Source organism: Pseudorca crassidens, chromosome 11, assembly GCF_039906515.1.
Source record: "Pseudorca crassidens isolate mPseCra1 chromosome 11, mPseCra1.hap1, whole genome shotgun sequence".
Taxonomy (NCBI): Eukaryota; Metazoa; Chordata; class Mammalia; order Artiodactyla; family Delphinidae; genus Pseudorca; species Pseudorca crassidens.
The window spans coordinates 4,332,676-4,475,781 of record NC_090306.1 but is presented as its reverse complement, the minus strand read 5'-3'; the positions used below and the strand labels follow the sequence as shown (position 1 = coordinate 4,475,781).

Here is a 143,106-nt window from a genome sequence, read left to right as displayed (position 1 = left end):
TTTCTTCAGTGATCTCTTGGTTATGTAGTAGTGTATTGTTTAGCCTCCATGTGTTTGTATTTTTTACAGTTTTTTTCCTGTAATTTATATCTAGTCTCATAGTGTTGTCATGGGAAAAGATACTTGATACAATTTCAATTTTCTTAAATTTACCAAGGCTTGATTTGTGACCCAAGATATGATGTATCCTGGAGAGTGTTCCATGAGCACTTGAGAAGAAAGTGTATTCTGTTGTTTTTGGATGGAATGTCCTATAAATAGCAATTAAGTCCATCTTGTTTAATGTATCATTTGAAGCTTGTGTTTCCTTATTTATTTTCATTTTGGTTGATCTGTCCATTGGTGAAAGTAGGGTGTTAAAGTCCCCTACTATTATTGTGTTACTGTCGATTTCCCCTTTTATGGCTGTTAGCATTTGCCTCATGTATTGAGCTGCTCCTATGTTAGGTGCATAAATATTTACAATTGTTATATCTTCTTCTTGCATTGATCCCTTGATCGTTATGTAGTGTCCTTTTTTGTCTCTTGTAATAGTCTTTATTTTAAAGTCTATTTTGTCTAATATGAGAATTGTGGAGCTCCCTGCAGTTGGCCATGTCAGACTCGGAGCAGAGCTTAGACTTCCTGATGGAGCAGAAGCTAATCCACATGAGGAGATTTGAAAGTGATTTTACCCTCTAACTCAGTAATTCAACTTATAGGAATCTACACAGAGGAAATAATCAGAAATGTGAATAGAATTTATGTGCAAGAATATTCATCAAAATGTTATCTGTAGTGATAAAACAACCTGAATGTCCAACAGCATGTAATAGTTAAACAAACTCTGATAAAGCTGCTGGCTGCTTAGAGTGGTTTTCTCTTGAGGTGAGAATATCAGGAATGTTCATAAACATGAATGTTTTACAGCAAGCATGTGTAAGTTTGGTGATATGGAAAAAAAGATGATAAATAATAAAAAATAATTATGACTTTGAAAAACTTTAATGGTGTGGGAAGATACAACACTGAGTAAAAAAAGGATGGTACCATACTAAATATGTCATATAATATCATTTACATATGTGGGGAGGGGATTTCAGGAAAGAAACATTCCAAAATGTTAGCATTTGACATTATCTCTGGGGTATGAGATTATTGATGATTTCACTCTATTTTTTTCCTGAATTTTCCAAGGCTCTAGAATGAGCATTTTCCTCTTTTGTAATCATGAGAGAAATGAAAGTTATTATGCAAATAGATTGGTGCAAGAAGAGGAGAAAATGAAGCAAAGCCAAACATCACTGCGTATCAGGCAAGCAGGGGAAGGGAGAAGCCTGTGGCTGACCTACAGCAGGCACTGTTGGTTGCCTTGCTATGGAGCCCGGTTTGGCTTGGATCAGTAATGTGCCCAGCTCCAGGCAAAACACTCACTTGCTCAGCCCCTCTGTAGCCAGAAGTGGCCGTGTGATGTGTTTCTGGCCAGTGAGACGTGAGCAGAATTCTATCCAGGACTGTGGGAAGCAGCTCCTTCTCTGTTTCCCTTTTATCCCTGCCTTGAAAATGTATATGACGCCTGGAGCTGGAGTAGCCATCCTTCAACTTCAGGGTAAAGGCTGAGGAATCACAATGATGTCAGACCTGATGTTGACACTGAACCATCACCAGCAGGCACCTACCAATGCTTTCTTATTACGTGAGAAAAATACCCCTCTCTGTGTTTGAGCGCTTGTGAGTTGGGTTTTCCGTTAATTGTAATGGAATACCTAATAATTTGGAAGAAATGACCAAGATTTGTCATTAAGTGGTTTAAAAAAAAACAGAACACAAAATTATTTGTAGAGTTGTTTTGGTTGTCTGTTTCTACATAGCAAACCACTCTTAAACAACAATCAATCACTGGCTACTCCTCACAATTCTGTAAATCGAGAATGTGAGTAGGGATTAGCTGGGGGGTTCTTCTGCTCCACATCACCAGAAGGGGTCAGGTACTTGGTTGCATTTAGCTGGTGGCTGTGCTGGACCAGAAGGTCCAAGAAGTTTTCACTCACATGCCTGGCGCTGTGGCTTCTCTCTCTCTTGCTGGGTGGCTTAGACTTCCTCACAGCATGGTAGTCTCATGGCATTCAGAATCTTTATAAGACAGCTGGCTTTCAAGAGGGAGCATTCCAAGCATGCCAGAGCAGAAGCCACATACCTCTTGAGGCTAAGGCTTGGAAGTTATACAATATCACTTGAGCCATAATGTACTGATCAAAATAAGTCATGGGGCCAACTCAGGTTCAAGGGGAGAGGATATAAGCTTTGCCTCTCGATACAAGGAATGGTGAAGAACTTGAGACATATTTAATCCACCACAACAGTGTTATCACGATTTTAAAAATATGGTTATATGTATTGAAAAAAAAAAACCCAGAAGGTAGAATAGCCCTGGTACAAGACATTTAACAAAATGTCAGAAGAGGAAGGAGAGCTAATCTAACAAAGACCCGTATAGACTTTTCAGTGCTATCCTCAGCCTCATCCCCAAACCCAGAGCAAACAGAGTGGCTCAGATGTGAATAAATAAAAAGAAATGACATGAACATTATGCAGACATTCTACAGAAGTTGAGTGAAAGAAAGAGGAAAGAAGGAAGGAAAGAAGAAGAGAGGAAAGAAAAGAAAAAAACAAAGTCAAAGGAAAGAAAGAATCATGCAAAAGACAGACAACGAAGTCAGTTTGGAAGAAAACAAAACGCAAGGAAAAGAAGGAAATCCTTCATAAGTGTTACACACTAAGAGACAACCTAAAAAGAACTTGTATTTAATAAAAACAAGAACTCAAAGATGAGATGAGAAAACAATATAATAAGACAGAAGAAGAAGAAGAAGAAGGAGGAGGAGGAGGAGGAGAGGAAGAGGAAGAGGAAGGAGAAGGAGAAGGAGAAGAAGAAGAAGAGGAAGAAGAAGGAGGAGGAGGAAGAAGAAGAAGAAGGAGAAAGAAGAGGAGAAGAAGGAGAAGTAGCAGCAGCAGTTGGGGGGGGAGGGAGATTGTAGAGCAAGGAAGCAAATAGAGAAGCAAAGCAAGATCATTATAGAATTAATAGATAAGAAACAGAATAGATATGCTGCATATGAGAATATTTGTTAATGGAAAGGCTGAGCCAGTGCCAATGAATACAGAAGATAAAGACAAGAGCTAAAAGCAATTAGAGAGAAAAGAACAGATATGAAGGATGGTGAAGACAACTCAACATAAGATATTTGGTACCCCTGAGGTAGAGAAGCCAAGAAATGAAATAGAATGCTAGAGATATAATACAAGAATTTTCCCTGAAACACAAGAAGAATCCAATCTGCAGATTGAAATAAACACTCTGGTTCCATGAGAAACTGAAGCTTTGACACCAAGAAATATCCTGTGAACTTATTAAACCTTAAGAATTCTTCATACATCCTGAAGATGATACAAAATGTTAAATCAATTAATATAACTCAAGTATTTAAAATGGTTAAACATGTAACATATTATATTGTACATCAACTATAGTTTTTTGAAAAACTGAAAACAAATGGTTAAACAGTGCCTGACAGTTCTTTCAAGTATAAAATCTAGGCATAAAAAGCAATTCATCTACAAGGAAGAAAAGTCAAGCTGACCTCAGACTTCCAAGAGCATTATTTAACTGATAAATAATGGAGCAATATTTACAAAGTTTTGAGGAAAAGAAAATGGTACCCAAAATTATAATCATCAAGAAGTCATTTAGTATAAAAGCCAAAAAAAAAAAACCCCAGAATTTATCAAACCTGAAAGAACTTAGGAAGACAGAACCCAGCAACTCTACCTGGGATGGGGGGGAAGCTACTTTAATAACATTTTACATATTAAAATATGAATCCAAATAAAAATTCAGAAAAGGAGAAACAGCTGAAAGAGTACAGGCGATAAACACTAATACCATTAGATACTGACTGAAGACTAAACAATCGTAGAACAAATTTTGACAATGTAAAATTAATAATATAATTAACAAAATTAGGGAGTTGTGAGGAGAGCGCGGACACATGAGAGATACTGATTATCTTATTTTTCATAGCATTTACCCAATCGAAACCGCCGAATTTAAATCAGTGAACAAAAAATAGATAGGCGATGATTCTAACCTCTTAATGTTTTTCATAATATTTTCATAATCTATTTTCTTAAATGTGGAAGGATTTTATCAAAACAATATCTCTTGTGCAAATGACACATTTAACTGAAGTTCACCAATTCCCTCACCACTTTCAGTTCCATTAAATCCAAGTAATAACGAATTAAAACATTTTTGTGTGAAAAGTAGAACATGTAGTATGATCCCATTTTTGTAAATATAATTCTGTTAACATTTCTACCCATTCTTCTGTCTATAAAGATACACATGGAGATTACTACCATAATGTTCATTCAAGGGTGGAGATCCATGGGCGGCAGGTTTTTTTTAACTTTGTTCTTTTAGTTTTATTCTTTGTTCATTTTTTACTTTATTTTCTTAAATTATTTATGACTAACTTATTTTCATAAAACAAAAAAAAAGTGTTCAAGAAAGGAAGATCAGAAGAAAATACACTGAATTGTTATCAAATAATTATTCACGTTCAGAGAGAGAATACATATTTTTTTTACCTCTCTACTTTTCTATAGTTTCCAAAGCTGCTCATCTTTCAGATCTCGGTCCTCCATCATTTCCTCCTGGTTATTCACTGACCCCTATGCCTGGATGGGACCCATTGCCGTACCTTCTCCTGGGTCTGTGTTCCACCCCTACTGCAACATTTATCACACTTTAATGCGACTTATAAAATTGTCTTTCTTCGCTGCTAGACAGTAACCACTTTGAGAGCAGAGGTCATGTCTATCTTTTTTTTCTGATAAACTATCACATAGCAAAGCTACTCAATAAATATTTATTTGATAAATGTACATGCTGAAGTTATATCACACAGCAAATATTATAGCAGCACACAGCAATTGCCTTCTATCTTCTAAATTCAATCCTCTGGTTTTGCCAGACTTATCAAGCTGTAAGGTACATGGACAATGGAAGGAGAAAATCTTTTTTTTTTTTAAGAATTAATTTTTTAGAGCAGCTTTAGGTGCACAGCAAAATTGAGAAGAAGGTACAGAGATTTCCCGTACACTCTTTGACCCCAACATGCACAGGCTTTCTCATGATCAATATGCCCTACCAGAGTGACACATGTGTTACAAATGATGAACCTACATTGACACGTCATCATCACCCACAGACCAGAGATTACATTAGAGTTCACTCTCGGTGTTGTTATAGAGTCTCTGGTTTTGTACAAATGTATCAAATGATGTATATTCATCATTATAGTATCATACAGAGTATTTTCACTGCATTGCCCTAAAAATCCTCTGTGCTTTGCCTATTCATCCCTCCCGCCCCTAATCCTGATCCTTTTACTGTCTCCATAGCTTTGCCTTTTCCAGAATGTCATATAGTTGGAATCACACAGTATGTAGCCCTTTCAGATTGGCTTCTTTCACTTAGTAATATACATAGAACGTTCCTCCATTTCTTTTCATGGCTTGATAGCTTATTTATTTTTAGCGCTAAATAATATCCCACTATCTGGATATACCACAGTTTATTTGTCCATTCATCTACTGAAGGACATCTTGGTTTCTTCCCAGTTTGGGCAATTATAAAGATGCTATAAACATCCATTTTCAGGTTTTTGTGTAGACATTTTTGGATAAGTACCGAGGAGTGTGATTGCTGTATCATATGGTAAGACTATGTCAGTCTTGTAAGAAACTGCTGAACTGTCTTCCAAAGTGGGGCTACATTCTCACCAGCATTTGGCACTGTCAGTGTTCTGAATTTTGGCCAATATAGTAGGTGTGTAGGGACATCTTATTATTGTTTTAATTTGCATTTCCCTGGTGACATATGATGTGGGGCATCTTTCTGAATGCTATCCGCCATCTGTATAGCATCTTTGGGTGAGGTTCAGGTCTTATGCCCAATTTTTAATCAAGTTGTTTGTTTTCTTATTGATGAGTCTTAAGAGTTATTTGTATATTTTGGATCACAGTCCTTTATCAGATGTGTCTATTGCAAATATTTTCTCCCAGTCTGTGGCTGGTTTTCTCATTGTCTTGACTTTGTATTTGTCAGAGCAGAAGTTTTAACTTTAACGAAGTCCAGCTCACCAATTATTTCTTTCATGAATGATGCCTCTGGTCATGTATCTAAAAAGTTATCACCAAACCCAAGGTTATCTAGGCTTTCTCCTATATTATATTCTAGGAGTTTTATAGTTTTAAAGAGAAAATCATTTTTAAATTCAAAATGTAGCCCTTGATTTCCCATTTCCCTGATTGGAGAAGACAGTCAGTCACACATTAGCCCTGTAAGTCCTCCCAAAGTGAAAGCCTTATGATTGGAACAAATGTCAAAACTGGCAGTGATATTCTTTTAAATTTTTTCTTTTTGTGGTCCGATAAACACATCATTTTGCTCTTGAATTTCTTAATTAATCAGCTTGGACCATCACCTTACGGCCCTTCCTATTAATGTCTCTCCAAACTTTAAAGGAGTGTCCACACTCTCTACTTTCATCCCCTCATTTCTTGTTTTGCCCTCAGTCCACACAATCTGGTCTCCAATCCTACCCTGTTGAAGCAATTCTTTGCAAAATCATGAATGAAAAATTGCAAAGTCTGGTCCCTGAGCTTGTGTGTCCCCTCTGCAGCATTTGGCATGGTTCTTCATGCCCTCTTTCTGGAAATCTTTCTTCCTCGGACTTTCCCAAGACCCCACTCTCCTTTTGTTCCTCTCCTCATTCCTGATCATTAAGAACACACACTGATCTTGACAGGGAGCTGAAGACTTCCTCTTTATTCCAGCCCTGGGAATGGAATCTCGGATGTGAGTCAATAACAAAATGGGCTTCTTCCTCTGAGGGGTATACCCTGGGGTCCTGACGCTAGCAGCTGGAGCTCTTCAGTAGAAGGAATAAATAAACTGTAGCTGGAAGCGGCATCACATTACATCACATCATGCTCTTCTCTGCCACTAAGATCTCTTTTGTTCCTTCCTTTCTCTCTCTACCTCCTTAGACACCTGGCGGGCATCAGGACAGGGCTGGAGGGAGGAGAGACCAGATCAGCTCTGCTCCAGCCTCTCAGAGAGGGGTCTTCAGTTCTTCCCTTTATTTAAATGTTTTCATTCATTTCCTTCTTTGGGGATTGGAGAGGTAAGACCCCAGGTATCAAGGGCAGAATGGGAGCTTAGAGGAAAGAGGCCAAGAAGAAGCTGCCTTTGTGTCAGTCAAGATCTCAAGTTAAAGTTAACGATGGCCTTGAAGCTCACACACTGCCTAGGACCACTCACTGGTGTAGAAGTTCTGGCTCCTAATCAAGACGGTGCATTTGCCTGTGGTGTTTTCTGCACATCTTCAATCAGGAACCCACTGCAATCAGAGGTAGTTAATCCAGGAGTCAGGAACACAAGCTTCTCAGCAAAAACTCTCTGAGTAACATTTCTTGATCTCAGTTGTCAGCTTGTTAAATGTCATCACCCCCCGGATACCCAGGGCCCCCCTTTGCCAGTCCACGTGCTCTCCCTTGGTGGCCCAACCTTAAGATTGCTTCCACTACAACCTGCATAAAAACAACTCCCATGTCTCTACCACCACGCCTGATCTCTCTTCCCCAGAGCCACACACCTCCCAAGGCCCCCAAACCCACCACCCCCAAACTCATCATCTCTCCTACCAAACCTACTCCTTTCTGGTGTTCTCTAAACTGGGGATGATTTTTTTTTTTTTTCAAATAAATCTGATTCTTATATGCACAGCGTACAGGTGTGAAAGCCCTCCAATCCTGGGCCCAGGCAAACAAATGCATGAGGAGCAAAATCCTGTGTAACCCCCTCAGTGCTGTCCTCCACCCCCATCTCCCTCTTGAATTGACTCCATTCCACCCCTGGCCTCCAGTGGTCCCAGTTCACCTTAATCCTCCCACCCCCCGCGGGATTGCAGTTTCCTGTTGACAGAATCACCCATCAGGCTCTGCCTGCCTGCATGACTAAGTCCCCCTTCCGAGTCTCCCTCACCCACATCTTCTGATGCTGTCCATGGGGCTCTGGGCCTAGCGTAATGTGGGCACACACCTGCGTTACCCATCTTCTCCTTCAGAGACGGCGGAGGGGGCATCAACGCCTTGGCATCTCAACCCGACAGCCTTGCCAGCACTGCCCTGCACAGTTCCAGGGACAGACAGATGCCACCCCATCTCCAGCCAACCCCCAGGGGCCCTGACTCAGCTCAGCTGAAGACGCCCAACTCAGAAACACAAGGGTCATCCTTGACTTGACCCCCCGTGTACAATCAATCATTTCTTCTTGTGAATCTTCTTTCTAAAGATTTCTCATAACCCTATTTTTTTTCTAGCCCCAAATGAGCCCTGTTTTAGTCCAGTCTATTACCATTTGTCATCTAGAATATAGTTGACGCTTGAACAATGTGGAAGTTAGGGGCACCGACCCCTTGTACGGTCTAAAATCTACGTATAATTTTGACTCCCCCAAACTTAACTGCTGATAGCCCCCTGATGCCCAGAAGTCTTACTGACAACATAAACAGTCAATTAACACATATTCTGTATACGTATTATGTGCTGTATTCTTGCAATAAAGTAAGCTAGAGAAAAAGAAAATGTTATTAAGAAAGTCATAAGGAAGAGAAAAGACATTTACAGTACTGTAATGTATTTATCGGCACCATAAGTTTACAAGATGAATTGCCCGTCTGTACCTACCTCAATGTTGTCTTATATGATACAAAACACTGTAGATGTTATACGTGTTACTAACGTTACTAACACTGGATATCAAAAATGAAAAGACAATGTGAAAAAGAAAGTCACATTTTACAGGTATAACAATGCACACACAGATAACGAAGATGCAGCAATAGGATTGCTTTAGAGTCTCCTAGTGTAATCAATACCATTACAAAGTTATAACACAGTAAGAAAACTAAGACATTATTAATTTCATATTAAATATCACTCGACTTATGCCTCTGTAGGAATAGACTAGTATCTACAAATATGAAAAGATATTTTATGCATTCATGGCAAGACTTTTTCTTAATTTTTTCAATATTTCTAGACTATGCAGTTCATCTTCAAGTTTTTTCAAATTGTCACAAATCTCCAAAAATATTTCCAATATACTTATTGAAAACAATTCACGTATAAGTGGACCCACGCGGTTCAAACCCATATTGTTCAAGGGTCAACTGTATTGTGAAGTTTTTCTAACTGGCCTCCCTACATATAGTCTTACCCCTCCTCAGATTTATTCACCACACCGCTACTAGTGATCATCTTTAAACCCACATTTATTTATTTATTTATTTGGCCAGACCACGTGGCTTGTGGGATCTTAGTTCCCTGACCAGGGATGGAACCCGGGCCCTCGGCAGTGAAGGTACAGAGTCCTAACCACTGGATGGCCAAGGAAGTCCCCTTAAAACACAGCTGTAATCCTGTTGATTCCCTGCTCAAAATTTCCAGGGCGTCCCCCTAGGCTGAGACTATAATCTAAATTCCTTAATATGTCATCCAGGTGCACGTGTAATCCGTCTCTGCCCACCTTCTCTTCTCATTTCTCACTGCTTCTCACCTCCTTTTATACTGTGGTTAGATTGAAATTCTCACAGCTCTCCAAAGATGCTATGTCCCTCCACAGCCCTGCATTTCCACATGTGATGTACCCTTTTACAATAATCTCTCCTACAGCATGCCTTGCCCACGTGGCTAGCGCTTCCTCCTTCAAAACTCCACTCTGCTGTTGAGTCTTCTGGAAGGCCAGCCTGACGTCCCCTGGCCAGTTTCGAGGCTCTTCCTGCTGCTTCCCAGAGCTTTCCAAACACACCTCCCTTGTAGCCCAAGTCACACTCAGGGGAGTTTTCTCTTTGGCAGGCACAGGAAGGCAAGAATAGTGGCTTCACCCACTTACCTCTGAACCTACCACAACAGCTGGTGTATATTAGGCACTCAGTATATAGTCACCGAATAATTGGATAAAGATTCAGTCCACCTCACCTTGAAAGCCCTTCATGCGGGTGGGAATGGAAATATAATACAATATGCACACACTTATTAGAAACCGTTGGGGACCAGAGCAGCTATAAGGAATGGGAGGGAAGGTTGAGGACCTACTATGAATCAAGCACTTTGCATATGAGGTAGACAGTGTATCCCCATTTTACAGACATCTTCACTAAGCTCTGAGACCATGTAACTTGTCCCAGATGGCAGGCAGTAAGAGGGCAGAGGCTGGAAACCCCGGATGTATTAATCAGGGAGTCGGAACACCCATGCTGTATAGCCCATCCAAAGAACCCTGGTAGGTACCACCTCACCTCAGGATTCCCCAGTTGAGGAAATGGGTACAACTCATTGGCTGTGAGACATTGGGTCAGTCAATCACCATTTTTAGGTCTCAATTTTCTTCTCACCTACAAAATGAGGGTAATAACCCATGTCACCTCTAACGCAGAGCTGAGAGCTGAGGTGAAGTTTTCTTTTTTAAAAAATTTTATTTATGTTTTTTATACAGCAGTTTCTTATTAGTTATCCATTTTATACATGTTAGTGTATACATGTCAATCCCAATCTCCCAATTCATCACACCACCACCCACCTCCACTGCTTTCCCCACTTGGTGTCCATACATTTGTTCTCTACATCTGTGTCTCGATTTCTGCCCTGCAAACCGGTTCCTCTGTACCATTTTTCTAGGTTCCGCATATATGTGTTAATATGCGATATTTGTTTTTCTCTTTCTGACTTACTTCACTCTGTATGACAGTCTCTAGATTCATCCACATCTCGACAAATTACCCAATTTTATTCCTTTTTATGGCTGAGTAATATTCCATTGTATATGTGTACTACAACTTCTTTATCCATTCATCTGTCAATGGGCATTTAGGTTGCTTCCATGATATGGCTATCGTAAATAGTGCTGCAATGAACATTGGGGTGCATATGTCTTTTTGAATTATGGTTTTCTCTGGGTATGTGCCCAGTAGTGATTGCTGGATCATATGGTAATTCTATTTTTAGTTTTTTAAGGAACCTCCATACTGTCCTCCATAGTGGCTGTATCAATTTACATTCCCACCAACAGTGCAAGAGGGTTCCCTTTTCTCCACACCCTCTCCAGCATTTGTTGTTTGTAGATTTTCTGATGATGGCCATTTTAACTGCTGTGAGGTGCTACCTCATTGTAGTTTTGATTTGCATGTCCCTAATAATTAGTGATGTTGAGCAGCTTTTCATGTGCTTCTTGGCCATCTGTATGTCTTCTTTGAAGAAATGTCTATTTAGGTCTTCTGCCCATTTCTGGATTGGGTTGTTTCTTTTTTTAATGTTGAGCTGCATGAGCTGTTTATATATTTTGAATATTAATCCTTTGTCCATTGATTCATTTGCAAATATTTTCTCCTGTTCTGAGGGTTGTGTTTTTGTCTTGTTTGTAGTTTTCTTTGCTTTGCAAAAGCTTTTAAGTTTCAGTAGGTCCCATTTGTTTATTTTTGTTTTTATTTCCATTACTCTAGGAGGTGGATCAAAAAAGATCTTGCTGTGATTTATGTCAAAGAGTGTTCTTCCTATGTTTTCATCTAAGAGTTTTATAGTGTCCTGTCTTACATTTAGGTCTCCAATCCATTTTGAGTTTATTTTTGTGCATGGTGTTAGGAAGTGTTCTAATTTCATTCTTTTACCTGAAGCTGTCCAGTTTTCCCAGCACCACTTACTGAAGAGGCTATCTTTTCTCCATTGTATATCCTTGCCTCCTTTGTCATAGATTAGTTGACCATATGTGCATGGGTTTATCTCTGGGCTTTCTATCCTGTTCCATTGATCTATATCTCTGTTTTTGTGCCAGTACCATGTTGTCTTGATTACTGTAGCTTTGTAGTATAGTCTGAAGTCAGGGAGTCTGATTCCTCCAGCTCCGTTTTTTTCCCTCAAGACTGCTTTGGCTATTCGGGGTCTTTTGTGTCTCCATACATATTTTAAGATTTTTTGTTCTAGTTCTGTAAAAAATGCCATTGGTAGTTTGATAGGGATTGCACTGAATCTGTAGATTGCTTTGGGTAGTATAGTCATTTTCACAATGTTGATTCTTCCAATCCAAGAACATGGTAGATCTCTCCATCTGTTGGTATCATCTTTAATTTCTTTCATCAGTATCTTATAGTTTTCTGCATACAGGTCTTTTATCTCCCTAAGTAGGTTTATTTCTAGGTATTTTATTCTTTTTGTTGCAGTGGTAAATGGGAGTGTTTCCATAATTTCTCTTTCAGATTTTTCATCATTAGTGTATAGGAATGCAAGAGATTTATGTGCATTAATTTTGTATCCTGCAACTTTACCAAATTCATTGATTAGCTCTAGTAGTTTTCTGGTGGCATCTTGAGGATTCTCTGTGTATAGTATCATGTCATCTGCCAAGAGTGACAGTTTTACTTCTTCTTTTCCAATTTGTATTCCTTTTATTTCTTTTTCTCCTCTGATTGCCATGGCTAGGACTTCCAAAACTATGTTGAATAATAGTGGTGAAAGTGGACATTCTTGTCTTGTTCCTGATCTTAGAGGAAATGCTTTCAGTTTTTCACCATTGAGAATGAAGTTTGCTGTGGGTTTGTCACATAAGGCCTTTATTATGTTGAGGTAGTTTCCCTCTATGCCCACTTTCTGGAGAGTTTTTATCATAAATGAGTGTTGAGGGCTTCCCTGGTGGCGCAGTGGTTAAGAATCCACCTGCCAATGCAGGGGACATGGGTTTGAGCCCTGGTCTGGGGACATCCCACATGCTGTGGAGCAACTAAGCCCATGTGCCACAACTACTGAGCCTGCGTGCCACAACTACTGAGGTCTGCGTACCTAGAATCCGTGCTCCGCAACAAGAGAAGACACCACAATGAGAAGCCCGTGAACTGCAACAAAGAGTAGCCCCCTCTCGCCGTAACTAGAGAAAGCCCGCATGCAGCAATGAAGACCCAACGCAGCCAAAAATAAATAAAAATAAAATAAATTTATTTTTTTAAAAAATTGGTGTTGAATTTTGTCAAAAGCTTTTTCTGCATCTATTGAGATGATCATATGGTTTTTATTCTTCAACTTGTTAATTTGGTGTATTATGAGATCAAGTGGTTTCGCCTTGAAAGGCACCATGGGCGTGACGGGTGCCTGACGGCTGCCATAAAGTTACGGTGAATGGATGAATTCCTCAAAAACACGAGAGCATGCCAAAGGAATAGACCACGTGCTACTCAACACATCTGTGCAGGGAGGGCTGGAGTGATGATTGGTTGACGCCCTCGGGTCTGGGGGAGGCTGGTGGGGATGGCTTCCTTTACGAGGTGAGTGGGCTCCTTTCTGAAGGGAGGGAGCTCTGTGTTTTGAGGAAGAGAAGGAAGAGGAAACAGCTCAGGCAAACCTCAGCGCTAGTTGAGAGCATCGGAATATGAAACTGGGTTCGACAGAAGAGATGTGGCTTCCTGGAGTGGGAATCAGAAATCACTGGAGGTAAAGAATAATCTGCCTGGAGCTGCTTCCAAAGCAGAGCCACACCCTTCGCCCATGTGTCCCCACACCCTCAGGAGAAGCCTGGGCACGAGCCGTGGTCCCACCGACAGGGAGCCGAGTGAGGGGCACTGAGACGGGATGCTCTCGCTGACATGGTTGGTGATGCCACTAGCTGTGGGGTAGGCTGGGACTTGAGCCCAGGTTTTTGTTTTGTGTTTGTTTTCATTCCAAGTTCAGTGTCCTGCCATCACGTCAAGCTCAGGGAAGAACTCATCGCTTCATTCAGTAGATACTTAATAATCTCCTAACACGTGCCAGGTATCGGAAATAACTCTGAAATGACGATGGCTCTGAAGGTCACCTGTGAGGAATTCTGAGAGCAGATGAGAGCCATGTGGGAATCGTCTGAAACTGCAATGGGAGGTTGGGGAAAAGGAACCCTAAACACAAGAAACATTTACCGTCTACCAAGCGGGGCTATGTGACCCCTTCCCATGAAATTAAGTACCACATATGTCATAGTATTAAATCGGGTTGACTATCTAATGAGGCAGCTACAATTATGACCTTTCTTTTTAACTTTTTATTTTATATTGGAGTAGAGTTGATGAACAATGTTGTGTTTGTTTCAGTTATACATATACATGTGTCTATTCTTTTTCAAATTCTTTTCCCATTTAGGTTGTTACGTAATATTGAGCAGAGTTCCCTGTGCTATACAGTAGGTATGACCTCCTTTCTGACAGGTGAGGAAACAGAGGCTCAGAGCGGGGAAGTGGCTCGATGGGGTAGAGCCCCGTTTCTGGCCTGAACTGTCCAACCCCAGGACTCTGCTTACTCCGAGCCACACTGCAGACAAGTGACTCACAGATAGAGAGGGAACAAGCGGTCTGAGCACGGAGCACAACGGGAGGGGCGAGAAGGTTAGGTTCTTGCCTCTCCCGGCGGACTCCCACCCCCTCCCCATCATGCGGGCCGGAGCATCCTGTCTGCCCCAGCCCTACGCCTCGGCAACCTGAGGGGATGCCTGCCTCCGGAAGCCCCGGCTTCCTGCTTTCTGCTGAACCCACAACGCGTCAGGCCGGCTTTCCCAGCTGCAGCACGCAGACGACCTGACCTTACAGGCTGGGGCTGAATCACCAGCCCCTCAGCTAGAAATAGCCTTCGCAGAAGTGTGCGGAGGCCACGTGTACACCGGGAGGGGAGGGGGCAGGGCAGTGTGTCCAAGGAGTCCCAGGACCCCGAGATAACACGGGTCCGGATGTGCTGCATCCCAAACACGGTAGGCTGGCCTTGGTCACAGGCTCCAAGGAGGTGAGTGGGCACCAGGATGTCTGCTCTCCGACGTGGGCTGCGTGACGAGGCCCAGGCATCCTGCGAGGGCGGGCTGGGTTCCGATGGGCAGCCCTCGAGCGCCAATCAGATCAGGCAGGCTGCGCGTGTGTGCGCACACACACACACACACACACACACACACACGTGACTCTGCAGTCCACAGCTCCCACCGTTCTTCCCTGAGAACAGTCCCAGCTTGAAAAGCATCGCTGTCTTCTCTCTGGTTTTGGTCAAAGGAGCAGAGTGGGGTATTAGGAGAAGGCGGTAGCCCGGCAAAGCCCGGCAGGCAGAGCCACGGAGGGTTCTAGACTTTGCTCCTTCTTCCCCACCTAGAAGAGAGCAAACCTCCAAAGTTCACCCTGTAGAGCTTGTTCCCAGCGTACCACGTCCTCCCAGCTCTCCCCTGGTGTTGTTCTCTGCCTACCATGTTCCCATCCCAGCAATTCAGTCCCTGAAAACAGGAATGTTCACAGGACGGGGGGGTGTCATTGGCGGAACTCTGAATTCAAAGCAAGACGGCCGGGGTCTGACTCCGTGTTCTGCCACAGTCGAGGCGCAGAACCTCGCACAAATCCCAGATTGATCCTCAGTTTCTTCATACGTAAAATGGGATTCTTATTCTCCCACGGGGTGGTTGGGAAGATCCGATACGAGAATGCACGTGAGGATGTTCTGTGAAGAGTATTCCGTCAGGAAAGTTCTTTGTAAATGTCAGGGAGGCTTCTGTTATTACACAAGACTTGGGGCATGGGGACCAGTCCTGGCTTCAGTTCAGATCACCATGGGAATGCCGCTGAAATGTCTCCTGCTGTGACACTGCCCTGGCCTCCTCCCTGGGGTTACACGTGGGCCCAAGTAGGTGTGAGAAAGCACTTTGTCACTGGGGTTGTTTTATACCTGGGGCAAGGTCCTACCTGGTGACCTTGGAACAGGGCTTCCCAACTGTCTTCACATGGTGGCCGACATAGAAGGTGACACCTGTCGGCACACTGGATGCCCATCCTCCTAGGTCCCTGCCACTGCAGCCAGGAGTCAACGGCCCTGCACACCTGCTACCCCTGGGGACTTACAGGACGCACAGCTCAGGAAAGCTCCACTTCGAATCATAAACTTCTTTAAAAAAAAAAGTGAGATTGGTTGGTGGAGGTGTGGGAGGTACAGATGGATAAACTTCACACAGAATCCTTATTCAGAAGCTGTGTCCCCGCTTCCTCCATCCCCACCCCCATGCTTCCCCAGCAAGTCTGACCTAAGTCTCTGACTTTACTCTGAACGGAACCAGCACAGCCCTGTTCTTTTCACCCAAAGTGAACCCTCTGTGAAATCACTCCCGCAGCCTGGGACACACAGCGTCGTCTTATCTCCCCCGAGCTGTAGTGGTGGAGGCCAGGAGAGGGTTTCCAGTAAGAAGCGTGTTAGCGGAAAAGAGGCGGGGGAAGACGTAGGGAAGGAAAGGGGACTTGAGGCTGCAGCCACTGGTCATTCTCTGTCCTCTGCTGTCAGGCTCTTCTGTGACCTTCCCTTACCCGGGGTCCCCAGAGAAGGCATCTGCAGGGCTTTAGCCCTCTTTCTCCTGCAGCATAAACTTTGTTCTGGCACCAAAGGAGAGACTGCAGAGGCATGGATTCTGTGATATTACAGAAGCCCCTGTATTTCATTGGGGAATGTATAATGAGGGTTTTATTTATATATTTGGGTTTCCTTCTGAGTACCTCTATTATAATAGTGACCTATAATACTAAATTATAAAAAAACACAGTCCTATGTATGATATTAAATATTAGAAGCATCTGTAGAATCTGTAATTAAAAAACTAAATAATAAAGATCAGAGAGGAAATAGATAAAATAGAGATTTAACAAACAATAGAAAAAAATCAACAAAACCAAGAGCTGGTTCTTTGAAAGGATAAACAAGATTGACAAACCTCTGGCCAGGCTCACCAAGAAAAGAGAGAGAACCCAAATCAACAATATAAGAAATGAAAAAGGAGACATAACAACTGATACCACAGATAACAAAACACCATAAGGGAATACTATGAACAATTATATGTCAACAAATTCGACAACCTAGAAGAAACGGACGAGTTTCTAGAAACACACAGCCCAGGAAGAGATAGATAATTTGAACAGACCGATCACTGGAAGTGAAATAGAATCTGTAATGTAAAAAACTAAATAATACAGATCAGAGGGGAAATAAATAAAATAGAGAAATAAATAAAATAGAGATTAAAGGCGTCTGCCTTGCTTGAGCTGATCCCTCAACCACTGTGGACATTATAAGCAAGGCAGTGGGAGAGAAACAAGGCCACCAGCAGAGAATGTAAACACTTCCAGTCACTGTCTACAGGTGGGCAACTCCCAGTCGATCAGGTCAAGTGTAGCAGGTGATTAAGCAAACAATGCAGGAGGGGGTTGGAGGACAAGACAGTGTGCAACCCTCAGAGAAACTCTCAGACTAAGGCATCCGGGAGGGACTTCAGAGACTGTTTCATTCACCATCCACCACCTCTCCAGTTTACAGATGGGGAAACAGGTCAGAGGGAGGACATGGTCCCTCAGTTTGCATGCACAGATTTCAAAAGAAACAGGTTCCCTTCGACGGGGAAGCTGATACACATGACGGGGGCGGGTAAGGGATCTGCTCACGTCTTATCTAAAGGAACGAAGGGTAACTAATTACGCAGGCAGATAGATGCTGTTCTGGCACATTTCATTTCCCTGACCCTGGAATGAATTATTCCAGGTAGTGATTTTGACACAGATTCAGGCAAACACCGTGGCCGAGTTTTGTTCTCATTCTTTTGAATATACTTTCTTTTTTAGAGCAGTTATAAGTTAACAAAAAACTTGAGCAGACAGGAGAGAGTTCCCATATACCCCCTTTCCCACCCTACACACAGTTTCCTCTGCTACCAGCATCTTGCATTAAGTGGTACGTTTGTCACAGTCGATGAGGCAATAGGGACGCATGATGGTTAATAAAGGTCCAGAGTTTACGTGAGGGTCCACAGCGTGTCGTGAGTTCCGTGGGTTTTGACAAACGCACCGTATTGCGTTTCCATCATCACGGTCTCCTACAGAACAGTTTCACCGCCCTAAAGTGCCCCCCTGCACTCCAGTTCTGGGCTGTGGGCGTCCTCCCAGTGCACAGTTCCCCTCACTGTCTCAGACGGTGGCCAGGTACCACCAGCCCCAGACAACAGGGTGCAGTGCGTGCACGGTACACTTGCAGGGCTGGTCCTGCCACTAAAGCATTTGCTCCCAAGAGATGCTCTTGTCCTAGGAAGACCTCCATCTCCTGCTTCTCCTCACCTCCAGCCACTCCCCCTTCCACGTTCTCACGACAGCTTCCTCTTGGTCACCGTCTAGCAGAGTCCCTCCCGCCAAGTTCACTTCTGTTATATTTGAGATTCCACATATAAGTGATATCATACGATATTTGTCTTTCTCCGCCTGACTTACTTCACTTAGTATGAGAATCTCTAGGTCCATCCACGTTGCTGCAAATGGCATTATTTCATTCTTTTGTGTGGCTGGGTAGTATTCCATCGTATATATGAACCTCTTCTTCTTTATCCATTCATTCAAATGTAGATGGACATTTGGGTTGCTTCCATGTCCTGGCTATTGTGAATAGCGCTGCTGTGAACATTGGGGTGCACGTATCTTTTTGAATTGTAGTTTTCTCTGGACATATGCCCAGGAGTGGGACTGCAGGATCATATGGTAGCTCTATTTTTAGTTTCTTGAGGAATCTCCATACTGTTCTCCCTAGTGGCTGTATCAATTTACATTCCCACCAGCAGTGCAAGAGGGTTCCCTTTTCTCCACACCCTCTCCAGCATTTATTATTTGCAGACTTTTTAATGATGACCATTTGGACCAGTGTGAGGTGATACCTCATTGTAGCTTTGAGTAGTGAAGTTCTTGAAGTGACCTGCTAGCACTCCTCACAGGACTGTCAGAGCATCAGATGGGATGCTGGGTGTGTGTGTGCATCGTAGGTTGGGAAGAGCCAGACAGAAGCAAACGGGCTTCTGCCCAGAGCATCGTCAGCGCCTTGAAGAACAGGACTGTGCTTTTTCATTCTTAGGCTTCCCTAAAGACTTTCTGCAAACACTAGCCACAGAAGAGACTTTCCATAAACAGTTACGTGTGGGTTGATTGGACGCATTAGAGGAAGAGAGCATAGGATTGGATGTTAGGAGTGGAGCTTTCATCGTCAGGAGAAGAAGACACAGGGTGGCATTTTCAGGAAGGCTGGAGCTCTTCCCCTATGACCATTCATCCTGGAGGCTTAGACATCCGTCTGCCTGACCCCAGGGATTGGATGGGCAAGATGCCAGGGAAACCGCTGCTGAAATGATGGAGCCAGAATCATGACGAGGTGGGAATAGGGAGCAGAGACCTCCATCTGCAGACGGAGACTTTAGACAGAGTCCAACAAAGCAAAGCAAACTGTGGCCCATCCTGAGACCGCCGCCCCGTTCCCTGGTCTTTCTTTTACCAAGATTCCTCGAAATTTTTTTCATCATAGTTTAACAACAGTCAAAACAACATTTTTCTTTTTGAAAATTGGTGAAAACCTTCACATGGAGAGAATACGACCTTGGGAGAGAATTCTCTGCACCTTCTCAGAGAGGATTCTGAGAAGTCAGGGGATGAGGGGAAGGAACGAACTTGTGGGAATACAGATTTGTCTAGTCCCCAGGCCATAATCAGAGCCTCTGTTCTATGACTGTACAGGCAGGGTCTGGACCGGAAGTCCTCCACAGAGCTCCCGGGGCAAATTCTCCCAACGCCAGGGCAGATGTCCCCACCTGCTGCATCCCAGGCAGCCCCATGGGATCCATGGACAGAGATATCCAAAACCCACAAGCCGCCGGTCTTGTCCTGAGCTTCCTGTTCCCATCTGGTACCAGGGTTTCACACCTGGTTCCCAAGGTCACACGCTCCCAGATCCTCTGACCTGTGCAGTGACAGCTGATGCCCTCCAGGGGCCAAGAAAAGGAGCACACTTACCCTGGGCTCTGTCATCCTCACCCTCGGAAGCTTCTGAGGAGATGCCACAACGACAAGGCTCAGAGCACTGTACGGACTTAGCATTCGGTGCTAGGACTCCCCAGAAAAGCCCATGTACATCTTAGGCTGGAATCGTGGAAGGGGATGGACAGTGAGATGTGGCTCGGTCCCTGTGTATTGACTCCAGTGCACAGGACGGGTGCAAAATCTGTTCCTTGATAAGAACTGTAGAGTCAGGCTTAGGGGTTACAATCTCTCAGGGAGCTTTGGAAACAAGTGCAAAGAGTCTCACCTTCATTCAGCAGGGCGAAGGATGGTTCTGGGGGAGTTATGGTTGTTCTCTCGGGCAGCCAGGTTGGGAGCCCCCGGCAGGAAGCTGGAAGGTCTTCCAGGAGCTGGAAGGTCTGCCATCCCTGCTACTGGGCAAATCCCTACCTCCAAGCTCAATGTTTCCTTATCTCAGGTGGGAAGAATTACTCTGAGATGCTGGCACCTTCCTTCACTCTCACCAAGTGGGGGATCCTTCCTCTCCCCGAAATCAGCCTACTCCCCTGGGCGGTCCTCTGCCTTCAGATCCACCTGCCAGGCATTCAGGGCTGGTGGGGAGTCTTCGGAAGTGACGTAGGCCGGCACATCAGTTCTGTCTCCTAACAGGACACACGGAAGTGGCCAGGGAGGTTCCACCTCCAACCAGTCTGGGACCAGAGCGCATGACCACATCCTTCTCTCAAGACACCTGCCCTGCCCCCTGCAGCGCCCTGGCAGCCACTGGGAAACCCTTCTCTGACCCACCCTGCAAGTCTCCCTCAAGCCCCTTTGCCCCCAAGTCCCCCTTGACCACAGTGTCCACCACCGAGGTCTGTCCGTCCTCCAGATGCTCTGGTATGTCGCACCCGTCCTGGTCACCCAACGCCTCTCACATGGTGGCGCCTTGTATGGAACAAGGTCTTCTCTGCTCACTCGCATCGTGGGCCCCTTGAGGATGTTTGCTCTGCTTTGCATCCTGTGGTGAACACACGTACGAACCATTCTGTGGCTGTCACTAAAGAAAGCTGTCTCACACATAGCACTGAAGCGTCCTAAATCTTCTCTCTAACCTGGGGGGGCAGCACCCCGTGTCTTAGAGACACATCCTGCATCCAGGCAAGGAGCACTATGCCCCTTTGCTCCTGGACCTGTCTCTCCTGCTCTTGTGGCTTCAGCCCCAACACGGGGACGGCTCAGGACACCCGGATTCAAATCCAACCTCTCCCGGTATGAGCTGCACATCTTTGGGTGCATTATTTAAACTGTCTACATTGGCCTCCTAATCTATACAGAGGAAGTACCTGTACCTCTCCAAAGGGTTATTATGAAAAGTGAATGAGTTACTACAAGTAAAGCACATCATAAATTCCGTAAGTGCCAGGTGTCTCTGAGATCATCATCGGAGGGGCAGCAGAGGGAACCGGAAGACCCTGTCCTGGCTCTCCTGTTTATTTGTTTTGTGACTCTGGACGTGTGAACCCCAAGAGTTCCATTTCTTCGTGTCTAAACTTAAAATATGGATGACACCTGCGGAGTCTACCTCACAGAGTGGCAGCGAGGTTCAGATGAGCTCATACCCGTGAAAATGCTTTGTAAACGATAAAAACACGTGCATGGGCAGGATAACCAATGCCACGTCTTTGTGCCCGCGTCTGTATGACCACCCTTCCCATGGTGCCTTCTGTGTTAGCTGGGAGCGCCTGGGGCGGGGATCACATCGCTCCCCTCTGCCAGCAGCCCCGATCTCTAGCCTGCCGCCTGCACGTGGTCTGCACTCAGTAGAGGGGACGTGGGAAGCGCAACAGTCCCCTCGCATGTATGTTTTTCTAGAAGGCGTGCAGTGGCTTGGCCCCCAGGGGTGGCCCGTGATAGGACTGTCGCCCCACACGAGAGGGCACGTCTAGTCCCAGGAGCCAGGCCCCCCACTAAACGTGGGGACGCCTGGCCTGCGGCTCTGCTCCCGGGACCCTCCCGGGCTCCGGTCCCTGGGCTTAGCCAGCAGACTTGTCATCTTCATGAGGTTTCTGAATTCACCTCCACGCTATTGGAGAGACCACAGTACCAGTGGAGTTGCCCTCGGCGGTTCAAATCAGGGAAACCGAGCAATCAAACCTCAGCATTCCGTAAAGGCGCAGGGACTCTGAGGCCTTTCTCCTTCCCTCCCGTCTCGAAACCCTCCCAAGGCTGCAACCTTGCTTTTGTGCCTCTGTCTCGGTCTCCCACATCTTCACGAAGAGGGGGTCTCAGAGGACGACACTGCCTGGTACTGACCTGGATTCCTTCTGTATCCCTCAGAACACCCACTTAGGGCTGTGCACAGACAAAGCTCTGGGCGCTTAGTTCCGGATTGGAATTAAAAAGACTGAGAAAAACAAAATGAGTGGACTTGATGGGAGATTAATTGCACAGGCATCTGTTGACTGCATGAGTGAAGCTGGATTTTTTCGGAACCACTGGCTGCCTTCGCATTTCCTGGTGGAAGTGGGGCAGGTCAGCAGACAACCCAGTGTCGTAGATAACTTTTGCCCACACATCATTCACTTTTGGGAGCGTTGGCTTGAAATTGAGGGGTGTGTGTGTGTGTGTGTGTGTGTGTGTGTGTGTGTGTGTGTGTGCGCGTGTGTGTGTGTGTGTGTGTGTGTGTGTGTGTCTGGAACCGACGTGCCTTCCGTGAGCCTCAGAGATCCCTGTATTCTCTTCAAATGGGCTGATTACAACACAGAGGATGTGGACGGTGGAGTTTTTCCTGTTTGATGTCACACTGCTACCCTTTAAAAGTCCGAGGGAAAAAAAGGAGGGAATGCAGCCTAGGAGCCTCAGGCCAGAAACCAGCAAGGAAGAGGAGAAACAGTCCAGGGAGGCCAGGCGCAGAGCCAGGGTCGGGTTTCAGACTCCACACCAGCCAGAGAGCCGCGATGCTGGGGGCCTGCCTGGGCCTCTGGGTCTGCACCCTGGCCTGTGCGGTCCACGCCTATCCCAACACCTCCCCGCTGCTGGGCTCCAGCTGGGGCGGCCTGACCCACCTGTACACGGCCACGGCCAGAAACAGCTACCACCTGCAGATCCACAGGGACGGCCACGTGGATGGCTCACCCCAGCAGACCATCTACAGTAAGTTGGGGCTCCGTCTAGGCTGGGAAGAGGGGGGACGGATCTGTGCCTCCACCTGCAGGGACTTGGGGAGGCCTTGGCTGGACCAGTGGGCTACTCCAGCCTCCTAGCTTCTCGCCCAGGATCCGTGAGTGCGTGTGTGTGTGTGTGCGCGCGTTTAAACCTTGGGAGAAGATTCTTCCACCTCCCCAATTACTGTGTATTGGTTTCTCCCAACAAGAACAATTTCCATCTTAACTCCAGTCCATCTTCCCACAACAGCAGCCACTTTCTCTGTGCCCTGTCCAAAGAGTCAAAAAACGTACAAAAGACAGGCAAGGAGCCTGGGAGCAAAAAAAGTCAGATCGGTCAGTAGACACTGAGTTTTGGCACATGAACTTTGGACTGGGTTAACGGTAGAGGTTGTGAAGATTTCGGTACCAGACCAGGGCTTGGAATAGATAAACCCAGAGGCCCTTTCCAACTCAGAGCTTCTAGTATGCTGGCCTTATAAAAGTTCTCAGGGAAAATGTATTAAAGACTAGACTGTCCAGGAATCCTGTCTTGATGAGTCTGACCCAGTGCCTCCATCCATCCATCCACGCACACCCTTCATCCAACAAGCTTACTAGGGGCTTCAGTGGAACCCAGGATGCTATGAGCTGGGGAGTCTTCTCTGTGGAGCTGGAAGATCCACTTATTAGCAAATGAATCTGGTTGGGAACTCACTGAAAACACGAGACAACCGGAATGTTTTTAAAGATTAGGTTTGTGGAAAGTTGGACCACAGTCCACAACAGTCAATCAATTAGCGGTGTTTCCGACGTCCCCAGAAGGAATAATGGGGTGGGGGGATGACGGATATTGAAAAAGACAAGGTCTTCTATTTGAGGAAAACTGTAAAAATTAAGGATCCAGAAAAATGCCAACCGATTCAAAATAGATCCAATCAGAGGAAGGGAAGAGTAAGCACAGTCTCTGTTTAATTAAAGACAATTTCTTATAGGAATAATGACTGGCCCTTTATTGTTGCACTAAATTATTCTGTCATTTTGCTGTGGCCTTGCTATACGCAAGACATTCATCTGCTAAGAGTCAAAGGACCTTAAACCTGGTAGTGAGAGAGAGGCATGTGCAAAGCCAGAAGTTCAGACCTCTTCAGGTGCTCAGTGGATGGTGACAGGGGGTGAAAGAAAGGAGGAAGTTCTCCCCAAATGCCAAACAGGTTCCAGAACTTAGGGGAACACAGTGGATTCAGGAGTCAACATCTTGGAAGCCAAGTTTGAGTCCCATGGCAAAAATTCTGAAATAAATCTGGATACAGTTGTTGCATCCGAAGCATTGCCCGTTTTATTCAATGGGTATTTAGCAGAACCTACAACGTGTCTGACATCGTGAAAAGCTCTGTGGCTTCAAAGGAAGACCAGCCCTTCACGCACCTCCAGGTTTCCAACCTTCGTGTCTCCCAGCTCATGACCAGCTTTGAGGAAACACAGTTTTGCCCTCTCGTGGAAGGCCGCCCTCACTTCAAGATGAGAGGCGATTTAAAACGCAGGACGGTAGATTATGGTAAATTATTTTGATTCCCCTACATGGAAAGGGCTGCAGATAATTAGAGAATGCTTATAAAATTTCTCTATAATCACAGAATCCTTTTGATGAAAGGAAGCCCCCGAAGACACGGCCTGGTGGGGGGAGAGGGAGGGCTGTGAGCGGTGCCCGGAGTGGGTAGGGCTCAGCCCACTGAGTTTGCAGCATGAATCATAGAATTTTCCCTGTTATATCCACCGACCTCGGGCCCCGAGAAGGCACAGAGCGCTAGCTGGAATGAATTAAAATGACTGAGAGGAAGCAAAGTGAACTGAACTGGTTTCAGATTTTTTTTTTTTTTTTTACAGAAATGTGATTTTGTTTTGTCATATAAAGAACCTACTAAGCCTTGTGTCTCTGGCAATTAAGGAACCTGGGAAGGGACTGAGTCAGGGGCGAGAGAGAGACACTTTTGCTAGTTTATATAACATTTATACTATTCAGATCAGTTATCATGAGCATTATATATATAGATAGACAGACAGATACACACACTAAGATAAAAGTTACCCCAAAAGGAAAGAAGAAACACGGATGCCTGTAGCTCCGTAGGACAACTAAGTAATAGGCTGGAGAAGGATTTGTAATGACCTCCCCGATGAACGCAAAGCAACGGTTTCACATTGATGGAAAGGCGTGGAGTGTTTTTTCCCCTCCTGATTAATTACAGATTTCCAGTGAAATGTGGTTCACTTGATTACTGTGCTCTGCTAAATTCTTGATTAATAGTTGAGTGCTCAGCCCATCTCTGGTTTGCTGATCGTTGTAAAATTATCTGCCTACAAGATTCAATACCCTCGTGACTTGCAGCTGGTGTCAGGGAGTGTGTCTCCAATGTCTGTCTCCTTCCTACTATGAACAAGGCTACCCTCCCACTCTCCATGAGCCCCACTTTGTGGCAACAGCAGCAAAGAGATGCTTATTACCCCTGGTTACTATTACTCCCTGGCTCCTGGTCTTTTTATTTCCTCTCCTTCCCCAACGTCACTTTCTTGTGCCGAACGTGAAGCCGAATTATCCCTGGGCTCTCTAACCCTTCAAAATGTTATCTTTCTTTTGGGGAGCTCAAAGTCCTTTACATCCATCATCTTATTTATCATTTATTGACCATGACACTAGAATAGGGCAGATAATTTTCTACTTTTATAGCAGAGATTGAGGCAAAGTGGTAATAGTAACAATCACCGGCATTTAGAAAGTGGGTTTATAGCAGATAAAAATATTATCTCCTTACACCCCAAAGACGACCAAATGAAATAAATGATTCTACTCCATATAAGAAAACAGAGGTTCAAGGACTCAGATAACTGGCTTGTGGTCACACAGGCGGTAAATGACCTCGGGGAGACCTGGACCCGGGTCCCCTGCTTCTTCTGTATCACGTGCACAGACACGGCATCACGAAAGGAAATGTCCTTTACGCCTGCCGGGCTCCAACAGGTGTGGTCCCAGCGGCCAGCGGTTGGTGCCTTCTTTCTGCCAAATGCTGCCCTTGGGTCGGTGCAGACCTGCCTCAGTCACCTGCACAGGGAGGACAATCGGCTCTTCCATTTGCTGGACTTTTGCACCGGCTCCTGTGGGTTTGATTCAAGCCTGTGCGTCCTCACGGCAGCAGCTCCCGGTGCCCCTGAAGGCTGTCTTCTGTCCTCACTGGCCCTGGAGACAACGCACACTGCTCACAGGGACCCAGGCATCGGCTGGCAGCTGGCAGGGTGTGGGCTTATCGTCAGGGGCAGGCCAGCCATCCTCCACAGGGCCTTCCACCTGCTAAATGTTTTCAAGGCCCTTTTTTACAGCATCATCCCATTTGATCCTAGCTGCAACCCTGGGAAGCAGGCAGGACAGCTGTGATTCTTCTCTCTTCCCAGCTGAGGACGCTGAGGCTCGAGTGATGAGCTGCCCAAGGCTACAGAGGTAGTACAGGGCGTAACAGGGACCAGAATCTTAGCGCCCCAGTTCCGGGCTCCTGGCTCAGCCCCTCTCCCCTGACCCCCTCGGGGGTACCGTGACCTGGGGGCTCATGGCCGTGGCCTGGATCTCGGTCCTTGACTTCATCTTCTGAGGCTTGTCGTGATGTCAGCTGGAGACGAGCTCCAGGGCTGTGGGCAGAAGATGTTAGGGTCACTGACCTGAGTTTCCTGAGTTTGAATCTTGCCTTGGTTTCCTCATGATTTAAATGGGGAGGCTGCTACTTCCAAGAGTAATACTGGTGACATTAACAACAGAGCTGGTTTTGTGGGGGGAGGTTTTTGGAGGTGGGATCCTTTTCTTATTTATTTATTTTTGGCCGCGACCCATGGCATGTGCGATCTTAGTTGCCCGACCAGGGACTGAACCTTCAGCCCCTGCAGTGGAAGTGCAGAGTCTTAACCACTGGACCACCAGCGAAGTCCCACAGCAGCTATTTTGAGAGTTTAAAGTGTGTCAAATACGCAGAGTGCAACATCTCAAAAACAGTTACGAAGTGTAATTTTTTTTCCCCCAAGTAGACTGAAAATTCATCAGGCTGGAAACAGTTTCTTCCATGGTCCTTATGTCTCTCTCAGGCCTTCTCTCAACATTAGCTACAGATCTGAGACTCACAGGCAAACCCCGTTACGGAGCATTTCATATCTTCCGCACCTCCCATGCCCCACCCCACTTCCAGAAGCTTCCCTCAAGCCTAATCCTTAGCCAAACTTGGAAACCAGTGACCTCTCCTCTTTGGCCCTCTGCCTGGGCTTGTTCCCAGCCTCGTGGCCTCTGCCCCACATCACTCTGACTTCTCTGTGCTCAGCTAGTGTCTAGTACTGCCTGCCGCTCTCCTTGGAGGGCTCTGTACTGAGCCTCCGTGGGGGTAGATCTGGGCTATGAGTCACCCCACGAGGCACCATCACTTACTGGGCACAGATGCCTGGCGTTTCCACCCTCTCCAGGCTACATTTCTAGAAGACTCGACCCCCTGCTTGGGCTACCTGCCTGGGAACTGTGAGGCCAAATGAGATGTGTGGGGAAATTCTGTGGTCGGCAAAGGGAAGAGGCCCCAAGACCTGAAAAGATGATTCTAGTAGAAAATGTCAGGTAATTAAACAGCATCTGGGGAGGACGTCTTGCTGAACTATCACTCATATCACACCTCTTATGGTCTCACTGTACCCTTGCTACAAAACAGAAACCTGAACTACTCACTGGTACTTGTTAGACTTGCACATCCCCATGGGGGGGGGGGGTCACGCTTAAAACTGTTGTCAGTTACTCAGGGTGTAGGTAGTGTGAATGGGTTTCAGGCCTTTGTCCAGGGCTAGTTTTTGAGAGGGGCTGCACCTGGGGGCACCACCAAGTGAGAAAAGGACCAAGAATAGCGATGAAGAAGCAAGAAGTAATTCCCTGCGTCCCAGGATCTACTCGACACGGAAAGATAAACCGTCTGCTTCTAAGTGGCTCACCCTAGGGAGGCACCAGACATGTGAACTTATTAAGGCAGGTGAGGAGATACGTGCTCTGAGAGAGGCGAGTCGGAGCGGCTGAGAAGAACAGGTCATTCTGATTAGGGAGATTAGGAAAGTCTCCATAAAATAGTGACATCTGAGCCTGGCCTTGAAGCGTGAGTGACCTCGATAAGCAGAGGGGGGAGGAGAACCATCGGAATACAGTTCTTGACACACAAAGGGTGCTGACTGCTGTATCACTGACTCCTGCACGGCTCCCTGGGTGGAGGGTCAAGCTGGATGCTTGAAAGACATCTGGGCATAGATTTAAACATCACAAAAGCAGAAGGCTTGGGAGGATGTGACCACCACCACAGACATTAAGAAGTATGAGACAGGCAAAGGGGAAAATAAAGAGAGTCCAAGCAGAGAGAGAAACACGTTGGTACAGGTGGAAGAAAGCTGGGAGTTCAGGGTGCTCCTTACAGGCAGGAGGAGACGCAGGAGGCAAGATGGGGCGGGGGGAGGGGGGGGGGAGGGGCGGGGGAGGGGAAGTCAGAAGAAAGAGCCTGAACAAGGACAAGAGGAGGCTTCTGTGAAATCATCACCACCCTTTAGATCAATCAAGGGAGGGTCCTTGGAGGTAGGGGCTGGATGTGAAGCCAGGTTTTGACTTGAATGATTTTCTCCATAGGTGCCCTGATGATCAGATCTGAGGATGCGGGATTCGTGGTGATTACAGGGGTGGTGAGCCGGAGATATCTCTGCATGGACTTCAGAGGCAACATTTTTGGATCTGTGAGTTTCTTTGTGTGCTGGGTAATTCTTTGCAAATAATTATTTCATTGCTCTGGCAAAATGTAGAATTTTATAGCTTAAAGATTCCACTTGCACATTACCCGGGTGATGTTTTCACTGAGTACTTTTTTCCATCTAAGTGTCAAATGCTCAGGCTTATACAGCTGAGGTCTGAACCCAAGCCATCTGGCTTTGGAGCATCTGGGCTCTCAGTCTCTAGTCCTACCTGCCCTTTGGTCCCCATTTTTTAACTAGCACAGCACCTTGTCTGCAGCCCAGGTCCTCAAGTCACATACGTTCATGTTGGAAAGTCCATTAGAAAAAAAGGGTGAGAAGCCACTGGGGTCTCATGATCTTGTTACTAGATATCCTTGACCTTGGGCAAGTCCCCTATTTCTCTCAACTTCAGTTTCCTCACCTGGAAAAAGTCAAGTGGGATGGACCATGTGCCCTGTGGGGCTCCCCCAAATCAAGATCTGTAACGAACTCCCTCGGCCCCAGCTGTGATGGCTGGTCTTTTGGACTGGCGAGCAAGGGCTTTCCCAAACTACAGGGCGCAGCATATTCCAAAGCACGGGGGGCATTGGACAGAAGCAGGGCTGTGCATCTCAGAAGCTCCTCCCACCAGAAATTCCAAGAGAGCAATTACTTTCTGTTTTACTTACTTCTGTGTCCCAGCACCCACCATAGTATCTGGCCCAGAGTACATAACTATCTGTTGAACAAATATAGACGAATAAGTACATGAATGCCTGCTGACCGCATACAGGCACACACAGAGTCCCCTCATCTGTAAAATACGTACTGCGTGGGCTTCTGAGGATTAAAGGACATCCTACGTAAAGGCCCTAGCAGGCGCTTAGCAAAACACAGCACCAGTCAGTGGCAGAGTGAGGGCTCACGTGGGTCACCTGGTGATGAAGTTCATGTCCCTTAATTCCCAAACCCTGTTCTGCCTCCGAGGGGGAGTCTCCTTACTTATGTGCGGCCCTACAAACCCCAGCCCACCTTTATCCAGGTGAGGAGACAGACCGAAGCCACCTCCGAGCCAAAAACAAAAGGCAGAGAGAGGACAGGCCTCAGTCCAGAAAGCAGACAGAGGCGCCGGCTCCGTCCAGCCCGGCCCCAGGCAGCCAAGTGCCGGCGGCGGGTCCGCAGGCGGGGCCGCGAGCTCCCCAAGCCTGTCCCCACCTGCCAGTCGTAACCGCAGTTTGGAAATGAGTGGAAATCACTTTTGCTCAGCAGGGCACGACGGGGTTAAAGGCAAGGCCCGAGGAGAGTGGGTGGGAGAATTGGGGTCCCCGGATGGAGCTGGTCCCATCCAGCCCGCCGAGGACTTCGGCCTCACCCGGTCGCCCCGCCCCGCTTTCAGCATCACTTCAGCCCCGAGAGCTGCAGGTTCCGGCAGCGGACGCTGGAGAACGGCTACGACGTGTACCACTCGCCGCAGCACCGCTTCCTCGTCAGCCTGGGTCGGGCCAAGCGGGCCTTCCTGCCGGGCACCAACCCGCCCCCGTACGCGCAGTTCCTGTCGCGCAGGAACGAGATCCCGCTGCTGCACTTCGCCACCGCGCGGCCCCGGCGCCACACGCGCAGCGCGCACGACGGCGGGGACCCGCTGAGCGTGCTCAAGCCGCGCGCCCGCGCCACGCCCGCGCCCGCCTCCTGCTCGCAAGAGCGGCCCAGCGCCGAGGACAGCGGCCCTGCGGCCAGCGACCCGCTGGGGGTGCTCCGCGGCCACCGGCTGGACGCGCGCGCCGGGCCGGGGGGCGCCGAGCGCTGCCGGCCCTTCCCCAGCTTCGCTTAGGGCGGCCCAACTCGGAAAGCCAAACCGTCTGGGGCGCGGGCTGGAGGTGGGGCGAACCGGCCCCGCTTCCTCCCTTAGCGGGAGGTCCCCGGGGATTGCCCTTGGAGCGGTGGCGCCCCTCGCCTTCCTCCTCCCACCTGGACGCGCTCCTTTGGGAGAGAAAGGGTTCCCTCACCCCCAGTCCTTCCTCTTCCCTCTCCTCTCCTCTCCATCAGTCTAACATTAAGAACAGGGGCTTAGCGAGTTGACCAGCCGGGAGGTGAAGCAGGGAGCCCAAGCCAGCGGCTTCTCCACCGCCCCCTGCTTTGTGCCATCTGCCTAGACCCTGTTGGCAGGGTTTGAGTTTGCAACCTTGACCTGGGGGATTAACAGCTCGACTGAGCAAAACCCATGAAAATCCTAACCTCAAGCCTTCGTTCTTCCTTAAGCATCTCTGGAGAAGGGCCGTCAACAAGACTGGGGGTAGGCTGGTCAAAACTTAGCCAGAATGAGCACCCGGAGGATGGAGGCAGGGATCAAGCTAGAGACGCGAGCTCCTTACAGGATGGCCCCTTGCCCTGCTCTGTCCCTCTGTGCAGCCAAAGCCCGGCCCAGAGTGACGCTGGCTTCCCACGTGGCCCCTGCCTCTTGGCCCTACCTTTGGCTTGAGTGAATTGGGCCTGAGGAGTTTTGGTCTTGGCTCCTGAAAATCTACCCTGCTAGGATTTGTTTTTCAAAATGGAAATAAATTCAAACTCTCCCAAGAGGCCCTTAATTAAACCTCTGCTTTCAGGCTGAGTGGTGATCCATTCTGGATGAATCAGACAAATGTTGCAAGGAGGGGCCTGGTGACAAGGGGACTGCTCTGGGCTGGGTTTTTGTGCCAATTGTGTCTTTTTTTTTTTTTTTTTTTCGTGGTACGCGGGCTTCTCACTGTTGTGGCCTCTCCCGTTGCGGAGCACAGGCTCCGGACGCGCAGGCTTAGCGGCCATGGCTCACGGGCCCAGCCGCTCCGCGGCATGTGGGATCTTCCCGCACCGGGTCACGAACCTGTGTCCCCTGCATCAGCAGGCGGACTCTCAGCCACTGCGCCACCAGGGAAGCCCCAATTGTGTCCTTTTGTGAAGTGGCATCGGGGATTCCGGGGAAAGAAGCCCAACCACCAGGGATCACAGTGTAGGAGTCAGGAAAAGCCAGCACTGTCAGCTCTTCACCATGACCGCAAACCCGCCCTGTAGCCGTGGCTAGAGGCTTAGCTAAAACACTCCTAGGCGGGCGTTACTCCACTTGGACGTTCTGGGGGCACCAAATGAAGACAGCTTTCAGTCCCAGGAGCCCCAGCGCTACCCTGAGGAAAACCAACCCTCACAGAACAGCTGAGCACCAGGCAGGGGGAGGCTGATACCTTAGTCACCCTCAGGGGCCCCATTTCCTACCTCTATTTAAATGGCCACCTGAACAGCAGGATATGCACGAGCAGAGTAGATGCGAACAGCAGCTCCCTCCCAGTCACCTTCTCCCCCTGCTGCCATCACGCACCCGACCTTAGAAACGGATCCATTCTTTTACTTATGAGAGAAACATTGGCCGACTGCTCTCACCTATGGTTTCAGGCTGATCTTGAAGGATGAGTTCCTATTTCAAAACACTCAGACTGTGTATAATAACTATATAGCAGTGCACGGCAACTACTTTCTTTATAGTTTTCATTTTCCGTTCGAGATACTATAGTGTATAAAAGCTACTGGAAACCTAAACGGAAAGGACTTCGGCAGAAAACTGGTTCCTTGGGGTTTTCTCTTTGGCAGAGCTAAGAGAGCCTCACAATGTCTTATGTCACTTAGCACGTGGCAATATTTATTTATTTATTTGGAAGATTTTTGCCTGTCGCTCTATATTTATGGATATTTATAAAAATGTAACACCACCTTTTTCCTTTCCTCTTTTAAAAAAATAAAATTTATCTCAGCTTCTCTTAGCTTTTCCTTTTTGTATTACTACACGAAAGTACATCGAACTATGAGAATAAAAGGAATTACGGGAGGAATTACGGGAGGGGAGCACTGGGAAAATCTAGAGGGAGCAAAGTTGAAAATTTTCAGAATTTTAAAATAGTCAAGGTTTTTTCCATACACAAATTAAGTCAGCAATTTTGCCTAATTCAGACAGAATTATTGAAAACAAGGAAAAAATTTTAATGCTGGATTTCTGATCACTCTAGCTTGTGTTTCCTTTAAAGGAGAGAAATTTTTTTTTATTTGAAAAATACCCACAGACACAGCCACCTCAAGATCCCAGTAAGCTTCTAAAGAAAGAGGACACATTCCAGGCTCTGGAAGATATAAGGGGAAGTGGCCCAGAGTCAAGAGAAAATTCAATCGCTAGAAACCAACCGTTAGATTCCCCAGATCTTGGAATTAGCAGCAGGAACGTTAAAGCAGCTATTATAAATATATTTAAGGGTTTTAAAGGAAGGAGTGGTAATAAGGAACAAAGAGATCAGGAATCTCAAAAGAGAAAAGAAATAATAAAAAGAACCAAGTAGAAATCAAAAATTGAAAGATACAATATCAGAAATAATAAATTTATTAAATGTGCTTAATAGTAGATAGAAGACGAAAGAACAGTCATTGAAGATAATAAAGTTAACATGTAATCTAATCTGAAGAAAGAAAAAATATGTTAAAAAAATAATGACCAGAGTCTCAGTGATCTGTGTGACAATATCAAACTGTCCAAAACATGTGTACGTGGAGTCCCAAGAAAGGAGCGGGAAGAGTTGAGGAATAATATTTGGAGATACAATGGCTGAAATTTTCCCCCAATTGATGAAAAACTAATGTACTGATAAAAGAAGCTCAGCAAACCTCAAGAAAAATAAAAACAAAGAAAATCACAGTCAAACTGTGATATGAGTATATCACAAACTTCTGAAGGCAAGGATAAAATCCTGAAGGCTGCTGAAGAAAAATGAAACTTTAGGTGTACGTGAACAGCTATGCGCAGCTGAGTTCTCACCATAAACAAGGGAAGCCATAAGGCGCTGAGAAGCTTGAAAGAAAATAAAGCTACATGCCCAGAATTACATATCCTGCAAGAACATCCTTCAAAAGTGGGGAGGGGGAAACGAAGGTGAAGTAAAAACTGACAGAACTTGTTGCCAGGCTGAAGAGAAATAACACCATGTAGAAAACAAAGAAGGGCAGCAGAAATAGTAAAAATGTGGGTAAATTCAAACAACTACAAATATGTGATACACTTTCTTCTCTTGGTTTCTTTAAAATACCACTTAAAGCAAGAATTATAACACTGTACTGTGTGGCAGAATTTCCACACAGAATGGGAAGGGTAAATGAAGGAGACGGTTGCAAGATTGTAACACTGTATGTGAAAGTCACACAACATGAATTCTAAGTAGACTGTGATAAGAATATATGCATATTATAATTCCTAAAGTACCTCCAATAATAAAAACAATGAAAGGGGTGTTGACAAAAGCCATTAAAAGTATTAAAAGAGAATACTAAAAAAATACTCAATTATCCCAAAAGGAGGCAGAAAAGGAAGGACAGCAGAAGAAAAATCAGAGGGGACCAATAGAAAAATGACAAGACTAAATCCAACCATATCAATAATTAGATCATATATAAATAAAACACCACGACTAAAGGCAGCAATGGTCAGAATGCATGAAATAGAAACACCCATTTACATGTTGTCTATAAAGGATGGACTTGAAAGAAAAGAAGGGAAGGATATTATATTAGTTCGCTGCCATAACAAAATGCCACAGACTGGGTGGCTTAAACAACAGAAATTTATCTTCACAGAGCTCTGGAGGCCAGAAGTCCAAGGTCAAGGTGCCAGCAGGTTTCACTCCTTCCGAGGCCTCTCACCTAGGCTTAGAGGCACCACCTTCTCGCTGCGTCCTCACCTGGTCTTTCCTCCGTACTCAGGCATCCCTGGTGTCTCTTAGTGTGAACAAATTTACTCTTCTTTTTAGAACCCAAGCCAGACTGGATTAGTACTTTCCTTACTGGCCCCATTTTAACTTAATTGCCTTTTTAAAGGCCCTCTCCCCAAACACTTTCACATTCTGAGTTATTTGGGGCTAGGACTTCAACACATGAATTTTGGAGGACATAATCCAGTCCATAACAAATATATACAGTGAAAACAGTAAGCATAAGAAGTATGGCTTACTATATAAATAGCAAACAAAATAGGCTTCAAGTTAAGGAATACTGCCATTGGTAAAGAGGAACGTTGCTTAATGACAAAAGGGCCAATTCATAAGGAAGCATAAAAATCACAAATGTTTATGTCTCTAAAAACAGAGTAACAAAACACATGAAGCAAAACTGACAAAACTGAAGGGAGAAATAGACAAGTACTAATCTGAGTTGGCAATGTGAACATTCCTCTCTCAGTAACTGAGTAAGCAAACAGGCAAAAAATCAGAAAGGATTAGTGGTATCTAAGCGACACTATTGATGAACTTCATATAACTTACATTTATAGCGCATCAAACCCGACAACTACAGAAGACAGTCTTTCTGCACAGACGGAATGTCCATCAACACAGACCACATACAGGCCAACAAACAAGCTCAATTAACTCAAAAGTTCAAAATCTTACAGAGCAAAATAAATGACTGAATAAATAAATAAATAGGGAGAAGAGTACAGTCCCTCAGGCAGAGTTCCGAGTGATGGATGTGGATACTGTGTCCTTAAGAAGGGAGCATAAACCCCACTGTGCACACAGACTTCCTTCCGAAAGGTATAGTCAGAAAAGGGGGAAAGAAGAGCCTCTTTGCAGTGGAGAAACCTCACGAACACTGCCGCAGGCAGGTGATCAGGTCAGTATCAAAATCAACACCAACAATCAAACGAAATAAGTCACGTTGACAGTGTGTACTCCTGAGATGATGTGATAAAAAATGGTACTTTGCTTCTGTGGTCTTCTCCCAGAAAACCATAACCCCACTCTAATCATGAGAAGAACACCAAATTCCAACAGATACACATCCTATAAAACATGCTACTAATCCTCCTCAAAACTGCCAAGGTCACTGAAACACAAGCAAAGTCTGAGAACCTCTCACAGCCAAGAGGAGCCTAAGGAGATGGAACCCTATGTAACACCATGTGGGATGGGGCTGGGAATCCTGGAACAGAAGGAGGACAGAAGGAGGTAAAAACCAAGGAAATTTGAATGAACTGTGGGCCTTAGTTAATAACACCGATCCATTGGTTAACAAGGGTACCATACTAAGGTTAAGATATCAATAACAGAGGAACTGAGCACAGGGTATATGGAACTCCTGGTACCATATTCTCAACGTTTCTGTAAACCTAAAACTATTCTAAAAAATAAAGTCTATTTTCAAATGTACATGGAGATAAAAAGGTCCTGTAACAGCAAAAGAAAATCAAGATAAGGAATTCAGAAATAGACCCACACTTATGTGATCAACTGATTTTTGACAAAGGAACAAAGCAAGTCAAGGGAAGAGGAGTCTCTTCAACAAATGCTGTTGGAACAACCGGAAGAACCACGTGGAAGAACCATGCAACTCAACCCCTCATCTCACACCATACACAAAAATTAATTCCAGAGGGATAAATTGGGAGATTGGGATTGACATATACACACCACTATATATAAAATAGATAACTAATAAGGACCTACTGTATAGCACAGGGAACTCTACTCAATACTCTGTAATGGCCTCTATGGGAAAAAGAATCCAAAAGAGAGTGGATACATGTATATGTATAACTGAATCACTTTGCTGTACACCTGAAACTAACACAACATTGTAAATCAACTATACTCCAATAAAATTTTTTAAAAATAATTTGCATCATGAAAAAAATAAAGTTGACAGTAAAAACAAAAACAAAACTAATTCCAGATAGATTAAGACCTAAACAAAAAAGGTAAAATTACAAAACTTCTAGAAGAAAACAGAGTATCTCTATAGTTAGGGGGTGGGCAAAGATTTCTGAGAACACAGAAAGCAATAACCACAAAACAAACACAGTGGTAAATCAGTCTCATGAAAATGAACAACTTCTCATAAAAAACACTGTTAAGGAAATAAAGTTATATTTTATAACAAACATATGGGCTGGCATATTATAAATATCTAAAAGCCTATGTGTGTATACATACACACAGACCTGGAGTAAAGGTCTGACAACTTTCTTGTATATTAAGCATACACCCACACCTATGCTACAAGCAGCCCAAGAGAAGTGAAAACACATATCCAGAAAAAGACTTGTAAAAAAGAAGAATTTGTAGCAGCTTTTTCAAAATACTCCCAAACTGGAAATGGTCCACATGTCGCCAATAGAACAGATAAACTGTGGTATATTCATTCACACAATGGAATTCAATGCAATAATAACAAGGAAGACCTAGGTTAGCAGTGAGCACACCTGACAGCCAGACCTTGGTTTCTAAACACCATTTCTGCTGAAAGCAAATGGCTCCAGGGCTCTTTGGAGAAAAAGCTGATTCCCAGGACTGAGGCTGGGAAAGAGTAAGATGATTCTGGAGCATCTTGTTCGTCAGAAAAGAAAGAAGTGCTTAAAGAATGATGGGAATATCCCAACAGAACACAAGAAGCAGCTGCGAAGTGTTCCCACAGGACAAATCTGGGACAATCTGAGCATCAAATAATGATAGTACTGGGATTTAAGTCATTGAATAAGAATCCCTGAGTTCATAGTGATATAAATAAGTAAGTAGGGGAGAAGGGAAAGTTCTCCCTTACTGTATAATACCAACTAATACATACAGAAACAAAAATAGAGATAGAAAATAATCAATGGAGGCTAAAAGTGTGGGTGACAGTTTAATGAGGAACCAGATAAACAGTCATTTCATGGCAGATGGACTTGGTGATACCACTCACGCACCTCCTGACAAGACTCACCATGGACACATCCTTCCTCGGGTGCTTCTGACAAAGAAGCATAACCTGAATCTAAGAATGAGAAGCACCAGAAAAACCTAGTAACTAGCCTGGAGCCTCTAATTTTTCTTTTAACAACTGGGTCAAGAAAGACAAAGAAAGGCTAAGGAACAGTTCCAGATCAGAGAAGAATGAAGAGGCACGACAATGAAATGCAGCACGCGGTCCCGGACTGGATGCTGGGTTGGGGAGTGAGGAAACAGTAGGCAGAAGGCACACCGATGGAATAACTGACAAAATTTAAATATGGTGTGTTGCCCAGATAATAAATTCTATCAGTATCAACCTTCCTGATTTTGATATTTATTCTGTGGCTGTATATAAGGACACCTTTGATCTTAAGATTAACACACACTGAAATTTTGCAGGGGAAAAAGGGCATGATGTCTCCAACTTACTCTCAAATGTTTCTGGGGGAAGAGACACACACGAGCGTGAACGACAAAGCAAATGGGGCAAAATGTAAGCAAGTGGTGAATAAGGGTAAAGAATTAACCCAAGGAGTTTCTTGGATCACTGTCGCCATTTTTCTGTAGGTCTGACATATCAAAACCAAAAGGTTACCAGAACACACATACAGAATTCTAATTATTCTCCATTTAACATGAGGAAACAGCAGCTCGGGGATATTAAGAGACTTGCTTGGCCACAATACTAGAAGAACTTGGATGCAGGTTTTCTGACCACAAACCTTCCCTGTGTCACTGCCCGGTCCCACCAGACATGAATCCATCAACAGACAACCCCTTGGCACAGGCCACAGAGCCATGCCTCCCTCCCCCATCCCCTCTGCTCTCTGCCCCCGTCTCCTGTTGCCTGCCCAGCGCCCCCCAAGCTCGGGTCCGACACGCCCCCCATTCCATCTGGGTTGCTTTCCTCCCACAGATGAGCAGAGTCGCCTTGGGTCCTCCAAGCCCACCCAGGGAAGCCCTTCTGCACGTCCCCCAAAGAAAGCAGCACGCCTCCCTCCGCGTCCGATTCACTCCCTTCCATTGCATTGACCACAATGACAGGTCATGTATTTATCCTCCCTGACGGGGTATAGGCTCCACAAGGATGGAGACTTGGTCTATGTTTTGTTCATTGCCATATATTCGCAGTTTGTGTAATAGTCTAATAGTTCTTATAATAGCCTGGCATGTGTGTGCCATGCTCGAAATGTATTTACCAAATGACTAAACAAATGAATAGAGGCATGTGATTCCAATTAAATGTGCAACAGAATTTTTCTGGAAATTGACCAGTTGGTTCTAACATGTGTATAGAATAGAGGTGCTCACCCTACAAGGTACTCAGCCGCAAAGCGACAGTAACTGAGGATGCCAGTGTGACGGGAACCCAGAGCTTGCACTAAAACAGAACAGAGTCCACACACTCCGGCAAATGTGGGTAAGTGGGGGTCTGACTGAGACTCACCAGACACCTGGGAAAAGAAAGACTCCTAATAATGATGCTGGGGTAACTGTTTCCCCATACGGAAAAATAAAAGATTGAATTCTGACCGTATACCATACAAGAATAAATTCCAGATAATTTAAAGATTTAACATTTTAAAAAATCCTGTAACACTGTAAGGGAAAGGAGATTAGGATATGACCTCATGGTAAAGAAGGCTTCTTAAAGACACCCGCAACTCCCCCCACAACCATAAAGGACAAGGTATATCGGCAGTTTGACTTCAAAATAAAAAACACGTGAAAAAAATGGATGGTAACACATGCAAGAGATCAGTGAACTGCAGGATATTTGCAAGGTCTCCTGTAACTCACTAAGAAAACGCCCCACAGCCCAACAGAAAACCAGACCAAGAATGTACGGTGGTGACTCGCCAGGGAGGGAAGCCTCACTGTCAACGTGCACATGAAAAAACTGCCCAGACTCCAGCAGTCACAGAAAAGCTCGTTGTAACAGTGACATACTGTTCACTCATCAGATCAACAAAAGGTCATCAGACAAGATTTCCAGAGACGTGGAAACCAGGAACTTTCAAATACTTCTACCGAGACTGAAAACTAGTACAGCCCGCTTTAGAGAACCACTGGCTCTTGCCAAACTGGAGATGCACATTCTTTATGACACGGCACAAGGCTATTCCATGTAAGCATTGTTTCTATAAGAAAAGAGTGAATATACTGAAACACCCACTGATATGAGAATAAAGAAATAAAAGGTACTACCTTTATTCTGTACGATACAGTGGTTACAAGTAACCAGATCTATCTACACATACCAATATAGAGTCCCAAGATATATGTAATAAGTGAGAATACAGAATACAGACAGCTTGATATTTTGAATCAAGACCAGAAACACCAGAACAATACCATTGTACCCTTATGACACTAGGTGGCCACGTGAAGGACGGATGGGTATATGGACTCACGGTGCTGGCTGTCTCTGTAGAGAACAGGAGGGAACAGGACAGCAACAGCTGCTTAAAGGAACTTGGCTTACATCGCAATGTGTTATTTCTTTTTTTAAAAAAAGCGGGGGGGAATATTACTTCTGGATGGCAGGGATGTGGACGTTTATTATCTGTCCTTTTTGGTTACTTTCCAACTTTTCGTCTGCAGTGAACTTCCTCTGCGCTCAGCCACATGCTCTGCTCCAGCACTGGCACGAGCACTGGCAGCGCTGGACACACTAAGGACAGCAGGATCCTGAACTTGAAATATGACTACACGTGATTTTAGCCTTAACTGACAGCCTCAGTCCTACCCTCTGTGAGCTGAGACTCACAGCATTCATCAACATGATCATTTAAAAGCAAACTGCATGGAAAACACGTTCTCCATTTACATGAGGGCCTCAGAGCGAGCCATCTTTTGTACAGAATTCAGGTAACCAAACTCCCTTTTCTCCAGTGCCATCTGGTGGAAAAGAGAGGAAACCTCATCTGTACCTTCCACAAAAAAAACCACGGTTCTTTTCAGTGAAGCCCCTCTTTTATTCTGGGGCTACTGTGAAGCAACCGTTTACTTTCTTTAGTGCCACCTTCAAACTAAATTCCTCAGCCTACAGCTTAGATAAGAAAGATCTGCTCTTTCCTCTTCCTCCGCTCAGATTCCTTCTTTAAAAATTTTGTAATCAGATGATGCTTCTTCCTCACGAGACTGTTCTGCAACCACAATCCGCATTCATCTGCATCTCAAACCCTCCAGAGTAAACAATTCCAACAGCTGATTTCTGTATTAATCATTTAGTGTCGTTTGCTTTTACATGAACTATGACGGCAAGCATTTCTCCTTTAAAGGACTTTTTGAATATAACATATTTTCACATAAATATGGAGTGGAAATTACAAATAGTTCCCTCTTCCTAGGACTGGATGAGACAGTAAAAAAGAAAACATACAGTGTCTTACCAAGAGCCAATAAAACATGCCAGATTTTTCAGACATTAAAGAAAAATACCAAAAAAACCAGGACATTAATGAAGCAAAAAAACCACAGTAACAGGATTATTACTCCCCCAGTTTGCAATACTGAGTTCCTTCATCCATTTACAATCCAGAGATGTCACTGCAGGGCGGTAAGATTACCCTGGAAAATTCCAACCGTACTCACAAAGAAGAAGTCAATTCTCAATGGTTTTCCATTAGTGTTTCATGTGGCTCTGATTCCACCCGAGCTTTATGACCTGCTCTAACGGACAGCTTTTTAACTGTTCCCAAGCCTGCATTAGCAGAGAGTGGAAATAACGTCAAAGGCCCCCCTCAGAGGTTCACATTTGTTAGCTTTCGATGCAGATTTAAATTTAGTGAACTTTGGTCACCCCGGTCAGGTGGCCCTGGAGGTTCACACACACACACTGCGTGGTTGGTTTCACTTCTCCTTTCTCACAGTTTATGATAAAGACACTCATCCCTGTATTGGGGCTGACTGATGTGAGTTCGGACCTGCTCAGGGTCACCGGGAAGGAACACTTAAGGTCGGTCAGGAAATAATCCAACAGGCTTCTCATGTAGGCGCCGTGACTCACAACTAAGACACTGGCCACTAACCCTGGAGCGCCGCTGTCCGAATTAAACGTGGAGGTACAGTTTTTCCCTAAAGGAAATATCTCTGCCAAAGAACTTTCCAGACAGTCGCTCGGGGCTTCTTGGGAAAACTGTTCATTCTGACCTGCTTCTTTCAGGATCAGCTGACAAAGAAATTCAAAGAAGTCTTTTCCACGCATCTTCACCTACAAGGAAAGAAAAAAAAAGGTGAAATAAAGTGACATTAATGACTGTTTTAAGACGTAAACGGAACTGAGTTTTTCTACACGTCAGCGTCCGTGACTACAGAAGCAGATGAAACGCTGTGTTTCTATTCATTCAACCAGTACTTCCACAGACACTGGTAAGTAAGCGCCCACCTTATTTCTGGACCCATGAAAGCATTTTGGGGACAAAGGTGAGTAAGATACAATGACTAATTCCTGACTTCAAAGCACTCGGAGTCTAGCTGGGGAAATCTACACGCAAACAGAAGCCCATAAAATAGCGGGAAACTAGGAATACCTAGGAAGCTGCCTCGGGCACTTCCGTTCAATTAGAACAAGGAGGATAAGAAGCCTTCCCTCACTAAACTGATACAAAGTCTTTACAAGAAATTTATGAAAATTAAAAATGGTGGGGGGGGGAATCACCAATAACACAATCAAAAGCAGAACACTCCAGAGCGACGCAAGCAGGGCTACAATGTCACTCAGAGCTGCAGGCGCAGGAGAGGCCTGCTGGTCTGCCACCCAAGTTGCTGGGTTTTGCCCACCATCCCGCTGACCGGCACCATGCCTGCTTCACCGACTCCACTGCCACTGCGAAGGCTACTCTGCTCCCTTTTCAAGGAGTTTTCTTAACAGACCCATCTAATAACCCATTTCCTCAAATCCATTATCGGTAATGACTTAATAAACGAGAAAGACAGGACAGCTTAGAAGGGGAAAAAATGGTATGATGCAGAGTTGTTTTGTGAACCAAACAACTTCCAAACTGCTTAGCTACAATTCAGAAACATCTTGCTTACGCGACGAGTCAAGATTGCAGCTACTTTGGCGTCGGCACGCTCATGGACGCGGCGACTTGCCCCAGGGCTACGTACCTGGTCCAAGGTCTCTCCTCCGGGCGGTGTGAACCCAGGGCACTCCTGCCCAGCTGCTTTGGCCATGGCCCTTAGCTCACTCAGCGGTGAGCCTTCTGCAACCCCATATTTCTGCAATGATCCAACAGACAAAAAGGCCTCAAAGGAATCTGCAATACAACAACTAAGTACATGTTTATGGCAAATTCAGAACAATCATTCTGGGGATGAGCTTAGATTTCTTTGGCTTACTTTAGCCTGTCTCCTCGGAGAAAATGCAAACCCAGATCCATGTGACTTCAAAGCTCATTCGCTTTTTAGATTCATAAAAATTGAGTCTCAGCAAAGGACACGCAAGTCACAAAGGAAATGCAAATGGCCAATAAACATGGGAAATCTACCTCACTAGGAATCCAGAGAGTGAAAACTAAAATGACACCTTTCGTAAGTTATTAAATCAGAAGACCACAGAGATCACTAACAGCCAGTGTTGATGTGGGAAAAACTCTCTCCTAGATCATTCATGCGAGTATGAATTGGCACAGATTTTCTGGAAGGAAATGTAGCAAGACATACAAAAGTCTTTTTAAAAAGTACACACTCAGCAATTCCGTTTCTAGGAAATGTATGAGATATGTGTGTGAAGGATCAACTACAAAGATGTTTATATTTTAACATTATTTACATCAGTGGAAAATCTAGTCACAGCCTAGATGTCCTAAACTAGGTCAGTAGTAGCTTGGTCACACACATGACGCAATAGCAATATCTTAAGAGTACAGAGTCATTAATTATGTGATCATATTGATGTGCATTTATGGGCACTGAAAAACACAGTACGTGAGACAAGCCAGTTAAAAAACAATGCACAGAGTAGGATTTCATTTCGAAAAACATATACACAAACAGACAGATAAAAACAGACAAGAAGGAAAAAGTCAGGAGCACACATACCAAAATATTCAGTGTTTGTTGTGTGGGAGAAATTTTAATTGTATTTTTTTCTAAAGTGTTCTTAGTTTTAATTCGCTACAATGACAATGGATTACTTGCATAAGAAAATATTGAAAGAGACAAATCGTCACTTAGGGTTTGCACTGATGATGCCAACAGATTCTAACACCACCATCAGATAAGAAATCCAATAGTGAAATATTACTTTTTAATAAGAATACATGCACACTTTACCAGCTGCTCTTCCCATCTTCAAGCCCAATTTCTTACACTCTTAATTATATCTGGAGAACTATTACAAAGAGGGCCACTAAAAGCCATCAGTTGCTTTGTTTTCACAGGAATGGAAGTATCCTTTGTTGAATACTCCAAACGCTTTGCTGGGGCAGTTAGGAGGAGAGGACAGGCGGCTGCACAGCTCCCACCCTTGCTGAGACCGCAGGGTGGTGGGGATACCAAGTAACTGCAAGTGGAAAAGTGCCGAGATGGAGAGAGACTGACAGATACGGCAGGGATGTCTAATCTGGACTCGGGAAACCACCGAGGGCCATAGTCTCTGGCGAGTGGAAGCTGGTCAGGCCTGGGAGCAAGCATTCCAGGGAGAATGGAGGACAGATGCAGAGGTTCACTGAGCACAGGGTGTTCGGGAGATTCTGGGAAGAGGCTGAGAAGCGAGTGACCAGCGGCCCAGAGCACGGACTCCAGGCCCAGAGGCCTCAGTGTGAATCTGAACTCTGCCACGAATGAGCTCTGGGACCCTGGGCCTGGACTTGACCTCCATGTGCCTCGGTTTCTGCTTCTGTAAAACGGGGGTTAAGAAATGAGGTTTTTACATCTTCCCGGCACCGGGGTTCTTGTGAAGATCAACAAACCCGCAGCTCTTGGAACAGTGGTGGGATGTGGTGAGCGCAGCGCCAATGCCCACTCATGTGACCGCTAAACCCAGGCACCGAGCACCCGGCAAGGGGCAGGAGGCAACAGATCAGACCCCGCAGCTCCCAAGAGCCGGGTCAGAGTTATGACAACTCCTGAGGGTAGAAGAGAAGCAGTGAACCCGTTTATACAGGGGTGTGGCAACCAAATTCTGCCAAGATTACCCTGGCTGCAGCGTGCAGATCAGACTGGGAAAGCAGGAGACCCGCTGTCCCAGCGCCCCAGGCGACAGGACGCCGCGCGGCAGCAGGAGGGCGGCGGGGGGCTCGCTGTGACCCAGGCGCCAGGATGCCGAGCAGGAGGGCAGCGGGGGGCTCGCAGAGACATGAAGCATTCAGGAACTTCTCAGAGGCTGAGCGGACGAGACGAGGACAGGATGCGCAGTGCGAGAGACGGTGAAGAGCCGGCAGGAGGGTTTCAGCCACTGCGTGAAGCAGGGCCACGTGGAGGGGGGGGCGCATTCCACTGGCCGGATGCGGCCGCGGGGCAGCTGAGCCACAGGCGGCTCGGTGTGTGTGTGCAGCTCAGGGAAGAGCCATGGACTGAAATCACTGCAGAGGATGAAGTTACTCAGGAGAGAGCACGGATGGAGAAGGGACGGCCCAGCCGATGACAGCGCTTTCTCCTTCACGTGATGGCGGGCCCTGGGCAGCGTTCCACTAAACTCGGGACATTTTCTTCTTTTAATCTATTCAGATTTAGTTTTGGGGATAGGTGTAGTTTTCGTTTTGTTTTGGTCGCGCTTTGTTTTATTTTTTTGGCTACAAAGCGCGGCTTGCGGGATCTTAGCTCCCCGACCAGGGATTGCACCCGCGCCCTCCGTGGTGAAAGTGTGGAGTCCTAACCACTTGACCGCCAGGGAGCTCCCAGGACGTTTTTCTTTAACAACGTTCGAGCACTGGCTCCTGGGCACACAGTGAGCCTTTCCAGGGACAGTTTATGCTGGAGCTCTAGCCTATATGCTGAACTATAACAGTGAACACACGCAAGTTATGAAAAGCAGTTCTTTGAAGATGCCCTGGCCATTCTGTTACATTTCCCTCCAGGGGTAGAGGAAATCACAGGGCTGGCAGGACAGCAACCAGCTTACACGTTAGTATTATAGAGTGCACTAAAAACACTGCTCGAGGAGGAGACTTGGGGCCAAATCTCAGATCTGAAATTGCCGTCTTTTAGCTAAATCACCGTTTCAGGAAGATTCATTTCTGGTAAAGTATATAAAGTTGGCATAAAGAAGTCTATTCATGCTTATAATTATGGGGTAGGATTAGGAGACTGGGAAGAGAACTTTTCACCTTTAACTTTAAACTCTTCTGTACTAAGTTCTCACAAGTATGCCTTGCTTTTATAATTTAAGATGCCTCTTTCCTATGATTTTAATGATCAAAAAAGACACTATTTATGAGAGTAAGTAACAGTACTGCCACACAGTAGATTCTTCGTGTAATAGCTGATATCACATCCCTAGCAGGTAGGCATTTAATTTCTAGCCATGGGATAAACTGAGTTGGTTTATTGATAATTTATGGTAAAAGAACAATATGTAAGTTACTTACCCTTTCTCGAAGTCTTGAATCATACTTTACTGTCATATCTTTGCAAAATTTGCTCTTCTCCAAAATTCCATGCACGGTCTGCAAATCAAAAGACAACTATCTCTTTTCTCATAAAAATAATCATTCTTGGGGAATTCTCTGGTGGTCCAGTGGTTAGGACTCTGCACTTCCACTGCAGGGGGCCTGGGTTCGATCCCTGGTCGGGGAACTGAGATCCCACAAGCTGCACACGCAGCCAAAAAAAATATCATTCTGGGAGTGTTCAGGATGGTAGCATAGGAGGTCACTGAACTCACCTCCTCCCAAGGACAAGGAAAACCCCATAAGGCTAACAGCAGATTTTCCAGTAGAAACCTTACAGGCCAGAAGGGAGTGGCGTAACATATTCAAAGTGCTGAGAATTCCAACTAAGAAGCTTTTCTCTACCCAGCAAGGTTATTCAGAATTTAAGAAGAGATCAAGAGTTTCCCAGAAACAAAAGCTAAAGGAGTTCATCACCACTAAACCAACCCTAGAAAGAAAGAAATATTAACGGGGGAATGCCCTGGTGGTCCAGTGGTTAAGAATCCACCTGCCAATGCAGGGGACATGGGTTTGAGCCCTGGTCCAGGAAGATCCCACATGCCCCGGAGCAGCTGAGCCCGTGCGCCACAACTACTGAGCCTACATTCTAGAGCCTGCGAGCCATGACTACTGAGCCCACGCGCCTAGAGCCCGTGCTCTGCAACAAGAGAAGCCACCGCAATGAGAAGCCCGTGCACCACAACGAAGAGTAGCCCCCGCTCGCCTCAACTAGAGAAAGGCCGCCCACAGCAGCAAAGACCCAACACAGCCAAAAATAAATAAATAATTAAATTTATTTATTTTTTTTAAAAAAAGAAATATTAAGGGGACTTCTTTAAGCTGAAAAGAAATGGCACTAATTAATAATAAGAAAACATATGAAAGCAAAAATCTCACTGGAAAAGGTAAATATATAATAAAGGCAGTAGATCAATCACTTGATGAAGATGAAAGACAAAAGCAGTAAAGTTACAATAATTAGCTAAGGGACGCATAAAATAAGAAGATGTAAAATGTGTCATAAAAGGTACAAAACATGGCAGGGAGGAGTAAAAAGCTAGTTTTGGAATGTGTTCAAATTTAAGTTGCTACCAACTTAAAACAGGCTACTACTTATATAGGATGTCATATGTGAACCTCACAGTAACCACAAAGAAAAAATTTACACTAAATACACAAAAGAAAATGAAAAAGGAATCTAAACATAACGTTAAAGAAAACCACCAAACCACAAAGGAAGAGAGAAAGAGAAGAAAGGAGCAGAGAGAAACTACAGAAATAGCCAGAAAACAATGAACAAAATGGCAATAAGTACATACCTCTCAATAATTACTTGAAAGGTAACTCAACTAAATATGCCAATCAAAGATACAGAGTGGCTGAACAGATTAAAAAAAGAGCCATTTATGGGCTGCCTACAAGTGACTCACTTCAGAACAAAGGACACACACAGACTGCAAAAAGATGGGAAAAGATATTCCATGCAAACAGGAATGAAAAGAAAGCTGGAGTGGCTACACTCATATCAGACAAAGTAGACTTTAAAACAAAGACTGTAATAAAAGACAAAGAGAGCATGACATGATAAAGGGGTCAATCTAGCAAGAAGATATAATTTTATAAATGTATATGCACCCAACAGAGGAGCACCAAGATTAAAGCAAATATTAATGGACTTAAAGAGAGAAACTGAGAGCAATACAATAATAGTAGGGGACTTTAGCACCCCACTTACACAAATAGGTAGGTCATCCAGAGAGAAAATCAGTAAGTAACATCAGTCTTAAATAATGGATTTAATAGATAAAAACAGAACACTCCATCCAAAAGCAGCAAAATATTCTTAAATGCACATGGAACATTCTCCAGGACAGATCACACATTAGGTCACAAAACAAGTCTCAATACATTCAGGAATACTGAAATCATAACAAGCACCTTCTCTGACCACAACTGTATGAAACTAGAAATCAAGCACAAGGGAAAAAAACCCAGGAAAAACCACAAAAATGTGGAGGTGAAACAACATGCTACTGAACAACCAATGGATCATCGAAGAAATCAAAGGAGAAATCAAAAAATACCTAGAGACAAATGAAAACAGAAATACGACATACCAAAATCTATGGGATGCGGCAAAAAACAGTTCTGACAGAAGTTCACAGCAATACAGGTCTACCTTATGAAATAAGAAAAACCCCAAATGATCTAACTTTACACCTAAAGGAACTAGGAAAAAAAAAGAACAAAGCCCAAAGTTAATAGACAAAAGGAAATAATAGAGATCAGAGTGGAAATAAATAAAATAGAGACCAAAAATAATAGGAAAAATATCAAGGAAAATAAGGGCTGGTTCTTTGAGAAGATAAACAAAATCGACAAACCTATAGCTAGACTAACCAAGAAAAAAGAGAGGACCCAAATAAATAAAATCAGAGATGAAAGAGGAGAGGTTCCAACTGATAACACAGAAATACGAAGGACTGTAAGAGACTACTACAAACAATTATATGCCAACAGATTGAACAACCTAGAAGAAATGGATAAATTCCTAGAAATTTCAATGATTTTAAGACTAAATCATGAAGAAATAAAATATATGAATAGACTGATTACTAGTAAGGAGACTGAATCAGTAATCTAAAATCTTCCAACAAAAAAAAGCCCAGGACCAGATGGCTTCACTAACCACCTGGAACGCTACAAAACATTCAAAGATTTAATACCTAACCTTCTTGAAATCTTCCCCAAAACTGAAGAGGAGGGAGATCTTCCAAACACATTTTATAAACCCAGAATTACCCCTGACACCAAAACCAGGCAAGGACATCACAGAAAGAACTATGGCCAGTATCCCTGATGAACATAAGATGCAAAAATCCTCAACAAGATATCAGCAAACCGAATCCAACAATACATTAAAAGGACCATAAACCATGATCAAGTGGGATTTATTCCAGGGATGCAAGGATGGTTCAACATATGCAAGCAACTAACATGGTACACCACATTAACTGAAGGATAAAAATCACATGATCATTTCAATAGATGCAGAAAAAGGATTTGACAAAATTCAACACCCATTTATGATTTAAAAAAAAAAAACTCTCAACCAAGTGGGTATAGAGGGAACATACCTCAACATAATAAAGGCTATATATGACAAGGCCACAGCTAGCATCATACTCAATGGTGAAAAGCTGAAAGCTTTTCCTCTAAGATCAGGAACAAGACAAGGATGCCCACCATCACACTTTTACTCAATATAGTTTTGGAAGTCCTAGTCACAGCATTTAGGAAAGAAAGAGAAATTAAGAAAATAGTCCCATTTACAGCTGCATCAACAAGAATAAAATACCTAGGAATAAATTTAACCATGGAGGTGAAACCTGTACACTGAACACTATGACACTGATGAAAAAAACTGAAGATACAAATAAATGGAAAGATATTCTGTGTTCATGGACTGGAAGAACTAATATTGTTAAAATGTCCATACTACCCAAAGCAATCTAGATTTGATGCAATCCCTATCAAAATTCCAGTGGCAATATTTCACAGAACTAGAACAAATGATTCTAAAATTTGTACAGAATCTCATAAGATCCCAAATAGCCAAAGCAATCCTAAGAAAGAACAAAGCTAGAGGAATCATGCTCCCTGATTTCAAACTATACTATAAAGCTACAGTAATCAAAACAGTATGGTACTGTCATAAAAACAGACACATAGATAAATGGAATAGAACAGACAGCCCAAAAATAAACCCACGTATATATGGACAATTAATTTACAACAAAGGAGCAAAGAACATACAATGGAGGAAGGACAGTCTCTTCAGCAAATGGTGTTGGGAAAACCAAGCGGCTACATGCAAAAGAAGAGACTACACTACTATCTTACACCCTACACAAAAGTTAACCCCAAATGGATTAAAGACTTGAATGTAAGGTCTGAAACCATAAAGGTCCTAGAAGAAAACACAGGCAGTAGTAACTTCACTGGCATTAGTATTTGCAATGTTTTTGTAGATCTGACTCTAAAGACAAGGGAGCAAAAATAAACAAGTGGGACTACATTAAGCTAAAAAGCTTCTGCATAGCAGAGGAAACCATCATCAAAATGAGAAAGCAACCTATTGAATGACAGAAGATAACTGCAAATCATATATCTAAGGGATTAATATCCAAAATATACAGTTGATCCTTGACTATGGGTTTGAACTGCACAGGTCCATGTATCCATGGATTTTTAAAAATACATACTACAGTACTACACGATCCTCAGATGTGGAACTGTGGATACAAAGGGCTAACTGCAAAGTTATATGCAGATTTTTGACTGCAAGGAGGGTGGGGGCCCCTAAGCCACACATTGTTCAAGGGCCAACTGTATAAAGAATGCACATCAGTCAACTACAACAGAAACCCAAACAAGCCCGTTAAAAAATGGGAGGGCATCTGATTAGACATTTTCCAAAGACACACAGATGGCCAATAAGTACATGAAAAGATGTTCAACATCACTATTGCGGAAATGCAAATTAAAACTACATGAGCTATCACCTCACACCTGCTGGAATGGCTATCATCACAAAGACAAGAGATAAGAAACCCTGGAGAGAAAAAGGAACACTTGTGCACTGTTGGACTGTAAATTGGTGTAGCCACTATGGAAAACAGTATGGAGAGTCCTCAAAAAATTAAGAATAAAACTACCATATCACCCAGCTATTCCACTTCTGAGTTTTTGTTTTTGTTTTTTTTTTGGTCGTGACATGTGGTTTGCAGGATTCTCAGTTCCCTGACCAGGGATTGAACCTGGGCCATGGCAGTGAAAGCCCGGAATCCTAACCACTAGGCCACCAAGGAACTCCCCCACTTCTGAATATTTATCCAAAGAACACAAAAACACTAATTTGAAAAGCTATATATACCCTTATGTTCATTGCAGCATTATTTGCAATAGCCAAGATATGGAAACAACCGAAGTGTCCACTGATAAATGAATGGATAAAGAAGATGTGGTAGGACTTCCTGGGTGGCACAGTGGTTAAGAATCCGCCTGCCAATGCAGGGGACACAGGCTCAATCCCTGGTCCAGGAAGATCCCACATGCCGCGGACCAACTAAGCCCATGTGCCGCAACTACTGAGCCTGAGCTCTAGAGCCCGCGAGCCACAACTATTGAGGCCGTGTGCCACAACTACGGAAGCCTGTGTGCCTAGAGCCCGTGGTCCGCAACAAGAGTAGCCCCCGCTCACCACAACTAAAGAAAACCAGGGTGCAGCAACAAAGACCCAACGCAGCCAATAAATAAATAAATAAATAAATAAATAAATAAATAAATAAATAAATAAATAAATAAATGGCTTGTTCATAAATAACATTTTATTAGAACTCAGCCATTTATGTATCATTTACGGCTGCTTTCACAGTACAACGGCAGAGTTCACAATTGTGACACAGACCATACAACCCACAAAACTTAAAAATTTAACTAACTAGCCCTTTACAGAAAAAGGTTCTAGTTCATTAGTTCTCCATTCAGGTGTGTCTAAATTGGTTTTAAACCCATCCATTGAATATTAATTTCAGTTATCTTTTCAGTTCTAGAATTTGCATTTGGTTCTTGTTTTATAATTTCCAGTTCTCTGCTGAAATTCTCCATGTCATTTTTATCTGTGCATTCAATGATTATTTTAAAGGCTACATCTGATAACTCCAGATACCAGATAACTCCTGTGGCTCTTTCTGCTGCTTTTGCTCATTTTTGTTCATGTTTCCTTCTCTCATTGTGTACCTGGTTACTCTGACAAGAGACACTGTATTTGCAAAACGGTAGAAATCATTAAAGTCCATAGTCTGCCTTGTTTTTTAACTCCCTTCCAAAAATCAGACACTGTTTTACATCGTCAATATTTGTTTATATTTACCTATACCTGTAACAATTTCTTTTGCTCACTATTCTTTTCTGAATCTCAGACATCTCTTCTGGAATTTCTTTCCTTCTTCAATTATCCTCTGAAAGTTTCTTTCTAGCTTGTTTGTCTGAAATGTCTTCACCTATTCTCTAGAAAATGTTTTGCTGGTATAAAACTCTAGATTAATCTTTATTCTCTCTCAGCACATCAAATTATTGTTGATATTGACACATTTGTTGATGGTCTAATACTGGTCTTTAATGGATAATGTTTTTTCCTTCATAGTCTTTGGAGTTTTGCAATATTGCTGTAAGTGTAGATGTGTGGGTTTCTTTCTTTAATTCTGACCGGGATTTGTTTATACTTTCTGGATCGGATATTTTGCTATCTTTCAATAATTCTGTAGTTTATTAACTGTGACCTCTTCGAATATTGCCTCTTTCCCATTCTCTCTGATACTTCCTCTCGAAAGACGACAGACCTTCTCATCACATCCTTCTGTCTTAGTCTTATTTTTAATCTATTTTATCACACTGCGCTACACTTCAGTTGCTATCTTACATTTATCTATAAGCAAATGACCATTTCAGCTACATCTAGTCTATAATTTAGTACAGCCACTGAGGTTTTCATTTTTGGATAAACTTTTTCCATATTTTAAGTAAATTTTATTGAAGTATATTTCAAGTGTACAGGTCACCGAGCTGTGACAGAGCTAAGTACCGCCAAAATCAAGACAGAGAAGAAGTCTATCAGCCGAAATGATTCCTTCGTGCCCTTGCCAGCCAATGCCTCCCACTCCTGACCCCCGGCCCGCACTACCTGCTTTATGTGTTCTAGAGTCTCATGTAAATGGAATCACACAGTCTGCACTCTTCCACATCTGCCTTCTTTTGCTCAGATACTGTTCTGGGGACTCCTCTGTGCTGCTGATGAGGTGTATTCCACTGTATGAATATACCATGTTCATTTTATCCATTCACCTACTGATCAACACACTGGTCGTTTCCACTCTCTGCCCATCACAAATAAAGTTTCCATTAAACAGTTGTGTACAGGTCTTTGTGTGGACATATGTTCTTACTTCTCTGGGATAGACTTCTGGGATTGAAACTGCTGGATCACAGTTAGTGTGTGTTCAACTTTCAAGCCGTTTTCCAAAGCAGGCGTTCCGTTTTACATTCTCACCAGCAACGCCTTGAGTTCCAGCTGCTCCACATCCTTTATCTTTCTAATTTTAGCCACGCACACGTTGTGTAACGGTATCTTGCTGTGGTTTTAATGTGCGTTTCTGTCGCGATCAGTTATGCTGAGCACCTTCTCATCTGTTTACTGGCTTTCCCCGTATCTCACTTTGTAAAGTGCCCGGTCAAATTCAAACCTTTTGCCTATTTGTCTAATTACTGAGTTGGAAGAATCTTACATATTTATACAGCTAAGAGATATATATTGACATATGTGTCAGATATATACACATATATTACATACATGTAACACACGTTTACAATTTTCTCCCAATCTGTGTCTTGTTTATACTTTGTCCCAAGATGCCTTTATAAAGATCTTCCCAGTTTCCTTATAGAATTTTCATAGATTTAGCTTTTAGATTTGTTCTACGAACACCTGCAAGTTAGTTTTTGTGGACTGTGTGAGGTAAGAGTCACATGTCATGCTTTCCTGCTTGGATGGTCCACTGTTTCAACACCCTTTATTGAAAAGACCAAAAAAAAAAAAAAAAAAAAAAAAAAAAAGAAAAGACCATCGTTTCAACCACGGAATTACCTTGGCACCTGTGTCAAAAGCCAACTGACCAAAAAGACTAAACGAAAACAACTGACCATATAAGTGTGGGTCCCTCAACTTGTGCCTGAAAGAAAAAGTCTTTATTTTGCCTTAATTTTTGAAAGTATTTTCACTGGGTATGTATTTGGAGATTTTTGAGTCATTATTTCTTCAAAATCTGTCTTTTTACTTTCATACTCACCCTCGTCCTTCTCCCCACTTCCCTTCTGAGACTTCAACTACACGTATATTGCACTGCTTGATACTGTCCTCCACGTCACTGAGACTCTTCACTTTCCCTTCTTAGTCTTTTTTCTTTCCACAGTTAATTTTGGAATGTTCAGTTTCCACGTCTTCATGTTCACTGACGTCTTCTTCTACAGTGTAACCTACAGTTAATCCCACCCTATGAAATTTTCATTTCAGAATACTGCATTTTTCACCTGTAGAAGATGAAATTTGGTTCTGCTGTCTCCTACTTCTCACCTCATGCTCCTCTGAGGACAGTTTAGCCTCACTATTAAGGTGTAATATGCTCTCTGTATCCAGCAAAGCCTCCCCTTGCGCTGGTGGGAATTCTGACTCCGCACCCTGTGTGAGCCCCAGGAACTGAGTGGATGACCGTCACCCGCCAGGGACCTTTGCCCTCCCGCCCGAAGCCGTGTTTTCTGCCCTCGTGCAGTTTCAGCCACACGTGTGCAGATTAACCAACCGTCCAACAAAGAATCACGGGGATCCCTACACATGTCTATAGAGTTTTCTCTGTGCAGCTCTCTCTCCAGCACTCTTCCCCACAAATTTTACTTACTTAAACTCCCCAAATTCCAAGCTCTGTCCCCTCAATCACTGAGACCACTGTTCTCTATTTGGCTTCTTCTGCCAGAGTCTGGGAATTGCTTCAGCTGGAAAACCAGGACGATCAAGGGCTCACCTGTTTTGTTTCACTTCATTCGGGGATCGCAGCCCACGCTGCCTGGAGTCCAATGTCTGAAAACAGTTGCTTCACAGATTTTGTCCTGTTTTCTAGGTGTTTATGGGGGGAGGCTACATTCCAACCCTGTTATTCCCCCATGGTTGCCACAAAAGTCTCCTTCCACCGACCTTTTAGAAGTTGATTTGGTTCTTTCTTAAACCTCTGGGATCATTTTTATAGTAATCTGTTCCTCAAAGATATTTCACACGTCTTTTATTTCTTTAGAGTAACACAGTTGTTTTTCAAACTGTATCTGGATTCTAAAATCTGACGTCTCTGTGGTGTTTCCACTGGCTCTCTCTCACGACACCTTCTTTGCCTTTTTATAGGCCTTTTGTTAGACATTTTCCCCAAGCTACTCTAACTTAAAAATTACCACAATAAAACAAAGCACAGAAGTAAAATGAAGGGAAAAGAAGTAAGTTCTGTCAGGGAGAGGAGGGCTGGGGATGACGTCTCGTGTGAGTTAGTTCCCTGCGGACTCTGGCAGCAAATGTTTCAAGGTCACGACTGCTGAGACTTTTGACTCGTCAGCCTCAACCTTGACTCTAAGCTCACCTGCTTTGTCCTCATGAGGTCGCTGGAGAAAACGTGAGTAAACTTCACGTTATTAAGAAATATACCAGCAGCAGCTGCTTGTTTAAATCCAGTTTCTGAAAGAGGCTCATCTATTCCTTGTCCTGTGGTATTAAGAGAAAGAAGAGTCACATTCAACTATATATACATATATATGGGATGCAATAAAAATCACACCTAAGAGAATATACAGAGCATTTATCTATACTTTATTAAAAGATTTCCTTGGGTACTTTTCCACATAACTTTTCAGAGAACTGAAAGCAAGCAAAATTCAGCTAGGATCCTGGAAAAGCTCTTCTGTATCTCCCAGAAGAATGTGTGTCTGGTGAGAACTGGGTAATGAGGAGGCTGCCCCGAGCTCTCCCCCCACATCGCCCATCACTTCACCACGTGTTTTATTAATGCGGCCCCAACCTCACGTTTTCAGCTCAGCTGCTGCATTTGGGTAGTCGGATCATCACCTAGAAAAGTTTTCCTTCTTTACCTCCACTGTTTGAATTCAGGAACGTTCAGTATTGCAAGTCATCCTCAATAAACGCTGACAAGTCTTCTACTAATTTAGAGCAAGTAACAGGTCAGCCAATGACTCAACACACAGGAAAATAATCTGTCATGAATGAGAGTTGGCAGAAACAACAAGTAACAGATTTGGAACCACTAATACGTCAGACGTGTAAATCAGCAGAGACTATAAACAGAGTCACAAAAATAAGCGACAACAAGCGATCAAAAACCAGACAGCTTTCCAAAAGAACCAGACAGGTCTTTTAACAGTGAAAAATAGAATTGCTGAGGAGGGGAAAAAAACATCCCTCAGTGGATAAAAGGAGATTCATTGAGCTGAGAAGCTTCACGAGCCCAAAGGCAGGGCTGAAGCTGGCCCCTGGCACAGACACGAGGAGACGGAGAAGCGCAGATGTGTCAGAGACATGGAGCAAGGACGAGGATTCCTGAGCACAGCCAGTGGGAACTCCAGAAAGACAAGAGAGAAAATGGAGAACAGAAGTGAGGGAACACATAAAACTACAGATGAAGGAAACACAGTGTACACCAAGAAGGATAAATTACTAAAAAAAAAAAGTACCTTCCTAGATTTAGTAAGAGAAACTGCAGAATACCAAAATAAAACACAAAGACTTTAAAAGCAGTTACAGAGAAAGACAGATACCCACGGTGGGACACCATTTGGATGAGACAAGACTTCTGAAGCCAAAAAGCAGCAGATGAAAAGCTCCCAGGAGCCAAGAGAACTGTGAGTCTAGAACTGTCTGGACTAAAAAAGATCGAGGAGAATAAAAACAGTATCGTCTGGAATAGAATCAGTTGAAACCATCTTTACCACAAATTGATTTGCACAAGAGGACTTTTCAAAAAAGATGTTTCAGGAATGAAGGTCTGAGACGCAAAAGAAATGGTGAGGAGAGAAACTGGCAACTACAGATGTCAATCTAAACAAACACCAGGTAACAAATTAAATCATAATGCCTACACCGCATGGTTAAAAAAGGACAGGACCGAGATACTAAACAGCAGCACACACTTTGTATTTTTTCAGGAGAGATGATATTTCTCTTACACCTTGTTAGGCACAAATGGTAAAGGTATAAAGGCAACCATCAAAAGGATAGAGATGGCTTAGTTTGAGGCCAGGAGGGAAAGTAAGAGTGGGCTGGATAAAGAGAAGAAAAGGAAAAGCAGGCACCTAAGAAGTAAAGGTGAGTGAGAAGGAAAGGACTAGATAAAGAAGGGAGAAAAGAACCACAAAGGAAAAGTCCAAACACACCAGAAACCAGAGTCAATGTGGACAGACCACTCTCACCAGTTAACAGAAAGACCATATTTCTTTTTTTTCCTTTTTTTTTTTAAGAATCAGAATCAGCTGCCTACCCTTTACAAGGTAACACTTAGGACATCAGTACACAGCAAGCCTGAATGGAAAGGGATAGGAAGATCTATACCGGGCAAATCCCAACCCCAAACAGCCGGAGTTGCCATGTCACTCTCAGACATGCAGACTTTATGACAACAGTCTTAGTAAGGATTGTAAAGATCACTATAAACAATCAGCGTTCCCATTCACCACGAAGACAGAGCAATTTTAAAACTTGTATGTGCCTAATAAATTAGCCTCTAGCTGCATAAAAGCAAAACACATAAAGCACAAGTTGACAGAACTTCAGGTATTAAAGGATGAGCTGGCCATCACAGCGGGAAATTCAACATATCTCACTCATAAACTGACGCTTAGCTCATACAGGCAAATGAGTAAATTTACAAAATTAGTAAAGTATGGAAGATTTGAACAACAAAATCAAGGTCAAGTATTTGATACAGAACTCCACACCCAACAATTAGAAAACAGATTTTTTTCTCAAACACACAGTAGTAGGTTTATAAAAACTGACCATGCTAACCAATTTCAAAGACGTATTATCAAATAAACCATATTGTCAGAACACAAAGCAATTACAGTGGAAGCCAATCACAAAAGATGAAGAACAAAACCAAAAAGCCCATTCATTTGGAAATTTAAAAAACAGTTCTAAATAACTCATGGGTCAATGAAGAAATCATAACGGAAATTTAAGACACTTGGTGCTGAATACTTACCAGATTACTACAAATCAAAACTGCAGGTATGTGACAAAAAAATGGTACTTAGAAACATATAAGGCTTGAGGGTTTTAAAAAAAATAAAAAGGAGGCTATAACTTAAAGAACTAAGCATCTAACTTCCAAAGTTAGGAAAACACAAAACAGACCTAAAAAACAGGTGTGAACGTGAAAATTTTATTCATGTTTTACCGTCAGCTTCAAATGAAATGAGACCAAGGAGCAGGGCCCACAGACAAGGCGGTACTGTACGTGAGCCCAGAGGATGCTCTGGGTGGGGCCCAGGTCAATGGGAAATAGAGGTGCGTTTAATTATCAGACTGATTTCCAGAAGAGGGAGGCAAGCACACAGGGTATGAAAATCAGCTTCTGCAAACCCCAGATGTCCCTAACCCAAAAATATAAAACTAAATGCTTGTATAATCCAAGCAGAGAAACAGCACGTCTAGCTGAAAGACATTCTTTAAAAGCCAGGCCAGCTGGATCACAGGGAGATTAAAAGATCTGAACCCAAATTAACAGAACAAGGCAGGGGGCAGAGGAGAGTCTATTCAGAATAAAGTAACAACCCCATGTGAGAACAGGAATTCTCTTTTTAAACCATTTCTTTGTTACTACTAAAAATAATATAAGTATCTTAGCAGAAAAATACCATTAACACCAGCCAGTAAATTTTTTGTTTCCAAATATGAAATCATTTAAAATCCTGGCAGATACATTTTAAGACAACTAGACTCAATATAACTCCTTAATCAGCTTTGAAGCTGCCCACGAACAACTTGGAGCACTGTTCTTTACATCTAATTCACTCAAGAGACTCTTGGTTACCATCTGCTCTGATCGTATTTCTGTGACCATGATGATTTAATTCCGTAATCCCAGTTCACAGTCCAGAGCGGCCCCCGGTCCACCCTACCCCACCGGATCTGATTAACCCATATTTCACATTAATACTAACAGAGAGAGCTAAAATAAGAGTCAGAGCATACCAACCTTGAAGGATTTTCTCCTTGTTAAGTCTTGTTTCTCCACTAAAACAGGGAGGGAAAAAAGCCTTTATTACCAAATTAGGTTATTTTTGAAATGAGGAAAAAAAAATCAGCAACGAAAGGTAATGATACTTGTAAAGACAGCATATTGTACATATGTCAGAGTCTAACCTGTAAAGATAAAATGTATTCTAAACTACTGTCTGCAATCATCTATTCTATGTGCCTAATCGATAAGCTAAAAATTTCAAATTGCCCCAAATTCAAATGTATAGATCAACAATCTTAAGCGAACTAAAGGTAGAAAATGCTATTTCAAAAGTAGTATATGTATGTATAAAAAATTTTTGTTAAATAATCTTCTTAAATATGTTGATCAAAACTACTCCCACATTGTGACAGCCTGGAGGGGTGGGATAGGGAGGGTGGGAGGGAGGGAGACACAAGAGGGAAGAGATATGGGAACATATGTATATGTATAACTGATTCACTTTGTTATAAAGCAGAAACTAACACACCATTGTAAAGTAATTATACCCCAATAAAGATGTTAAAAAAAAAAAAAAAACTACTCCCACAGGCATCGGGACCAAAACACAACAGCTGGTCCATCCGTCCGTCCGCTGCGCTGAGCGGACAGGCGCGAGGGACGGAGAGCGGAGCGCAGACCCGCAGACCCCGGCCCTGCCCCCTCGGTCCTGGAGCTGCTCAAAGCTGCTCCACTTCGCAACACCAAGGAATTACAAAAGCAAACCCAGCCCACTCTGAAGCAACCCAGAGAGCGACGGGGGGAAGTGGTGCCCCAAAGCAACTGGACTGAGGCTGGAGGGGGAAGGGGAGGGTGAGGGCACCTGGACCAGACCAGACAAGAGTGCAGGTGGGAGCTGGCGTGTGCTGTGCGCACACTGGACAGAAAACTGGAAACGGTGGGGGGAAACACCCCACAGGCCTCTTCGGATCGAGTTATCGCCTCATCTGGAATCAACTGTCCCCACAGCCCACGTCCACACCCTTTCAGGTCGGCGAGAGGTGAAACTCCGTGAGGGGAAACCTCGCTGCCATCTTCCGGGCCCAGGAGCAAGACTGCTTGGCGCTACACTCACCTGCTGGGTTAAGCTCAATGCCTCAGCTTCCTCATCTGTCAAATGGGGATAACAGACGGTCCCAACCTCACAAGATTCTCGGGATGATGGGATGAACACAGGTAAAGCACCCAGACACTGCCTGGCTGTAGGAAGCACTCAGTAGCTGTATTTATAAGCCATTTTTGGACAGACTATATAGATATCCAAGACTTAATGCACTTTTAATCTTTTAAAAATTATGAAACAAATAGTAAATAACATAATGATAAAGCCAGCAGGCACGTAACACCACCCACGTTAACAGATCACTGCCGGCCTCCAGGACCCCGTCCCTGTCCACCACGATGTCCTCCCTCCCCAGTGGATGCCGTGCCAGGACTTTTGCCCGCTCCGGTGCTCACCCTTCCTCTTCGCTTTCCTGCCCACGTGCAGCATAGATTAGTTTGCCTGTTGTTGAACTTTACAGTGACTTGCTTCTTACTCTACGTGGTTTTCTGTGTTGCTTCTTTTGTTCAACATTTTGGGAGATACACCAGCATTGCTGAGTGTGGCCGCACTCGATTCTCGTTTTTACTGTGTAAACTTCACTGTAAGGATTTACTACGACGTAGTACATGGTCCACTGTGATAGACACTTAGACTGCTTCCAGTTCCAGGCTACACTGCCATGAATGTCTTTGTTCAGAGCACAGCAGACTCTCTAGGGCAGTGGTTCTCAAAAGCATGGTCCCTGGACTTGCATCACTGGCATTGCCTGGAAACTCACTGGAAATGCAGTGTCTCAGGCCCCACCTGCCCCCAGACACACTGACTCAGGAGCTGTGAGGTGGCGGCCAGCAGTCTGTTTTAATAAACCCGCCAAGTGATGCTGATGCGTGCTCATGTCTGAGATCCACTCAAGGACTGGTAAGCAAGTCTTTCCGTGAACCAAGTTTTGTTGGAATACAGTCATACCCATACGTTTATTTATTGTTTATGACTGTTTTCACACTCTAATGGTGGAAATGATCAGTTCAGACAGACCATGCGGCCTGCAAAGCCTGAACTATTCGCTCTCAGGGGTCTGTTGACCCCTGCCTAGGGACCGTGCCTAGCACTAGAACTGCGGGGCCACGGCGCATCCAGCTTTATTCGATAAGGCCAAGTGGTTATACCAGTCGCGACCCCTCTGCAGCGTTCCACATCCTCACTATAATGTGACAGCTTTCAATTTGTGCCAAGACGGAACCTGAACAGTTTCCCTCACCTTGACTTTAATTGGTGTTTCCCTGATTACCATGAAGGCTCATCACTCCTGCTTTGTTTTTTACGTGAAGCAGTAGTTTAAAAAGAAAAATATCTTGCGTGGGACTGATCCACTCAGATCCAGAAAGGAATGCCACCAGACCTTGGTCGTGATCACAAACTCGCGTCTCTGCCCCTTGTTTATACCTTGCCCCTCGTTTATAAAAACAGGGGTTTTTCAACCTCACCTAGAGCACAGGTTCTCAAACTCGAGTGTGTCTCAGAATCCCCTAGGGGTCTTATTAAAACAGAGACCACTGGATCTGGCCAAAGTGTTCTCATTCTTCAAGACCCAACACAGCCAGATGACTCCTTGAAGTAGCTTTCCCTCTCCAGCACCGTTCCCTACCGCCCCATCCCCTTTAACTACCCCAACTCTGTGCTCCCATTTTTCCCGGCACTACTGTAGTTAGTTACCTTCTGTACTACGCTAGTTAACTTTTGTAGTCGTGCATCTATCCTGGCCCCAGTTCCTTAAAAGGCACGGCCAGAGGCTGCATCAACCTAACATGCCTGGTCCCTGGAGAAAATCCTGGGAAATAACAGAAGCTCAGTGTACATGCTCTCTGGATGGAGGGTCATCTGGAAATATCCACCAAAATGACAAGGCTGTTTACCCTTTGATTCAGCAGCCCTGTTACTGGAAATGCTTGCATTCATCTAGATTTAAAAGAATATTTGCTACAGTATATTTCTAACAGTGAAAGATGGTAAATAACCTAAATTCCCTTTAGCAGGGAACCCGTTACTTTAACAAATGAACAGTGGGATATCTACCTGATGGAATTCGATGCGGCTCTGTCTGCGGGAGAGTGATTTACGTAAAGAGATGGAAAAATCACCAAGACATATTCAGCAGAAAAAGCAAGGTACAGAATAATACACAAAGATTGCTACCTTTTTAGAAAGGCAGGACAGGGACTTCCCTGGTGGCGCAGTGGTTAAGAATCCACCTGCCAATGCAGGGGACATGGGTTCGAGCCCTGGTCCGGGAAGATCCCACATGCCGCGGAGCAACTAAGCCCGTGTGCCACAACTACTGAGCCTGTGCTCTAGGGCCCGCGAGCCACAACTACTGAGCCCTTGTGCCACAACTACTGAAGCCTGCGTGCCTAGAGCCCGTGCTCTGCAACAAGAGAAGCCACCGCAAGGAGAAGCCCGAGCACTGCAACGAAGACCCAACAGAGCCAAAAATAATTTTTAAAAAAAGAAAGAAAGAAGGAAAGAACAAGAAAGGCAGGACACAAGAGTAAACGTTTGCATCTGCACGAGAGATGCCGGGAGGACGCAGAGGCTGTGGTCACCTGCAGGGGGAGAGGACAGAAAACTCAGGAGAACTGTTCTGATTTCTAAACGTGTGGACGTAGCGGCTTAAAAAATATACGACAAGTGAGTGAGATTACACAGCACGACTAGCCGCGCACTTGCCAGTATTATCATTCGTGAGGTGAGTATTAATAAAAGATGTCTTGCAGCATTCCAAAACCCATTCAGAATCGTATGAAGTGGATAGGAAAGAGATTAAGCTCTGCGGTTCAGATGAACAAAGCATCCAGGGAAGTGATGGGGAAGGCACTGCTTCTCATACAGAAAACAGTTCCCAAACACTGGATCCACTTCCTGTCTGTCTCAGCCTCACAGTCTTGCCGAGACCAAGAAGAAAAGGGCTGTACTTCACTTCTGTACGAGTGACGTCCTCTTTAGACAATGGCTTTGTAACCAATTCAATTACCAGCAAAATTCAAATAACGCCTCCCTGGCCCCCAATCCCATATTTACTTTTATATGGGAAACGCAGAAGGTTTTGCCCACTTCCTGTGGATCACAAGCTCTCTTGCTCATTGCACAAATTTAAAATCAAGGCTGAGAAGAAATTTAATAATTACGCTGGACCAGGTCTTTACAAATCACACAAATGATTTGCCAAGACGATAACTTTCTGTGTGCTTACTGAAAAGGTAGCTCAAGATTTTAACTTAATCCCAATAGCTGATTTGATCACGGATTCAGAAGAACACATTATATCATCAAAATGTCATACTATTAAAAAACAGAATCCCAGTACTTTGATAATTTGTAACAGTACTGCCCCAGCATCTCACCAATTCCAGCAAAAGGAGAAAAAATAGCTGTAATATAATGAAAGATTTCCTTTAGCTATAAGTCAGTAGAGACTGCTGCAGACATTAGTGCATTATTAATAATCACTGCTGTTCCACTGGGCATTTTTTGCTTTCAAATCACTTTATAAACATTATAGTGTAAGAATCTAGAAAGAGAATTTTTTTTCCAAAAATGTGCACAAATATTTAGTTTTACAGCTTTTATCAGCTTTTTCGAGAGGTCTGTACAAATGCTTGAAGCCACTGTTTAGTTTGTTTGGGGAGTGGGAGAGGAAAGTGGGTGGCTAAAATAGGTTTACTATGAAGCTACTTCCCTAACCGAAGCTCGGCTTGTGGCAGTGGCGGGGAAGGCAGGGGGAGTGGAAAGGTCAGAGGAGTGTATTTGAAAGGAGTCAGGAATAACAGCACTGATTCTCAAAACCTGCAGTGTGACTCACTTCCAGGACAGACGCCCGACTCCGCGAGAACGCAAGCACTTCGGCCGGGAAGTCAAGTCTGTGACCGGCCGTTTAAAGGCCCACAGATATGCACCATTTATTTTGTGGATAATCATGCTCTTCTCCCCTTAAAAAGACATGTTATTTTGTTAGTTCTGGTTTGTATTCTATAGCGTTTCTCTAGAAATCATATAGAAAGCTTAATTTCCCAATCACATCCTTTTTAATAATTCAAATTCCACGGACCAGGACTCGGTTTGCTGCAGCAGAGACAAATCATGGGAAGTCAGTATATACTTGGGGCAAGTTTTCAAAATAGATATGCTTTGGTGTACACAGGAATGGAGTGTACTCACCTGATATTTAATCATGCATATACAGCTATATCCTAATTCCTCCACACCAGTTAATTCATTTGAAAATGGATTAATAATTTGAAAACATAGAAGATTTCAAGCACTAGTAACATGGAGAGTTTCACCAGATGGTCTGGGGGCAAAAATGTAAAATACTCAATTCATGATATATTTTTGTCTATATGTAGATTAGGCCTAGTTGCGTAGGTTCTCCCAGTTAATCAACCCTACTCCCAGAAAACAAATATCACAGTAACATAACAATTACATGCATCTTGATAAAAGTTGACAGATGATCCAATATTCATCTGGCCTCTGCTTTATTAACAAACAGAACAATGACTAGCATTCATGAAGACTAAGTGCCGACAGAGGCAGAGTAAGAAAAACCAATCAGTTTTGCTGTCAGTACCTACACTGATTCATCATCTTTTTTCGAAGCACAGGCTCCGGACGCGCAGGCTCAGCGGCCATGGCTCACGGGCCCAGCCGCTCCGCGGCATGTAGGATCCTCCCGGACCGGGGCACGAACCCGTGTCCCCTGCATCGGCAGGCAGACCCCCAACCACTGCGCCACCAGGGAAGCCCCATGATTCATCATCTTTAAGTAGTTAAAAGTAAAGGAAATTTACTTTGTAAAAATGTTTAAAGAGCTAGCTAAAAACGGAAGTGAAATGGGATGGTTTTGCAGGCAACCAACTGCAAACTCCTACAAAGAACCTTTCAAGGGAACTAGGGCCTTCGATGTGCCGTGTGGGTGATGGCAGTGCCGACCTGCATATACTGGGGTTTTCAACCATGCTGCTCTAACGCCACCAGACGCTACAGCTCAATCAGACTAGTAGACTTGAAGTTTGAAAGGTGGGGTATTCTGTTCCAAAAATGATACAACTGGTAACTCTCCCTTTCAAGTATGATGATGAAGACCAACACACAGATGGTAACAGCACAGATTCATAAAGGATTTGCCTGAACTTAAAGAAACTGCATTTAAAAAGTTTTCTTGCATTATCCAAAAATTATCCAACTCTTAAACACACTGAGTTTCAAAGCGTTTGACAGAGTCAGGTAAGAGATAACTCAAGTTAAATTCCCACTATTATGCTCAATGATTCAATCTTGCTGATTCCAGTAGGAGTCATTACATTGAACTCTGGTGATCAATCAAGTTTGAAACTGTTTCTTTTCCTGAAAGAATCATCCATTTTTAGCTTTGAGAACTCTGAAGGAGAAAACTAACCCTATCAATTATTTCAACACTTCCTTTGCACTTTCCCATGAATAAAACAGAGCAAAGTAAACTATTCTTATCACTCTTCATGGTTATATCACAGGAAATAAAAAGTAGCCTCTGAAATGGCTGATGATATTTAAGCAACCTACAAACACTAGGTTTCAACTCTGTAAAATTGGAGGCAGAAGGGCATAGTATATAGTTAAGAGGATGGGCCGCAGACCTGCTGCCTTGGTTTAAAGGCCACCACCCCAACTTGTCATGTGACTATAAGCAAGTCACATGCCCTCCGTGTCTGTTTCCTCACCAGCAAATTGAGAAGCCAGTCTTTACCTCACCAGACTGTTGTCAGAATTTAATTACGACAGTGCCTGGCACATACTAATTTATTAAGACTTATTTTTAAATTAATTCCTCATAGGAATTCTATGATGAATGCATTTTAAAAATCAAGCCCTTTTTAAGAAGCAGGGAGGGGATAAAATCCGAACTCATGTAACTACTGTTTATTAAGAAACTGAATCGGGATCATCTTGTTTTTCAAGGGGTGGTTTTGCCCAGATTTTCTACGACTTCTGAGTGGCAATTACACGCCAGGCACTGTGTCAAGGCATCCAGAAACTTCAGAGGAAAATGAGGGCAATCAAGACACTAATTCCTGTTCTGCTACTGACTAGCTGGATGACCTTAAGAAGGTCACACGACAGTCATAAAGCCTTCTAAAAATGGAGAGGGGTGGGGCGGAAAGAGAGGAGCTCGATTTCTAGCTCAGTCATTAAAATCCTGTGAATCCTAACGGAACAACTTCAGATGGTTGCCAAGATAATCTTCCTATAAAGTAAAAACAGGACCAAAGACGATAGCAGCTAAAGTCAGCTTGACAAGGTTAGACCATATTGCTGTTCTCCACAAGCTTCACGATGTCAAAAACGGCATCTTAGTTCCCTGTAACCCTGTAACCCTTAGTTACCTGCTGACACACAGCACCCGCTCAGAATGCTGGTCCCATTAACACACAAATTGGAGGACTCCCTGCATCTGTATCAGAGCTGTCCTTACAGAAACAAAAGTTAGTTAATTCTGAGATATATTTCTCCCCCTCCACTGTGCTATACGCTTCACCTTTCTGACACTTCATTATCACACTAACCCAGTGAAGTGGGTCCTATCACTAACGCCATTTTATAAATCAGGAAACTGAGGTCGTAGAGATTAAGTCGGTGAAAGGAAGCCCAGGTTACAAGGCTCCTAGCTGGAGCCCAGATTCTAACCTACGTCGATCTTTCTCGAAAAATCTGTGCTCCTGACCTCCCTGAATTCCACCTCCCATTAACACCGGGCCAAGAAGAGTCGAGAAGGAAAAAGGAAGAGACGTAAAGACTTGTCAGCATTTAGCTCCCTGTAACGTTATATGATAAACATATTTATTCGGGGCGATGCAGGCGGCTGAGAGCAGGGCGAGGCCCCCTCTCCCCCAGCGACAGAAGATCTGCGGAGAAGAAGCGAATCTCAGACACAAGCCTGGGGGGCCGAGGCGGCCGAGGGGACAGGGACGGAGCCGTCGCAGAGCCTAGAGCGGAAACGTCGGCCCCGGACCAGTCACTCTGCAGACCCTGGAGGACCGGCCGCGGGCAAACGCGGGGCCCGGGAGGTGCGGCGACAGGGCTGTCTCTTCAGCTTCAGCTGCCACCCGGAGACGGGGGCCCTTGACACTCACTCCTCCCGACCTCCCTGTCCCCATCGAACGCGGGACCGCTGCCATCTGACACCTGGCTTCCCGCTCAGCTTCGCTGGGGCAGGAGGGCCGGTAGGGGGTAACTCACAGGAAACACCTAGAAATCGCCAGGCCGAGCCTCGGAGGAGCAAATGGGACGGGCAGGGCGGGGCGGGTGCAGATCTTCAGTCCCCCCGCCCAGCCCGCAACACTCCACGGAGGGGAAAGGGCAGCCCGCGCAGGCCATACTCACTGCCGGACCACTGTCAGAGCGAAGCGCGTCATCCCGCCGGCGCCGGGACAGAGCAAAGCAAAGGCCGCGCACGCCGCCCGAACCGTCACCCACACTCCGCACAAGCCAACCGGCACTGCGCCCGCCGCACCCCGCAGCTTCCGCACCCCGCCACCGACCGGCTCCGCTGCCATAGGCCGAGGCGGCCGTCACGTCACTCCAGGACGGCCAATCAGGGAGGCCGGGGTCCGGCAGGCAGCGGAGACTGATGTGCGGCGAGGCCCCGCCCAGGGCCGTGGCGCGTGCGCCCCAACGCGCCGGCCCGTGATTGGTGCGCGGCAGGTGCGGCGGCCCCGCCCCGGACCGGGAGGCGGGGCGTGCCCGGGGAAACCCGGTCCTGTAGGCTACGAGCGGCTAAGGGGCCGCCGCTCCGATTGGGGTTGGTCTGATTGGAAGCTGGAGTGCAGCCAGCAGTCCTGCTTCGAGGGTGTACAGCGCCAGACACGTTCGGTCCTGTGAGGTTTGCATTAACCCCGGCCCTGGGGGCATGTAGGGTCAGCAGTGTCTGCGCGCTTAGACTCGCCCGGCTTGAGCCCCCAACTCCGCCTAGACCCGCTCCGGGAGCAAACTCTGGTCTGGTCCTTGGGAGCCCTCGTGTAGACTAGGCCTCGTGCCTGGCCTGCTGAGCCTGATTTTACCAAAGAATCCTGCGAAGCCACTCGATCGAGAATCCCCCCCACCCTTGGTACCTAATCAAGCTCCTCTTCCTCCACTCTCGATTTCTAATCACGTTCCTCATCCCACCCGCCACCCTACCCCCCAATATCTCACCAAGTTCGTCTTGGTCGTTTTTTTCCGTTCTCTCCTTCACCCTGCCCCCTGGCTGTAAATCTCCGTTGGTCCCAGTTGTGTTCAGAGCTGCATTCGGTCTGTTTCCCCCATCGCAGTAGTCTGTAGTAAAGTCTTCCCCGCCGGTTTTTAAAGAGAATCTGGTGAATAATTTCTCTTTAACAGCCTTCAGGGCCTTGAGACAGTTACTTAACCTCTCTAACCCTCCATTACGTGATAGGTAAGATGGGATAACGGTACTCAGCCATGACACAGGTAGAGTGTAATCATGTAAGCTTTACAATTATCTTCTATGTATTTTTACTTATATTCTCATATTTAATAATGCATTTGTTTCCTTAAATGCCCAATTGTATAAGAGAAGATGGGACCCTCAGAACAACTCTGAGGTCCACAGGTCTCTTCACTTAAGAGATGAGAAGTCTAGCCTAGAGAGAAACTAAGCAGTTTGTCCAGGTTCACAGCTGATTGTGGTGACTCAGGACTAGTTCAGAGATTCTCAAACCTACCTGCACATTGGAATCATCTAGGATTTTCTGAATGCCAGGCTGCACCCCAGGAAAATTAAAAAGGAATCCCTTTGCGAGGGACCCAGGCATCAGTAATTTTTTAAATCTCCAGCTGTTTCCAGTGTGCAGCCAGTTTTGAGCTAGAAGTTTAAAGCAGTGCTTCTGAGACTTGAACTGTGCATACAAATCACCTGGGGATTTTGTTAAAATGTAGATTCTGATTCAGTAGATCTGGAGTGGGGGACAAATTCAGCACCTCTAACAAGGTCCCAGGGAAAGAGTCCATCTTCAGGATGAGGTTGGAGGGATCATTAAGAGGTTCCTAACAGGGGGTGGGGATTACCACGGGCGTCCACTGCCTGTCCTTAGTAGATACTCCATGTATGTGTTCTGAATGCCTGAATGAACAAATCGATCAAACAGATTCTTCTGGAAATTTGAACTGAAAAATTAAAGGTAGTTATCTGTGAGGGCGAAAGAAGAAAGAAAGCATGGAGATAGAGCTCAAGGCAGTGTGTAGACTGAAGCTATGAAGAAACGGAAACCACCAGCAATACAAGCTTGAAAGCAAAATTACGGAGTAGAAGGTGAGAGCAAGCAAAGATAGTGGGGGAACTGAGTAGACAGACAGAAAGAAGACACAGTGAGCAATGCAGAGACCACCTGGTCCCTACTTCCTCTCTCCAGCTGCCCGAGCACCAGGTACCTTGTAGATTCTGGTTTTTCCAGTAAAACCCCTTTGTGTTAAGATGGTCTGAGTGCATTTCTAAATGTAACTAAAAATAGCCTTCCACTTTGTCTCATTTTATTACTGCAATACCTCTGGAGGGAATGAGTTACTATTTCCATTTTACAGATGAAGATATTAAGGCACATAGAGGTTAACTAATTTCCCATCTCTCAGGATCTCAGAACTGAGTTTGGCCGTAGGTAATGCTCCAGGTGGTATCAAAACCATAACTATGGGCTTCCCTGGTGGTGCAGTGGTTGAGAGTCCGCCTGCCGATGGAGGGGACACGGGTTCGTGCCCCTGTCCGGGAAGATCCCACATGCCGCGGAGCAGCTGGGCCCGTGAGCCACGGAGAGGCCACAACAGTGAGAGGCCCACGTACCGCAAAAAAAAAAAAAAAAAAAAACCATAACTATGAGGGTAAGTACTGGATCTTTTCCTTATTTCCCTGGCTCCTATCAAAATGTTTAGAACAAAGTAGGGGCTCAATTAAAACTTGTGAAATGAATGAATGCGGAATCTCTTTTATCGTCAATTTGTCAAATGAATCAAACATCTAAAAAATTAGCTGATATAAGGGGAGAGAATTGTTTTTGGAGAAATTTAGAAAATTATAAAGCATCAATATTACTTTTTTAATTATCCAAGAACTATGTATAAAAACGATGTTTTCATAAACCTTAACAATCAGGAAAAAACAGTTGAGAAATGAGGATCTTTGACAGAATGGACGTTATCCTGCATTATTCACTCAACAGTTCAGAGATTACCCTTCAGCTTATAAAATGAACAAGGAGTTCATTTAAATGTTGTTTAGACAGAAGCTAGAAATAACCACTGCTATACTTTTGTTGAAAACATATCAAATCACATATGCTATCTTTTTTAATGAAAGAGGATGCTTTGTTGTGGCAGCTTATATGATGGAATTCTGAATTAGTCAGGATAGGCCAAGTTATGCTGAGGTAACAAATTCGTCCCGAAATTTCCATGGCTTACCACATAAAAGTTTATTTCTCTCTCATGCTACGTGTGGGACATGGAGTAAATTTGTGAATTTACTCTGCAAATTCCCTCAGGGACTGGAGTTAACAATGACATTAGTACATGGATTCATGACAACTGTGGCAGGAAATGAGGACAACTGAGGGTCTTGAACCAGTTCTTAGGTGCTTCCTCCATTCACTGTCCAGAGCTACTCACACAACCCAGCTAACTGCAAAGGTGATGGGGAGTATGGGGGAACACATAAATGTTTAGTGTGTGGACAATGCCATACGGACCATGCATGTCTGAGTCTCCCAGGTGACCTCACCCAGTGTATAGGTCTTATTTGTGCCTCTGGTCTGCAACTTTCCCCTGATCTCCTCATTCATTTTTTCTTCTTCCAATTTTACTGACATGCAGCAGCACTGTGTAAGTTTAAGGTGCATAACATAACGATTTGACTTACGTACATCATGAAGTGACTATCACAAGAAGTTTGGTGAACCTCCATCATCTCGCAGACACAAAATAAAAGAAAAAGAAAAAGTTGTTTTTCTTGTGATGAGAACTCTTAAATTTACTCTCTTAACTTTCATATATAACACAGCTGTGCTCATCATCTTCATCCTGTTGTACGCTACATCACTACTATTTAATCTTATAACTGGAAGTTCGTACCTTTTGACTGCCTTCATCCAATTTTCCCTCCCCTACCTGCCCCCGCCTCTAGTAATCACAAATCTGATCTCCTTTTTCTATGAGTTTGTTGTTCATTTTTGAAGTATAATTGACCTAAAACTCTGCGTTAGTTCCTGTTATGCAACATAGTGATTCAATATTTCTGTACATTTCAAAGTGATCACCAAGATAAGTGATTTAAACATGTCACCTATATTCACCACACCATACATTTAAAAAATGTATTTATTTATTTGGTAGCACCGGTCTTGGTTGCAGCAGGCAGGCTCCTTAGTTGTGGCATGTGAACTCTTAGTTGCAGCATGCATTTGGGATGTAGTTCCTTGACCAGGGATCGAACCCCAGCCCCCTGCCTTGGGAACACAGAGTCTCATCCACTGGGCCACCAAGGAAGTCCCCCCTCACTGTACATTTTATACCCATGAATCATTTATTTTGCACCTGGAAGTTTATACCTCTTAATCTCTCTCACCTATGCTTTCCTCCCAGCACCCCCTTCCCCACTGGTAACCACCAGTTTGTTCTCTGTATCTATAAATGTGTTTCTGTTTTGTTTTGTTTGTTCATTGGGTTTTTTTATATTCCAGATATAAGTGAAATCATACAGTATTTGTCCTTCTCTGTCTGACTTATTTCAGTTAGCATAATATCCTCTAGGTCAATCTACGTTGTTGCAAATGGCAAGATTTCATTCTTTTTTATGGCTGAGTAGTATTCCAATGCGCGTGTGTGTGTGTGTGTGTTTATTACATTTTTTTTATCCATTCATCTATTGATGGGCATTTGAGTTGCTTCCATATTTTGCCTATTGTAAACAGTGCTGCTATGAACGTTGGGGTGCATGTATCTTTTCAAATTAGTGGTTTCATTTTCTTCAGATATATACCCAGCAGTGGAATTGCTGGATCATATGGTGGTTTTATTTGTAGTCTTTTGAGGAACCTCCATACTGTTCTCCATAGTGGCTGCACCAATTTACATCACACTAACAGTGTAGGAGGGTTCCCTTTTCTCCACACCCTCGTCAACACTTCGTGTTTTTGATAATAGCCATTCTGACAGGTGTGAGGTGATATCTCATTGTGGTTTTGATTTGCATTTCCCTGATTATTAGTGGTGTTGAGCATCTTTCCATGGGCCTATATGTCTTCTTTGGAAAAAATGTCTATTCAGATACTCTGCACATTTTAATCAGGTTGTTTGGGTTGGTTTTTTTTTTTTTTTTTTTTGATGTTGAGTTGTATGAGTTCTTTCTGTATTTTGGACATTAACCCACTATCGGATATATCATTGGCAAATATCTTTTTCCCATTCAGTAGATGTCCTTTTTCATTTTGTTTATAGTTTCCTTTGCTGTGCAAAAGCTTTTTAGTTTGATGTAATCCTATTTGTTTATTTTTGTTTTTGTTTCCCTTTCCTGAGGAGACATATCTAAAAAATATGGGACTTCCCTGGTGGTCCAGTGGGTAAGACTCCACCCTGTCACTGCAGGGGGCCCAGGTTCAATCCCTGGTTGGGGAACTAGATCCCACATGCATGCCGCAACTAAGAGTTTACATGCCACAACTAAGGAGTCTGCATGCTGCAACTAAGAAGTCCGCACGCTGCAACTAAAAAAAAGATCCCACATGCCGCAGTGAAGATCCCGCCTGTCGCAAATAAGACCTGGCACAGCCTAAAAGAATAAATAAATAAACTTAAAAAAATATGTTTCAAATAAATGCCATTAAAAAATAATAATAAAAAATTAAAAATATTACTAAGACTGATGTCAAAGAGCTTACTGCCTATGTTTTCTTCTAGAAGTTTTATGGCTTCAGGTCATATAATTAAGCTGTATATTTAATCCATTTTGAATTTATTCTTGTGCATGGTGGGAGAGAACAGTCCAGTTTGCTGCTTTTGCATGTAGCAGTTCAGTTTACCCAACACCATTTATTGAAGAGGCTGTCTTTTTCCCATTGTCTATTCTTGCCTCCTTTGTCATAGATTAATTGTGTATATAAGTATGGGTTCATTTCTGAGCTCTCTGTTCTGTTCCATTGATCTATGTGTGTGTGTTTGTGCCAGATCATACTGTTTTGATTACTCATGCTTTGTAGTATAGTTTGAAATCAGGGAGCATAATACACAGCTTTGTTCTTCTTTCTCAAGATTGTTTGGCTATTCAGGGTCTTTTGTGATTCAATACAAATTTTACAATTATTTCTTCCAGATCTGTGAAAAAATGCCATTGGTATTTTGATATGGATTGCATTGAATCTGTAGATTGCTTTGGGTAGCATGGTCATTTTAACTATTAATTCTTCCAGTCCATGGACACAGTATATCTTTCCATCTGTCTATGTTGACTTCAATTTCCTTCATCAGTGTCTTACAGTTTTCCGAGTACAGGTCTTTTACCTCCTTAGTTAGATTTATTCCTAGTTATTTTATTTATTTTGATGCAATGGTAAGTGGAATTGTTTCCTTAATTTCTCTTTCTGATAGTTCATCTTTAGTGTATAGAAATGCAATAGATTTCTGTATATTAGCTTTGTATCCTGCTGAATTCATCAATGATCTCTAGTAGTTTTTTGGTGGTGTCTTTAGGATTTTCTATGCATAGTATCATGTCATCTGCAAACAGTGACAGTTTTACCTTCCCCTTTCCAACTTGGGTTCGTTTTATTGCTTTTTCTTGTCTGACTGCTATGGCTAAGGTTTTCAATACTATGTTGAATAAAAGTGTCAAGAGTGGGCATTCTTGTCTTCTCCCTGATCTTAGAGGAAATGCTTTCAGCTTTTCACCCTGGAGTATGATGTTAAATGCGGGCTTATCATATATGGCTTTTATTAAATGTTGAGGTATGTTCCCGCTATACCCACTTTGTTGAGAGTTTTTATCATGAATTGATGTTGAACTTTGTCAAAAGCTTTCTCTGCGTCTATTGAGACGATGATATGATTTTTATTCTTCAATTTGTAATGTGTGTCACATCAATTGATTTGTGGATATTGAACTATCCTTGCATCCCTGGGATAAATCCCACTTGATCACGGTTTATGATCCTTTCAATGTATTGTCGAATTCAGTTTGCCAATATTTTCTTGAGGATTTCTGCATCTCTGTTCCTCAGTGATATTGGCCTGTAATTTTCTTTTTTTTTCTGTGATATCTTTTTCTGGTTTTGGTATCACGGTGATACTGGCCTCACAGAATGAGTTCAGAAGCATTCCTTCCTCTGCAGTTTTTTGGAATAGTTTGAGGAAGATAGGTCCTAGAGTCTCTGGCTGTAGGACCTGGGGTTCCAGAGCTTGTGTTGACCTGCTGGTAGGTGGAGCCAGGTCCAAGAATCTCTGGCTGCAGGGCCCAGGGGTCCTGGGCCTAGCTAGCTGCTTGGCCTGAGGCATCCCAATACTGTTGCCTGCAGGCTGGTGGGTGTGGTTGAGTCCCAATGGTAATAAATTCAAGGGAGGATTCCAGAATGGCAGCTGGCAGCGCCCGTGTCCACGTGGTAGAACAAGCTCCCCAGAATGCCTGCTGCCACTGTCTGTGTCCCCAAACATTCTGGGGCCTTGTCTTCCTGGTGCTGGGCTGGGGAGCCTGATGTGGGGCTCAAACCACTCGCGCCTTGGGGAGAACCTCTGCAATTGTAACTATCCTCTGGTTTGTGGGTCACTCCCTCACAGGTGTATAGGTCCTGACTGTACTACATCTCTGCCCCTCCCACTCATTTTGTTCTGGTTCCCTTTTAAAATCTTCAGTTGTAGAAGATCTTTTCTGTAGTCTTCCTATCTTCCTCGTCAATAGTTGCTCTGTAAATAGTTGTAATGTTGGTGTGCCCCAGGGAGGAGGTGGGCTCAGGGGCTTCCTACTCTGCCATCTCGGCTGCTCTCTCCTCTGCTCATTCATTTATCCAGTGACCTGCTCAGCATCTTCCCTGGGATCTCTAGTGTAGGCATCTCAAGCTAGCTTTATCCATGCAGAACCTTTGATTTTTGCCTCCAAAGATGGCCCACTCCTCTCATCTCAGTAAATGGCAATACCTCTACCATTGCTCACATAATCCTGATTCTTCACTGTAACCTTACATTCCCCATCAGTGTCATCACAAATTTCTGTAGGTTCAATAGTACAGTGAGTGCTGGACTTTTGCTTTTATTTTCAAATAAAGATCTAATCCCAGTCTTCACTGAGGATAAGCCAAGTGTGAAAATACCTGATCTATCTGGAATGTGGGATAGGGGAGGCTAGTGAGGGTGGGAGTCCATTTGCAGGGCATCTAAATGGTTTCAACAATAGAATTGGGGCTGAGAATAATTCTATTGCGACCAAACGTTGGCCTGTTGGTTACTCAGAGTCAGTGAAATTTCTATTCTTCTTGTTTATAAATATATATTTTTAAACTGAAGGTTTTTCCTCTTTCTGATAGTAAGACTAAAATATATACAGTCTTAAATCTCCAGGACTTGAGAGCTCTTTAAAGATACACGTCTTTGAAATTTGCAGAGACTTGTTCCATGAATTTGTCCCCAGTCCTGTGGTGTAAATGTTTCATGTATGTTTGTGAAGAATGTGGATTCACTCATTATATGGTGCCCAGTTCTATATGTGTCTGAAATAATTGTGTTGTTAATTGTGTTGTTCAAATCTTCAATAAGAAAGAAAAGGAAGGAAGGGCGGGGGGAAAGAAGGAAGGAAGGGAGGGAGGGAGGGAGGAATTTAAAACCGAAAAAAGAAGTTTCTGTGGCCTCTCTCACCAAATTATGTCTTGAATCCACTTCTTATGGCTTTACTACATCCTCCACTAACCCTCCATCATCTCTTGTGTGAACAACTGTTAACATAGCTTGTCTGGAGAGTCTGTTCACATAGCTCTGCTGCCTGCACTCTTGTACCCCATAAACCATCCCCTCCCCAGCCAGCAAAGCGATAGCTCTGTAATCATCTCACGTCACCCCCCTGCTGGAAAATTCTCTCACGGATTCTCACTGCCACTGAAGTCCCAGCCCCTCCAAGGCCTAGGTGACTTGGCTTCTCTCTGGGTTTCTGGTCCCATTTCCCTCCTCATGGTCCCTCTTCACCGAGCTCCAGCCATAACGGCTTCCCTCTGTTCCTGGACCACGTCATGCTCATTCCTGCCTCAGGGCCTTTGCATTTTCAGTTCCTTCTGCCGACAAAGCCCTTTCCCAAGATACTTGCATGGCCTACCTCCTTCTAGCCTTCAGAACTTAACTCAGAAGTTAAGGCCTTCCTTCCAGTCCCCGCCCAGTCACTATGTGTTACCCTATCTTAGAGCACTTAGGCCTGAAATTATATCATCTATTTACTGTTTTCACAGGTTTATTGCCTGTCTCTCTCTGCGGGAATGTAGGTTTTTTTGAAGAAAGGGACCCTCTTGTTCTCTTATACGTCTTTAGTGCCTGGAACGGTGACAGTCACGTTGTAGAAGCCCAATCAGTATTTGTCATCCAGAGAAATCATGTTCCTAAAGAATATCTAATGATACCGGTAAGTGGTTAAATGGAAAAAAAAAAAAGGAAGAAAAACTATTCAATAGGATAGAAAACTATTCACTGTGAGCCTGATTTTGTAAGAAAAGACACATACATTATAACAAGATAAGAAGAAACGTATAGGTTGTGCCAGGGGTTTGTCTAGGTGATATTTATAATGTTAAAAATGCTTCTGCTATTCTACTGTTAAAGAACTTTTCAGCTGTAGGCGTATAATTGAGATTTTTTTCATAAAGAAAATTACCCAGAGGGCAGATAGGGGAGAGCGCATATACTGTTGTATGTATGTGGTCGCGCATATCTGCTGAGGCAGGCCGAAGTTCTAATGGAAAAGCACTTACTAGAGTAAAACTCTGAATATTCAGAAAGAAGTCTGAGTCGGTGGGTGTGTGTGCTTCTGGGATTTGTTCTGTTTACTTAACGATTGTTACGTTACGATTCTAACATGAAGCTCGTCAAGGCTCATCAGAAGAGAGACAAGAAGATTTTAAGGCTAAGAACGGGCAGACAAGACAGACGTCAGGTATTAGTATAAACTAACAAGAGTCTTCAGGACCAACTGAGAATTGTGGTTTTGCAATTACCCAAGTTATTTCTTACCCCGCGACTTTGCTTTTTCCTCCTATTGCTTTTAAGTTGGAAATTGTCGTGGTTTATGCAAATTTAATAAAAGAGAAGGTCTTGGACTTTTATTGGCAGGGATTTTCTTACGCCACCCACTGTCATAATTGATTACATGCTGTACCCTGATGGAAGAACAGAATTTCTAGGCCAACAAAAAAAAATCACAAATACACGGTAAACCATCTGTTTGTCCAGCGACTGAGAAATAACAATGTGAGCAGTGATCCGAGCCGGAAGGGGCTGCCGGTCCAGCTGCGCCCGGTCCTCCATCAGCCTGAGGTCTGAAGGTGGAGGGAGATTGGTTCTGGCAGCCGCTCTGGCAGCATCTGACATCTGTCACCCAGAGTTCCCCATGATTGCTGGTTCCAAAAAATCGTATCTGCCAGACAGCTTTCCTGCTGATGGACAGTCGAAGGAGGCCTTGTCAGCCTGCTTCTGGGGACCTCCCTTTTATCTGAATTCATGTATCCAATAATCCCTTTTCATGCCTTGCCTTATAGCCTGTCACTTAGCAGGGAAAAGAACTTCCCCTGAGCCCAGGTTCATTGCTGTTCGGAAGAATGGCAGCAGAATGAAGGGGATACCATGGAAGTTGTAAGTGCTTATGGTTTCATGAGCCTTTACAACTTCCATAGTTGTAAATGCTTCATAGGCTGTAGATGAGAGCGGTCTCCTCCATCAGGATCCACAGGAAAACACTGCCCCCCACCGCCCCTGCCTTTTTGGAAAATTAACATTTGCATTGTTAACGCCTTTAAAAATCATTAACAAGGTGCTTGATGTGTTTGCATATACAGTCAGTGTCTGCTGGGAATTGTTTCCAGGACCTTCCTCGGATAACAACCCGTGGATGTCCAAGTCCCTCATATACGGTGGCACAGTATTTGCATGTCACCTGTGCACATCCTCCCGTATACTTTGGATCGTCGCTAGTTTACTTGGAATACCTAACACAATGGAAAGGCTATGGAAGTAGTTGCCAGCGCTCTGCAGATTCACGCTTTGCTTTTGGGAACTTCTGGAATTTTTTCTCAAACATTTTCAATCTTCGGCTGAACCTGTGGATGTGGAAGGACTGTATTCAGATTCTTGTTGAAGCTTCCAATGTATTAGGCGCTGTACATAGACCACCTCATTTAATCTTTTTAATAAACCAGCAAGGTTTCCCAGCTAACAAGCAGCAGCCCTGGGATTCAAACACAGCTCTTCTTGCTTAAGTGAGATTCCCTCTCCACTGTGGCATCCTGACTTTCCCTGTCACCATATTTGTGACAATTTTTATGTAACAGATAAATGTACAATACTGTCAGTAACACTCCAGACAGACAGCGAGCAGTGGGGGGTATTGATTGGGAGGATCCCCCCCACCCAGACACCTGACAGAGTGCTAAGGAAAACCCTGGAGTCCTGTTCTCCTGGTCCAAGTATCTGGAAAGATGTAGGATGTGAGGCAAGTAAAGCCATAGGAAGTGCCCTACCGAAGCAAACCTTCTGTAGACTCTTCATTCTGATCTATGGGGATGTGTGGAAGACAGAAGTGAATGATTTGCTGTCAGAACATCTGAGGTGTCAAGACTTTCCAGGAAGGTGCTGACCCAGGTATCCAGAGGGTATCCAGACTCGTTAAGCCCAGCCACGAATGGAAAACTGCACAAGCCAGGAGCTCCCTCAGCACCTTAACACCTCCGTTGCTGGGCAACCCTTTGCTGAGAACAGCAGGGAGCCCTTGCAGGGTTCAGGTTATTGTATCCATGGTAGGATACATTTTTTGAAACAGTACCAGTGTATTTCTCCCAGCATTTTTCCCTTGCATTTTTGGCCCTTTATCCCGTGTCCCCTTTTCAGGGAAGGGAAGGTGACAGAGAGCCAGGGAAATGACCTCCTGGAGGATAAAGAAAGTAATCTTGACATGAGCAAAGTTTTGAGAGACTGTGATGAGGTCTTCCCTGATCCCTGGACCAGAAAGATTCTCTGGACTGTTGGGGGAGGGGAAATGATGAGAGCAGCGATGTTGGTGGGTCCCTGAGGAATAAGGACAAACTAAAGATGTGATTTTTTTTTTTTTTTTTTTTTGGCTGCATTGGGTCTTCTTTGCTGCACGCGGGCTTTCTCTAGTTGTGGCGATCGGACGCTACTCTTCGTTCTGGTGCGTGGGCTTCTCAATGCGGTGGCTTCTCTTGTTACGGAGCACGGGCTCTAGGCATGCGGGCTTCAGCAGTTGCGGAACGTGGGCTCAGTAGTTGTGGCTCGCGGGCTCTAGAGTGCAGCTCAGTAGTTGTGGTGCACGGGCTTAGTTGCTCCGTGGCATGTGGGGTCTTCCCGGACCAGGGCTCGAACCCGTGTCCCCTGCATTGGCAGGTGGATTCTTAACCACTGTTCCACCAGGGAAGTCCCAAGATACGATTTTTTTTAAATGACATACGTGTGCGGGGTTGTTAGGAGAGCAGAACCCCTGCCCCTTCCCAGGCAGAGCGCCCCTGGAGGTGGCGAGACCCCACAGAAGCAGTGGCTTTGCAGAGCCTTAGACAGAGTCTGGGGTAATCTTTTGGCTCCAGGCCCCAGCATAGTATGGGAGCAGCAGAATGTTTCTTTTCCATCCAGAAGAAAACCACAGTTACAGTGTTTGCAATTTTCTTTAAAATATTTTGGAATATGCAGCCCATGTGTGTGATTTCGGTAAGTTATAACCCAGATGCTACAACCATTCTGCCTTAGCCACCTGGCACTGCTGTAACAGAAGACTGCAGACCTGGGGGCTTCAACAGCCAACATGTTTCTCACAGTTCTGGAGGCTGGAAGTCCAAGGTCAGGGTGCCAGCACGGTCGGGTTCTAGTGAGAGCCCTCTTCTGGTTGCAGGCTGCCAGCTTCTCACTGTGTCCTCACACGGCAGAGAGAGAAGAGACAGCTAGGCTTCTGGCCACTGCTTATAAGAGCACTCATCCCATTCATGGGGACTCCACCCTCAGGACCTCATTATCCCCCAAAGGCCCCACCTCCAGATACCATCTCACCGGGAATTAGGTTCCAACATATGACTTTGGGGGGACACAGACATTCAGTCTGGAACACATTCTAATCAAGAATGGACAGTCTAGGGCTTCCCTGGTGGCGCAGTGGTTGAGAGTCCGCCTGCCGATGCACGGGACACGGGTTCGTGCCCTGGTCCGGGAAGATCCCACATGCCGCGGAGTGGCTGGGCCCGTGAGCCGTGGCCGCTGAGCCTGTGCGTCCGGAGCCTGTGCTCCGCAATGGGAGAGGCCACAACAGTGAGAGGCCCGCGTACCACAAAAAAAAAAAAAAAAGAATGGACAGTTCTAAGGTTGGTGCACTGGTGTCCTAATCAGGAGAACCACAGCCCACGGGAACTTCTATCTGTATTTCGATTGCAATGGATACTTAATTAGCATCCTGAATTAAAGAAAATAGATTTTGTTGGTGCAAATGGTAACGTGTGCAACACGAGTTAGACGGGGGCCTCGTTGAAATTGTGTGTATTGGCTGAGACGTTTTAGGGACCCCCCCTCCCCACCAAATGACCAGTAAAGGGTCTAGAGAGACCGGCCTCCATCCTCGGGGTGCTGCTGGCCGACACTCGTCTCTCTAACAGCCCTCCATCCAGCCGTGGGATTGGGAGGCCCTCTGGTTGCTCCTTGCTGACTGTAAAGGAAGAGAACCCTTCCTTTGGAACATTTGCCTGGAGGAGGGAAGCCTTCCTGCGAGGTGGTGGTGGAGGCAGAGCCGCACAATGTGGCGGAAGATTCCGGGTCCCAGTCCTAGCCTGACCCTTGCTGCGAGCTGTGTGTCCCTCGAGTCACTCGGCTACAAGACGAGGCGTCAGATTCATCGGGGGTCGTTAGGGTCATGAGACGCTTGTGAAAGCTCTTTGAAGATTGCACTTAGCTGCTAAGAAGTCTCCCTCATCTCAGAGCTTAAGCTGGCGGTATTGAGTGGCTAAACCATCGATACCTGTCTGGAAAATGAACTTTTGAAAAGACTGAATTAGGTGCCTCTCTCACACTCCGCTTTATTTATTTATTTTTTAACTTTTTATCTTATATTGGAGTATAGCCGATTAACAATGTTGTGACAGTTTCAGGTGCACAGCAAAGCGACTCAGCTGTACACATATATGTATCCATTCTCCCCCAGAATCCCCTCTCATCCAGGCTGCCACATAACATTGAGCAGAGTTCCCTGTCCTGTACGGTAGGTCCTTGTTGGTTATCCTTTTTAAATATAGCAGTGTGTACATGTCAATCCCAAACTCCCTATCCCTTCCCTGCACCCTTCCCCCACTGTTAACCATAAGTTCATTCTCTAAGTCTGTGAGTCCGTTTCTGTTTTGTAAATACGTTCATTTGTATCATTTCTTTTTAGAGTCCACATATAAGCGATATCATATGATATTTCTCTTTCTCTGTCTGACTTACTTCACTCAGGATGACAATCTCTAGGTCCATCCACGTCTCCACAAATGACCCAATTTCGTTCCTTTTTATGGCTGAGTGATATTCCATTGTATATATGTACCACATCTTCTTTATCCATTCCTCTGTCGATGGACATTTAGGTTGCTTCCATGTCTTGGCTCCTGTAAGCAGCGCTGCAATGAACATTGGGGTGCATGTATCCTTTTGGACCATGTTTTTCTCCAGATATATGCCCAGGAGTGGGATTGCTGGGTCGTACGGTAGCTCTATTTTTAGTTTCTTATGGAGACGCCATACTGTTCTCCATAGTGGCTGCACCAATTTATCACACTCCGCTTCAACCTTGACAATGGCTAACATTTATCAAGCTCTGGCTCTGTGCCAGGCACTGTGGACGTGTTAAAATGAGTAACTCAGGAGGTACTGTGAGCGTTGGACCCCATTTCAAAGATGAAGAAACCGAGTCATGGAGGGGCTCAGCAGTGATGCCCAAGGTTACGCAGCCAGTGGGTGGTCCAGGGGTGGGAGGGGAAGGGGGGGAAGAGGGGATCCCAGAGCAGGCACTTGTGTTCGTTACCACTGCATGAAATAGCAGCCGTCCTGTGACTCCTTGTCTGTTTCTGCAGGGAGTGCAAAGACATCGTACCTGGAACACTAGGTGCCGGAGACACATTTGTCGAATGGGGTGTTTGGTGCAGGATATGCCCGGCCCATGACCAGCCCTCACTTATTGAATGAACAAACAGTGCCCGAGAGCCCCACGCGTAGGAAGGGGTGGCGAGAAGTCATCATTGTTGATGGTTGGGATGACTGAAACAGTCTTGGGATTTGTACTTTTCAACAGATCCAAAAATCTCACAGGTTTATCTTCTTATGGGGTGAATATAGTGGTAGGAGAATTGAAAGTGGCTCCCCAAACAAGCAACAGAGAAAAAGCTGATCTTTAAGCTGGAGCACCCGCAGACCTCAGTGTGGGCTGACTCGGGGGTCTCAGAGGAAGTTCAAGAATCTGGCCCAGCTCCTGGTTATCTGGTAACTAATAGCCCATGAAGAGATAACAGAGCAGAGATGACAAAGCCTAATGAGGAACGCAGGTCTTTTTCACTTGGGGTAGAAAAGTAAAGGGAGGGTCCCAAGCCTGCTCTGCTCCCTTGGGACTTATGGGGGTCCTGTTTCATAGCTGGAGGTGGGACAGGCCGCAGAGCTGCAGACTTCTTGGGGGACAGGCGGCTGACGTCAGTGAGGGAAGCAGGTTCCACCGGGGGGGGGGGGGGAAGGGGTCAGACTGTCTTCAGCAGCAGCCCTGACTGCCTCGCAGGCCTGTCTTTTGCCAGAAATGTATTTCCCAAGAGGAGTTAAAATCCTTACTTTTACAGGAAAGTTCTCATCTCATATTGGCCCGTAAGTCATGATGAGAGTCAAACTGAACACGCCCGCAGGCTGGACTTGGTTTACAGGCCGCCGTTTCTATCTCTGAATTAGACACTGAAAAGAATGGCAAGAAGTCACGAATGGCACCAGCCCCTCCCAGGTGGAGTCAGGATGTGGCAGTGCTGACAGGTGCAGGAGAGGGAGCTGCCGTCCCGCTCACCTGCGGGAGGTAGGAGCCACCCTACACCTGGCTGACCCCCTTCTCTCTGTTGAGTTGCTCCCGCCTGTGGCATTAGCGCCACCTACTGGACTTTCCAGGAAGTGCTCTATGTTGACACCCACCAAGGCCAGACGGAGGAAGGAGATGGGGTTCCAGGGCAAGTCGCCAGCAATGAAATGGAAGCTGTGTTTTGGATAAGCATAAACGCCAAGCTCCCGTGGGATGCTGAGGCACGGTCCGAGGGAAATCCGCGGGGCTGTCTTGCTGTGTCCTCAGGCCGCCCAGTTTTGCTTGCCCACCCGATGGGATCTGACCCTCCACGGCAGCAGGAGGCCTCCAAGCCCAAGCCATCGGCTCAGAACGGCCAGACGTATTTCTCAGGAGGAATTAGGTACGTGGGAATCGACGTCTGTGGCCAAGTTCATCCCGTTTCACGAGGATAACATCTGTGTTCATGGTGTTTAAAATCCGTTATATTATGCATACTCTTCAAGCTCTGAGTATTTTCCCGTCACTTTTAAAATCACTTCCCATCCCCTTATTTTTGGAAAAAAGTCAAACTCTGTTTCCAAACTCTCCTGCATCTTTCCACACGTATTTTCCTAAAACTCATTTGCTTAAGGGAAACCATCCCATCTTGTCAGAAATTGCCCCCTGCCACCCAGGGCACCGGCGTTTGCTGTCAAGAGCTGTGTGCAGTCTCGGGGGCGTGTGTGTGTTGTGTCCCATGGAAAGCCTCTTAAACCAGGGGGCATGGGTTTTGTCTGCTCTGCTCTTCCTTGCCGGCCCAGTGTAGACCCTGCACACGCGTGTTGGCTGTGGCCAGTCAGCTCTTTGTGATGTGCTGACCCTTCCCCCCGGCACGTTTGTTGCCGTTGCTGCTATAAGAGCAGGGCAGAAACGATCCGGTGTAATACCCAGCTCTGAATGTTCGCCTCATGGCAGCAGGTTGAGAACATCACTAAGGCAACTGGAACTTTCATTTTGGTGTGACCTCTGTGTCCTGACTTAAAAGTCCCAGATCTCTGCAAAGTCGTTAGAAAAGTTAGTCACTAGAGCACAAACAAAAGACCTGGGATTTCGAAGTCTCCACTCCATCACTAACTTCCACTCGCAGAAAGGGCCCTTCTGTCTCAGGTTTGAGGTTTTCCACTTATAAGATGAAATGGATCTGAGAGTGTGTTGTGAAGGGGCCGTTGGACTGACCCAGAGCCAGCTGTGTGGGATGGAACACGTGCTTCTTCAGCGTCCTTCCCACCTGCAACACCCGTAGCCCCGGATGGGAGAATCCAGCCTTTCTGGATGGAACTTGTTATGGGGCCGTGTTGGAGTGTTATTAATGGACACGGCACCAACACTGCAGGGCGAACAGATCGGGAGGGGAGGGAGGGAGGGAACTGGCTGGACAGCAGGTCATGCAGAAGAGGATTCCAAGGATGGTTAAGAGTGGCAACCAGAGGCCTTGGAAACTCCCGAGAGGTCCAGCAGACTCCACGAGGCAGAAACCCAAGAAAAAAGTTATCCCTACTTTTCCCCGAGAACACTGGAAATCAGTGGGGGATGGAGACAGAGGGGAATTTCCAGAGTCCTTGTAAGATGAAACATCCTATAAAGTGGAGCTCCTTGGGAGTAACAGGGAATGTTTTCATCTGGACTTTCGCACCGTGACCAGTATTTATCTTCCCACTTGCAACTCAGGTCAGAATGAAACTGGAAAACAGCCTTCAGTGACTTTTTTCTTTTTCCTTAGGAACTAGGTTATTATTTTGTGTCTCTGTAGCTTTATTTCCTTTAATATTTCATTGTTTAACACTCACAGAAATTCACTTATGTTTTTATTTTCACATTAAAAAAAATTTTATATTGGAGTACAGTTGATTTATAATGTTGTGTTAGTTTCAGGTGTACAGCAAAGTGATTCAGTTATACATATACATGCAACTCTTCTTTTTTCAGATTCTTTTCCCATATAGGTTATTACAGAGTATTGAGTAGAGTTCCCCGTGCTCTACAGTAGGCCCTTGTTGATTGTCTGTTTCATATAGTGTGTATATGTTAATCCCAACCTCCTAATTTATCCCTCCCTACCACCTTTCCCCTTTGGTAACCATATTTGTTTTCTAAGTCTGTGAGTTTCTGTTTCTGTTTTGTAGATAAATTCATTTGTATCATTTCTTTAGATTCCACATGTAAGTGTTATCATATGATATTTGTCTTTTTCTGACTTATTTCACTTGGTATGATAATCTCTAGGTCCATCCATGTTGCTGTAAATGGCAATACTTCATTCTTTTTTACGGCAGAGTAATATTCCACTGCATATATGTACCACATCTTCTTTATCCATTCAGTGACTTTGAAGGAGACAGGGAACTACAGAGAAAATGAATTTTCATAGTAACATCAAAAGGGCATGACTCATCACTCTTGGGAAAGAGGCTGGTCTGAGTTGCTGAGGTCGGGGAGCAACGGGCAATTTTTCTAAGTGTGGACTTTCCCACCCCTTTCCCAGGCTCTACCTCACCACCCTTCCACCAAGGCAGTGGGAGTCCAGTCCTCACAGGAGGGATACAGAGAGGGAGGGTCAGGAAGCAGGTGGGAGCCAGGAAGAGCTGCAGGCCACCGGGAAAAGCTGCGGAGGTTGGGTTCTCCAGAGACACGCCCTCCCCTCCCCGCCGAATCTAGAGGTGGCACCTCGGAAGCCAGGAGATACTCACACCCAGGAATGAGTAGCTGGCAATAATCAGAAGATTAGCACCTGAGGTCTGGTCAGGACAGCAGTGACTGACCCACCTTCTGAAGGTGGCCTGAGGCTTCTGGTTTCTAAGAGGGTTGTACGGGTGACCCAAAAGTTAAAAAAAAAAAAGGTCATCAATTGGTTGCACTGCAATGACACACAGAGATGACCCTCCAGGTTAGGATTTGCACTTCACCCCAGCACCAACTGCGGCCAACAGAGTCCTGACGCAAGAAAGTTGTGTTCCACGCTGAGGACTGCTGGTCAAGAAAGAAGTCAAAAGAGCCAGAGAATTTAGGTCAAGGTGAGTTTATTGTCCAAATAGCATAACCTAATTGCATCCAAAACCATTTTCAAATCCATCTTTAAGCTAGTCAGAAAAACAGGTTATTATTTTTAAAAATCACTTAACACTGAACAGATAGGACCTCTGAAAAGGCAGCTTGACTATACCATGTCACCATCATGGCCAATACAACATTTTTCTCCCATACTTCCTAAAAACCTTCCGTGTATACTGATCATGCTACTTCAGCACTTGCTCGCATGTCGACCAAATAAACACCCACACCTCTTACAGAGTACATGGTGAGAGAATAAAACTGACGGGATATGGCATCACACTCATTTTAAAGCAAAAAAAAAAAAATTATAATAATAATAAAAGAAAGTCCAAGACGAGAAACTGTAACTGAGAGAGAGAGAGAGAGAGAGAGAGATCTGAGGTACATGGTAATGAACATAATGGAAAAAATCCAATGGCCTGGTGATCTGCCGGGGACTTCAGAGCTGGCCAGCAGTAAGAAATACAACCAATTTAAAAAAGAAAACAAAAGAAACCACGAGAACTTTTTTTTTTTTTAAAGGATAGGCACCTGTCAAAATACACTGGCTACTGTAATGGCTACAGTCAGTAAGGCACTTTTTTCCCCAAAGTAGGCTGCAGGCAAAGGGATAAATGCGGCAGCTCCAGCATGCGTGTGTATGTTTGCCGATGGCTTCTGGAAACCTAAGCCAGGAATCGGGTCTGACAGCCCAGCCAAGTCTAAAAGCAGAGACACACGGATACAGAACGGTGGTCCTGGCTGAAGTGACGGTTCTGGGTCATTGAGAATCCAGAATCATGAAAAGCCAAGTGGAATGAGGAAGCCATACACGTCCTCTCGAATCTCCCGGCCCGATTTTGTACCAACGGGTGACAGGAACTGCCCCGTAGCTACAGTGTCTGCTGGCTGAAGGGGACTTTACCGTCTCAGCAGTAATTTCCCTTTTAAAGCTATTCTCAGGGTCGGACTGTCTCAAAGATAAACAAAGAGGAATCCTTTTGGCTTAGAAGCCAGCTGGCTTACTCAGATTTCCCCCCCATTCTTACTTCCCATTTCCACTCTACCAATATTCTCTTCTTGAGCTAGAAAATTATTTACATGAGATAAGGTGCGAGTCTATTTCTTCTCCCAGCCCTGACCCCTGTGGCCCGTGGAGGGAAAATGCCCCTGCCCTCTTCGAGAAAGTCATCCAATCCTGCTACCGTCCGCAGCCCCTTCGCAAGGGAAGCCCCCGATGCCCGCAGCCGAGGTGGCGTCCCCTCGGAGCCACGCGTGCCCAACTCGCATGCTGAAGGAGGCCGAACCGGGCCTCCGCCGCAGCACACGCCCCAGCAGGGACCCGGCTGGGGGACGCAGTGGGCTGCTCAGTGGGGTGGGGCAGTTCCAGAGGACAGCCTCCCCGGACAGAAGCCCCTTCTCTCAGCCTGGGGGGGGGGGGCGTTCTGCTGAGGCATCGGTGCCCTGCCCCCGCCTGCAGGCTTCTCGGCTGTCATGAACCCGCATGGAACTGAATTATGCTTAGCATATATTTTTGGCATACAAGGATTTTCCCCCGTAGGATTTGGCCAAAATTTGGCAGGTGAGGGGAACAACTTAGCTCCCACTGATGGAGAAAAACATAAACAAACAAACAACCAAAAAAAACCACCAAAAAAAAACCATACAGAGGAGGAAGTAAAGAAGAGAGAGAAAGACAACAAGGTAGAAAAAGACCAGAATAGGTTTGGAACCCTCTTAGCGGGAGGAAAGAGAAAAAAAATGCATGGGGAGAAGCGAACTCCTCTGGGACAAAAACTCCTACCGAGGAAACCAATCCAGGGAGCGGGTATAAGCCAGTTCAGCAAAGCCGGGATCCCTTCTTCTGTGTTAAGGAGAGAGCGGGCAGAAAAGCTAAACTACCTGGCGCGCTCCTCACCAGCAACCCTACACCTCCCATCACACTAGGCCCTGAGGATGGGAAGGAGACAAAGCCGGAAGGCCCCAGTGGCCCCCTGGGGGCTCCAGGGCTGGGAAGAAGAAAAAACCAGAAGGCCCCAGCGGCCCCCTGGGGGCTCCAGGGAAAGTGGAAAGTGAAGGACTCTGGGGGAGTCTGTTGGCCTGTTTCCTTATTTGTCAGGTTCTCTCATTTGCTGCTTCCCTTTGAGCTTAGCGGCTGGTCACTGTTCAAGGGATCTGTACCTGGCTTTCTCTTTAGGTTCCAAGACTCCCAAGAACTCTAGGGTCCACGCATTCCTCCATCCTGTGGAACCCCTCAGGGCCTAGAAGAGTGGCCTGTGCAAACTGTGCTCCCGATAAAACAGGCTGCTCAGCCTTCCTCTCCAGAACCTCAGGATACAGCACCCACTGGCCCACCAGGAATCCCTAGAATGTCAGGGTCATGTAACTCACCAAGTCCTGAACCCTTCTCACACACTTCAAGGGAGACTGACGCATCTGGGGCTGCATCTCTCTGCAGAGAAGCAGCCTCCCTACCTCCCTTCGACCACCAATCCAATACTCATCTGACCCATCTTTCCAACCATGCCAATTCAACGCACGATCTAAAACCTGAAAACCATTTAGTGCCACTTAGCAAGGACCTGGCTGCGCTTGCCTGCCGCAGGCCGGACAGGTGGGAGCAGTTGCCGTGGCAACCCTACCTGCTGCAGGTTCAGACCTAGGAAACCCTCCGAGATCATCCTGAACGGGGGCTGCCCGTATCCGGGAAGGGGCCAGAGAGAGGGGAAACGTTCCAGATGAAAGGACCCAAAGCAGATGAGAGCCCTGCTTTAGAAAGGCCTGCAAGATGAGACTCTCCAGATAGCCTGCTGGAATTCTCTAGTCTGTGTCCTGATCGCTGGTACCCACGTGGTACCTACTCCACTGCATCAACCTCTGTGCTGAGTGTCAGCCTTGCGGGGGAGGGGAAATCCCTTGGTTCAATTGCATTTTTTCCATCATGATGAGGATACCAGAGTCAGAATGGAAGCCTGATGACCTTCACCACGGAAGAGGTCCCTGGGCGTGAGACACCCTGGGGCCAAATCCTCCACCTGCCACCTGGGAGGGGCCGCACAGCCTCCTCCCCGCCTTCTGCCTTCCCTGACTAATGGGCTCCCAAGCAGAAACTGTCCGGTTGTGAGGTATTATGAGAACAAAAATGTGAACCATTTTCTTTTGTAGCTATTGATTTTGTCCAGTACACCTGAGGTAAAGAATACTCTGTCTTTGAAGGATGTGACCAGAGAGGAAAAAAAAAAAAAAAAAAAAATCCATGAATACGCTACCAGAAGAAAACAAACTATGTATGGAAGGGCTTTTCCAGTACGAAGAACTCCTATCTCAACCATCTACTTCAGGACTTGGAAATTTAAGCGGGAAAATAATATATTATAAAATTGTTTATAAGATAGCAGCACACTCGGTGAAACATTACAGCTATAGGTACTGTTAACGTGGATAACAATGAATGATCTCAGCTTCTTAGCAGCGCAAAAAAAAAAATAATAAAAAACTGAACATAATAAAATGAAAAATAAGAGACCCTTAGATTTTTCTCCATCTTAAACCCTTATACTACGAAACAAGGCAGAATCTGTGTATAAAACAATTCTTCAGAGTAGCCCTGTTCTGATCTTTTTTTTTATTTTTACTTAAAAAGGCAAATATTTTAATAGCTTCATTACCTGTCAATTATAATTGTGCAAAAAAAAAAAAAGTTGGTGCTTCAACCTCTCTGCTAACTGAATGCCTCTAAGACGTGGAGAGGAAAAAAAATTCAAGTACGCTGAATGCAACCTTGCAATGAAATCAACAAAAAAACGGAAACGGGAACGAAATGCCACACTGATGACCCGCTGTCTGTCTTTGCACCAGCAATAACGCTTTTTTCCATGTCCAAAGGAGGAGTATAGAGGTGGGAATTAAGATCCTTCTGTGCCACCAAAATGGTAACAGAGCTTTGTTTTTAGGAATGTTGTGATGGGGATTTCAGCGGAAGAGGGTGTGTCTTGAGTTCCGGTGGGGATGCCAGAGAGTGTCAGATACAGGACAGCAACCCAACTGGGGGCAGGAGGGGAGGGGGCACAGGAGGAGAAGGGAGGCATCTACTCTGCATGACTTGCATAAACCATCCCATCTATCCCTCGGGAACAATTTTTCAAAGTGCTTTTCGAATGGAATGGTTTATACCAAAACGCTCACCTGTGGACCAGACACGCCAATCAGCACCAAAGAATTCGTTTGTTTCCTAATGAGGGATGCCAAGGTCACATTACTCTCTTGAACACATCAGGAGAAAAGTTTCCATTCCAGATCCCACCCTCGGGCTCCATCTGCCTCCATCTCATAGGAGTTTTGGGGATGGCCCGTAGCTAGATTGCCCCTTTTCGATAAAAATTGGGTGGTGTCTGCAACGAACCATGTTTGGAAGAAGAAGCAAGATGTCGAAAAACGTGAAACCCCAGGATCCAATCACCTGTGTCCAACGGGCAAACATCACCTCTTTTAGGTAGCAGCTACTGTAGACAGCGAGAGCTGTCACGAGAGGCCCAGCAACGCTCCTGACTTAGTAACAAACAGGTGGTCGGGAGGAAGGGCGCTTCTCCATCCAAAACGGTTCGATCGCACTGAGATTATTTTGTAACTCCCTCCCCATCCTGTCCCTCCTTATTTCTAACTCCTTCTCGAGTTCATTGCTTTGCAATCTAATCCTGCCATAAGTGGCATCTGCAATTCCTCGAAAGTATCCTACCAGGGGTACATACATGCTAGTTCATAACAGGAAAAAAAAAAGTCTCTAATTTGTTCCCATAGTGCAGGCATACATTTTCGCTAGCTACTCTGCAGGTTTTCCTGTAAGCATTTTACTATGACTTTTAACATCATCAAACAATAATAACTGTTCGCATATATACGGGATTCCCTTCTGTTGTACTTCAAATAGGCACCAGATGCTGTTACTGATTCCGTGTTTATAGGACCTTTATCTCTCACTTCTAAAAGATCTTTCAATATGATCTAGGTGGGGGCAGGTTTGTTTTTTTTTTTTAAGTTTCATCCTAAAACATTAAGAGAACAAAACACAACCAGAGAGAAGGAGAGAGCAGATTGGACGCTTCTCTCCCATTCGGCCTGCCCGACATCCTCACAGGTCAATATCCCGCACGTCTGTAGGGGTGCTGGCTTGGTCCAGCTCATCCTCCGACTTGGATCCGTCGCCCTGGTCCTGACGGTACTGCTGCAGGCTGTTTAGCAGCACCACCTCAATCTGCTCCTGGCAGGCTTTGAGGCAATCCTAGAGGAAGAACGGTCCAGACCAGAGCTGTTAGCAAAGGCAACAGTACGCAGAGCAACTGACGAAGAGAACACACATGATTCAAGCCCCGCCTGAGTCTGCGCTCGCTTTCCAGCAGAAAGAAAGCTGAAATGTACAGGAGATGCATCCTTCCGGTGCCGGAACCTCACCACTCCAAGTGGGGTCCACGGGCCGGCAGCATCAGCACCATCCGGGAGCTTGTTAGAAATGCAGAACCTAGGACTTCCCTGGTGGTCCAGTGGTTAAGCATCCACCTTCCAATGCAGGGGACGCGGGTTTGAGCCCTGGTCGGGGAACTAAGATCCCACAGGCCGCGGGGCAGCTAAGCCCACGGTGCCGCAACTACTGAGCCCGTGCTCCGGAGCCCACACGCCAAAACCAGAGACAAGCCTGTGTGCTGCGATGAAAGATCCCGAGGGCCACGACTAAGACCCGATGCAGCCTAATTAATTAATTAAAGAAAGAAAAAAGAAATGCAGAACCTCATTCCTCTCCAGACCAGTCAGATCAGAATCTGCATTTTAGCAGAAGCCCAGGTGAAGTGTATGCACAGGACCTGGGCACCACTGGCCAAGATGAGCAGCTGTTTGTGGCCACACGGTGCCTGGTAATCCAAGGGCCAAGGAGATGCTTCCCGCTTGGGGACACCGGGAGGTGAGAAGGAAAAGGGGAAGGCCAGCCGTACAGACAGTGTGACCACACTAGACCACCCAAGGGATAGATAAGAGAATGGACTGAACTACACTGATCCTCACAGCGACTGCGGAACCGCTTAAAAACAAGCAATCTGTTTTTCGCTTATTTACCGTTCCCTTAACTCTCATAAAAATACAACACAGAAATGTTTTCAAAATTCTGGACACTTGAGCCGTCTAATTTGGGAATAGGCAAAAAAATCCCTGCAGCATTGCTTTGATATTAGTCTATATTTGGTAGGGAAGATGCACCACGTGTTGATCTCAGGCAGATGTTTCTGTTAGCTGGGTGGCGTGGGACACAGCGGCAATTCGTGGGTGTCACTAGGGAGGGATGGTGGTTGGTAGTAGCAAGTGGGAGGTGAGCTGAAGAAATTGCTCTTAGGAGCTATTTCCCAACATCTCTCCTTGGCAAGCCTGCTTTCCTGTGCCCTCGTGAGCAGCACAGACACATGGAATAGGTTAAATCCACTCTGCCTGGGTCTTTCCACAGTTTAATGTACGTTTCCCTTGTGCTTGTTTCACCGTGCAACTACCCAGCGGTTACTGTCTGCCGAGCACCAAAGCGTTATCTCTATTTTCCCAAGATCTAAAAATAAAGTTGGGGTTCTCAGGAACACCGTTTCCATTCCTTTCTCATCTCTCATCCATTTCAGCTTTGTATGAAATTCAAGATCGGGAGCAATGGCAGACCGAGCACTAAGGGCAGAGATGAAATTTCACCTGCAATGAACTAAGAGTGACTAGAAGGCAGGGGTATTTGCTGTCGCCCCACCAGACTTGCAGGCAGCCGCTAAGTTATCTTCCTTCTCTGACCTCAGTTTCCCCACTTGTAAAATAAGGCTCAGGAAACGCTCACAGACGGAGGACCCACTGCGATCATTTGGACAAAGTGCCAAGTTCAACACACGACAATCATTTATTACGAACAGAAAGAAGTCCATCCTGGACTGTGAAAGAATTCCTGAGATTTCTTTGAAACGAGGTACGAACGAGCATTTGCTCAGGACAGGTGAGGCGGGCAGTGCAGCGGGCACAGTGGATGGAGCGTCCGGCAGGGCAGACGTACCCCGGCCCAGCGCTCTCCGTCCCCAATGAGAAAGAGCCAGGGACTGGCCACTGAGGACCCAACAACGTTTCTCAGACTGGCCTGTGGCCTCGCCTGGTCATGTCCTCTAACCTGCCTGACCCCCTAACGGGTGAATTAGAAGCTGCCGGGCCTCGCCCACTGCCTGCTCTGCCCGTCCAGCACTCCTCCTCCAAGGCCCGTCCTGCAGTGGCCGTGCTTCTGGTCACTCACCACTCACGAAGGTGCTCGGTGGTGAAGGCTAAAGGCAGGATGCTTCTAAGGGCACCTGCATTTCAGCGGAAGGCACTAGAGGACCCGAAAGCCTTATGATCTCAAACAATTAATCTTAAACAACAAGGTTAACAACGTAAAAACTGGTGAGAGTCAAATCTCCTCTGGCTTGTCCCTGAGGAAGCTCCTGGCCAATCCTGTCCGACTTTCCTTCCCCAAGGCTCTATTTCTGGGTCAGCACATCTGCCACCCCAATAATACGACAAACTCAGGATGCCGTGACCATCACTGCCTTAGCCACACCAGCAGCCAGAATGGATGGTCCTCCAAACAGGGAGACCGGGCTCTGGAGAGCTAAAGAATTTGATTCGGGGCCACGGGCAGTCTCCCTTTGGGTCACCCATGTTCCTACTGTTCCCGGTATTTAGATTTCCCTCCCAGCAGCCTTAGACCCTAAAGGAACAGTTCTGAGAAAGGCCTACAGGGAGGGCTGGCACACTGGGCAGTGACTTCTACGGGACTTCAAGAGAACACAGGCGTCGAATGTCATATTTATGTAACTTCCAGCCAAAAACAGCTTTCCCGAATAAAATGAAGAAAGACTTCACGTTAAACACAAACTCTCCTTTCTTGATTTTTCCAGTCCCACTTGAATTTCAATCTAAATCATTCCTGACTATGGCCAGCTCTTCCTCTTTGATATCTCTTACTCCAAGGGAAAAGGGACGACTATAGCAGTTCCCCCAGAAACGAGGGACCCTGAAGCCCATAGGCTCAGCTGTGACAGCAGGACGCTAAAGCTCTCGGTGGACCAATGGTGTCCCTCATTGCTGGAAAGCGCTCTGGGGTCTCCGTCTAACCCTCCCCTGGTTCCACTGCTTCATGACTGTCCTAATCTGAGTTTCAACTGCGGGGACCTCTCGCTCTCGGCTAGATGAAAACCTACTTAAGGGCAAGAGCTTGTCTTGCATAAAGGATGTTGCACGTTCTACTCGGACAGTGGCAGGAAGGAAATCGGCATCCCTCTTCCTGGAAACAGAGCTCACTCCCTGCATTTTAAACCTTCCTTTAGGATTGCAGGAGTCCTTCTTGGGCGTCCCAAGAGCGTGTGGATTTCCTGTGAGCTGGTGGAAAGTGAGGTCCGAGGGAGGGCGGGCTGGTGCCCCTACCTCAGCAGACACGCCCCTCCACCCAGTCCACCCGGCCCCAGTCTTGCCGGAGGGGCTCCCAGTCTCCCGAGTGGGTAGGAGAGCGCCGGGGGGACTGGGGTGGGAGGGGTGATCTGGACGAAGGGAGGAGGCCAAGCCCAGAGAAGGAAACAGAAGGGGGGACAAGTTGCAGAGCCTGAAGGGAACCCAAAGCGAAGCTGGAGAGAGTGATGGCCATGTGTCCACGGGCGGAGTTCTAAGGCGACACACACAGATCCTTACAGGATCTGAGAACTGGGGGCTCTGGGGGGCTTTTGGAGATCCAACAGCCAGCTGTGCCCACTTCACAGCTAGGGAGCCGACCCGAAGCTGGCTCCTCCCCCAATCACACCTAGTTAATAACGATCCCTGGCCTTCAAAGGGCGAGACTCCAATTCCAGAACTGTCTTCCCTGTGCACCTCTCCGCCTCTTCCGGGCTCTAAGGAAAGACAGAGCAGAGAATCTCCGAGAAAGGGAGACACAGCCCAAGTGGCCTGGAAAACCCCCGACAGCGCCTCCGATGAAAAGATGCTGCGCGCACGGCAAGCGCCGGGGCTCCGGGCCCTCTGCTTCTCCGCAGCCTCCAGAAGCACCAGCCATTGTGCCGAGATGCCCCAAATTAAGCTGCTTAGAGGGAGAGCCATAATGCTCGTCTGTCAGCCTGGACAGGTGGCACTCCAGTGCTGGGGGTCGGGCAGGCCTCCAGCCCGAGGATGCTCGGCCCCTCCCCCCCCCACCCCCGGCCGGCCCGCAGCCCTGACAGCGGCATTTGTGATGCCCGGCTCCTTCCCCGGCCCGACTTCCTCCGCGTGCTGGCTCCAGCCCCGCGCCCCGCACCCTCCTCGGCCCTCTGAATGGGCTGCGGAACTGCTACCATCAGCCTCCAGTGTCACTGCATCACGGCATTGTCACCACACACGCACTGCACTCAACAGGGGCACAAAGGGCTGAATGAGCCCCAGACCCGCGGCCAACTCAGGCACAGACAACTTAGGAAACTATCTCATTCTTCCTTTCTTCACAGCCTGTTGGGCTTATTTCCTTGAATACCAAATGAGGCCCGCGGCAAAACTCGAGCTCAAGCAGGGGCGGGAAGCATCGGCCTCCGTTTCTGTTTCCTCTGCCGTCCCGCCCCCGGCTTCCCGTCCAGCGACTCTCCTGCGGGCTTCTGACCACAGGCCCTGTTCGGGGCACAAAGGACAGTCTCGGGGACGCGGGGGCCTTCAGGAGAAGGTGTGCTGTGAGGGCTCCGGGGACCAAGGCAAGGGTGGGGACCCTGGGGTTCTGACATGCAGTCACTATCGAGTCTTCCCTGGCGCTGCGGATGACCCTAGGGGAGGGATGGCCTGGAATCTTCCTGGGCAATAGTTAAGAATTCAAGGGACTTCCCTGGCGGTCCAGTGGTTAAGACTTAGCCTTCCAATGCAGGGGATGTGGGTTCGATCCCTCGTCAGGGAGGTAAGATCCCACAGGCCTCCTGGCCCCAAAACCAAGACATAAAACAGAAGCAATATTGTAACAAATTCAATAAAGGCTTTAAAAAAAAAGAAAAAAGAAGGCAACAGAGAGTTTTGGTGTAATCTAGGTAGAAAAGGGTACATGTAATGACAGGACGACTCCCATCTATACCTGTCCTGTTGAATACCTTCCAGTAACTTCCCATCTTCATGGCCCGTGAGCCCCAGTTCTACTTGTTCATTAGTGACTTAGGAAAATGGTGTCACGTGAAAACAAAGTGACTTGCTCTAAGATAAAGTCAGGTAAAACTCAGGGGACCCTGACATATTGTTAATGTTAAGACCTATCTAGCTTTTCCAAAAGACCTGGGGAGACCAAAGCACTAGAAACACACTTGAAACCCACCTGCCCAGCCTTTGTCCCCCTTCCTTCCTCCCCCGCCCTCCCTCCATCATTCCCCAATGACTCTGCCAGGGGATCTGGAGAAAAGGCTGAGTCAAAGTTGGGCCTCGTTCAAAAGAGTCTATATACAAGTGAACAGGGAGATAAAGGCTGGCACCAAGCTCCAGCAGGATGCCGAGGGGACGGAAGAGGAACCCCGATTCTGCCAGGGAAGTGGCCCAGTCGGCCCCCCCCTTCGCAAGCGGACCCTTGACAACGGAAGCCCCGGTAGACGTTCCCCCAAGGCCAGAATGGCCTCTCTGGCTGGTGTCCGTTTTTAGCAACACTTAGGAGTAGAAGGAAAGAGTACTTAAAATACACCACCCTCTGAGACTTATTCCCTGTAAAGCTGTCAGGCTTCTCACTCAGCTTTCTCTTTGGAATGAAGCGTTCCGGTTTATTTTGACAACCAGAGCGAACAACAGAGAGCAGCTTTCTCAGGGCCGCGTGGGTCCCTCCTATCAAAGCTCCCTGCCGCCGGCCAGAGAGCCAGAGAGCCAGAGAGATGGCTCTGGCTGTTTCAGGGAGAAAGAGGGGATCCTCTTTCTACAGTCATATCTCTGACAATCGACGGAAAAAGGACACCGTCAGCTGGTCCAGGTCTCTAGGTGCAAGGGGCAAGGGGCATGGGGCTAGCACACAACTGTAGGGACTCTGGGGTCAAAGGCCGGCACGTCCCGATTCTCATCTGCCCGTGCACCAGGGCCCATAGGGCAGAAGGTGGTCTGGGCACTGGGCTTCCCTGTGGGAGGGGGGCTCAACGCAAACCCCTGGGCACTTCAGTGTGGCCCAAGGACATTTTACGTCTATGTGGGTATCTACAACTTTCTGTTGTAGCAATATATACACCACCCAGCACTGAGCGTCTTCATCAGTTTTAAGGGTACAGCGTCAGCTCTGAGTACATTCACTGTGTCGTGAGACCACCACCCTCTCCAGGACTTTTCTTCCCAAACGGAAACTCCATCCCCATTACACAATCACTCCCCCACCCGCTGGGCCCTGGGAACCTCTATTCCACTTTCTGTCTCTATGGATTTGACGACGTCTAGGGGCCTCGGGACCTCATGTAAGCGGCATCCCACGATATTTGTCTGTGTCTGGCTTATTTCACTGAACACGTCCAAGGCTCATTCACAGTGTAGCATGTATCGGAATCTCACTTCTTTTTAAGGTTGAATAATGTCCCATGGCATGCACATACCACAGTTTCTTTCTCCATCCCAAGGCCACTTTCAACCACCAAGTGATGGCTTCTACTCTGCATTTTACGTTAGGCCCGGAGAGCTCCTTCCCGAGGGCTGATTTCCTACTGCACGTCTAGTTCCAAACACCCGCTTAGCATCCACTCATTTGATCTTCATTTGCTGGGGTTTTACGTGCTTTACCGTGGATTCGCCATACAATCGCTACGTTCCTTGGTGACAGGAACCTCATCTTTTATTTTCCGTGTGCCGCCCACCCCCCACCTTCTTCCACGCTGTCTGTGCCTCGCTTGTTCGTGGGCCTTGCTCACAAGGTGACAGCCTGCCCGAGAGCTCTCCGGAGAACACAGGCTGATGGGTGGGAGGACTTAGCGCCCGACGTCCGGCACACACAATAGCTGAGGCACCGAGGACGTCCCCAGGGAGAGTGGGATGCGGCTCTGGGGACCCGAGGTAAGCTGGGAACTTCCTGAGCTCTCCAACTGTTCTCTGAAACGGGTACATGCATGCTTGGTTTTTCACATTAAAATGTTTAACCCGGGGCCGACTGGTGAGAACAAGGCAGATGTGTGCACGTCCAACAGCTGGCGACTTTTAGAAGGAACCTCTAAACCAGCTTTGCATCTAGTTGACCCGGTCTGACAGCGACCAGGATGGCCTGGCTACGTAGTATCTGACAGGGGCAAGCAGCGTCTCCCATATGAAACGAGAGACTAGTTTGCGGACTTGAAAAGCAAGGCACAGCCCACGAGCTCCCCTGGCACCCCAGGAGCGACCTCTGTCCATCTGAAGCCTACAGTAACGGGTGACAGAGAGATGCGGGAGAGAGCTGGAGACCCCGTGGGACAATCGGCCCATCAGGGCACACCTAGAAATATCCGAAGGAGGTTACTATGCTGGCGGGGGGTGGGGTGGGGGGAATCAAACACTTGTCACTGACATTTTTGTCCCCGGGGGTCGAGGAGGGGCTGGTCTTCAGCGGGTTGGGAGTCCTTTTGGCAAGGCAGCCTCAACAGAAGATACTCAGAAAAGGAGGGAAGCGTACCATTTCTATCAATGCTAAGCTCCGTCCAAGATTTGCCTCTAGAGGATTCGAAGAGCACTCCTCCCAGGAAGCTGCACTGGAGGGGTCTTTTCCATCTACATTTTGGAAACCACGCTTCGGAAGCCTGTTTGCAGCCAGCGTTTGAAAAGCATCTCTAAGACTGTTTCAGAGGAGAACCCCTCCCTGTGCCACGTCCTCGAGATGGTAATGAAGGCCGAGGCAAAATCTGGGGGGGGGTCGGGGGGGAGGCCAGCCAACTGCAGTCTTAGGCGTGCTGACATCTACCCTTTTGCCCAGCATCCCTGGTGGGGGCACTGGCCCCAGGCCTGTAAACCACATTATCCCTTATAAGTCAATATATGCCCACAGCAGGGCATTCAGAATCCCCCTGACCATCTAGAGGGGGTCATCACAAAGTTCCCCTGCATTCTTGAGTCTCTCCATGGTGACTTGAGAGGGGCCTCAGAGCTGACACCCCTCTCTCGAGTGGCTTTAAACCAAAGGCCTTTTTCAAACAAAAAGATCCCAGGAGCTGCGGCGAGGGAGGAATGCAGGGTTCCCAGGCTGGGCGTCAGAGCCCCCAGGTTCTGGTCCCAGGCCGGTGACCCCGGCTTCTCCCCCTCTCTGACCTCGCAGAATCAACCTTCTCAGGACCACGATTTCCAGCTAGCTGAATCAGAGCCTCCCTGGCCCCTGGGCTGTCCCCCAAACCTCTCTTCTTCTAAGGAGCTCCAAATGCTGGCAACCAGAGTTCCAGCCCCTGCACTGTCCACAGGGCACCCAGAATGGAAAAATCTATAGCTAATAATAGTTCCTTGCATTTGTACGGCACTTAACTCTTTTTAAAGCGCTTTTTAATCCGTCATCACGTTGAACTAAAGGGAAGTGAGAGGCAGGCGGGGTGGAGAGGTCTGTGGAGGTGGACGCCTCCTGACGGCGGGGGGCCCCTCCGTCTCCCAAGCCCTGAGGTGCAGGAGGGGCTCGCTCGGGCCCTGCCTGCCAGCCTCAGCGCCCGTGAGCAGGCGAGAAGGCTCCACGCCGGAGGAGAGGCCGCGGATTGTACATAAATGGAAACAGGCAACAGGCGACAAGTCAGACCCATGGGGAAGCCCGGGCCACACAGGAAACTGGCCAGCAGCCCTCCCTCCCCCCTCGTCTCTGCTTGCGAAGCTCTTTTCTCTGTTTGATGGCATGTGGGGCCTCACCTGCTGAATTCTGTATGACCGCGGGTGCCGATCTCAGAAAACAGAAACCAACAGACAAAGAACCTCGGCCACCTCCTCACTGAACCAACTGTCTCTCTCCCCGAGCTGAGGAAAGAGAGGTCTGGTCACAGCCAAGGGGATGGACGGGGGCCACCTACCACGTCGGTGTTGGTGATCTTGGCCAGAAGGTCCACCAGGGCGTCGCCCGTGAGCGAGCTCACATCCTCGTCCTGCTGGAGCCCGCAGATGGCGGCTCCCACGCTTCCAGTTGCGATCATCGAAGGCGGGTACATGGCGAACTTGAAGTCTGCGAGGACGAGAGGCGGAAGGTCAGGACCCCCGCGGACGCACCCTCTCCTAAGTCTTTCCTTCACGAGATGCCCTTCATTTATTTGCCCGTGACCGTGGCGGTTCCAGATTTAAAAGGAGGAGACCGAGTAGAACAGGGAGGTCTGAGACCAGTACAGACAAGATAACCCACGTGCCACACAAGCGACACGAGCCAAGGGCTCCACACGTTCGAAGGAGGGGGAAGTACGAGCAGGTGAATCTTAGGAAGGACGACAGCCCTGACGTGACTCTGCCATGCTCTCTGGACAGGCATCAAGGACTGAGACGGCTCAGAACAAAAGAGATGATTTGATTGAAAAAAAAAGAAAAGGACGGGACTTCCCCAGTGGCCCAGTGGTTAAGACTCCACGCTTCCACTGCAGGGGGCCCGGGTTCAATCCCTGGTCGGGGAACTGAGATCCCATGGGCCATGCAAGAAAAGTGGGAGAAGCAGCCATGGGGGGCGGGTGCTGGGGGGCAAGTTTCACACAATTCCCCACTTCTACCCAGCGTCAAGGGCCCTCAGAACGTTAGAAGAGAGGACAGGAAGCCAAGCACACTCCCACTATTAGCCGTCCTAATCAGAGGAAGGACTTGCTTTAGATTTTATGGCTTTGAGGGCTGAAGATCCCATTTTCTTGCTGAGGAAAAAAAAGAGTGGTTTGCTAGAGACAAGTGGAAAAACGATGATACATTGGATGGGCTCGAACCCCCTCATTTTCCATTTCTCCAAGAGCAACTACAGAGGATGCTTTTATGTACCAGCCTGGGAGCCCAAACACCAGTTTCTTCTGGGGCGGGGGGGTGTCCCCCAGAAGGGCCGGCAACCAAATCGGCCACCGCTGTCCATGGCAGGGAGGTAAGGATACACACCCCTTAGCCCTGCTCCTGCTGCTAAGGGCTCCGACCTGCCGACACGGCCAGGACCTGACTCGTTACAGCCTGTGTGATACAGCCGTCAGCCACGGAAGCTGTGTACAATCAGTACCTTAACGTCGTGGATGAGAAACCAAGCTGCCTGAGTCTCCACTGCCCTCCCCCTGTCCTGTGCTGATAGGTGAAAGAGGCGAGAGCTTTGTCCCTGATCCTGACCGCAGCCCCGGAGTGGAGAGCATCTTCCACAAAGGGTTCTCTCCAGTTTTGCCATCATCGCAGTGAATTCACTGCATGTAGAAGTGGAAAGTTGGAGGGAGGGGGATCGCTGTAGAGGGAAGACGTGGGTCACACTTCCATTCCCAGCATAAGCACCGCGTTTAACCTACAGAAACAGTTCAACCTACTATCTCCCCCTCTTGCTATTCTATCAACATAGTCCAAGGACGCACTTCTATCAGTGACCCCACTGTCCACATCAGGTCAGTGGCGTCCTCAGAAACTGCGCTGGGTTGCTCAACCAGGCACACACCCTTCCCCTCCTGGCCGAATCCCATGAACACAGCAGGCCTGGCCGTCTGTCTGTCTTTCTCCATGGTCTTCTGTTCTTAGCCCACGCACCATCACCACCTCTCGAGGGATGTATATATATTACGCCACTCCACCCAAAGCCTGCTGTGCTCTAACTCGTCCAGAGCCTCTTCTCTGTCCCCGGACAGTGACGAAGCCAGCCTCCCTGCCTCCCGCTCTGCTGTAGGTCTCTTCGCATGGGGTCACACAGGAGTGTTTCTCTGCCCAGTAACCTCGTTAGCTCCCCCCGGGGACATTCACAATGCAGAGGCAGCAGCCAGCCCGTGGCCCTGGGCCCACACAGGCCCCGGGTGGGAGCAGCTGGCAGGGAAGGGCAGGGCAGGAGGGGATCCCCGGCCCCCCTGCCCCAGGCCTCAGCCCAGGGAGCATAGCCCACACACGCCTATCTTTGCATCCCGCTGCCTGCAAACCCAACTCCCACTTCCAGCAAATGAATTAATCCTGGCAGTCAGGGCGTGTGGATGGATGGTCCTGGGGTTGCCGAGAGGATCGTACCTCCCTTCTCGTTTTGTGGGAAAATGCTGAGGGGCACTGTCCCCTGCCCCGCCCCCCAGAACTGGGGAGCAAGGGCTGCATGAACACGGCAGCCTCTGGGCAGCACCGGCAGGGCCAGGGAAGCTAGGCTGGCGCCTCTAGGGCCCCGACAACTGCCCGGCTCTCCCACAAAGCCAGGTCCAGCCCGTGGGACCCTGGGCGAGTCACTTGCTCCCTCCCAGCCCCTTGGAGTCCCAGTTGTCTATGAGGAGGGTAGAGCTAGAGCAGCGAACTAACTAGTTTTTCTAACCTCCACCTGCAACTCAGTACAGGGTCATGAAATTCGTTTGTAGGTGGTGACCAGCATTTTTTGTTGTTGTTGAGTTGAACAAAATGTTAGAATAGAAAGTATCACGAAGTAATGCAAGTAGTGAGAGTCAATACTGTCTTAAGAAACATTTGTATCGATTTGACGTATACTGACAGTTATCCTGAATTGCTTTCAAAATGTATTTCTTCCTTTATGGTTTAGGTCCAAAAAGTTGGAAGAAGGTAGGCTGGCTAATCTTCTCGGGGCCTTCCGGCTCTAACTGGCTTTTTACTTAAGGTTCTGGAGTAAAAACGACTCTCAAGGAAAAGAATAAGGAAGAGACACTAGAACACAGCACGGCTTCCCCCAGACAGCAAAGTCACAAGACACCTCTCTCCATCGAGCGGTTCTGCATGGCCTCAGGGGCTGCCCCAAGACCACACCCAGGGACACCCCCTCTCTGCTGGTAGGGGAAATGGCAGAGAGAAAAACACCTGAATAAAACATCTGAAGGGTCGTGTCCTTGTACTAGCTCTTGTTAACTAACCTCCACACTCACCCGTGGAAAGTTCCATCCAACCCATTCAGCCATTTCTGGAAACCTTCAACTTTTGGCTACGGAACTGGATGGATAGATTCACGATATTTACTTGAGGGAGGGGGCGAAAATAAAATCAGGCTTCGTGAGCACGTGCTATGATCAAGATTGCAACTGTCCGTAAATACGTGAATAGAAATGCATCAACATGCATGCACGTGGGGATATCAGGAGAACACGAAGATGTATGTAAACGCCCCCACCGTCCAGAGGGGGAAACGCTATTTGCAAAAACAAAGTACAAAGTAACGATCTCTCCCAAATCTCTGAATCTCTTGGTCAAAAACTGCCGACAAGCTCTATGTTGGTGCTGAAGGTGTGCTCAGGGGTGAGGGTCTATCTCCATCCTCAGCTGCCCACCTGGAAAGCTGAAGTGTGTGTGACTTCCTAAGAACCCGCCCCCCAGAGTGAGAGGCAATTAGCTGAGCAGGGACCCGTTCTGATCGAGTTACGACGTGTTCCTCCCTGTTCCAGGCAGCACCGTGATGATTCCCCCAAGACACGGGACATATGATCTAAATAGCTAGGTGACTTCTAAAGAAATGTCTCCAAGAAAGGATAGGAGCATTCGAGACACACACTTAGGAGGATTCCCCAAAAGCAGGTGGGAAGGGTTTGGGCCAAGCAGCTCCAAGCACTGGAAGGTGGAGGCCACGGAGGCTGGTGACCTTACCACCTACCAGCTGCGTGAAGGTGGGCAAGTCACCTGACCTCTCTGAGCCTCCGTTTTTCCACCTACACATGAGGATAATAATTATACTCTCACAGGGTACTTCTGAGGATGCCACTAAGAGAACAGGGCCTGGCTCTCGGTAAACAACCCATGACACCCACCAGCAGCATCGCTGTCATCACCCCACTATCCCTACCCCAGGGGCCCGCTGTGGGATCGGGGTAGGCAATGCTGACCGTCGGCGATCCTGTTCAGCATCTGCAGGGATGCGGCGAAACAGCAGGCCCTGCACAGCAAGGCCGGGGAGGACGAGGGCTCTGCTCTGGCCGCCCTGAGGCTCTTTCACTCTCTCTCTCTCTCTCTTTCTCTCTCTCTCTCTCTCTTCTCTCTCTCGCAGAACCGGCCTCATCGTGTCCCCACTGCCTCCTGCTGCTTTGTCAGCAGTGGGGGAAGCTGAGGCCTCACAGGGGGATGGAAAGAGGGCACAAGCACACAAGGAACGAGAGAGAAGTCGGACTATTCATTCAGCTGGGGTCACCCAGAACCAAGGAACGGGTCCCATAGCTCAGCAGCCCTGATCTGACCTCCACCTTCTCCACCGACCAGCCCAGGCAGTGTTCCTACTGTTTGCTTACTTGGCAAGGAATTAGCAAAGAACAAGGTGAAATTCACCTGCTTCAAGACACTCCCTTTTACCGGTGAATCGATGAAATCTTGAGAGGTTAAGTGACTTGTCTAATGTCTGATGCCGGGCCTGGGCTTAAGATGGAGAGAGGCATCTGGACGTTGCACTCTGAGACTCACCAGCAGGTAGAGAGCTCTTCAGAGGCACCGCCCACGCCCCACTGGGAATCCACGGCCATCTTTCCCATCAGAGGCGGGAGAAAAGGCCAAAGGAAGGAACCCTGGCTCAGGAGTCCAGGAGATGGGAACGCCTCCCGTCTGTGGCCCCAGCCCCCTGTGGGATCCTGCAGAGACGACGCTTCACCACCCAAGGACCTCCTGGGGCCCCACTGGGCTCCTTAATCTGGACAAGGGCAGGAGAGCTGCTCCACAGTTCATCAACTTAGTTAAGATTTCACTGAAGGAAGCGTTCTGAGCTAAGCGGGTTTGAAACCACAGATTACACGGCCCTGGGGGTGGCTTTATCCCCATTGTTTTGACTATGGTGGCCGAGGCCTTGACCTGCAAGTGTGACCACTGTGCTTCTGTTCACCACTAGGGGGCGAGAGGCGCTCGCTCCGAGGGGAAGAGAACCAGGGATGCCCTTCTCTCCCTCTCCTCCAACCTGCCTCAGGTGGGCCTTTAAAAGGCCAGAGCCGGTGGGGGGCTGGACGAGGACCCTCAGCCTGCTCCCCACGCACCTTACGGCCTGGTGGGAAGTGAGATGGGCCCCGTCAAGCTGCCCGTATGGAAGAACTGAGACTCCCGGTTCAACAGTCCACTTCCCTGAGGCCCCGTGGCCGCTCCTCGGTGGAGGGAACTCAGAGGGTCGCAGATGGAAAGGGCTTTCCATCCTTCCTTCCACCTTCCAACCACCCAGGCAGACCTCCCTTTCTGGATCAGGGGCCAAGTCGTGGACCCCCTCTGGGCCACCACTGTCCGGCTGTAAACCAGGGATGACGCGTCGCGAGACACGTCCAGGTACAGCCAGGAGGACGGGGAAGCTCTGGGGTATCACCATCCCTGGGGCCCAGGCCCGCTGGGCAGGGAACCTGGATAGCTGAGGGCAGCACCTCAGGGTGGGGGGCTCCCAGGCACAGAGGGAGATGCGGGGTGCCGTGGGAAGGGAGGCTAAACACCCCCTCCCTCACCCCCGCCCGCGCCAAGTTCAAACTCAATGCCACTGGCTCTTCTAAACTAACTGGAATCATCTGTTCAGCATGATGTCATGCATCAGGAATCTCCCCCACGCCGGCGCGATCCTGAGTCATCCCAATGGTCTCTTTCCTCGTTGGCAGACTTGGGGGCTCTGCCATCAGAGCGGCACCAGGGGGATGCTGAGAACAGTGTGCTGCCCAGCGTCCAAAGCTCTAGGGAAGGCAGATATGAAGGGCTCCCCTCACCCCATGGCCTCCACCGACCAGCGCCAGCCGAAGCCTCCACCCCAGAGGCTGTTCAGGGCTGGGAAGGGAAGAGGACACCTCTCTCCGTCTCACCACCATGTGAAGCCTCAAGCCCCCGGAAGGAGGACTGGCAGCCCTGCCCTGCCCGCGTCTTCCCCTTTCACACACAGGCACTCTCCACGGACCGCGGGACCACCGCCAGCTCTTTCACAAGCAGCTTTCCCCCTCAACTCGCCACACAGCCCCAGGGTCGCGGCTGCCCCCGAAAGGCCGGGATCCCCGGGCGGAAGGGAGCAGGACCTGTGCTGCTGTAACTCGTGCCGGCTACCTGCCGGCCTGGCCCGGGCACGCGCCCATTGCTCACACAGCCTGGCCCCAGAACGAGGCATCTCATCCAGCCGGAAGGTGGTCCCCTCAAGAAAAGCAGCCCCTTGGCTTTCACTCCGTCAGGCCCACAGCCCTAAAACCCCAGGCAGCGGGATGCCACGTGACTCGGCCATGCAGACACACTCGAGGGCAGATCAGGGAAAGAAATGCCTCTCAGACAGGCTCATCCCCTCTAGACCCAGAAACGTGTGAAACCCTCCTTGAGCTCCGAGCGGTCCACGCGTGGCGCTCAGTACCCAGCTGGAGATGTTCCTATTCCCATCCTTCCCTGCCTCTGCCCCACGCTAGCCCCTCTCTCAAAGGGCAGTCTTCCCGACTTCCTCCGCCTCCCCTCAGACCTCTATCCCTTGCCCCTGAATCCCAGGCTCCCTCCTCGGGCCCCAAACGTGGCAGCTGCCCCAAGGACCTGGCCAAGGAGGCCAGGAGTGGCGGACGGGATCCCCAATTTTAGAGCGTGGGTGGGCCTTTAGGCAATCCGGGGATCTGCTTTTGGCCTGGGTCACTCCACCCACCCTCCCGACCCGAGTCAGAGATCAGCGAGGGGGAGTGGGCAGATGGACCCCAAAAGATACATCCGTCAAGAGACAAGGTCAGAGCAGAGCACTGGCTATCGACAGCTGGGCGATGGGGGAGCGCACGGTCAGGGGTCAGCTGTCCTAGAGAGAAAAGGGCTGGTTGACCCCTTCTCCACAGTGAATCATGACAATGGAGAGGAAGGGACAGCGGGGCCTGGGAGACAAAATGACAAGTCAATGAGGGGCTGACCTCTAGGGGCCAGGCCAGACAGCAGAAGGGGAGGAAGCAGAAGAAGGGCTACGGTGTGCAGGGCAGCAAGAATCGCGGGCAAAGAATGGTCCCCCAGGGCTGCAGGAAGGGCACAGGGCACGGACACTCCACGAGGCTGGGCCTGGATCTGGGAAGCTCAGGGACGGGAAGCCTGCTCTGGGATCCACAGTGGGGGGGCTGGACCCTGCATCTGAGCCCACAAAGGCTGAGCACAGCATCCTGCTAAACTCAAACGGGGGTAGCAGGGTTAGGGTTAGGAAAGTCATTGTATCCACTCAGTAAAAGTCAGAATCGGAGACATTTTCACATTTGGTACCAGGGCACATCGCCTACACCTTGCCTGGTTGACAAAGGACCTCCTTGTACATCATCTCTCTTCTGATGTGCGTTTTCCTAACCACCTGAAAAGGCCGTAGGAGCGTCCGTCATGTGTCAATAGGCATATTTTGCAGATGAAGAGGCTGAGGTTCACAGAGGTCGCGGGCTGGTAAGTAGCAAAGCCCGACCTTTTGACTGTGAACAGGGCACGTAGGCTACATTGCAGATAACGTGCTCATCTTAACACGTAACAAGATACTGAAAGAAGTCAAGCCCCAGGCCCACCTTTGCAATTCCAGTACATGCTCCTGGCAACCGTGGACCCCGCCCTCTCCCCCGGGGCAGGGGGGAAAGGTCCACCCAAGCAAGTTCTTTCCCTAACTCCTGACGCTCCACCCTGGCCAACGATGGGTCCGGAGTTTCTCCCACGGCCACTACCGTTAGGGGTGGGGGGAAAAAGATGGGGGGAGGGGGAAGACGGCGGAAACTGGCCAAAGTTCAGTGTGATGAGACGGTATCAAACCGCTGCCTTTAGTTTATCAGTTAATTGCAAAGCAAACGGGCCAACGAGGACACAGAGGACTATGTATCCATTGCGGGATCAATGGGGTGGGTGTAGCGCTCTTAACATGAAAAGGCGGTTGCAGCGGTAAAAAGGCTGCAGTCAAAACCCCAACACGTGGAGGGAGGGCAGCAGAGCCCAGGCGCAGGAAGCAGTCCTTGCTGAAAACCCCACATGTTCACCCGAACCCTGCAGAAGGAGCTGCCAGAAGGCAGTAAATGTCCTGCAGCCAAAAGAATTCCTCTGGCCTCCCTGACCACTTATCAGGGCAGGCGGTATTTATCTTGACAGCGTTCCTCGGACCTATATTTGCATCCCGCCCCCCTCCAAATTTCCTCTTGGGCTTATCTCCAAGCCATCCTTTTCCTCCAAAGATGAAAGATTGAAACACGACCAGAGGGCAGTATATATAATCTTCAAAGAGCACTTTAGACACCATAAAGAATATTTTAACAGGCGCTGTTTTTTTTTCCCCCCTCACCACACCTGTCCTCATAAACCATTTATGAGCTTGGCAGAGACAGAAAATATACCAGCTGAGATAAAGGAAGGAAGAAACAGCCCAGGAATGAAACCTTGGACTCTAGATTACTTGGGACCCCCTCCCCTCGACCCCCCAATCCCTGGAAGTTAGGGCTGCGGTCCTCCTCCCCTTGAATCCACCCCCCCCAAAGCCCTCCCCAGCACCAGGCCCCCACCGGGCTCCAGCAGCTCCTACCAGTGGCGCACAGAGCGATGAAGGTCTGAGCGTGCTTGCGGATCAGAGACAGCTTCTCGCTGGGCTGAGGCAGCTTGCGAAGGATGTGCTCGATGAAGTCGTGGGGGGTGACGGCCGCCAGGTTCCACTTCAACTTGCCCAGCACCACCAGCTCCCACTCCTGGGGACGGAGGGAGGAAGGGAAGAGTATAAAGCCCACAGGCTGACCTGGCATCCGGGACTGGGGGCTTGGCATCCAGACCAGTCTTCGTAACGATTCTCATTAGAGTGGAAGGCGGGGCCGTTTATCAGAGTGGCCCTAAAGCTTTGAAGTGGGTGACGGCTCTTCTCAGGCTTCAAAGGTCAGGCTCCACTGAAAATAATGAGCGCCCAGGTAGCTGTTGCCAAGATGGTACCTTCTTCTATTTCTCTGCCTCTCCAGCTCCCCGACCCGCACCCGACCCTGACTTCCATTCCAGGGGATGCTTCTGCCCGCCCACCCAGAAGGTTGAATCTACAGTAAGATACCAGCAAGGTCACTGTAGCCCTTTCGTAGCAATTTATTGTATATCTATCACCAGATTAATGGTCTTTTTAATCCTCGTGGAAAAATGATGTACACAGAATAAAGCTCAAAATTAGGTTTCTTGGCCCAAATCCTTGGCAACCAATTAGCTTGCTCGTAGTTGGTGCCAAAATGTACCATTTTTCTCTCTGCTGCTAAAACTTTCCCCATGACACGTAATGCAGAAATCTTGGGAAATGATACTCAGACACGGGGCACCCTTCCACTGAAATGTTTCACCGGCCTTTGTTACCGTGACTGAAGGACCTCATGGTCACTGGCAACCCCCTTGTGCAGCTGGAGGTGATTCAGGGCAGGGTGAAGGTCCTTGTTCAAGGTCATAGAAGCCCGCAGCCCAAATGCTGGCACTGTGCAACCCTGTCTCTTGTGGGCCTCTCACCACAGCCCACCTAGTGAAAAACCTTGTTTCTCTCCCTTATTGGGATACGTTGTGGGGAATTGTGCTCAAAGGGAAACAAGCCAAAGAGAAAGCCTTAAAACTACGTGCAGTCAGAGGGAAAAACAGGCCCATCGATCTATCGTCATCAGCAGAATGAGCGACCAGCTTACCAGTGTAGTCCGTTCCCCCATTCACCCCAAGGTACCGACTGTCTTCCGCCTGCCAAGCCGGCCACCAGAGCCCTATTCTGCCTGCGACCCACAGCACCGGCTGGCTGTGTGGTCTGGGCCAACTCCCTCCCCTTCCCTGGCCTCGGCTTTCTTGTTGGTAAAATAGGAGGACTCCTCCAGTTCTCAACTTCTGGGATAAAGAGACAGAGACTGGAAAAAGGCAGATTTGTCTGCAGCAGTACAAATTAGCTTGGCAAGCCCCTGGAAAAGAATTGGGGTGCTCTGAAACATACCCGAGTCCCCCATCATGTTGAAACAGTGAAGCAAAAGGAAGATTCGTTTTCCTCGTCTCCCGTGAGAAATATAACTGGATCCCAATTTTAACCATGCTCTCTTTACCTGCCTTCAAGTCTGCCTTGGTTTTTTTACGGGAGGTTGGCGGTGAAAACCCAGACAGACTACTAAACAGTCAGTGTCTTCCAAGATGGCTTGAAATTCCAGCTCTCCTTCTCACGGGGGAATGCGAGTATAAACCACTCGACTTGTACCATTATTAAAGGAAGCAGATCTCCTAGAAGAAAGCACCTTTCTGGGCCTCTCGGACCAAACCAGAAGCAGCTGAAATCTGGCAACTGTTCAAAGGTGAGGTCATTCATGCCCCTCTGCATTCTCGGAGATTCCTCCCCATCCTTGCACATGTCTGCCGCTAGGTGGCAGCACAGCCTCAGGGAGGAAGGCCTCTCACAAAGAGCTCAGTTCAGGCAGCCAGTCCAGGGCCCTGTGGACTTAGTGCAGGCCTGGCCAGCGGGGAGGGGGAGGGGGGGGTGGTAAGAGGGGGCCCCTTTTCCAAACAGTTGGGAGATAGGCTGTGCAGATCACTGAAGGTGGGCCTCTGGAGCCACCCAACCAATGCCACGCTGCTGCCACATGGCCGTCTTAAGTATGAAGCTACAGGGGCAAAGAGTCCTATCGGGTGGGAAAAAGGTTTGCGGGCAGAAAACCAGAGTCCAGACAGGACCCCGTGTCTATGTAGAGGTAACAGCCCCACCGGAGACAGGAATTCAGGCCTCCCAACCCTCTGACAAAGGGCCCAATTTGACTCTGCTCAAAAGCCAATGAGCTGGTATTTAAGTGAACAGCTACTATGTGTGGGTATCTTGAGACTCTAAGAGGTGCCTAAGACCTACCTTTGAACTCCCGGTTCTTAGGAGACACGCCACACGTGTATTTGAGAATCATGTGAGAGGTTGATTTCTGTCTCGGAATTCCGCGATTGAAAATTTGGAATTTAATTAAAATATTTTATCACTGTGCTTCATGCCTCCTCTGCATACGTAAGCCGCTGCAAATGAATCTCACCAACACAAACCTCCCTGAGTGAGGACGTTATTCATGGGTGGAGTCTCGGTACTTCGCACAGAGCCCCGCACACAGTAGGAACGCAAGGAGCGTCATGTTAAAGAGTTCCCAGAAGTGTGAAAACGTCAGGGATGGGTAATTTGGGGTCCTAAGGATCTGTTCTGGGAGCAGCGGCATCAGAGTATATTATTAGGATAGGGGACAGCAGAAAGGCAGGGGGGAAGGAGGCAGTCATTACCAGCAGCTCCTGAGGCTTGACGGAGTTGTCCGTGTAAATGCACAACTTCTCAGCGGTCAGCGGGATGGTCTCTTTGAGCTTGGAAGCCAGGAACATGCACACGGCCCCCAGAAGCTGCAGATGGGTCTTCGGAGTTGGGACTCCGGCCAAGAAGCGGTCCAGGTAATTGATGGCCAGAGGAAAGACCTCTTCTTCGCACTTCTGCTCCTCACAGACCTATGACACGAGGGGACAGGGTCGGGGTGGGGGGAGACCATAATATCAGGAAAAGAGGAAAAAAGGGAAACCGCACAATCTAGGAAAACGACAAAAATACTGAATTTGTCGGGGGGGAGGGGGAGGGGAGTAGAATAAGCGATCAGAGTGAAGGCGAGGAAATTGGGGTCAATCTGAATGGCCATCCGCGCTGGGGTCCTCCCCGGGAGCCTAAAAACTCACCGGAGAGGTGGGTTAAGGACCCCGAGGCCGAGGGCGCAGCAGCTCCGGCCCCGCCGCCCCCGTGGGCCGCTCACCGCTCCGCTCGCTCGCACTCACTCACTCTCTTTTTTGGATTTCGTCATCTTTTCAAAAAATCAATAAAAATATTCCGGAGGCTCCGGGGGTCTCGTTCTTGGTCTCATTCGGACCCCCAGACCCTGCTCTATCATTCCCGACAATTGAAAAAATTGTCGGGGGGAGTCCCCGCAGCCCAGGCGCCGCATTTGGGGGGGTGGGTGGGGAGAGGTGGGGAAGCGGGGGGAGGGCGGAGGGAGCCAGCGCCGCGCAGCTTGGGCGGCCGGAGTCGGGGCAGGGGAGACGGGTTCAAAAAATAATTAAAAATCGAGGAAATACCCCAGACAAGACCTTTCGCCGTGAAAACCCCACAGAGGACCCAGGCTACCCGCAACGGAGGTTTGGGGTGCCGGGAAGGTCTGGACCGCGACCCCTGGGGCTTCGGATACCGAGGGGGAAACTTGCAGGGGTGAGCGCGGCGGCGGGAGTGTCCGGCCGCGGCCCACAAGGGCAGAGGCCGGGGACGGTGGCGAAGAGCTGGGGGACAGACGAGAACGGGGAGCCGCCGGAGAGAGGCGCGGGGGGCTCCGGCCTCTCCTTCGGGGGGTACCCGCTATCGCCCCTGCACACACCTCCTCCCCCCTCCCACCCCACCCAGCTCTCCGCACCCAGGAAACTGAAGGCCGAAACGTAAGTAACCTTCGTGAGGGAGGGGGGGATCGGGGGCGAAGGCGCCATCAGAAGTGGGGGGCCGGGATAGTGGGGTGAGAGGGGGAGCGGGCGACGCGTTCCAGCCTCTCCACCCCGAGTTTACAAAGCAACATGGCGAAACCACGGCAGGTCCGGAGCCGTGCAGACGTGGGCACACGGCTCGCTCCGCAAGGGTTCGGAGCGAGGGGAAAGAAGTGGTTCTTTTGGGTTCCCCGAAAACACACGTTTCTTCAGTGTGACTTCCGGGGCTCCTGAATTCCCCGTTTCTCTTCTCCCTCCGCCCTCCGCCCTCCCCCCTTAGTGCCAACGCGGAGTCGCGACCACAGGCGGGGGGGGGTACCCGAGGCTAGGACGAATTTGCCCTGGCCTTTGGTGGGGGGGCTGATTTTTTAACTTTGGGGTCCCGGCTTCCTGCTCCTACTCCCTTCTTCAAGGCACCTAAAGCAGCCTCGGCTTCGCAAAAGACAGGTCGGGGTGGGGGGGGGAGGAGGCAGCCACAGGCAGGCACCCGCGCGCGGGATGCTCCCCCACCCCCGCCCCGGGACAGCCTCGCTGCTCCCAGATTTGCCTCCTCCCTCCTCCCCCCTCCCCCCGTTAATCTTGCACCCCGCAAGGAACAGAAAGGAAGCCACGCGTCTCGCCGAGGGCACGGGGTAACCTCTCGCGCAGCAGCGGGGAGGCGGGCGCGGAGGCTGCCCTCTCGCAGGTTCAGGGTCCCCGCGTGGGGTCTGGGGTCCGGGCGGGGACGGACGGTGCGCCTGCCTGCAGACCTACCTCCAGCATCCAGGTGGCCACCATCCTGCGCATGTAGGGCTGGATGTCCTTCTGCACGCACTTGAAGTAGGAGCACTGGGGAAGGTAGCGCTCCTCGATGGTCAGCAAGTTCTGCAGCACGCGGTCGTCGTGGAGCAGGTTGGCGTCCGGCACGGCCCTGCGGACCGGGTCCACCTCTCCGCACAGCAGCTCCATGGCCAGCTGGGTGCCCACTCGCGCCCCTGCGATCTCCGGACTGGAAAATTGGGGGGGTTTTTTGGAGGGGGGGAGGGGAGAGGATTCCCCTTACCTCCTTCCTTTGGCTAAATAAGGGGTTTTCGGGGAAATAGCGAAGGGCAGAGAGGGAAGCTGGGGAAGAAGAGGGGAAAGGGATGGGCGGTGGGAGAGGAGCGCCCCGGGGGCTGCTGACTCTGCCTGCCCTCCCCTTCAAACTTGTCTGCTCTCCCCAGCTCGCTCTGCTCTCTGCTCTCCGAGGCAGTGACGCAAACTGGCTGGGCAGTTACTTCTCCTCCCTCTCGCCTCACCCCCCTCTCCGGTTCCTCCTCCCTTTCCCTCCCCTCCCGGTCCTCCCCTCCTCCTCTCAGTGTCTCCCTCCCTCCCTCCTTTCCCCTCTTGTTATTAAGGAGAACAGCAGCTGGCCCGACCAAACTTCAAACGCGGTCCCCCGCCCCCCGGCCCCCTCTCCTTAGCTCTCCGAGGCCCTCTCCCTCTATGCAGCCCCGCAAGCCAGGGGCCTCGGAGAGGGGAACCCACAAAAAAAAAAACCCCACCGATTCCTACTTATTTCCTCTAATTGCGCACATTCTGTAGGTGCATCCTGCCAAAATACGACCCTCCGACTCTGGCTACTTCAAAACTGATCCTAATACTACCGCCCATGTATTTTAAGATCCAGGAATGACGGGTGGATTACTTGAAGATGAGGTGGGCTCAGACAACTGAGAAATAGATCCCTTACGTGAGAAAGAGGGAGGGCGATCTGAGAAAACAGCAACTTCGCATACCCAGAGAAAAAGGTTATGTCCCTGAAATTTATGTTCCTGATCATGTTGCTGTTTCCAAAACCCGATTAAAGGGACCAGAACTTCGGCGCCCACTCCAACCCCCGCCCCCGCCCCCCCCGCAGATGTGTTGGGGGGGAGGGGTGAGTGTCCGGAGGGAGGGGGCGCTTCTCCGACGTGATAGAATGTGACCCAGGAGCAGAAACCATCCCGTTCTTGGGGCGCCGCAGGCGCCACTGGGAGACGCCCCGAGCCGCCGCAGGCCGGGGGCAGGGCTACCAGCGGTCCCGCCGCGGCCAGCGGCCACGCAGGAAAAACCCGCTTCCTCGCCCTGCCTCTGCTGACAAGCCGCCCGAGGTGCCTGCGCGGAGCGTGGCCACACTGATACAGCTTTCTAGGAAATAGCCCGGGAGGAGGAGGGGAGAGGGGCGAAAGAGGGGTAGGTTTGGCTCCCCCTCTCTCCCCGGGCGCCAACGACACCACCCCTTCCTTTCCTCCGAGGCCCAAGAGTTCCACCCCGGGTCCCTCGCCTGCACCCTCGCGGACCCTCCGGGTTCACGCGTCGCTCGCAGCCAGGGCTTTCCCCCCGCGAGCGGAACTACGGTGGAGACGCAGCCAGTGCGGTCGGCTCTGACACGTGCTCCAATGCATCCTCGGGTCAAAGCCGCTTTTAGAGGGGATCTGATGGCGTTTCCTCACCTCCTTCCTCCCGCCACCCCCCACCCTGCCCGTCTGTGCTATTTCACTCCGGGAAGAAAGGGAGTGGGCCCAGGGCCCGCGGCGCGCTGGCGGAGCTGGCACGTGCGCCGAGCGCGGCGTGGGTAGGGTCTCTGGAGAGACACCGAGGTTGGCCCAGGACCTCCCTCGCGGAGAAAGGGGGCCCGAACCGGGGCGCGAGGGCGAGCGGGGGGAGGCGGGGGGCTGGGTAAGCTGTGAGCTCTGTTCCCTGAAAGGAGGGGGAGGTGGAATAAAGAGGGCGGACAGCGCATAAACCAGAGGTGCGAGCGATTAACCCTGGCCCCGGGGCCAGCCCCTTTCCACGAGGGTGGGGCGGAAGGGGTGGGTGGGTGGGTGGAAGGGGGATATCGCTTTAAAAGGGTGAGTAAGAGTTTGGGGCGCCGTCTCCCCTCCCTCTATTTGCATAGCCAATAGCTCTGGGTCTCCTGCTACTGCGCGCTGATTGTTACCGGGCAGATTACTTTTTTTTTTTTTTTTTTTTTTTTTTTTTTTTTTTAGTAGGACGCGTTCCCCGCTACATCAAAAGGAAGCCAAGGAAGGGAGGGCGGAGGGAGAGCGGGGACTGGGGCGGGCGAGGGCTGGGGAGAGGCCGGGGCGCGGGCGACCTTATCAATAGCCTCGGGAATTAGTATCCAATCGACTGTATGTAAAGAAAGGGGAGGGAAGGGGCGGGCGAGGAGAATGTCTAATTGCGGTGGAAGCCATTAGCTTTCTGGAAGAAAAAAAGCTCGCTGAAAAACCCAAGTTGCAAACTCAAAATGAAACAGTCCCGCGCGGCGGATGACAGTCGGGGCCGAGTACGGTGTTCCTCGGAAGACAGCGGGTGCCTAATAATCACCTCTTGATTTCAGTCAACGTGGACTTCCCGACTCAGGCCTTGAGTCACTCCGGATAAATAAGTGAACTTAACATTTTAAAACCCCATAAAGGACTTACTCAAACTTCAGCTCAGCCACCTTTGAGCGGATCAAAGAAAGCTGTAGGGGTAGGGGGTGGGGGGCAGTGTGGGCGAGAGAGGTATTTTTAAAGTGTAAATCTGCCCCGACAGGCAAGAACAGAAGCCGGCGAGGGCTCCCAGCCTCTTGACATCACTTGGTAACTAACCCAGCACGGCCTTTTCTCCACCTCCCTGCAGGGAAAGCATCCCGAGCCCTGGGTCCCCTGAAGAGGGGCAGCTGGGGGCGGGGAAGAGGCGGGTGGTCGTCCTCCGGGCCTCGCCCACCCTGGGGAGAAAACCTGGGTGGTGAGGCCTCAAGTCTCGGGAGCGGCGAGCCGAGGGGCCCCCTCTCCCCTTCCCTCCCCCTAACCCCAAACCCGTCTGGCTTTACGGAGAAATTCCGGCGGGGAGCGGGGCCGGGGGGCGGGGGACAGACGGCTGTGAAGAGGAGGGGCGCGGGCGGATGCCCCTCTCCCCGCCGCCCTCTCCGTCCACCCAGACCCGCGGGTGCGGGCGCTCCCCGCGTGGCAGGCTCGCCCCTTCAAGTTCCCCACTGACTTCCCCTTCCGATTACGGACTGTTCCCGAACAGCAACCTCGCAGCGAATCCGTCCCCCAGTGGTTCAGGCTCCAAGGCTCGGGGTGGGGCGTGCGAGGGTGCGGAGGTTGGCAGGAATGTCTCCGCGAGGCTTGGACTGGAAACTGAGTTTTCCCTTTTGGTCGCCACTCCGACCATGTGTTAAAACTTTAATTTTGCTTGCTAAAAAGCACTCCTCCTCGCACGCGGGAAAAGGCACGTTGCCTTCTGGACAAACCTGCGCATTTTCTTTTGCGTGTAGCCTTAGGTTTAGAGAAAAAAACCAAACGTCTGTGCTCCGGCTTTTAAGTCAAAACTGGTCACTGTAGGGAAAAAAAACAAAACAAAATATTGGCTCTTCCTTATTCCTTTTAAACCCCTCAAGGGGGGAAAAAAAAACACCTCCTTCCCTTTGTAGGATCAATGATAACCTTTAGCGAACGTCAGTTTTACTGGACTTTTATTCCCTCCCTGGCCGGCTCACCACCCCTCGCGTTGTGGAGTTTCGGTTGGAAAGTGTACAAACCCCTGTAGGTGCAGGGTGTTTATAGGCACATTTCTGCAGGAACCTGCAACGCTAAGCACACTTACGCCCCAGCTCACCTGGCGGATGCCGCCCAGCCAGGTGATCCCGCTGTCGGCTGCAAGCTTCGTCCTCCTAGGGGCGCTCTGGCGGGGTGGGGGGAGGGGAGTGAGTTCGGGCTCAGGCGCCCCCGCCACCCCTAACTCCCCCCCCAGAGCAGAGCGGTGTATTTCTCCATTTAGGGATGGACGGGCAGTCGAAACCGAAAACCCGACGGTCGCTTGAAAGTAGATGGCCAAGGGTCCGAGTCTCGGCTCTAGGAGGCCGGAGTACCAGGAAGGAAGCCGAGGAGGTGCAGAAGGAGGGGACGGGAGGGAGTGGGAAGGGAGTGGAAGCAAATTAGAAAAATGTGCGAAAGGAAGAGGGACAGGTCGGGAACTGGAGCTCGAGGAGACAGAAGGTGGGTGGGGACGAGCCGCCGGGTGGCTCCCCGCGCCAGGCACTGGGACCCAGGTGTGAGAGCGCTTCCGGGACCCCGCACGGCCGTCCCTCGGCCCGTGGCAGCCCCGGGGCGCCCAGACCCTGCGGGGATAGACACGGGCCGGCCTGCGCTCTCCAGCCGCCCTCCCTGGGTCCGAGCTTGAACCCGGGCTGCGTGCCTCGGGCGGCAGATGCGACAGGCGTGGGTCAGAAACTCCTGCCGTCCGTTCGCCCCCCTCGCATCTTCCTCCCCTCCCTTGAAAAAAAAATAAAAAGTAAAGAGACCCGAAATTTCCCCCTCTTCCTGTCTGATTCAGCTGCCTCACGCGGCCGAAAATAGCCCTGGAAGTGTCTTCGGTTTATAAAAGTGACTTTTCCAGTAAGATCTGGGGCGGGGGGCATCTGCCCCCCGGCGTCGGTGGGGCCCGGCCTCCGGGAGGAAAGGGAACCGGCCTGCTCGCTCCTTCGCCCTCCCCCCGGCGCCCGGGAGGGGCCCGCTGGGCAACGGAATCGCGCCTCCGCCGGAGGAGCCACCACGCGGCTTTTTCGCGGAATTTTGACGTCACCCACACGTGGGGGGAAGGGGCTGGGAGAGCGAGAGGAAGCGGCGGGGGAGGGGGCGGGCGGGGGCGGGCGGCGGCGGTGCGTGGCCCGCCCCTAGCGGACGGCGCTCGGGCCTCGCGCCCCCGGCCGCCCGGGTCGCTGGGACCGCCGCGCGCGCCCGCCCGGAGCCAAATGGCGACCCCCTCCCAGGCCCTCCCTGCCGCGACCCCGCACCTTCCACCACGAGGAGCTGAGTTTTCTCCCTTTGAAATCGCGAGCTGCTCTCAGCTCCGGGAAAAGCTGATTGCTTTGCGTTGCCGTCCAGTTGCGCTCCTTGGCGACGTCAGATTGAATATCGCGATTGCTGGTCGCGACGCGCCACCACCTAGCTCTCCGCCGTCTCTCCAGCGGGGGAGACGTGGGTGTGCTTTCTGTTGCTCGGTAATGAGTTCTGCACTTACTTGGACGCCAGTATTTTACGCGCGACTTATTCCTCCCTGGTCCCCCCGCCCCATCCACTATTTCGATACCAGCTGGGTTGGCTGACTTTGTGAAAATTACATGTGACAGTCCATCTCCCGAGGATGCGTAGAAGCAGTTTTGGACGAATTTTACCGTGTTAGGAGCAAATCCGTCTAGAAATAACGCCCGTCCAAAGAGTTCCACAAATAAATGGGCAAGCGTTTAGGGAGACTCCCCTCCCACTCGCTGGATACCCCCAGGGTGTCCGTGCTCGTGGAGGACCATTTAGACCCCGAGAGCTAAACACTGCAGCTGCAGAGTGAGTCCGCGCACCTTCATTTCCCCTCTATGTGGGCAAAGTCTTTTTAATCTTTCAGTCGGGGGGGTGATATCAGAAGTGTGCCATTCTTAAAACCCACGGTGATAACGCTGAGTTGATACTGAAATTTACAAGAAGCTCAGTGGGACTCTTTGGGAGGAAAATAGTCAATGTGAACTGGGTTTTACCTCGATGAGGTATAGAGAATGTTGCAAGAATCAGATGCAGAAAGCTAGGGGCTTCTTTGAAAATGTGCTTGTGAGGTGGAATTACTTGTTTCAAATGTAAAGGAGAAGCTTTCTGTTTGAATCAGTCATGAAGTGTGGAACTGTTTCTTTTTGAAGATGACAGACTTTGGTTATGACCATTCTTCCTTCGTTTTAACACATTCTCTCTATTTTTAACTTATTATTTATTTCTTTTTCGTTTAATGGTTGCTGTTCTGACCCAAGAGACTTTGTTTTGTTTCTTCTGGGGGGAAAAAAGAGTTAAAATTAATGAAAATGTCAATACTTGCTGTGGAAGGTCAGTCTGAGTGAACTATATTTAAGAGAGCTTGCTTTTCTGGTGCCTGATTTGATGGACACTTGATTTGTATGTACAAAGGTAGAAAAACAGAATAAATTATTGAAGGAAAAGAAAAGGGAAGGAACCAAAGAAGTGTTTGAAAAACCAAAAAGACAAATGTCTTTTAAATTTTACTCCTGCTTCATTTTAGACATTTAAGTTCGGGGAGGTCATGTTAAACGTTTTGTAGATTTAAATCCCTAGTAAAATGTCAAGACTACCCCTACCAGAAATGTTTCTGGAGCAATAGTCATTTTTATTTGTTTTATAAAACTTAAAAATGTTTTTATAAACACTTTGCCCGAGTTCAAACGTTCATTTGCCTTTAAAATGTCCACTTTCCTAGTGTGATTGAATATTCTTTCGATTTTGTGACTTTATTCAGCTGTGTATTAGTTACAACCAAATCGAAGCAATGTAAACTATTTCTAACAAATAGTCCGTATTTCATATTTTATTTTTCAGCCTTTAAACACAAGGATGGCCAGCATTTGTTAGTATAGTTTATAGCATAACTCTACAACACCCTGAATTCATATTCTCCAAACTTTAAAAAACTCATTAATAAAAACCGGAGACATAATTTTCTTGCTGAGGTTTTGGGTTGCTTTTGTTGTTGTTTGTGGCTTTTTTCCCTGGTGGCACAATTCAGGAGGGAGAGTGAACATTTTTCTAAAATTATTTTCTTGGTGGTCTTTGGTTGGCATTTTTCATTTGAAATGTGAAATAGATTGTTTTTAAAGTTTTATCATCTTTAAAATGTGCACCTCTGGAGAGAGATGTTCTTTCTGTTTTAGGATTGACCTGAAAGCAAGCAGTTTGTATAAGTATGCTAGACAATCCAAGCTAGGATGGAGTTAGACTCCTAGGAGGAATGCATTTCCTTTTTGTTCAGCCTGAAGTAAGGGCATCTGCTCTTACATGAACTTGAAACAAAGTCTGCGCCTATGCATTGTGTAAACAACTTAGAAAAGCACAAATTCAGAGGAGAGGGGTTTATGTGGAAGGTGAAGTTAGAACAGAACATCCTAATTTATTTCTGCTCTTAGCCATCTCAAATCACACTTGCATTGTGGTCCCATCAGCTATAAACCAAATAATTTTTTCTTTATGACATATAGAGGTGTGTTCCTTCAAGCCCTGTGTAATAATGATGATGATGATAATAGATGATAGTAATTCCGCTGTCTTCTCTTCCAATGAGTGTGTGTGAGCCTTCATCTTACGTTTCTTTAACAATTGTGATCGAATTGTAAGGAAATGGATTCTGAAGTTAGGTTTTTGTCCTGGGAAACAACACCAAAAGGGCTCAATTTTGTGCTTTTGAAAATAAAAAGTCACCAAAATTTAGTAGACGTATTGCTTAAGGGAAGAGAACAAAATGCACAGGATTAAAAATGAACAGGAAAATTCCTTTGCCTAATTTACAAGTCCCTACCTTCATCGTGCCCACATATGTTTCCATTTTTGAGAGCAGCCAGGCGGTCAGTCTAGCTAATGCAAACTCAGGACCTAAAGCCTTTCCTGGTGTCAAGGAAGATGTTCTAAAGCGAATGGTATGGGTTGACGTAAGGTTTTGGAGGAAATGTCTTACATCTGGCATCTCACAGTCACCAATTATTTCAGGATCATGAAATATCATTTTAAAGAAATATTTTGAGAGAGAGGGGAGTCTAGATCATGCATTACATCTGGACAGCCATTTTGTGTGTGAGGTCTTCCTGAAATCATTTAAGCTCAGGAAATTTAGTTGTTTCAGGTAGCAGCCCATGAGCTCCCTTTTGTATAATTCCAATAAACTGGTGAAGAGCAAGTTTTTCTACCCCCTACTTCTGAATATATATTCTTCTAATGTTTCTCTTTTTTAAATAAAATGGTGTACCTAATTTAAAATTTCCCTCACATAATATAGACCAAGGCTCCAAGTGACGTGCCTTGGTACAAGGAAATTATTCAGATAATTACTCTTTGTAGTGTAATTACCCGCAATTTTATGTCATCTAGCAAATGAGTTAAGTAAGTTGGTAATCGAACTCCAGTGAAATCTGCTATACTTGGGATGAAAACCATACTTTACCTCGAGAAATCAAGGTCTGACCTTCCATTTAGACACTTAAGACTTTACCTAGGCTGCCTGTATGTTTCACTCAGTGGAACTCTTTTCAGGTTTAGGGAAGCCTGGCTCTCTGTTATAGATTAGATGTAGTCTTGCTTGGAACCAGGGGAATGGGCTGTGGACCCTCATGACATTTTGGCCCGTCACAGAATATGCCTTCTGTGTCTGGGAGTCTGCACTTGAAATTCTATATAGTATTCATCAAGGTATTCATGCTGAGCGATCACATATGTGCTAAACTGATAACATCACAGGTCTCTGCACAGACACATCAGAGCATGTCGGGGGCATGCTTCAGATTTGTAAGGTAAAATTCAAATGGTTTTAATGAAGGAGTCAAACATGCAGGGGTTTCTGTGCTTTGGAGATCGCCTCTGGCTCTTGTGTTTTATTCTTTCATTTATTTGATACAAGCTGAGTCCTTACCAGGTGCCACACAGCGTGCTAGGCATCGGGGATGTCGTGGGTATGTAGTTAGACACTCAGTGAATGTTTTGTAAGGCTGGCAGGAAGGAAAAAGAGTTGAATAATACAGTCCCTGTCCCTAACAAGCCCGTTGTCTAGGGATCAAGCCTGGGAAAGAATTAACATCCTATACATGAATGCTTTAAGAAAATAATAAAACATAGAACAAAAGGCACAGAATAAGATGCCATGTTTTACCCATCTTACACCACCTACCTTAACGCAGGGGCATGGAAATTTATCTTTTCTTTAAAACTCAGTCTAGGCAAGTAATTATTCCTTGGATTGCATAGTCGTTTTTAAAATTATTTTTCTTAAATTATTCTTGAATATTGTTCTTAATAAACTATTGGAACTTGTTGATTGGATGTCTGGGTTACATGTCTGGGGTTTGGTCAGTCCTTTTCAAGTAGCCAAACCCCTTCTTGGTCCATCAGACTGCGAGAAGTCCTTTCTTTGAGTAGCTGGTTTTCCCAGAGCATCTGTTTCTCCTCAGAATGACCCCTCCCTGAATCTGACAGACTATTGATCAGCATTTCACTCTTTTGGTTAGGGAAATTGAGGTCACAGTGGATCATTTCCTTGTCCTGAATCACCCAGATGTTCACAGAGCAGAAGGTAGACCTCTGATTATAAGCTCAGACGCCTCCTAAAATAGATGCAGAAAACATTGTCCCTGTCATTGGCACCATGGTGGTGAAGTGGCACCAGTCTAGGAGTCAGAATGCACACATTCTAGTCCCAGCGCTGTGACCTGGGGATAGCTTCAATGTTTCCATTTCTTTTTTTTTTTAATTAATTTTTATTGGAGCAGAGTTGCTTTACAATGTTGTGTTAGTTTCTGCTGTACAGCAAAGTGAATCAGCTATACATATACATATATCCCCACTTTTTTGGATTTCCTTCCCAGAGCATTGAGTATAGAGTTCCCTGTGCTCTACAGTAGGTTCTCATTAGTTATCTGTTTTATACATAGTAGTGTATACATGTCAATCCCAACCTCCCAATTTATCCCACCCTCCTTACCCCCTTGGTATCCATACGTTTGTTCTCTACGTCTGTGTTTCTGTTTCTGCTTTGCAAATAAGTTCATCTGTATCATTTTTCTAGATTCCACATACAAGCGATATTATACGATATTTGTTTTTCTCTTTCTGACTTACTTCACTCTGTATGACAGTTTCTGTCCATCCACGTCTCTGCAAATGGCACAATTTCATTCCTTTTTATGGCTGAGTAATATTCCACTGTATATATGTACCACTTCTTCTTTATCTATTACTATGTCGATGGACATTTAGGTTGCTTCCATGTCTTTGCTATTGTAAAAAGTACCGCTGTGAACGTTGGGGTGCATGTATACTTTCAAATCAAGTTTTTCTCTGGATATATACCCAAGAATGGGATTGCTGGTTATATGGTAGCTTTATTTTTAGATTTTTTGTTTTGTTTATTTTTTGTAATTGGGGTATAGTTGCTTTACAATGTTGTGTTAGTTTCTGGTGTACAATGAAGTGAATCAGCTATGTGTATACGTATATCCTCTCCCTCTTGGACCTCCCCCGCATCCCACCCATCTAGGTCACCACAGAGCACCGAGCTGAGCTCCCTGTGCAGTACAGCAGGTTCCCACTAGCTATGTGTTTTACACATGGTAGTGTATATATGTCAGTCCCAATCTCCAGATTCATCCCACCCCGTCCCCCCACCGACCATGTCCATTCTCTACATCTGTGTCTCTATTCCTGCCCTGCAAATAGGTTCATCTGTACCATTTTTCTAGATTCCACATATATGTGGGAAATCTCAGCACAAAAGTTAAACTAACCCAGTGCTTATTCCTACAAGTCAAACACAACCCCCCTTACAGCACATATCGACATAGAGTTTTGGATGGACCCTAACTTGCAGATCCTTCTTTAGGTCTGACTAAGGGACAGCTTAGAGACTGTGGGCCTCTTTCAACCAGGCTTACTCTCAGCTACATGGAACTCATGGAGCATCAGGTAGCTTGTTTGGTGAAGAGAACAAAGCAAATTTCCCAGCATTGCAATCTTTAGACAAGATCTCCCTCCTTGCTTTCTGGCACGTCCTAATAGCTGGGAGTGAGCAAGGAAAGCTTTCTGCTCTGTCGCACTTTTCTCCCTCACTTTTCATTGCTTTGAACATGTGACAGATTTCATTCATTGGGGTTCTTTGTACTCCACCAAGATCCACTTAGATGTAAATTATTTGCTTTATAGAATTACATGTTTGTAGACATGTTTCCTTCTTAAGAGTGTGGCTACTGAGAAAGAGAAACTGGTAGTCATTAATAAGCAATTACGTTTGGGAGAGTTTCTGGACAGTGTTCTATATAATTTTTTTAAACATGTGGTATATAGGGTCATGGAGAAAGCACTAGACTTGGGGTTGGGAGAGGTGGGATCTAGTCCCCATTATGCCATAGGCTGTGTAACTTGGGGCAAGACCCTTATGGGATTACCACATTTTAAGGTTGTCAGGGAAACCATGGGTCTCCCAGTCCATACCCCCATCTATCACAGAGGAACACCTATAGAGCATCCTTGACAGATAAAAGTGATGTCTTTGCTCAGATATTCTACTGATGAGGAACTCACGTCCTCTAAGTTATCCCCATTGTCTGTTCTAAGTTTATACGTTCTTTCTTATTGAACACGACGCTCCCTCAGCATCACTGGTGTGTGTCTGCTTACTACTGATGGACCTTGAGCTAGGTGCTTTGCCTTATAGGATCTTCCCAAGAACCATGTGCCATTAGGATCCTGAAGGACAGAGGGGTTCGATGACTTACTCAAAGTCATGGAAAGCTAGTCAGGGGCCCAAAACCGCCTGCTTCCAGGCAATTTCTTCCCACATATGTTGTCTCTGGCCACTGGGACACGAGAGAACTAGCTATCTCCCTCGTTTGTACTGACAGTCGGTCAGATATTTGAGGGCGCCGTCCCTTCATCCATTTCTCTTCAGCTCTTTTATTGGATGCTGGCCCCTCATTAGCGGGCTACCCTCCTCTGGATCCTGACTAGTTCATTGACATCCATCTCAAAGTGTGGTATCTTTCTTAGTGTGTCACTAATGAGCTGGAGCGGCTCGGAACAACTTCAGAAACCTGCAGATCATCAAGGGGGTCACAGGAAAACACACAGCCATGGACCACCCTTTGGCTTCTCTCACTCCACTTACCTGGTACCAGTGAGGCATCCCCCAGTACCACGGAGGACATACTAGTCTAGACAGGAAAGAGAAAATGGTTATCCCGTCTTCTGGAGGCTGGCTTTGTTAATGAAACCCCAAATTGCGCTCCATTTTCTCATCTGTAAGTTGGGTGACTTAAACTATGGATGGTCTTACCTTATGTATGTTCTGTGGCCCCGGGGAACAAAACGAGTGATTCTGATAAAACGTTAGAAAGAGGCGTATTTCTGCTCACTTAAAGAGCTTCCTCTGTAATCCATTGCAACATGGCAAGGGTTACCTTTAGTAATCAAATAAGGGACCTATAGTAGTAACTAATTAGGGATGTTCCAAGGAGATGGATGGGTCACTTACTGACTCTGAGCCTAGATGTCCTCCTCTGTAACATTGGGATAATAATATCCATAGCACAGTGGTTGTAAGGAATAAATGTTTGAGGTGTACTTAGCACAGTGCTTTGGCGTGCTATTAAGCACTGAGATAAAGATAAGTGGAGTTATTATTATTGTTAAACTCTACTCTCAGAATCAGTGCAGCTCTAGGAGTCCATGGAATTATTAATGCGTTTCATACACTCTATGAAAGTATGGACATTTCTGTACCAGATCATGGCTCTGGGGTGTCTCTACCCACCGTTTACACCACTATTAGCCAGTTACTCAGTGGCTTCTGCCAACATGGTTTAATCTCAAACCAGTTAATTCTCAACTTCCTGTTACCTCGTCCTCAGAGAGACATGTACTCAGAGGTAATCTTCCAACCTTAGTAATCTTCCAACCTATGCAAGGGACAAGGGAAAACGCATCTACACAGTCACAGAAGTGGAAAGAACCTTACACATCGAATCCATTATTTATCAAAGTGAGGTAGTTGGTACCTGGAGGAGCATTTGTATTTAAATGCTTTGAGGTTTATTTTAATGAGTATCAGAAAAAAACGCAACATATCAAACTCATAGTTTCACAAATATTATAATGGTATTTAAGTTTAAAAAAAAGAATCCATTTTTTAAAAATTAACTAAGTTGAAGAAGTGATATATAGATACGGGTTCTAAAAATCTGGAAGGCTGTATGAAATTATTAAAGCTTAGAAAACAAACTCCAGTTCTTCCTTAGAAAACTAAGGAACAGCATCTCATTTATACCCATAATCATACAGCCTGTCAGTGGCAGTCTGGGACTGAAATAGCACCCCTCACTTCTAAAACTAAAGAAGTTAAGACTTTGTGTGGATTATTTTCATGTAAACTATATTGTTACAATTTACCCATTCTTCTCGTTTCTTCTGTCAGTATTTTATTGTGACTCACAAATGTATTCTGTTTTCTGAATGGCTTTAGACACTTATTGTTCATCGTTTCTGTTTTAATGATTTTCCCTACTTTGAACTTTTGGACTGGCTGCCTTGCTTTTTACCAGACCACCACTGCCTGTTACTTTTGCCTCTCCAAGTAGGTTTTCCTTCTGTCCTATCACCTTTCCAAACTTCTCTGCCTTTTTAAGGGCAGAGAAATGTCATTATTTGACTTATCTATCAGTTCTCTGGAAAAGCTTCTTTCTCAAGCTTGTCATTATTTGACCTCACTCAGAGGTTGCTCTCTGTGAGCAGCCTTATCCCCAGTGTGTTTGCCCAAAACAATCAGCGGCAATTGTTTAGCATTTCAGCTACCTGAGGTGGTGATATCCATTGGGCTAACAAGAAGCGACTAAGAAAAGTAAAAGGAAACACTGGGAAATGTGCTGTCCATATGGGCTTTGAACAGCTCTGACATATTCTTGGGAATCTAGAAGGTCACGTGCATGTGCATGGCTTTGCATGTACACAGGAAAGACCTGAGAAAGCCCTAATTACTCACTACCAGTGGACCTTGAGCCTCTGTGCAGACAGAAAGTGATTGTTAAGAGTTTTAAACTGGCTGCCACTTGCTGAAGACACGCCCCTACCCCCAACACACACACACACACACACACACACACACACACACACACACACACACACAGACACACACACGCTGGATCTCTTGGCAAAGTCTAGGAGACACACTGGTTCAAGGCATTTAAGGAAATCTCTATGTAATCATTAGCTGACCATGAAGAAAACGAAACAGAGACTTCAGTGGTTATACATGACCAAGAATACAGACTTTATGGAATTAGCTCACGAAAGGCACTAAGTAAACAAGCAACAGCAATAACAACAGCAATAAAAACAACAAACGCTGCTGTGTGTGTGTGTGTGTGAAGCTGATTTGCAGGGTCGCCACCTTATATTATTTAAAACATCTAGTTTTCAATAAAAAATTATGAGACACACAGAAAAACAGACAAGTATGGCCTAAACACAGGGAAAAAAAGCAGTGAATAGAAATCATCCCTGAAGCAGCCCAGATCTTATACTTACTACACAAACACTTTAAATCTGTTATTTAAATAGAAATATGTTCAAAGCAGTAAAGGAAACCATCTCTGAATAAACTATAAAAAGTAGAGAATATTGGGACTTCCCTGGCAGTCCAGTGGTTAAGACTCCATGCTTCCACTGCAGGGGGCACGGGTTTGATCCCTGGTTGGGGAATTAAGATCCTGCATGCCGTGCGGAATGGCCAAAAAAAAAAAAAAAAAAAAAAGGAAAGAAAGAAAGAAAGAAACAGAGAATATCAATAAAGAGACAAATTATTAAAAAGAATAAAACATAAATTGTGGATTTGAAAAATATAAAGACTAAATGAAAATTTCACTGCAGGGGGCTCAACAGCAGATATGAACTAGCAGAAGAAAGGATCAGCCAGTTTGAAGATAAACCAATGGAGATTATCCAGTCTGAGAAACAGAAAGGAAAAAAATGATGAAAAATGAACAGTCTCAGAGACCTGTGGACACCAGCAAGCATACCAACATACATGCAACGAGAGTTCCAGAAGGAGATGGGAGAGAGAAAGGGATAGAAGAATATTTGAAGACATAATGGCTGAAAACTCCCCAAATTTATTTAAAACAGTACTCTACACATTCAAAAAGCTCAAATTCTAATTAAACTCAAGGATAGTCACATTTATACACATATTAGTCAAACTTTCAAGAGACAGAGAGAATCTTGAAAGTAGCAAGAAAAGAGCAACTCATCACATCCAAGGATTCTCAATAATTTTAACAACTGACTTCTCATCAGAAACCATGTAGCCCAGAAGGCAGTAGGATGACATGTTCAAAGTGCTGAAAGCGAAAGACTGTCAACCAGGAATTCTGTATCTGATAAAATTATCCTTCAGCAATGAAGGAGCAATTAAGATGTTTTCAAATAAGCAAAAACTGCGAGTTTGTTGCTAACAGACTTTCTTTACAAGAAACACTAAAGGGAGTTCTTGTGGTTTAAGTGAAAGGACACTAGATAGTAAGTCAAATCCACACAAATAAAATGTACAAAATAAAAAGTAAATGTAACTACATAGGTAAATGTAAAAGGCAATATAGATGTAGTTTCTTTTTTGGTAACAGTTTTCTTCCCCTATCTAATTTAAAAACCAATTGCAGTAAGCAATAATTATAAAACTTTGTCGATAGGCTTATAGTGTTTAAAGATGTAATTTGTATGACAATAATAGCACAAAGGAGTGAGAGGGAACAGTGCTGTACTGGAGTAAAATTTTTGCATATTAAGATGTTAACTGTAATCCCAGGACACCCACCAAGAAAATAATTTTTTTTTAAAAAAAGGAAATGAAACAATAAGAGAATTTAAATGACACACTTGATAATACTATTCAACACAAAAGAATCCGTCAATGGAAAATAGAAGCACAAAAATGGCGTAATAGATATAAAAAACAAAGAGCAAAATGGCAGGTGTCAGTTCTACCTTACAGTAATTACATTAAATGTAAATGAACTAAACAGTTCAATCAAAAGGAACTGTTTGGCAGAATCAAGAAAACATGATCCATCTATATGCTATCTACAAGGGACAAACTTTAGATTCAAAGACATAAATAAATTTAAAGTAAAAAGATGAAAAAATATTTATCATGCAAACACTAACCAAAAGAGAGCTAAAGTGGCTATAGTAACACCAGACAAAACAGACTTTAAGACAAAAATTGCTACTAGAGACAAAAAGAACAACCGATAAAAGGGTTAATTCATCTGGAAGACCTAACAATTATAAACATTATATGCCCCTAATAAATGAGCCCCAAAATACATGAAAAAAGATTTGTTTTATATTGAGCAGGAAACTGCCTCTGTTGCTTTTACTCCATGTGCTTATTTCTGCCCTCTGGAGCCTCACGAAGTAAGTCTAACCCCTTTGTGACTAGAGAGTGCTCCAAATATTTGAAGCCAGCTCCCACGTCTTTTCTCACTTTCAATTTTTATGTGGTTTTGCCTCATAAAAATTTCCCTAGAACTCAATTATGTTCACTTATAAGGAAATCTACTGCAGGGTAGAACAACTGCAAGAGCAGAACCTACTTTCACAGAATTTCAGGGTTGGAAGGAAACTGAGATGATTTTTTTTCCAAATCTCTAATTGTATAGATGAGTAAGCTGGGGCTCAAGCTGGTTATATCACTGAGCTGGTTAATGGCAGACTAACATCCATAATCTTGGTTTGCAAACCCCTTGCCTAGTAGTTATTCCAACATCTTCCTTCCATGATAGTTTCCCCCACTTGGGTACTGAGGAGGGTTGCTGGCTTTGGGTGAGAGAGAGGCTAAATAACTCTTCTTTCTTCGTACCTGGCATCCTTCATCTTGAATGTGCCATAGAAGAAGAAAGCTAAGAGTAATGGAAGGAACTGTACTGGGTATTAAAATATACGGATTCTCATCTTTTTTGGTCACTAACCTATTTCTGATACGTTGGATAAGTCACTTCAAAAACTAATAAGAAATACTGTCTATTGAGCACCTCCTGTTTACCAGGCCCTGTACTAGGCACTTCATCTACAAGCCTCATATATGTGTTCAGATGTGTTCCTTTCTTATCTGTAAGATAATCGGGTTATACCGTATGTTGTCTGTTGTCCCGTCAGGCTCCAGAGTTGCGTGATAGTGAGGAGCTATTAGGGTGTTCTCATGTAATAGTTCCTGAGGGTTCATCCTGATCCCCCTCCTTCCTGTTTCCTAGCTGGCAGCGGTAGGGTTGCTGTAGAATAGTTGCTGTAGACTTCTCTCTACAGTGAGTCCATGAGTTGTGACGTCCTACTCTAACCTCCCGACAGGCTTTCCATTTTCCGTAGGATTTGGCTGGACTCTTACTGGTCCCTTTCAGGGTTTCCAGGACTGTATTCTCTGCCCTCTTCTCTCTGTAGATTCTCGCCATGGACCTTTGATTCACTTTGGTGGCTTCTTATTTTACCTGTGGGCTCGGAGAAGTCGAATAATTTAAAAAAGGCCACTCAGCTTGTATGTAAATAGCAGACCTAGCAGCTGTCTGACCCCACTGCCTTTGTTATCCCTGGTATAACATGATTCCTGTCTCTGACAGTTTACTTGATCTAATTTTCCCACCCTTGCTTAATACCTTGCTCAAGCCCTGCCTTCTCCACCAGCTCAGCCTGGCCAGCTGCTCATTCCTGTCAATTTACCCAGCAAGTGTTGTCTGAAGTACACATCAGGCACCACCTTGGGACTTATGCCTTGGGAGACCCTATGGCTTAGTGGCTATGAATGCGAGGTCTGGAGTCAGAGGGCCAACATCGGAACCCCAACACTACTACTTATAAGCTGTGCAACCTTGGGAAAATTACTTAACCTCTGTGGGCCTCGGTTTCCTCAATTACAAACTAGAGATGCTGGTAGCACTTACTTCCTAGGGTGGTTGTGAGGCTAAATGTGAATTGATTCCATCACCAGCTCTAGGGGTAAGCCCTGATTGGCCCAAACTGATGGACATAATCCCATCCATCTTGCCAGAGTGATGGAGTTAGACTTGGGTACACGAACTTGACTAGGCCAGAGCGACCTTCAGGACTGAAGTTTGACAATGTGGCCTCAAAGGTGAGGCCTGGAGTTGCTAGAGCTGTTTTGTTTTACTAGCAGGAAGCCAGCCTGAGAACAAAGCTGACACAGAGAGTAAAGCAGAGCTGAGAAAAATCAAAGAGAACTAGAGCTGCAGGCCTGATTAAGTATCTCCTGAAGTCCCTCCGACCTCTGGAATTTTCCATTGCTTGAGCCAATTAAAAAATTTAGTATTTCAGCTACTTTGCTAGGTTTATTTTATCATTTGCAACTGAAAATATCCTAACCGATACTTATTATTATTACCTTCCCGTGTATATACAACACTTTGTCATTAGACTGTCATGTCCTTTGGAGCAGAGACTAACTTCCCCAAGCTCTGTGTTGCCGTGCTACCTGGCACGGTTCTGGCGTATCATCTGCGCCTCATATCACAAATCCTCACTCCCCTCTGGTAACTCTGCATTTTGAGTGTCTTTTTTTTTTTTCCTTTCTGATCTTCAGTATTCTCACTTTTTTTTTTCCCATCTTTATTGGAGTATAATTGCTTTACAATGTTCTGTTAGTTTCTGCTGTATAACAAGGTGAATCAGCTATATGTATACATATATCCCCATATCCCCTCCCTCTTGAGCCTCTCTCCCACCCTCCCTATCCCACCCCTCTAGGGGGTCACAAAGCACCAAGCTGATCTCCCTGTGCTATGCGGCTGCTTCCCACTAGCTATCTATTTTACATTTGGTAGTGTATATATGTCAACGCTACTCTCTCACTTCGTCCCAGCTTCCCCTTCCCCACCACCCCATGTCCTCAAGTCCGTTCTCTACATCTGCGTCTTTATTCCTGACCTGCCACTAGGTTCATCAGTATCATTGAGGCAGAACGAGAAGGTGGCCAGAGTCCCAAATAGGGTGGTCCCCTGCTGCTGCTTCATCTTCTTACTTTGCTAAGATAATACGAAAGTAAAATGCCTCATAGATTAGCTAAACCTTATTGAGCAAAAGGCATTGAACATGGAATCATCTTTTTTCTTCTCGGTTACCGACGGTTACTATTACCATGCCCTGTGTTACAAATGAGAAACGGAGGCTTACAGAGCTTATTCAACTTGTATAGGACACGCAGCTTCTAGGTACCATAATTTAGGGACCCGCACTCAAATGACTGCATCCGTGTCTTTAAGTTCTCATTCCACTTCACAGAAAATGAAACTAGCAATCGTAGACAGTGCTTTATGGGTGTGGCTTGCCCAGGAAAGATGAGGGAGAACTCCATCATCAGACCCACGCTAAAAAATCGGCTTTGAATGGACATCAAGAGATTTGTAAATAAAGGTACATTCACTTCAAATAAATGTTTAGGTATGTATAATTCATGTTTTAATGATTTCTCACTTTCCTAACATGTTTAGATAACCCACCACCTTCCCAGTCACATCAGAGAGATCTTTACTTTTTGGTTTTCTTTTCTTTTCTTTTTTGCGGTACGCGGGCCTCTCACCGCTGTGGCCTCTCCCGTTGCGGAGCACAGGCTCCGGACGCGCAGGCTCAGCGGCCATGGCTCACGGGCCCAGCCGCTCCGCGGCATGTGGGATCTTCCCGGACCGGGGCACGAACCCGTGTCCCCTGCATCGGCAGGCGGACCCCCAACCACTGCGCCACCAGGGAAGCCCGGTTTTCGTTTTTTGATCATCAGAATTGAAAAATCTAAGTAGGATCATGACAAACATATTGTTCTGTAACTTGATTTTTTTCATTGAACAGTAATCTCTGGAGTCTTTCTATGCCAGTTGGTATAGATCTGCTTCATTCATTGTAAGTACAGAATGATTTTAATAGTTACAATGTATCGTAATGTAACCACTTCCTACAATTAATGGGCATTTGGGCGTCCTCCCTCACCACTTTTTTTGCTTTTATAAATAATGTGCCATTAAGTATCATCGTACTCTGCTTCCTCGTGCATTCAGGTGTCCATGGGAGGAGAAAAATATTGAGGTCTTGATTTTGTGACCTCAAAGGAGGTCCAAGATAGAGAATATGACCTCGCAGTCTATAGGGGAGCAGACATGTACACACATAGCTTTCCTTTTAATATAAGAGTGAGGCAGATAGGAATCCCCTCAGTGTTACGGAAGTGCAGGAAGAGGGAGACTGAGGGGCTCAGTTGAGTGGATGACTGGGAAGGCTGCATGGAGGAGGTGGCACTTGAGTCCAGTCGTGGAGGATGGGAAGGCTCTGATGCTTGGTCTGCCCATCTTCCTATCATGGTCTTAAAATGTGCCTGCCGTTTGGTTGGATTCTTCATTAGGCCATTTGGTTGGATGAATAACGGTGGGGATGGAGGGGAAGGATGCTTTGAGCAAAGGAGACATAGCCCAGGAACTAAAGTGCCCGCTTTCTCAGAGGGCCAAGAACTGACTGCTGTGGCCGGAGCACACGAGCACAGGCCACCTCCAGGCAGCGCAGGGATAGAAGGATGTCACAGGCATGGACTGAAAGGCACCCAGGAGGGATTTCAGTTTGCCGGAAAAGGAGTTCTGTTCAAGATGCGTGCTGAAGGTTGGGCAGAGAGTGCAAGGATAGAGCAGACAGCTCTCTGATGGGATGATGGGAACCAGACAGATGGGTCCACATTCTTTCTAAGTGACCCCGCAGCCCCAGTTTTAGTGAATCTCTTACTGCGGCATCTCTCCGCTTCACTTTGGGGGGTTGTCTCTGCTTTGAATTCAAGTGAAATAGCCATGTGGAAGACAAACTACAAAGTTGTTGTTTTTTAAAAATAGTTATTTATTTGGTTGCACCGGGTCTTAGTTTTGGTTTGCGAGCTCCTTAGTTGTGACTCACCGGCTCCTTAGTTGTGGTATGCGAACTCTTAGTTGCGGCATGCATGTGGGATCTAGTTCTCTGACCAGGGATCAAACCCGGGCCCCCTGTACTGGGAGCACGGAGTCTTATCCACTGCGCCACCAGGGAAGTCCTGAAACTACAAAGTTTTGGGGGGGGGAACCCTCCTACTTTTAGCTGCTGCTGTGTCTGCATCCGTAAAAATTCTCTCCATGCCCCATGAATTTCAACAGGCAGTTTATCTCCTTTGTTCCATAAAACATTAGATGTGACTTTAATGGCCTAACCCCCAAACGATAACCTGACAGCCATCAAACATTAAGCAGCGTTCCAAATAACCTTCTGCTGGAGGCTGCCTTCTACGGGGCCATGTGGATGTCAGACACACACAGCTGGAGTCACGCTGACATAGCTGGCATGCCTGGACCGCAGTGGAATCTCGGGGGTACCAATCACAGGCCAGAGAGAAGCCATCGGCCAGAAGAAACGTCAGCGTGCTCACATCTCTGCAGAAGGAGCTGTGTTGATAGTGATGGAAATGACAGTTGCAGCCAGAGGGGGACCGTGACCCTGAAGCAGCATGTGCACACACGTCAGTGATGCTGGCACTGTACAGAAGCATTCCGGGGGTTAGGGCCATGGCCACACACTTCTTCTCCTGACCCCCAACCAGAAACATTAAGAAGAGAGCAGATTTTCCCCAAAAATACTTCCTGAATGGAATGCCCTGCCATCTTCAGGGGTTTGAGAAATCCAGAAATTCATGAAGCACTTAACATCTACCAGACAGCGTGCTGGTCGTCTTAGGAAGAATTCATTTACTTCTCGCTGCTCCACGGTGAGGTACTTCTCATAATTCCCACTTTAGGAAGGTAGAAACTGAGGCTAGAAAGGAGGAAGAAATGTACCCAGATTCCTTAACCAGTAACTGACAGAATCATGGACTTGAACCACAGTCTTTCAAAAGCAAAGCCTGGGTTCCTGACCACGGTACTCAAAGCCACGTGGCAGGTCCACACTCTCTGTGGCACCCACAGCAGCCACTGTCCCAGATGGAGGAGGTCTGTGTGTTGACCAGGTACAGGAAAATCCTTCGAAGGATTCTTTTTACTCCCCTGGTTTCCTGGGCGTTGGGCAGGCATGCTTAAACATGCTGTTCATTGAACCCTGGTTTTACTTCAAGACCCCTGGCTCAGCCCAGCGAGGGGACGTAAGGATGTAGGGATGAGGCCACTCCCTTGGGGGAGGAGGGGGGCTGAGTTGCAGGCATTTTTTACATCTCTCTTGAGTTTGGTCATTACTTTTCTAGCCAGGGTTGATCATCCTTCCTTTTTTTCTTTCCTTCAAGATTCTTCTTCTTCTTCTTCTTTTTGTTTTTATGCTATAAACCTTTATCTGACTTACTACATGTCATTTATGGTGCTAACATAAAACCATTAGCGGGCAGCATCTCTTTGGTCCTCCGACAGTCAAGTGAAGTAGGTGCTGTGGTTATCCTCATTTTAAGAATATGAAGAGGGCTTCCCTGGTGGCGCAGTGGTTGAGAGTCCGCCTGCCGATGCAGGGGACACGGGTTCGTGCCCCGGTCCGGGAGGATCCCACATGCCGCGGAGCGGCTGGGCCCGTGAGCCATGGCGGCTGAGCCTGCGCGTCCGGAGCCTGTGCTCCGCAACGGGAGAGGCCACAGCAGTGAGAGGCCCGCGTACCGCAAAAAAAAAAGAAGATGAAGAAACGGGGGCTCAGAGAGGTTAAGTGATATCTCCAGGGATGCCTGATTCAGTTCTCTGCTCTCTTAACCACACAGTCACAACCAGACTGTATACTAATAGGGCCTTCACTCTGCACAAAACACCGTTCAAATACTTCTTTTATAGTAACTTGTTCAGTCCTCACAACAACACCGTGCAGGGGCGCTATTATCCCTGTTTAACAGATGGGGAAACTGAGGCACAGAACGGGTATGTCATTTGCCCAGGCTCACCCTGCTGGTAAGTGGCAGAGCTGAGATTATGCTTCACTGCTTATATTTTGTGATGAAATAGGAAGACATTCCTCAGTTTGGGTTTTGTTTTTCCCTTGAAATCTTCTGCGAGGGCCGGGGGTGGGATGCCAGGGTTCTGAGAATAGAGTCTCTGAGCTGCACTGCGAAGGGGTGCCAGGGATGGCCAAGCCCCTGCAGCTCTGGAGATGGAGGGCGGTGGGGAGGGTGATGAGACAGCAGCCACAAGCCTGGGGTTTTGCCAGGGAAGACCTCAAAGCCCACTGGCGGGTTGGCACCCCTGAGCTGGGCAGCGCACCAAAACGAGTCGTGGCTTCGAGGAGACCAGCAGAACATGGTCCTCGGGAGAAGAGAAAGCCTGGGGGAAGGGCTGGCACGACCTCAGCCTTCAGATCTGAGAAGGGCTGTTCTGTGGACGAGGGGACGTAGGGAGCAGCTCTCCCAAGAGCCAGCCAAGAAAAAGTAGGTTTCTGTTTGGGCAGCACCAGTGGGATTTCAGGGAGAAAGAGGAATTCAACCTGGCAACCCTGGCAGAGCGTGGCCACGGGACCTTGCCCAGAGGAGGGGCCTCTAGAGACAGGACATGGGCCACCCTGAAGCTGACCTCTTCATGTCTCTGCCTTCTGAAACCCTACCCATCTTTGAAGCCTTGGCTGCACGGGCACCTCCTCCATGAAGCCCTTCCTGACCAACCCGTAGAATTCCCAGTTCTGTTCCAGGGGTATAAAGCCTAGGTACTCTGAGGTCCAGGCCAGTCCACGTTCATTCAGAGCAGGGGTCCCCAGTGGGCTGAGGTTCAGACCAGACGTTCCGGTGATAAAAGCCTCAGATACTCTGGAAGCCAGCCTAGTCAGTCCCGGGACCTCTCTCCCTAGAAACCCCGTTCTTACAGCAAACGTACCCTCCCTACCATCCAGCTGGCCTTGGGCACTGATGTCTTGCTGCCTCTCTGGTACCGTGTCTCCTGGCCATAGCAGCTTCTTGCACGAATGCATCTCTCAGAGGCTCGCAAGACAGTTAACGGAGCACCTAGCGTGTACCAGGCACTGTGTCCAGGGATTATCTCATTTAATCCTCCCAACAGCCCTACGGGTCGGTGTGATTATTGCCGTATTACAGAGGAGGAACCCGAGGCCCCAGTCCTCGGTAGCTAAGGAGCCAGCTGGCCCTGGACCACAGTGTCGAAACCCCAGTCAGGCATGAGAGTTTGGGATTTGCGTCCAACTCGTCCTCAACAAGACCACATCAAGGACCTTCTTGGTACCTCCTATAGCTCCTAGTGAGTGCCTCTGCGGAGTAGTTGCTCAAGAAACATTGGCTAATTGATGGTTCAAAGACGTATCTAGTCTGCTTTTCTGGTAATCCGTGAGTTCGGGTGCTTTTGAGAGGAGAAAATAGCGTTGAGCCCTTGCTAGACAAAAACCAGGTACTTCTTGGGAGAAGTGAGAGGCTTGCAGGCAGAGTCCTAGAAAATTTTATTCCAAGTCTTCAAGGTGACCGTGACACAATAAAAATATATGTATTTGGTCTCTGTCCCTGATTGCTGACACAGAGCTCCTAACTCCCTTGGAATTTCCTGAGTGATAAGAGTGTCTTTTGTTCGGATGAGGCCACTCTTGGTGGGTCCCTCGAGAGCTTCAGGATGGAGGCTGGTCACCAAGAAGACCAAGGTCATGGTTAGAGGGTTAGAACTTTGTGTCCCATCCCCCTACCTCCTGGGAGGGGAGGGGGCTGGAGACTGAGTTCATCACCAGTGGCCAATGATGTAATCAATCACGCCTGGGAAGGTGGTGCATCTCAGCTCCAAGGGGACAGAAGGTCCTGTGCCTGGGTTCCTTCCAGACCTCACCCTCTGTACCTCTTCTTCTGGCTGTCCATTTGTATCCTTCATAATATCCTTTATAATAAACCGGTAATAGCAAGTAAACTGTTCCTGAGTTCTGTGAGCTGTTCTAGCAACGATCAAACCCGAGGAGGGGGTCATGGGAACCCCTCAATTTATGGCCGATTGGTCAGGAGTCCCGGTGGCAACCTGGGACTTGTGACCGGCATCTGAGGTGGGGAAGTCTTGTTCACCTTCGGGGTGTGCGCTAAGTCTAGGTGGTCACAGTCAGAGTTGTATCGAACTGTCAGACGCCCAGTTGGTATCCAGAGAGTTGGAGAGTCGGTAGGTTGGGGGATAAAACCCACAGATTTGGCATCAGAAGTGCTGCGGGTGAACAGTCTATAGTAGCAAAGAGAAACGTGAGGCTTTCAGGAAGACAGCGCACATCAGTTGACTGAGTGACGCAGACAAAATCCAAAGCATTTTATTAACTGCTGTCCTTTTCTTCTGTCCTCCACCTGTAGGAGGACATGTGACAAAACTGGCTCCTACAGGATTGATGTTGAAAATTCACCTTCCAGAAGATGCCCGGGCATCCGTGTAGACTGGACTTGGTCTCTACCCTCTCTGTCCTGGGCAGTCAGACCTGGTGCCTGGTGGTGACCTCGAGCCAGAAGAAGCCTCTCGCCAGGATCACCAAGAAGGAGGCATTTGTTTCTCCGTGCTGGCTAAGCTAGGAAAGCCTGGCTTTGAGAGGTTATTTGTAACAAGAATTGAAACCTAAAGGATTTTTTTTCAAATTATCCTTCAGGGGCTTCCCTGGTGGCGCAGTGGTTGGGAGTCCGCCTGCCGATGCAGGGGACACGGGTTCGTGCCCTGGTCCGGGAGGATCCCACATGCCGCGGAGCGGCTGGGCCCGTGAGCCACGGCCGCTGAGCCTGCGCGTCCGGAGCCTGTGCTTCGCAACGAGAGAGGCCACAGCAGTGAGGGGCCCGCGTATTGCAAAAAAAAAAAAAAAAAATTATCCTTCAGCTGCCAGAAATGGAGTTTGGAAGAACTTCTCCAAACTCCGTGGGCTTTGGCCAATGGACCTTTTACTGTAACAAGTACATCAGAAGCCAATAAATTGGGGAAGAAGGTACACACTTTACCAAAAGATTTCTTGCTGAGCGAGACACTCTCCCACCGTGCATCTTTAAACAGAGCAATTCGGACACATTTTAAATGGCTTCATTCACGTGAAAGTGAGAGCTGTCTGTTGCATTCAGAAAATGTGGCGAAGTGTACTTGATTTTGAAATCCTCAAAAATCATATCACGTTCAAGCTAAAAAGGGCACTTGGGTCTTATCTCCTCCGCTTAAAGGAGATGCCACAGCGACCTGGAGAAATTAAGTGACGTGGTGGCGCCTCAAGGCTTTGTCTGCGGCAGGCCATCCGGTTTCCAGCTTTCTCCCGTGACTGGACGCCTTCTTTGCATCCCAGCTACCCGACCGTCCCTGGTTAGGACTCTCTACCTGGTCCTCAGCTGCTGTCATGGATGCGTAATCATCGATCCCCTTCTGGGTATTTTTGGTATTGCTTTTTCCTGTTTTCATGGAAAATTTTCAAACATAAAGGTAGAGAATATAATATAAATAACTCCCATGTGCTCTCACCCAGCTTCTACAATTATTAACATACGGCCAATCTTCTTTTATGCATACCTCGCCCCAGATTCCCCTGCTGCACAGATGATTTTAAAGCAAATCCAAATATCACGCAATTTCATCTGTAAACACTCCAAGTGTACCCACAGAAGAACCCTCTCATACATACGTATATATGTACAATATAGTGATCACAACTAAAAAAAATGAACGATAATTCCTTAATATCCAATTTCCCCGATTGTCTGTCTGTCACTCTTTTGCAACTGATTTGTTAGAATAAGAATCCAGCGGAAGGTTGGGTTGCAGGTATCGGGCAGAATGATCAGCTGCTCATTCAAAGTTCTTGCATGAGGATGTTTGCTGAATGAGAGGGAATAAATTACATAAGAAAAATACTTTATGATAATTATAGATCACAGTTATCTATGCCTTTATACTTCCTAAGCTTCTTTGACCCATGACCTGCATGTCTGGAGATGTTATGGGATCCAATTAGGGGTCCAGCAGAGACCACCTGATTCCTGAAAACAGCAAAGCACCATGATAACCTCCAGCTCATTAAACTTCTAGCTTCTCCTTTTAAAAGGAGAGGCTCAAGAGATTCTCACCCTCTTCGAGACACTTTTTTTTTAGAGAACCTCCTGTAGCCTTCACAGGAACCCTGTAAAGTAGGTGCCTTCGTTCTCATTCCACTGAGGAATCCCAGGCACAGAGAGGCTGAGACATTTCCTCAAGGTCACCCAGCACCAGCATTTAAACTCTGTCGTATACTAATATATGACACCACCTGTAATATACTAGTATCGATTACAAGGCAACTGTAATTTTCAGTGTTGAAAGTCACCTTGATGAACTTTATCAGTTTTCCCTTTTAGAATATGGCTTTGATGTATGAAATAAAATGCCGTTTAAGGCAACTTCGACTCTTCAGACATTTCATCAGTGCGGATGTGATTTTTGTTTTGTCCGAATTCATGAAATTTTATACGACTTCCGACTAAATCATTAAGAGCTGAAAATAAATCCTAGACTCTGGACCTGTCCCACCTCCCCCGGCCAATGGCTAAGGTCACAGCGTCCCCGCCTTAGCCTGGTCCTGCTTACTCTGTCTTGGGCTTTCAGGAGCAATCAAAGCCCTTTTTAGAAAATATTTCCTGGTTGTCTGTGGCCTTGGATGGACAGAGTTTTCCACTAGGCTTTTTTTTTTTTTTTTTTCCAGCCACACTGGCCCTTAAGAAGATGTTACTCAAGGCTCCACACCTACTTCAAACATTTTTAGGGGCCCTGGCTGGGTCCTTGGGTGCGACTGCCAGGAACCCTACGGGAGGTGGAGCCCCGACTTGGGACCTGGCCTCTGTCTCGGTGCTGAGAGCCTGGGGGCCCACGGTCGCTGGGGGCGACTTTCTCAAAGGTCCCCCCCCAGCGTATCCTTGTCAGGCAGCCGCTGCTCCAGCTGCTTCTCCCATGTTTCTGTCCCTGATGGGATAACCCCCCCTTCTTTTTTTTAAGGGTTTTCTCCTCAAGTCTGTCTGTCAGGGAACAGCTGTGCTCTGATATTAGATAGAATGTTTTCTGTGCTCACCACGAGCTTAGGAACAAAAGGGTTTTAAGAACCCTGATAAATGAACAAGGTCCTTGGAAAGATGAAATGTTACCAGCATTGCAGACAATCATGATCCTTGTGCATCTCGAAGGCTTTGGCCTTTGCAAAGCAGAGGGCCGGGCGGGTATTTGGTGGTGGAGCCTTGGAGACGGGTTTTTTTCAGCCTCCGTCTGGACCCGACATGGGAAAGTTGGTTGGAAGGTGGCCTTTTCGCTGTCATCAAAGCCCTGAGCTGCTTTCCCACCGCTGCTTGTCCGGGGCCGAGGCCCCGTTGAAGGGGGTGGGTTTTGGGTATTCTGTCTGCACAGAGGCCGTGACTGGGGTTTCTGGTTTCTATGATCTTCCAGGTGGAGGTGTTGAGGTTCTATCCTCCCCCAAAGCGTGCCCAGCATCCTTGCTTACACGCTGCCCGCCTGCAGGGGCCAGGCTGAGCGCCGGACAGTGACCTCTTCCATCTGCCAGTGATGTCTTGAGTCCCCACCCCTGACTTTCAGATGAGGAAAATGAACCTTGGGGAAGGTAACGGACTGGCCCAAGGTCCTAGCAAGCAAGGGGTGGAGCCGGCATTTAAACCCGGACTTGGGGGAGCCCAAAGCCTTGGCTTCTTTGGCAGAAGTGGCTTCCCTGGGTGTCTGGCCAGGGGCTCCTAGGCTGTTCCGTGGTCCCCCTTCTATGGAGGACCTCCTTCTCACCAGAGCCTCTCTCCTTCCTCTAAACCCTTCTCCTCACCCCACCCTCCTCCATCCACACCCCTGAAGGATGTGCTGTGGTCCTTAATGCACCCTTTCAAGGTCATCCGACCCCAGCTTACTTGCTTTGGTTCACTTACTGCCCAGTCCGCGGCCCAACCCAGACATTCACTCCCCAGCCCAAGCTTCTTCCTGGTACCGCCCTGCATGGGAACAGAAAGGTCAGGGCGTGAAGTAAGATGACAGATGGAGAGAAAAGCCTCTCTCAGCCCGCGAGCTCTGTGAAATCCTTCATTATGGGATTTCCCTTGTCGGGGCTGCAAGGAGAAGCCCGAAGGCTCACGGCAAAAATCTATAACACATAAAGGAACTGTCCACACGGGAGCTGCTCATCACAGTGGAAACATATGACAAGCAGCCCCCAGGGTGAGGGTAGTGGGGGGATGGGCAAGGAGGAGGGGAGTGGAGAGGAAAGAAAAGAGGGAAATGACCAGCCTCATGATTTCATTTCCTGCCTGTTGGCACCCTGCCTGCTCTCTCCTCTGCAGAGATCCGAAGGTCTTTTAAAAATGCAGCAGGAAGGATTTAGGTTAGACTCTAAGTAGCGCCTAGAGACCTGGGAATTGATCAAGGTACCTCCTTCTCTGGAAACTTGTAAGAGCAGGGTTCAGACTCACCACTGGGGGAGTTTAGGGTGGGCTAGACCCATGACTTTCGTTCTGTGGATTCAGGAATGAGCCTCTTGCCTTTGGAGGGTTCTCTTCTCAAGCCAGGCGGGGTCAAGTTAGTAAGTCCACCACACGAGAAACTACCAAGAGGTGGGCACGTATGGAGCAAAGCCCAGAAACTCCTGTCTGCAGCCACCTGCGTGTGCA

The 143,106-nt window shown here is 47.0% G+C and overlaps 3 protein-coding genes and 3 long non-coding RNA genes across 8 annotated transcripts; 2 read left to right on the top strand and 4 right to left on the bottom strand.

Moving 5' to 3' along the window:
* Positions 1-22,797: 22,797 nt before the first annotated feature.
* FGF23 (fibroblast growth factor 23) lies at positions 22,798-32,719 on the top strand. Its single transcript, XM_067695452.1, has 3 exons — positions 22,798-23,087; positions 28,758-28,861; positions 30,234-32,719. The coding sequence occupies exons 1-3, from the start codon at positions 22,892-22,894 to the stop codon at positions 30,666-30,668; spliced, it is 735 nt and encodes a 244-aa protein (XP_067551553.1). The 5' UTR covers positions 22,798-22,891; the 3' UTR covers positions 30,669-32,719.
* On the bottom strand, positions 25,744-30,459 carry LOC137201511 (uncharacterized). The gene is made up of 3 exons (XR_010932198.1): positions 30,210-30,459; positions 29,527-29,576; positions 25,744-26,755 (listed from the first exon to the last, which is right to left on the bottom strand). It is a non-coding gene; the product is annotated as an uncharacterized lncRNA (long non-coding RNA).
* Positions 32,720-39,786: 7,067 nt separating the features above from the next.
* Positions 39,787-67,705, bottom strand: TIGAR (TP53 induced glycolysis regulatory phosphatase). Of its 2 annotated transcripts, XM_067695450.1 has the most exons (6): positions 67,551-67,705; positions 59,069-59,106; positions 55,442-55,563; positions 46,143-46,220; positions 42,721-42,831; positions 39,787-41,821 (listed from the first exon to the last, which is right to left on the bottom strand). In XM_067695450.1, exons 1-6 carry the CDS (start codon positions 67,580-67,582, stop codon positions 41,393-41,395), a joined length of 810 nt encoding a protein of 269 aa, XP_067551551.1. In that variant the 5' UTR covers positions 67,583-67,705; the 3' UTR covers positions 39,787-41,392. The 2 variants fall into 2 exon arrangements, with proteins under 2 accessions (XP_067551551.1, XP_067551552.1); XM_067695451.1 differs by lacking the exon at positions 55,442-55,563 and having other exon boundaries at positions 67,551-67,659.
* An 18,773-nt stretch (positions 67,706-86,478) lies between these two features.
* CCND2 (cyclin D2) lies at positions 86,479-114,217 on the bottom strand. Its single transcript, XM_067695449.1, has 5 exons — positions 113,719-114,217; positions 111,742-111,957; positions 109,031-109,190; positions 100,503-100,651; positions 86,479-91,786 (listed from the first exon to the last, which is right to left on the bottom strand). Exons 1-5 carry the CDS (start codon positions 113,911-113,913, stop codon positions 91,637-91,639), a joined length of 870 nt encoding a protein of 289 aa, XP_067551550.1. The 5' UTR covers positions 113,914-114,217; the 3' UTR covers positions 86,479-91,636.
* On the top strand, positions 112,490-140,876 carry LOC137201508 (uncharacterized). Its single transcript, XR_010932197.1, has 2 exons — positions 112,490-112,923; positions 138,814-140,876. It is a non-coding gene; the product is annotated as an uncharacterized lncRNA (long non-coding RNA).
* On the bottom strand, positions 116,932-118,959 carry LOC137202737 (uncharacterized). 2 transcript variants are annotated; one of them, XR_010932766.1, is made up of 3 exons: positions 118,751-118,959; positions 117,574-117,639; positions 116,932-117,293 (listed from the first exon to the last, which is right to left on the bottom strand). It is a non-coding gene; the product is annotated as an uncharacterized lncRNA (long non-coding RNA). The 2 variants fall into 2 exon arrangements; XR_010932765.1 differs by lacking the exon at positions 118,751-118,959 and adding an exon at positions 118,259-118,470.
* Positions 140,877-143,106: the final 2,230 nt, after the last annotated feature.

Bases quoted from the DNA above. Each gene is read 5' to 3' on its own strand.
- FGF23 (XM_067695452.1), top strand. From the start codon at position 22,892: ATGCTGGGGGCCTGCCTGGGCCTCTGGGTCTGCACCCTGGCCTGTGCG. The intron at 23,088-28,757 runs GTAAGTTGGGGC...TTTTCTCCATAG, and splicing joins ACCCCAGCAGACCATCTACA to GTGCCCTGATGATCAGATCT. The intron at 28,862-30,233 runs GTGAGTTTCTTT...CCCCGCTTTCAG, and splicing joins GAGGCAACATTTTTGGATCT to CATCACTTCAGCCCCGAGAG.
- TIGAR (XM_067695450.1), bottom strand. From the start codon at position 67,582: ATGACGCGCTTCGCTCTGACAGTGGTCCGGCA. The intron at 59,107-67,550 runs GTGAGTATGGCC...TCCCTGTTTTAG, and splicing joins GCTCTGACAGTGGTCCGGCA to TGGAGAAACAAGACTTAACA. The intron at 55,564-59,068 runs GTTGGTATGCTC...TTAATACCACAG, and splicing joins CAAGGAGAAAATCCTTCAAG to GACAAGGAATAGATGAGCCT.
- CCND2 (XM_067695449.1), bottom strand. From the start codon at position 113,913: ATGGAGCTGCTGTGCGGAGAGGTGGACCCGGTCCGCAGGGCCGTGCCG. The intron at 109,191-111,741 runs GTAATGACTGCC...CTCCGTCCCCAG, and splicing joins TCAAGCCTCAGGAGCTGCTG to GAGTGGGAGCTGGTGGTGCT. The intron at 91,787-100,502 runs GTAGGTGGCCCC...TTCTTCCTCTAG, and splicing joins AGATCACCAACACCGACGTG to GATTGCCTCAAAGCCTGCCA.